The sequence below is a fragment of the Dipodomys spectabilis genome, unplaced genomic scaffold (genome assembly GCF_019054845.1).
Source record: "Dipodomys spectabilis isolate Male_0828 unplaced genomic scaffold, ASM1905484v1 ptg000018l, whole genome shotgun sequence".
NCBI classification, from domain to species: domain Eukaryota; kingdom Metazoa; phylum Chordata; class Mammalia; order Rodentia; family Heteromyidae; genus Dipodomys; species Dipodomys spectabilis.
In genome coordinates this window covers 8,745,189-8,883,796 of record NW_024870695.1, presented here as the reverse complement: position 1 = coordinate 8,883,796, position 138,608 = coordinate 8,745,189, and the positions used below count along the sequence as shown (strand labels likewise).

The window sequence follows — 138,608 nt, the reverse complement described above, 5'->3', positions numbered from 1 at the left end:
AAGCACAATACCACTTGAGCTACAGTGCCACTTCCAATTTTCTGGTGGTTAATTGGAGATAAGAGTCTCATGGACTTTCCTGCCCAGGCTGGCTTTGAACCATGATCCTCAGATCTTAGTCTCTCGAGTAGCTAAAGGTTACAACACCCAGCTTTAAAATTTCTTTTCAATTTAGAGGTCCTTTATTACCTTTTCTTATCTTATTCCCTTGGCTACAGTTTCCAGTGTGATGTTTTGTAGGAATGATAAAACTGGATATGACTGTTTTTTCCCAATCTCAAGGGAAAAATATTTGATTGGGTGGGGGGCAGGGAGGAGTTGGGGAGGTGGGGAGGGAAGGGATGGTAGGGGAAAATCAAAGGAGGAGGTAACAATGCTTGATAGGAAATGTACTCATTACCTTACTCATGTAATTGTAACCCCTCTGTACACTATTTTTACAATAAAAATATTAAAAATATTTGATCATCTACCACTAAATATGAGGTTAGATGTTCATTTTTTTTTGGGTCCAGTCATGGGGCCTAAACTCTGGGCCTGGGCACTGTCCCTCAGCTCTTCAGCTCAAGGCTAGCGCTGTACCACTTGAGCCACAGCACCACTTCCGGCTTTTTTCTTTTTGCTTATGTGTGCTGAGGAATCGAACCCAGGGCCTCAGGCATGCAAGGCAAGCGCTCTACCACTGAGCCACCTTCCCAGCCCCTAGATCTTCATTTTTTGTAGTGCCTTTATCAGGTTGAGGGAGAGCCCTTCTGTTCTGGGTTGGCTAAGAGTTTTGTTTTTTACTTGTGAGTGGATGTTGAATTTTTGTCAAATGCTTTTTTTTCTTTTCTTCCCCTTTCTTTCCCTTTCTCCTCCCACTTGCTCTCTTTCTTTTTTTTTTTTGGTCGGTCGTGGGGCTTGAACTCTGGGCCTGGGAGCTGTCCCTCAGCTCTTCAGCTCAAGGCGAGCGCTCTACCACTTGAGCTACAGCGCCACTTCCAGATTTCTGGTGGTTTATTGGAGATAGGAGTCTCACAGTCTTTCCTGCCCGGGCTGGCTTTGAACCGCGATCCTCAGATCTCAGCCTCCTGAGTAGCTAGGATTACAGGCGTGAGCCACCAGTGCCCGGCTTGCTCTCTTTCTTTCTGACAGGGTCTCACTACATAGCCCAGATTGGCCTCAAACTTTTTTTTTCCCATTGGTCATGGGGCTTGAACTCTGGGCTTGGGCACTGTTCCTCAGGTCTTCAGTTCAAGGTGAGTGCTCTACCGCTTGAGCCACAGAACCACTTCCAGTTTTCTAGTGGTTTATTGGAGATAAGAGTCTCATGGACTTTCCTGCAGAGACTGATTTTGAACCATGATCCTCAGATCTCAGCCTCCTGAGTAGCTAGGATTACAGGCATGAGCCATTGGCACCCAGCTCAAACTTTTTCTTTTTTCCAATCCTGGGTTTTGAACTCAGGGCCTGGGCACTGTCCCTGAGCCACTTTGTACTCAAGGCTAGTATTCTACCACTTGAATCACAGTGCTACTTCCGTAAAATTCAATGTCCATAATGAAAGTTTTGTTGACGCACCACCCTGCTTACTCAATTGTTGGTAGATTTCTGTGGCTACTTCAATCTCCAATGGCCATAGAGCAGAGTAGCTGGAGGAACAGAGCAGACTGTGTGATCCACATGGCTTAAAGTCTGGTTCTTTACAGAGAGTTTGCTGCTCCTTGTCCTAGAGAGAAGCCTGAGCTTTGGGCAGGCACCATGCCACTTGTATCTGCCTCTCTGCTTTACAGAAGGACCAGCAGTGTGGCGCAGTGGGCTAAGGGAAAATTCCTACCATTAACAGTAGAGCTTCTTTCTTGCAATCACTGTCTTTTTTGTGTATGCCAGTTCTGGGACTTGGATGAAGGGTTTGCATGCTATCCCTGAGCTTTTTTGCTCAAGCCTAGCACTCTACCAGCTCTACTTCCAGCTTTTTTTGTTGTTGTTAATTGGAAATAAGAGTCTAACAGACTTTCCTGGCTTTGAGCTGCAGTCTTTAGATCTCAGCCTTTTGAGTAGCTAGAATTACAGGCAACATCGCTATCTCTTAAAATCACCTGCCAGCTTTAACCACAATCCATGGTGCAGTATGGCATGGGCAGCAACTCTGGACCTCATGCACTCATCCATAGTCCCACATGCCCTCCTCATAGTGCTCATGGAAGTAAGTCTCTTTGAAGGTGGCTAATAACACTGTAGAGGGAGGAGTTCATTTCTCAGTGCTGTGCCAAGAACCAGAACATAGTTAAGCCAGAGGATATTTGTGCTCAGTACAAAATAAACCAGGGCTTGAACTCAAGGCATTGTATTTGCTAGACAACCACAACCCTTTGTGTGTGTGTGTGCGTGCGTGCACATGCATGTGTGTGCATGCGTGTACACGTGTGCACTGCTTATTTAATTTGTGCTCCATACTAGGGTTTGAACTCCAGGCCTTGCACTCTTGCTTGGCTTTTCCACTTAAGGCTGGACCCCTACCACTTGAGCCATACCTCCACCTCTGGATTTTTGCTGGCTAACTGGATGTAAGATTCTCATAGATTTTTCTTCCCAGGTTTGCTTTGAACCATGATCCTAATATCTCAGCCTCTTGAGTAGCTAGGATTATAGGTGTGAGCCACTAATACCTAACTAACTCCAGTGATTCTGTCCCTCTACCCATTGAGGACAAGTTGTTGGGTAGGTCTCTGGTCACCAGTTCACAGTAACTTTTGGTGATAAAGTTTCCCCCCTCACAGATGTCAGCAACCCTCCCTCCCCTGGCCAGCTCCCAGACATGTCTCGCAACCACTGAGTCATAGGTCAATGGTACTGGTGGGCGTGTGGATGGGAGCTGCGGAACTCATTGATTCAGAGCTCAGACGTCCTCCCTACTAATCAACAAATTAATAAAATCTTCCAGGAGAAGATGGTGATTAATGAAACCATCAGTGTACCCAATAATTGGGGAGTAGAACTGGAGGGAGGGGGCCATGATGGATAGGCTAAGCTTGGGAAGGGGTGGGGATCTGGCTCCTGGTCCACACTGAGGGGCCATCTGTATTCCTGTTTACTTTTATGCTGAAGCTAAACATGGAAGTGAATTCTTTAGGGATTGTACACTGAATCTAGGCCTTCCCCATGCTTTTAGCATCTCCGTACTTCCTTCTCTTCTGTCATCTGTCCTCAGACCCCGTATCACAAGGCTTGGGGATCAAAGGGGCCTAGGGGCGATGGATTTCCTGTGTGCATCTCTCTTAGGGAATCTGTGCCAGTACTGGGGCTTGAACTCAGAGCCTCAGCCTTTGCTTGGCTTTTTCACTCAAGGCTAGTGCTCTACCACATCCAGTTTATTTTTTTCTAGGTAATTGGCACTAAATGTCTCTCAGTTTGTCTGCCCAGGCTAGCTTTGAACTGGGACCCCCAGATTTCAGTTACTGCATGTTTAGGATTACAAATGTGAGCAAACAGTGTCTGGTGTCCTTCACCTCTTTTTATTTAGGGTTATTATACCAGAAACACCTCTTATTTTCCTGGCTACTGCTGATCCCCTCCCTCATGTTTTTCCTGTTTTTTGTTGTTGTTGGCTGTGGGGCTCGAACTCTGGGCCTGGGCATTGTCTATCAGCTCTGCAGCTCAAGGAAAGCGCACTTTACGTCTTGAGCCAATGTGTCACTTCTGGTTTTCTGGTGATTAACTGGAGATAAGAGATTTTCCTGCTGGGGCTGGCTTTGAACCATAATCCTCAGATCTCAGCCTCCGGAGTAGCTAGGATTACAGGCGTGTGCCACTGGCACCTGGCATCTTTGTCCTTTTTAGCTTTCAGAGTCCTTGTGCAGGCCCTGATCTCTAGGGACCCAGCTGCCCTCACAGCTCTGGTGTTCCGGTGTGGACATTATTTCTTACCTTTCCATGGTGATGTGGAATTCTTTTACTCCTATCATTTCTTCTCCAACCAAGACAGAAGCTTATCTTTATGTATCTGTTCTGAGATTTCCTAAAACAGGGAGTGCTGCCCAAGGATGCAGTCATGTTTCTACTGAGACTGGGGTTCCTGAGGCTAGCGCTGTGCCTTATTCCTCAGACACACAGGATCCCTAAGAAGAATGACTTTTCTCCTCCCTCCAAGGATGGGGTCTGTGTTCCTTTGTCCCCATATTCTCTCTGTCTTTGCTCAGCAAGATACCCAGGTATTTCTTGGGTTGTAGTGGTGGGGACACAGATCCTGACTGGCTGATAAGGATACATTTCCTGAGAATGCAGATGATTGAACCCATAAAAAGGTGATTGAGGGAGCCCTGGACTCTTCATCTCAGGAGAGCTCTAAAAATAGCACTGAGGGCCATCTGTCCTAGAAGGTGGAAGTGCTCGCCCTGAACTAGGGGCTTGGGCAAGATGGCTCCTTCTGCATCCTGGGGCAGGAAGCTGTGTAGGCTCTGGCCAGATGAGGAAGATGGAACTGGAAAGAGCTTTATGGGAGACTTTCCAGAACTCTCTTTCTTTCTGGTGAGGTGAGGAGGTTCTGAAGGGGTTGGCACTCTGGGGTCCTTCTCCTACTGGTCTGTCAGAGTGGGTGGTGGCACCTGACTTAGCCTCCTATCCCCTGCTCCTACACTAACTCTGAAGCTCCAGGTCCATGCCAGGAGGGGAGTTTGTCTATCTTCAGGATTGACAGTGCCTCTTTCTGGGGGTATAGCCACCTTCTATTTCCTGTTCGCATCATGACTGATCTCTCAGTGCTTCCATGTTCTCATGGCTTTGTTGGGTAGGAGATGGGACTACTAAGAACACTGTAGATGCCTAACAAGTGTTACTCCCCTTCTCTTTCCTTTTGAGTCCCTGGGAGTATGTCTTGGCCCCAGAGCCCAATAGAGGCTGTCACAGGCTGATACAGTTACAGAAGACACCAGTGCCCTCTGAATGAAACCTAGATAGGGGAAGGAGCTCTACTGCAGGCATATGTGGCTGGATCAGGATCTGTAATTGCCAGGCTGGATGCACAGGTGGCCCATTCAGCTGCTTCTGGAGATTGGACTGCCTTCTGCCTTCCTTCTCCTCCATCACCTTTTTAATTTTTTTTTACTTTTTTATTGTGGTTGTGGGGCTTGAACTCAGGGCCTAGGCACTGTCCCTGAGCCTCTTTGTGCTCAAGGCTAGAGTTCTACCAATTGAGCCACAGTGCCACTTCTGGTTTTTGAGTGATTAATTGAAGAGTGTCATGGGGACTTTTCTGTCTGGGCTGGCTTTGAACCTCAGTCCTCGGATCTCAGTCTCCTGAGTAGTGAGGATTACAGGAATGAGCCACCAGTGCCTGGCAATTTTTTTTCTTTTGAGATACAGTCTCTGTATGTAGCCCAAACTCCCCCGCCCCCCAATTCCCAACCTACCTCCAATTCCCAAGTGCTGGGTCTCCCTCTCCCCAGTTCTTAATGGAGAGAGAATATAATGGTGTCCAGAGAATCTTCTCCCCAGGACATCATAACATCATAGAAGGTCAGGAGCCAAGTCATACTCTCCTATCCCTGCCTCCAGTAGAAAGCCATCCCCACCGCCAGGTCCTGTCATTCCTGGGCCCTTCTCCAAGGCATTAAGGAGAAGATACAAACCATAGTCTCTGGAAACAGCTGTTCCAGGTCCTGCTGGCTGGAGACAAGTTTTGACCTTGCTGTGCCCCCCCACCCCCCACTCCCACCTAGGGACCTGCTAGGAAGGATGTAATTACATCTTTCTAGGAGATGCCCCTAGAGTCTGGATCCAAAGGCTTCCTTAGGTGGCTAGACCTGCAACTGGGGGGACTATGGGGGGCCTGTGGGACCTTGAGTCAGCTGAGTGAGGCGGCTGCCTTCTCTGCACCTGCATGGCGAGACATCACGTACTAGCTGGAGGAAACTCAGCGATGGTTAGGGGTGGAGGGAGGGAGGGAGGAGGAAGGGCCCTCCCTGCTGGCTCCCCTCCCCCCTGGACTCCCCCTCCCTTTCTAGGCCAGGGGATATAAGCCCGAAAGAAGGGACAGTGCTGACAGAGGCCTCAGTCCGACCTGCAGGGACCCAGCCCTCCACACTGCCCTGCCTTCCACCTCCTGCTCATCTTCCTTCGGGAGCTGTCCGCTGTGAGTGACTGAGGACTTGGGAATGGTCTGATACGGAGCTATTTTGTGGGGGAAACTGAGGCCGGCATTTGTGGGGGAACTGGGGCTGAGGAGCAGGGAGGTGGAGAGGAAGGGGGCCACTAGAGGTGGGAAGAAATCCAGGAGCATGGTGGTCAAGGTAATCTTCAACTATCCCTTTGGGCTGGAGTGGAAGTGGGAAGGCTGGGAATGGAGGCTATGGACTCTCTGACAGATGAAGAAACTGAGGCCAGAGATGGTGCCCCATCTGGTGCCCCAGAATGTACAGCGAGGCTGTGGCAGGTGGGGTACCAGCCCCAGAAAGGCCATGGGAGCCTGAACCCAATTTGAGCGGCTGGCAACCGCAGGCTCCCACTGTGGAGGGTCGAGACTCAGGATGACCCCCGCTCCACCGTCCCCTTCCCAGATGGTGACAGTGCGCAGGCCGTGGTCTGCCAGGGCCACAGTGCTGCTGGCCCTGCTCGCCTGCTTGGGGGCGCTGGTCGAAGCCTACCCCGCCAAACCCGAAGCTCCTGGCGAAGACGCCTCCCCCGAGGACCTGAACCGCTACTACACCTACCTGCGCCACTACCTCAACCTGGTCACCCGGCAGCGGTGAGCTGAGCGCATGCGCCCCGGGGTGGGGGGTGGGGGGTGGTGGTGGTGGAGGGAACCCTGCGCGGCTGGGGCCCCGCCCACTCAATCTAGGATCTAACCACGCCCATTTCTGGCCCCGCCCCCAGGTATGGGAAACGCGACAGCCTGGATGCTCCCATCTCCAGACTGCTCTCCAGCGACCATCCTGCCAGGGCGCTCCCCTCCATTCCCCACGACTGAGCACACACGCTGGGCCCTGGAGGGGCCTGGCTCACGGAACCCCGCCCTGGCGCCTTCACTCACCACTTCTCCCAGCTTCATCTCCCCAAATCTAATTCTTTCCTGTTCTTCGAGCAGGCCAGAAGGTGCTTACCCGTGGTAAAGAACCCCTGAGCCTTCTGAGAGATGTGCGAACCACACTGATCATTGGTGTATCTGGTTCAGGATGGAGACCCTATTTCTGCATGCCCTGCACTCCTCTGCCCCAGGACTGGAGGGATGTGGTGATGCTCCCTGACCCTCAAATAAAGAGCAAATTTCACAAAGCACAATGTGTGCATTTGTATTTCCTTTCCCTTCTCTTGCGTGGCGGGTTCAGCAGAGCCAGAGAAACAACAAAAGGTGCCCAGTACTAGGTGGGGCCTGGGAGAGGGGCTCCCTCTGCTCATAGCCTGGAGCTGGACAGCACCCCGACAAGACACTAGACAAAGGACCCAATGGTGGGAACTCTAGGCCTTGGGAGGCGGGAGGTGGTAGATGAAAGTTTGTGAAAGGTCAGGAAGGGAGCTAGCTAGGGCAGTCTCAGAGGGTAGCTGGGGATGGAGCTGCCCAGCTCCACCAAGGTAAAGACAAGAAAATGGCAAAAGGAGGCTCCCTGAGAAGCTGTTATTAGGCCGGAGGTTAAGGTGGAGTGGGGTGGTGGAGAAAGAGCCACTGGGGGGGGGGGGGTGAGGGGTGAGGTGGCAAAGGAGGCAGATGCTATCTCAGGTCCCCTATCCCCTGAGTGAGAGGGGCAATAGGGGCATCAAAGCCTCTTTGCCTCAGCACGGGTGTCCCCACCTTGATTGAACCACGCTAGACACTGAGGTCTAAAGTTGCAGTAGGGCCCCAGCGTTGCCGCCTGTAATCCTAACTACTCACGAGGCTCAGATCTGAGGATTGTGGTTCAAAGCCAGCCAAGGAAGGAAAATCTGTGACATTCTGATCTCCAACTTCTCCAACATTCATATCACCAACAAAAGCCAGAAGTGGTGCTGTAGCTCAAGTGGTAGAACACTAGCCTTGAGCATAAAAGCTCAAAGATGGAGCCCAGGCCCTGAGTTCAAGTCCCAGGACTGACACCAAAACAAACAAACAAGCTTATGGTTGTTTATGCTGGGCTCCAACCTGAATCCTCTGACATTCATCCTTAGATCAACTCTTTTAGGAAGGTGGGGGGTCTTGCAGGACAGTTTACAGCTAAATGACCCTGGAAGGAGAGAGGACTGTAGAGCTGGCGGTGTCATAGGTGCCAGGGAGGTCCCTGCTTGGACATTATTTATGCTAGGGACCTCCAGGTGTGTCCCATTCATCCTCCCCAGTGTTCCCTTCAGCCTTCCTTCAGATAGAGCACAGGGGGTAGGTGGAGGGCTTGTTTTGGGTCACTGCCTGTGTGGAGTCTGATGCTCTGTGTTAGGCCACATGTGCTCCCATCCCTCCCCGCGCTCCCCCCCCCCCCCCAGAGTCTTTTCCTTCTACTTAGCCTTAAGACATCTTTGGGGATAGGGGGCAGCTTCCAGAAACCATTTTTTGGAAGGTGAAGTTAGTCTCTCTTTTGCTTTTTCCACTTTCCACCACATTTTGCTTCTGGTTCCTTCCTCAGCAGCAGGAAGGAGTTGAAAGCATGTTGGGTGTGGAGAGGTGACCTCTTTCCCTTTGCTCCATCGTCAATCTTCATTTACCCTGGGGGCCCAGGTGTTTCTGGGGTGTCCCACTCACAGTCTTATTACCATTATTTGTTGGTTCCGAGGTTTATTTATTTATTTTAATTGTAAAGATACTATACAGAGGGTTACAGTTACATGAGTGAGGTAATGAGTACACTTCCGAGGTTTATTTTTATTTATTTATTTTGGGTCCGGTCGTGGGGCCTGAACTCTGGGCCTGGGCGCTGTCCCTCAGCTCTTCAGCTCAAGGCTAGCGCTCTACCACTTGAGCCACAGCACCACTTCTGGCTTTTTCTGTTTATGTGGTGCTAAGGAATTGAACCCAGGGTCTCATGCATGTGAGGCAAGCACTCTACCACTGAGCCACCTTCCCAGTCTTTGTTTGAGGCTAGTGCTCTACCAGTGGAGCCACAACTCCACTTTCAGTTTTTTGCTGGTTAATTGGAGAGAAGAGTCTCACAGACTTTCCTACTCAGGCTGGCTTCAAACTTTGATCCTCATATCTCAGCCTCCTGTGTAGCTGAGATTACAGGCAGAAGCCACCAGCACCCAGCCCTGTCTCATTATTATAGCACTTGCTCTATCCCAGCACTGGCAAGAACCCCCTTTCCTGTCTACAGGCCATGGGGTTAGGCAGGGCATTGGCAAAGCGGTTTACCTTTGTGACATGACAGAAGTATAAAAATGGCTCTCGCACTTGAGCAAATCCCCAGGTTCACAAATTGTGTAGTGGAATTGGGTCCTGAAATGGCCAGTGGGCAGAGCAGGTTACAGCAGGTTCTAAACCTGTGCCAGGCCAATCCCTTTCAACCAGGCCTGGGGCCTGGCACCCCCTAGTGGCAGCTGCAGCCTTTACCTGCCAAAACTGAGGCTGCTTGGTCTGAATGCCAGCCAACAGCAAAGCACCCCTGTTTTGTACCATAGAAAACTCAGGCCTAAGAAGTGCCCAGATGTACTGAGACTTAACAAATTGATGTAATGAGCCCACATCAATTGAACATAGACATTTAACATAGAGTGGCTAAAGGGATTGTGTTCCCAAGTCTACACAGCTAGCCAATGGCAGAGATAGGATCTGGGCCTGGGCCTATCGGAACCCTGAGCGCACCATTCCAGATTCAGAGGTATCAGGGATGGCCTGTCCCCTCCACTCCCCAAATGCTTCCCCCCCCCACACACAGATGCTTCCAGATGTGGGACAGAGGTCCTGAGCTGGCTACTCAGGCATCAAGGTGGACAGCCCCTTCCTGAGCTGGGGAAGGGTCTGGGGCTAGGTAGGCATGTTGAAAAGAAAGCCTCAGAAGCTTCTGCTGGGGGTATGGACAGGGTTAGTGGGGTGGGAATCCCACGCAGACATGAGCCATGGGGGGGGGGGTTATTGAGCAAAGGTACACTCCTTGTACCTCAGCCAAGAGCTAAGTGCCTCTCAGCACAGCTAAGAGGCAGACAATGAAGGCAATGTGTGGAAGTATAAGTTTTGGGGTATGGCTTTATTTCAAACTTAGCTCTCCCATGGTCAGACTGTGTGGCCTGGAGTCAGATTCTTCACATCTCAGAGCAGATTTGTTTCTGAGTCAGTGAAATGGGTTGTTGTGGGGATCCATCGAGGTGACACTGAACTGACAGCACTTTGGACGGTCTGAGACATCACAGATGATGCTGGATTTTGGCACACTCCGGGGATGGGGCTCCAGATTGGGAGACGAAATGCTACCAGAAGTGAGCACCTCATAGTGAACCCCTCATGCTCTTACTCTGCATGCTTCATGCTCATCAAATGGGTTTCTCCATGCTGCTTGGGTCTCCACTCTTCACTGGTCTGATCCAAGGTCCTTTTCTTTTCTTTTTTTTTTTTGGGGGGGGGGTGCCTGGTTGTAGGCCTGAACTCTGGGCCTGGGTGCTGTCCCTCAGCTCTTCAGCTCAAGGCTAGCGCTCTACCACTTGAGCCACAGCGCCATTTCCGGCTTTTTTCTTTTGCTTATGTGGTGCTGAGGAATCGAACCCAGGGCCTCATGCATGCAAGGCAAGCGCTCTACCACTGAGCCACCTTCCCAGCCCCCAAGGTCCCTTTCTTGTCACTTGTTCTAGTTGCATCCAGGAAAAGCAAGAGCCTCCATCCTTCATCCCTGGAGTCCTGGAGCAGCTGCCTCAACTTTGTGCCCTAAGGGAGTCTGGTTGGTGACTTGGGCTGAACTTGAGGAGGCAGGAGGGGCTGTATAGGGCTAGAACCAGAACCTTTAGGTTATTCTGAAGTCCAAGAATCTTGTCCTTCATGAGCCAAACTGGTTCTGGTGCCCAGAGGAGGACAGGGATTCATGGAAGACTTTTATTGTGCCCCAATCTTGTTCATTCTGCTATTAATCTGGCACGGTGAACACTGCCCGGCCCCCTTCTGTCCTTGGCCCCAGTGCTGGTGTTGTGGGCACCAGGGAGATAGTGAGGTGGGCAGGGGCTGGGGAGTGAGAGAGGCTGACAGGAGGCGGGGACTCTGGGGGGAGGGGGAGCTGGCTGAGGATTATAAAGGGGCCCTGCTGAGGACAGGGAGACCCATCTGGCCTACAGTAAGTGCCCGCCTGGCCCAATACCCACTCACTCAGGACTCAGGGTGAGTGCTCAGCCTGCCCGGGACTTGGGGCCCTCCTGGGGCTGTGGTAGAAGTTTGTGCTTGGCAGAGTTGGGAGCCTTTGAGAGCCCCAAGGCCTTTCTTCTGTCTTACTCTGCAGCTGGGCAAAGTGGATGGAGGAGAACTAGACCCACATGGCCACAGATTTCTGTCTTTGGCTTCACAAATCCATCCCATGTCCTCTACCCTGTGGGTGGTGGTAGGTGCTGGTGATCCCTTGTTTTGCCCCTTACCCCCAGGCTGGGTTTGGAGAAATGGATGACAATTAGGGGCTGGGCGGGAGGAGCAGGTCCTTCTTCCTGGCAAAGGAACATCTGCAAATGTCCCTTTGCTCCTCAGATGGCTGCTGCATGTCGCTGTCTGTCCCTGCTATTCCTGTCCACCTGTGTGGCTCTGTTGCTGCAGCCACTTCTTGGTGCCTGGGGAGCCCCCCTGGAGCCTGTGTACCCAGGTGACAATGCTACACCAGAGCAGATGGCCCAGTATGCAACTGACCTTCGCAGATACATCAACATGCTGACCCGGCCTAGGTACGTGCGAGAGGGAGAGAGATCCCAGCCTCTGAGGCCTGGAACTCAGAATATGTGATCATGACTCCATTCTTAGCTCTAGTTCCTTCCTTCCAGCCTGCTCTTAGGAAAGCAGTGTGTGTGTGTGTGTGTGTGTGTGTGTGTGTGTGTGTGTGTGTTGCTACTGGGGTTTGAATTCAGGGCCTTGAGCTCTCCTTCAGTTTTCTTATTCATGGCTGGTGCTCTACCCCTTGAGCTACCGCTCCAGTTGGAATTTTGCTGGAGATGGAGCCCAGTGGACTTATTTTTTGGTTAAGTTGGCCTTGAATCTGCATTTTCCAGATCTCAGTGATTACAGGTGTGAGTCATCATGGCTCTCAAGAGTCTCTTTGAGTGGCCTGGGCCTGTGTGCCTCAGGCAGTATGGGGCATAAGGTGAGGTATGAGGCAGGTGAGCTGCATCTGAGCACAATGCTTGCCCTGGCTGCCTCTTCTCTCTAGGTATGGGAAAAGACAAAAGGAGGACATGCTGGACTATGGGGGTTGGGATGCCTCCCAGACAGCTGCCCCCAGGTAAGTTTCAGCTCCCAGGGCTGAAATGGGAGTGTGGGAGAGAGAACAGGGGACCAGGGCAGTTTTCCTAAAGGGTCAAAGATGGCCCAGCATACTGTCAGTTTACATGTCTCCTCACAGGGGGCTCAGCCCGATGGATTTGTAGCATCTCTCCCTGTCTCCTGTGATTCCGTGGCAGTGAAAAGTCAGCTCTCTCCTTGGTACTCTTGGTTTATAACCAAAGCATGCTCCCTGATCCTACGTGTGCTAAATAAAGCAAATCAAAATGATGGCCCCTCGCTGTCTCTGTGGGGGTAGAAGGTCAAGGGTACAGGAAATGCGGAGGGGAAGCAAAGTGGAAAAGGGCTACTATAAATGTCCCAGAATGTCTGTAGGGGCATCTGAGTCACCTGATTCATCAGCTTCACTTCATAGAGGGCAAACCACGGTCCCCAGGGAGGCAGGGACACCTCCAAGCTCAGTGAGCCACTAGTCAGTGCTGTGGCAGCCTCTCTAGGTCTTCCTGATCAGTGGCCTGATGCCCAACTGTAGCCAGCAATGCTTTCCTATGTCTGGGCAGTAAAAAACTCATTATACTGAAGTGCTCTTGGCATTGGAGTCAAGGACAACAGCCAGGGATGGCTCTGGTACTTAGGCCCAGGATGATCTAAGAGCTGTTCTCTAGAAATTTTGTAGAGAGTGGGCTGTCCTGACAGGTAGGGAACTCCAGGATGTATGTAAGCAGATCTGAAGGGATGTGGCCTTGAATTCCAGTCACCTTTGGGAGTCAAGTCTATGGATCCCACACTGCAGCTCTGGGGGTGGAGGGATGAGATTTAAGATCCAACCCCCAGGAACCCCAGTGGGCCTTTGTGGCCTCTCCACCCATGCCCTTCTCAGGCACCCTGAATAGATGGGGATGGGATGGGGCGGGTGTTGTGGCAGTGAGTTAGTTTCTCTGTTCTCTTTCTTGTGGATAAAGAACAGTCATGGAGGCAGAGGGAAGTGAGCGACAGGCCTTTCTGGTTAATAAATGGCTTCTCCCCCACATATGCTCTGGCTTCAGTGGATGAAGGAACCACTTCTGGGCCTCAACACCTTACACTGACCTCAGGGCCAATATGGTGTTTCTGTCTGGTGGGTGTGAATAGCCTGGATCTAAAAGGCAAAAGACTTCTCTACAGGACACCACAGCTAGGTCAAGCTTAGCCCAGAATGATTTGTAATGGAGCCCAGTTCTAGTAGAACAGAGACTGAGCATAAATGGGAGTCTGATGTTCTAGCACTTTCTCTGGCTTAGGCCATGAGTTCTTAGTGTATAGATACTTCCTATAGGCAGGACTTAGCAACCTGCTAAACATGAACCTAGGTGTACTCTGATGGCCACAGCTCAGGAATGGGCTAGGCCACTCCCCTTTTCCATTCTGTTCACTGTGGGGCTAAGAGTGTTTAGGTGGCCAGGTGGACATGTTCCTGTGGCAACATGGCTGCTCAGATGGTCCTGTTTTGTAGAGAAACTTAGCAGGAGGTGAAGGGGGTGGGGTCTAGCTGAAGCCCCTGCTTTGAGGTCGCTGAGACTGGCTTCTTGCCTCTGCTCTCTCCCACTTGTTCTACCTCAGGGTCAGATCCCTTCACCCCTGGAGAGATGGATTTGGGTGAGGGGAGAATAAGGCTGCTGGGAGAAGCAGGAACACCCCTGGACTGAGGTCTTTTCCTTCCACAGTAGGTCCCCTTTCCCCACGGAAGGACAAATCCTGTCATTGGCCACAGAAGTCACTGAAGCAGCAGGGATTTTTGTTTTTCTTTATGGTTTTCGTAGGAAAACAGGATGGAGGGCTCATGGTATAAAATAGTTGGCGGTCAGGTGGTAACAGCAGAGTCAGGCATCTGGAGGAGGCCAGGGACCAACCTAGAGAAGGAAGGCCTTGGGCCCTGTGTCCTCCCTTCTCAGCCCCCCAGGAGCTTCCTCTGGCTCCCCCCCCCCCCCCCACTGCCTTGACCAGCTGTTAGCAATGCCAGGCTCTCTTACCTGGGGCCTGGAAGGGAGGCCTATGGTTGGAGCCCTCGGGGTTTGGGTTTCATGAAGTTCTTTGGAGGCAATTTTGTGGCATTGGGTGGGTGGTGGGGTTTTGTGGAGTTGGATGGGGGGTATTTCCTGGTGTTCACTGTTTTCTTCTGGATTTTGGGCTTCTTCAAGCTAGGGAACACGTGGATATAGAGGTCATGGGGAGCTGTGTGGAGATCGGTGGGGTAGGGTGTGGGGGTGCCCGGTGGTCCTCCCTCCACCCTCTCCCTCCCTGGTGTCCTCTGCCTGCACACCTGACATTGAAGAACTTCTCCAAATACTTGTGGAGCTGGCTCAAGTACCCAAGCCTACCAGCAGTCCTGGGCTCTGGGGGCGACTGCAACTCCTGGGTTTGAGCACCCCTAGGTTGTAGCAGCAGCAACAGCAGCAGCAGCAGATATGGCAGAGCCAGCGCACATGCGCAGAAGCGCAGAGCCGTGGTCTGGAAGGGGCGGGCCAGACAAAAGGGAGTCGGTCACGTGATACGGGTGGTTCCTAGGTCTGCGCGGCCCATTGAACCGGGTCTGAGCAATGTGTGGAAAAGGTCAGGGTCCTCAGAGCGCTTAGATCAAGGATGTGTCTTCCTCGGGACATAACACGGATTGACGTCACCAGCACCTATAAAGGAACCATCCTGAGGCCTAGGCAGGATGAACGCTGCACATCTGGATACCCATACATGATCCCACAAAGCTCTGAGGTTCAAATGCACCGAGGCCCGGCCTGCTTTGGACACGAGGCATAGATTGCCATAGACACAAGACATGGACTGAGTAGCTCCCTCACCTCTCTGACCTTTCCCACATCTCCTAGCTCACCACATTTCCGCCTCTCCTGCTTCCTTGCTTGTCCTCCAACAGCTTGACAGACTGTTGTCTGCCTGGAAAGTTCTTCCTCCAGACATCTGCTTGGCCAGCTGTGACGGAGGCATGCGCTGGAGATTCACCTTCTAAATGGATCTAACCCTGACACCTCTATTTAAAACTGCAGCCCACCCCCTACATTCTACTTTCTTTCTTTATGCTATCCGTACTTACCATCTTTGCTGTCCTTTACCAGCCACATCTCCCTCTGCTAAGCACCTCTGCACACTGGCTGTTGCTTTGCTTTTGACTATTGACTATCACAGACATCCAAAGATTGTGGTCATTTAGTAGCTGCTGTTACACACAGTAAATGAGACACACAGGCACACCCAATAATTCACAGCCTAAGATACCCATAAGTACACACACACACACACACACACACACACACACACACACGCCCCTGAGGCCCCCCTCAAACCCCTTTTTACTCAGGAACTTCCCTTTTCCCCACCTCCCCAAGCAAAAATCAGGGAACCTTAGCAGCTGTCTTGCCCATAGAATGACAGAGGAGATTGCCTCAGCTTTACTCCTTAATGGGGACAGCCTCCTTCCCCAAGCTTCTGGAGAATGTAGCTAACAATGGTCCCCAGACCTGACATTACCATGGTGCTGGACAGGTGCAGAGCGACACAGCTGAAGGTCTCGGTGCCCTTTATATTCTCTGAGGCCCTTTATATTGCCTTTAGACCAGTGCCCCATGTCCCTCTAAGGTCCTACCCCCAGCTCAGTCTCCTGCTTCAGTATCATGACCCAGGAATTGGTGCGAGGAAGCACATGGGCTACTAGTTGATCTGAGCAGGGCACAGTCCTTGCCAGGGGCCCAAAGAAGTGGGTGGCAGAGGCGGGGAGGCTCTTGGGACTATGGTAACTTTTTGCTCCATGTGCACAGAGCCTAAGAAGGAACTGTTTCTGGGGTTGCCAAGGGGCTGAGTATCAAGGGCTCCTTTGGGGGTTAGGAGGGGACTTTGCAGTGGGACAAGACAGCATTGGCATCCAGCTTGTTCCAAGACTTTTCCTTTTCTTGCTATGGAGTCACTGCCCTCCTCCTGGCCTCTAGGCCTCAGAGGAGCAGGCAGAGTTGTTGATTTTACCTGAAGGAGTGTAGTCTCCCCCAACTCTCATTCATCCCAGGGTTTTTCTCCGTCTCCCTAGCTATGTTGGAACCCCCAGTGGTGACTTGCTGAGCCCTCCATAGATTGGGAGGTGGGGGTGGAGGTGCTTAGTTGTGTAAATGATGAGCCACAGTGTGGGCCTGTCATGTCCTACCAGCTCACTATGGCGACTTTTCTGGAGCTATGTTGTGAAATGTGGACTGTTTCTTTATGCCCACCCCACCCCCTGGGGAAGGCAAAGTAGGAAGAGCAGGGTGTTCAGGGTGGGAATCCTGACTTTACCACTTTCTGCTGTGTAACCTTGAGCAAAATACATGCTCACAGGAGCCTCAATTCCCTTACCAGGGGAATGGAATGGATTACCTTTCTAGCACAGGAGTGGCATGGAGGTCATTCTGCTGGTGCCGCTCAGCCCGCTGGACAGCTCCTGCGACAAGCTATATGGATGACTTGTGTAAGCCCCCATGAGTACACTCTTTCCTCTTAGCCCGATGCTATCCATCTGCATCCCCTCCTTATTAACCCTTGCTGTCATTAACTGGCCTGGCTATTTCTCAGGGACTTTTCCAGTTAACTCGTCCTGGTCCTCCAGCCCTGGTGATAAGATGCAGCTGTGGACATCAGGTCCTGGTCTGTCACTGTGCTTCTCTGAGCATGGCAACCTCCCAGCAGCGATGGGGGAACTCTGGAATTAGTTCAGGGGTTGGAAGATGCCCACCTCAAGACCCAGGAAGCTTTGGAGTCACCGCAGTCTCAGTTGGGAATTGAGCCAGAGCTCTTCAAGGAAATGCTCTTTTGCTTTGAGTCGGATTTTTTTTTTTTACTTGTTACAAAGTCAAAAAAGTATTCCAAAATCATTCAGCTAATAATCTCCCTGTCCCCTTCAGGATGTTGTCCAAGCATCTATGCAGGATACCTTTCAAAAGCCTTCACAGTTTGATCTCTGACTACTTTTTACTTTATTTAGGCTGGTGCTAAGTTTGAGCTCAGGGCTTGAAGCATGCTTGGCTTGTTTATTCAACTGGTGTTCTGCCACTTGAGCCATGCCTTTGATCCTGCTTTTTTGCTGGTTATTTATTTACTTATTTTTTCTTGGTTGTGGGGTCTGAACTCTGGGCCTGGGTGCTGTCCCTCAGCTCTTCAGCTCAAGGCTAGTGCTCTACCACTTGAGCCACAATTCCACTTCCAATTTTTTCTGCTTAGGTGATGCTGAGGAATCAAACTCAGGGCCTCATGCATGCAAGGAAAGCACTCTACCACTGAGCCACCTTCCCAGCACCTGCTGGTTATTTATTTTTATTTTTATTATTATTTTTTGGTCGGTGCTTATTTTTGAGATGGAATCCCACAGCTTTTCTGCCCTGACTCGCTTCAAAACTCCATCCTTCAAGTCTTAATTTCCTGAATAGTTAGGATTATGGCATGAATTACCAGCACCTAGCTCTTAGCTTACTTTTTACTTACTAATTTTTTCTTTGTCATCTTGATTAATTTTTTTGAAACAAAGTTACATAAATTGTTATAAATGGCAGATGTAATCAAGTAGTAGCTGTTACTTGAAAAATTAGGCAACAAATGCAAGCTACAAAACACTAGCTGATAACTTAAAGCTATAATCCTACTTACTCAGGATACTGAGATTTGGAGGATCATGGTACCAGGCCATTAGCTCACTTCTAAAAATCAACTTCATGGAAGAGTAACTTACAGTGAAATTCACCCATCGTTAAGTATACAATTGGATGCTGTTGGACAAATAGGTAGCCACTCAGGCATTGAAGAGTTAGAATGTTTCCATCGCTCCAGCGGGTTGCTTCATGCCCCCGGTCAGTGTGGCTCTGGGAACTTCAGTTCATCCCTATGGGTCAGTTCGGTCTGTTCTAGAACTTCACATGCATTCAAAGTATTTTTTCCCCCTTCTTGACATTATGGTTTTTGCAATTTCCCCAAATTACTAGGCATCATGGCCATCTTTTCCCTCTCACTGCTAGGGTACCCTTCCATGAGAAGTCACAAGTTACCGTTCACCTGTTCCGCATTGCTCTGTTTGGCCATGCCTCCTCCTCATCCTACTGTCTGATCCTTCACCTTGAACCCTCCAGTAGCCTCCTCAATAGTCCTAACTTTTACATCCTTGTGCCCTCTTCCCCCCAGCCTTGCCTGTACATAGGATTTCTTTTTTCTTTTTTTTTTTTGGGTCCGGTCATGGGGCCTGAACTCTGGGCCTGGGCACTGTCCCTCAGCTCTTCAGCTCAAGGTTAGTACTCTACCACCTGAGCCACAGCGCCACTTCTGGCTTTTTTTCTTTTTGCTTATGTGGTGCTGAGGAATCAAACCCAGAGCCTCAGGCATGCAAGGCAAGCACTCTACCACTGAACCACCTTCCTAGCCCCTACATAGGATTTCTTTAGGGGTTGATTCATCCAAGCCAACCAACCAGTCACTGTTGTAGGTCTCTGTCCTCCAAGATGCTGCACCTGGAGTTAATTGGGCACCTACTTGATGACAGGTCCCTCTCTGGGTACTGTAGTGACAGTAAAGTACTCAATAAGGCAGTTACTGTCCTCAAAGTAATTCACAGGCTGAGTGATGGTGTTCATGCTTTATGATTTTTTTTTTGTCGGTCGGGAGCTTGACCGACATGGGCCAAGGTGCTGTCCCTGTGCTCTTCAATTCAAGGCAAGCATTCTACTGCTTGAGCCACAGCACCACTTCCGGTTTTCTAGTGGTTTATTGGAGATAAGAGTCTCATGAACTTTCCTGCCCAGGCTGGCTTTGAACCCTGATCTTCAGATCTCAGCCTCCTGAGTAGCTAGGATTACAGGCGTGAGCCACCAGTGCCCCGTTCATGCTTTAGAATTTTGAGATTAAGATAATTCTAACAGCTGAGGATAATAGTTTGAAGTCAGCCCAGACAGAAATACTTGAGATTTTTATCTCCAATTAACTACCAAAAAGCCAGAGGTAGAAGTATAGCTTAAATGGTGGAGTCTTAGTCTTAAGCAAAAAAATCTAGGGCTGGGAAGATGGCTCAGTGGTAGAGTGCTTGCCTTGCATGCATGAGGCCCTGGGTTCGATTCCTCAGCACCACATAAGCAAAAAGAAAAAAGCCGTAAGTGGCACTGTGGCTCAAGTGGTAGAGCCCTAGCCTTGAGGTGAAGAGCTCAGGGACAGTGCCCAGGCCCAGAGTTCAGGCCCCACGACCGGATCCCCCCCCCCAAAAAAAAATCTGAAGGGTAGTACCCAGGCCCTGAGTTCAAGCCCTAGGACTGGCATTAAAAATATTTTAAGATGTACAAACCAAGGGACCACCTCATGGAATCTCCTGTTGGAAAGGTTTGCTTCCCACCTTACAGATGAGAAAAGCAAGTCACACCGCAAATTTTCTTTTTCTTTTTTCTTTTTGTCAGTCATGGGGCTTGAACTCTGGGCCTGGGCTTCAGCTCAAGGCTAGTGCTCTACCACTTCAACTACCGCACCACTTCCAGCTTTTTCTGCTTATGTGGTGCTGAGGAATCGAACCCAGGGCCTCATGCATGCGAGGCAAGCACTCTACCACTGAGCCACCTTCCCAGCCCCATAGCAAGTTTCCTAACAAAGATGGGCTCTGAAAGCCAGGAGGCTCTCCCTTGGGAGTCCCTATCTGCTGCTGTCAAGAGCTGCCAAGCTGGCTTTGAGTCCAGGGTGTGGTGCCAGTGAAGGATTTAGGATGAATTAGTAAAAGTATCTTAATGGGGTCTAGATAGATTCAAGATTAGGTTAAGCAGTGATGGATAACAGCTCAGCATCAGCAACCTTACAAATGGTTTCTATTTTTACAAAGTGTTTTTATTTTTAATTTATTATGATTATTTATTTGTATCAATACTTGGGCTTGAACTCAAGGACTTTTGTTCTTGCTTGACTTTCTTCCTCCAAGCTGGCACCCTACTACTTGAGCCACAGCTCCACTTTTGGCTTTTTGCTGATGAATAGGACATCAGAGAGTCATAGACTTTTGTACCAGGGCTATCTTCCAACCTGAAGCCTCAGATCTCAGCTTTTGAAGTAGCTAGGATTACAGGTGTGAGCCACTGGCACCCAGTGGGGTCTTCCTTTTTTTTTTTTGGCAAGCTTTCTCCACTTTAGCAGGAGGCTTCCAGCTCCTGGCTTATTACATAGTGCCTACATCAAAGCCATTGAGACCTCATTGGAAGGAGACATTGGGAGAGGGAGAAGCACGTATCATGTATGGCGCTGAGCAAGGGCCACGGGTGTGTGTGTGTGTGGTGGGGGGAACAGCAGGATGAGGACATGCTAGCCTTACCAGACACTTAGGGCTCTGCAAGTCCTGGAGTGCACCCTGCTGGCGGTCAGGCAGGGCCCATCAGAGGATCAGAGACAAGGACAAAAACTGCCCACTGTTCAGCTAGTACCTAGCTAGAGCCTGCCCAGACTTACTACCAGAAAGAAACTACGTCTATGGATCACTTTCTATGTGGCTGGTCTTGTGGTCACCATTCTACAGCTCTCCTTCTGCAAGGCAGAGGCCATTAGCCCCCTTGTGCAGATAAGGAAATCAAGGCTCAGTCACGTTGGAGAACACACACAATAAGTAGGTAGGCCAAGGTTCAGCACAGGATTGACTGCCAAATTTCAACACAGATTGTCTGTCACCCTGATGGGGTGATCAGCAGAGTAAAAACCAGGAGGGAGGAAGAAACTGAGGGGGTGGGGTGGTGCTGGCCTAGGGAGGGGAGGGGCAAGGAGCAAGGAGGCTGCCTCAAGTCTGCCTCTGGACAGGCAACCTGAAGTGATTGCAGGCAGGTTAGGTGTGGCCTGAGGGGTAGGGGATGGGGCAGGGTGGAACGGGTTTCAGGCTCTGTCTTGCATTTGGGGAGGGAGCCAGGGGCCAGCCAGCCAGCCAGGGCCAGTCCTTCGAAGGCCTCCTTTTGGTCCTGAAGGGGAGTCAAAGCTGTTTGTGTGGATGGTGTACTGACTAAGGTGAGATTGGGGAGGCAGACACAATGTCTTTAGAATGGTGGCTCTCAAAGTGGGGTGCACCTATGGGTACCCAAGAAGTCTTTGTGTTCTGAGGAGAAAATAGTGGACTCTATCTATCTATCTATCTATCTATCTATCTATCTATCTATCTATCTATCTATCTATCTATCTATCTATCTTTTTCTTTTTGGTTGGTTGTGGGGCTTGACCTCTGGGCCTGGGTGCTGTCTCTGTGCTCTTCAGCTCAAGGCTAGGGCTCTACTACTTGAGCTATAGTGCCACGTCCAGTTTTCTGATAGTTTATTGGCGATAAGAATTTCACAGTCTTTCCTGCCTGGGCTGACTTTGAACCATGATCCTCAAATCTCAGCCTCCTGAGTAGCTAGAATTACAGAAGTGAATCTATATTATAGTTTAATAATATTCCGGTTGGAATCTATGTTATAGTTTAAAATGTTTGAATTTTTGGGCTGGGAAAGTGGCTCAGTGGTAGAGCGCTTGCCTTGCATGCATGAGGCCCTGGGTTTGATTCCTCAGCACCACATAAGCAAAAAGAAAAAAGCCGAAAGTGGCGCTGTGGCTCAAGTGGTAGAGTGCTAGCCTTGAGCTGAAGAGCTGAGGGACAGCGCCCAGACCCAGAGTTCAGGCCCCACGACTGGACCCCCCCCCCCCAAAAAAAAGTTTGAATTTGTGTATGTGATTTCTACTATACATAATAGTTCAGATAACATTTATGTATCTATATACCTACATGGTATTTCTATCATCTGTCTATCTATTTATCTACCTACCTATCTACTTACCTACCTACCTTCCTACCTATCTACTTGGCACTAAGGGCTTTAAACTTCTTTTTGTTGCTGTTGTTTTGGGTCCAGTTGTGGGTCCTGAACTCTGGGCCTGGGCGCTGTCCCTGAGCTCTTCAGCGCAAGGCTAGCGCTCTACCACTTGAGCCATAGCGCCATTTCCGGCTTTTTTCTTTCTGCTTATGAGGTGCTGAGGAATCCAACCCAGGGCCTCAGGCATGCAAGGCAAGCGCTCTACCACTGAGCCACTTCCCAGCCCCGGAAGGCTGAAATTTGAGGACTGTGATTCAAAGTCAGCCCAGGCAGGCAAATTCATAAGACTCGTATCCCCAATTTAACCAGTAAAAAGCTGGAAATGGAGGCTGGCTCAATTGTAGAGTATCAACCATGAGCAAAAAGGCTGAGTGAAAAGGCGAGAGGCCCCAAAATCAAGCTCCCATACTGTATACACACACATATGAACATGCATACATATGTATAGGAAGGAAGGAAGGAAAGAAGGAAGGAAGGAAGGAAGGAAGGAAGGAAGTTAGGAAGCAGGGAGGGAGGGAAGGAAGGAAGAATGAAGTATTAACCTCAAAGGGCTCTTGAGATTAAAACATTGGATCAATTTTCAGATCCAAACGGATAGGATTGGCTAGAATTCTGAGAAACCCTCATTAGAGAGATATTTGTGGACAAACTAGTGGGGGAGGCAGCCTATAAGAATAATGAGGAGGTTCCATCTCATTATGAAATCTTACCTTGTCCTGAAAATCCTGAGTGGGAGAGGACATTTCTGAGAACTGTTATGGGGTAAGAGTTGTCTGATTGATTAGATCCACTCAAGCTCTTTCCCCTTTCCCACCAATGGAAAAGTAGCTAAATAATTCCCTGATCAGAGGTGGGCAGGTGAGAGTTGAGGGTAGCCTTTATGGTGGGAAGAGGTGCTCTTTTTCTGAGTTCAATTAGGAAGACACGGCTTGAGAGTAGGGAAGAAGGTTGAAGGCAATAAGGGTCTTAAGGGAAGCCTTTTCATCAGGTGGGATCTTGCAATTCCAGTCACTGCCATTTGGGGTCACTAACTAACTTCCTTATCAGAAAATGTACTGGGCAGCTAAACCACCTGGCTATCAGCGGTTTGACCCCCCTCTGTGACTTTCCCCCATTCCTTCATCTTAAACCTACACCCCAATCTTTAACCCAAGTCTCCTGGGACTCCAAGACCAGCCCCCTGTTTCCAAGATGGATTTCCAAGTCAGTATGTTCTGAAATTTCCTAGAGCTGTCCAAAATGATATCCATTTGTTTGTTTCTTTTATTTTTGCCATATTTTTTTATTAGCATCAATCAGTTGAACAAGGGGAGAGTTTCATCACCCACACCCCTTCCCAAACTAATCTCAATAGGTTTCATTGCTGCATTTTTTCACATATAATATACATTAAGGATCCCCCTCCTCCTCCCAGTAATACCTGCACCCCAGACAGGATATGTTTTCATTCCTGCCTGCAGTCCATTTCTGATCTTAGGAGTCCAGTGTGCAGAAAGATTCCCGCCCCCCATATTTCAGAGGACAATTAGAGAGAATGGGGGGGGGGATAAAGCAAGGACAGGGAAGTACCTTGGCTGGCCCCAATATTTGAGGCAGTTTGAATAAACTAGTCTCTCCCCTCCCCTTCCCTCCCCAGCCTCCAGCATTTCAAAGGCTGTCTGGTATCTTTTACAGCAGGTCTGGGTGGAGCCCAGGAGGCTGAGCACTGGCAGGCTTGTAGGTTTAACCCTTTATTTTCTTCTCTTTTGTGGTGCTAGGGATTGAATGCTGAGCCTCATTCATGCTAAATGCTGCTGTATTATGGAGCCAAAGCTGGACCACTTATTTACTTATTGACAGAATTCAGGAGGAATAGTAAGTCAGCTTTTAGTTTATTATCTGGACTTAGAGGCCTGGGTCATCTCCCCCATCTGGGCCTAAAGTAGGGGCTTAAACACGCTACACAAAGACGCCCCCTTCTCTCCTCCCCAGCCTCCCAAATTTTCTTGAAAGTCTAGGACTGAGGTATTTGTATTTTTTTTTGTTTTGTTTATATTTGTTTATCTTGAACTCTGGGCCTGGGCACTGTCCCTCAGCTCTTCAGCTCAAGGCTAGCACTCTACCACTTGAGCTACAGCGCCACTTTCGGTTTTCTGGTGGTTTATTGGAGATAAGGGTCTCACGGACTTTCCCAATCCGGCTGGCTTTGAACCACGATCCTCAGATCTCAGCCTCCTGAGTAGCTAGGATTACAGGTGTGAGCCAGGGGCACCCGGCTCATCCCAAGTTTTTCAACGCTGTCATAGGGAGGAGGCCTGAAGGTTGGCATCCTAAGACTACCTGACCCCCTTGTAATTGTAGGTAACATATAACATAACCAGACACAGGAATGCAGGTACAAGAATCCCGTTAATGGGGCGGGTCTCATTAGCACACAATCACCCTGTTAAAGGATTCTTAAGCGCGAGGGACGCTAGTGGGTACATGTCGTAGTCTGTGCTGGGAGGGGGTCGTGAGGTGCCTCCTAACCCTCATCTCCCTGCCCACCCACCAACTACTGGGCAATACTCTCTACCCAGTCGTCCCCAGGTCTCCACTCCCCCCACCTCTGCCCTCCCCTTTCTGTCCCCGCCCCCTCGCGCCGCGCAGACCCGGCCCTGCAGCTTTAAGAGCCGGGCTAGCGATTGACAGGCAATAAACGCCGCGCGCCAGGCTGCGCTTGGAGTCGCCGGGAGCCAGGGGCTCCCCAACGCGCCAGGTAGGTGTCCCCAGGCCTCTGGCCAGCAGCCATCCCCAGGACCCCGGCTGTCTGTGCGTCCTGGCATGACACTTAGGGTCCTATTCTCTGTGCGCGTCCAAACTCGGGGCCCCTCTCCCCCAAGCTCGTCCCCAGCTTCCCCAGCCCCTGCCCACCCTCCCCCCAGGCCCTCTTTGAGGGGTGCGGGTAGGGAGAGCCAAACCCTGCTGTCTCCCGACGCTGCCCTCCCCTCCCCCCGCTCTGTGGTGGGGCCTCCAACGTGACCTCAGACACCGGGGTTCCGAGCGGTGCGGAGCCCCGCTACCCGCGCGGTCCCTCGGGGGGCTCTGCGGGGTGGAGATGCGGGGGGACTTCGAATCTCGGCATTACGTAAGAGCCTCGGCATTCGCGCTTCCGGCGGCGGGGGAGTTAGACCGAGATCATGCAGGGTCCCCTGGTCACCTCATCTCCCAGGAGGCCCAACACCTCAGTCTTCCCTGGGAGGGGGGGTGTCTGGGAAGGGGGTGCTCGACACCCCCACATCTCTCAGGCAGGAGAAGGCGCTTTTGGAGTTGGGGGGGTTGCGGAGGCCAGAGTTCAGAGGACTGGTGGGTGCCAGAAGCAAGGAGCCAGGCTGACAAAGTTATATCAACTGAGGGGGCGGCGGGGGAATAGGATTAGGGTTTTTTCGGGGGTGCAATCATTCAGTGACCTCATCCCGCCCTCCTCCCGCGGGCTCGGTGCAAAGCGCCTTCTTTGATGGCGCGCAACACGCCCCCCTCCTTCCCCTTGGTCCTAGCGCCCGGCGGGTTTGGCCTGGGCTGGTGTGTGTGTGTGTGTGTGTGTGTGTGTGTGTGTGTGTGTGTGTGTGTGTGTGTTGGGGGGGGGGGAGCGATCTGCTTGTGAGTACCGGCACGTCTGCCTGGTCTCCAGACCCCGTCCTCCCGCCCTCAGCTCTGGCCAACCCTCCCCACGACCCGTCGGTCCCCAAAGCACCTTTGTCAGACCTTCCTCCATCCTCACCTTTCGGTGATGGAGAGATGGGTGGGCAGGCTGGAGGAAATCTTTCCCCTTCCAGGGTGGCCGGCCTCACGGTGGGTTGGGGACCCTCCCCTAGGAGGCACCAGTGGCCGGCGGGCTCAGGCTTTGGGAAACGGAGATGAGGGTTCCCTGATGCCTGGGCCCCTTAGACTTTGGCGTAAAGCCAGGCTGCCTTGCCTGGCACTGCCCTTCTCCTGTGGACACAGCTGGCCTCGCCCTCTCCGAAGCTTGGGTGGGGGTGGGGCAGAGCAAGCGACAGCGTGGGAACCAGCTCCCCAGGGAAAAACTCCAGGCAGCCTGGGCACGTCTCTAGGGCGGGGCATGGGGGTTCCATATAGGCTCCCTCCTGCCTCTTCCCACCTCCAGCTCTAGGATCAAGGACTCCAGTTCTCCCCCTCTGAGCTGCACCAGTGACAGGGGAGAAGAGCTCCAGCTAGGAGAAGGCATCTCCTGCTCTCTAGGAACTGTACTGGGGCACCAGCTGGCACAGTGGATCCTGGGCATTTCTCCCAACCTGGGTGCAGTGAGAGAGGGGTGTCCTTTCTCATTCTCAGGAGCAGGTCTAGGAGGAAGAGATTCCCACGCTGTTTTGTCATTTCTGCCACCAGAACTCAGGTGACCTGCTCAGGCCTGGGAAAAGAATGGAGCTGGAGAGTTTTCTTGAAATTGGGGTAGTGGTTCCTCTGAGAAGAATCCTTGGGGAAGAAGGAAGTGAAGTAGCCAAGGTTCTCTCCCACTCCATGGGCCCAGGAGGCATTCATTCCTAAAGTGGGCACTGCCAGCTGCTCCCCCCCACTCCCCCATCCCTGCTGTGAGCCACTGCCTCCCGTTGTCATGGCAATGGGGAATTAGTGTCCCCCCCTCCCCCCAGCAGCATATGCCCAGGAAGGCAAGGGAAGAAAGAGTGAGGGGTAACCCTATCCCCTGTTGTCCCCTGTCATCCCCTGTCCTGGGAGAATGAGAAGCAATTCTAGACTTTTGCTTACCCATCCCTACTTAGAAAAGAAGACAAAAGACAAAAGACCTGTTTCATGGAATTGTTTGTTTTTGAGATAAATCTTGCTTATGGTGCTCAAGCTGGTTTTGAACTCCCTAGGCTCGAATGACCTACCACTGCCTCCAGAGTAGCTAGGAATATACGTGTTCACTGCCACGCACGAATTCTATGTGCTTAGAGTAAAAAAAAAAAAAAAAACAAAAACATGGTTACTGTTTGCAGTTTTTCCAATGAGTTTTGTGACCCTGAGAAACTTGATTAACCTTTCTGATCTGTCCCTGTCTCCTCCTCTTCCTCCTCCTCCTCCTCCTCCTCCTCCTCCTCCTCCTCCTCCTCCTCCTCCTCCTCCTCCTCCTCCTCCTCCTCCTCCTCCTCCTCTTCCTCCTCCTCTTCTTCTTCCTCCTCCTCTTCTTATTCTTCCTCCTCCTACTCCAAGAAGGGGATATGCTGATCCTGCCACTCAGGACATTTGGGATCACTGTGGCTATCCAGTTCCTAGTTTCTGAGCAGTGCTGTCTCCCTCCTGTGTGTATGCTCCTCCAGGGGACATCTTTCCTCTTCATTGTGCCCTGCTTTGCTCTGTTCCCTTCTCATCTTCCTCTCTCCCCTCTCCAGGGGAGACACTTCAGAGCCCTTGAGACCTCACCATGCCTGTTGCTGCCACCAACTCCGAGTCTGGTAAGAAGGGGGTGAGCCTGTCAGTTTCTTTCAGTGGTTCAGAGGTGCACCCCCACAGTTCACTCCATGGCTACTCAGCCCTTCACCCAGGCCATCTCCTCTCTGTGGGTTCTGTACTGGGGACAGAAGGGGTTGGACAGCTTAAGAAAGGGTTCCCAGGAGGGCCTTGAGGGCCAGGCCTTGGAGAACAGCCCAGTCCAGTGCTGAGAAGTACCGTAGACCAGCTGGGCGTGAGTGCAGGGGCAACAATGCCAGGTGTGATACTGTAGGAGATTTTCCAGCAAGGGGGTGGGCTGCTAGACAGACTGGAAAGCCTTGGAGCCAGCAGCTAAGCCTCATGGAGGCTGATTTTCATTTCCAATTCTGTAAAGAGGCTGAAGAGGGTGAGAGGGAGGAGTGTTCACAATTATTCTGCAGCTGTTACTGTCTTGCTTTGTCCTTGACCTCATGGCCTGGTGTCAGTCAACACCAGTTCACTGTCAGTCAAGGTGATCAGACAAGGTCACTGTCGTTCACATTCAGTGATCTTGGAGGAGACTGATGACAGTGATGGGCCCTCACCATGCATCTCATTCCAGGGGTTCATGCACCTGTGAGTGCTTTCTGGGGACCCACCAGGTTAAGTTCCTTGCTTTGAGGCTCTCCAAGGGCTTCGTAGAGCTGCTTTGGCTTTGGTGAGAATTCCCCAACTGAGATGCAGCTCCTTCCTGGCCCTGGGCCTTGCCCTCCTGCCACTGAAATGTTTTAGGTGCCAGAGCCCTGGCTATGGTCTTGTCCCCCAGGAGAGGCCTCCTCTCCCTGCACTGGTAGTCTTCTGCAGGCGTGGAGGGCTCTGGGCCTCCATCTGCTGCCCAGCCTGCTGCCACCCCCTCACCTCTACTCTCTCCCCTTGCTCCATTTTGCCTGAGCCCCCCTCTAAGCTGCTTAGGGGTTAATTAAACTCATCCCTGAGCCTGTGATTAAAGGTCCTTCATCTGGGGCTGCCCAGTAAACCCATTAAAAGCACCCAGCTGGGATGTAGAGGGAGGAGCCCGCCCAGCAATTTGGCTTCCCAGCTGCAGGCCACTTGATAGGGGCACAGTAGGCTTGGGGGACCGGGAGTAGAGCTCTGGGGATGGAACTCTCTCAAAAGATTCCTAGGGCCTCTGCTCCCCTGGTTGCTGTGCCTGGGGCTACTTCTGGCTTCTCATATTCAAAGGAAAAAGTACAGACTGTTCCTCTTCCCAGAGCTAGCCCTCTAAAGGTATCTTAGTTCCCAGCCTCACAAATGAAAGGGATGCATTCTTCTCCTTATCATCTGATGGTCATTTCACTTCCCATGGGACTGACAGACAGCTGTGCTCAAGATGAGTTGTGCTTGGCTGAGGTCAGATTCTCTTCTCCCTCCCCTTCTGCCTATATCTTCCCCTTCTATCCTTTCCCTACTATTTCCTTCCCCTTGCCTTGGGCTCTACAGAGATGAAGCTATGGAGGTCCTACCCTTTCTGACAAGTCAATACAGTTGTCATTTTGGAGGGAAGAATGGTGTGAGCATATTCCTCTTGTAGAGAGATAAGAGATGCCACTTGAATGTTGTTAGGAATGGGTGGGGGGAGGGTTGGAAGATCTGTGGGTGGTACCATGAGCTAAGAGTTTGGAGATCTTACTCCTGACCTCTCTCTTCACCCTTTACTAGACTAATTGCTTGTCTGTTTGTTTGCTCACTTGCTTTTGTATGTGCTTGTACTGGGGTTTGAACTCAGGGCCTGGGCATTGTCCCTTGAGCTTTTTCTGCTCAAGGCTAATGCTCTACCACTTGAGCTACAGCTCCACTTCTGGCTCTTTGATGATTAATAGGAGATGAGAGAAGCCAGCCCTTCTGGGTTGGCTTCAAATTGTGATTCTCAGATCTCAGCCTTCTGAGTAACTAGGATTATAGGCACACACCATCAGTGCCTGACTACAGTCCTTTTTGAAAAAAATCAAGGTGGGGATATGGGGCTACTTTCAGATAGAGCTGTCTCTTTAAATTTTTCTTGCATCCCTAGTTATTGTCCTGGTGTGTAATCTGCCTGCTGCCCTGGCAACCAGAGGCACTTAGAGACATTGTACAGCTCCTCAGAGACCAGTTTACTGGTGGTTGCAGCAAGTCTCCAGGTCGTGGCCTCATAGATACAGAGGCTCAGAGGGATGGGGCATAGTGCCAGGGTAGCTGCCAATCACATTCTTCCCTCCCCATGACCCTTCATATTTTCTCTCCCCCAGTTCCAAGATACCTGGCTTGTCTCTTGGGCATCACCCCTCACCCTAGGGCAGAGCTGATGAGAAATGGGGGAGGGGATACTAGATGTAGACTCCAAGGGCTGAGGCCTTCCCTTCCTCAGGGATGCCACCCTCCCTCCCCCACCATTCCCCTCTTCACCTGGGTGGGTGGTGGCTAGCCACCTGTAGGGGGAAGCATTTAGGACTGAGGTACTTGCTTCAGGCCATCACAGTACCAACTATCCAACTATATCTTGGACCTACCTAGAGTGGGTTTGGGTGGCTTCCTTTGATTGAGGAGCCACTGTAACTGACACTGGAGGAGGAGGCAGAGACCAGAGGTCAAAGGTCTGGGGGAGATGTCATGAAAGAGGGGTGCCAAGCCCTGCTTTGGGTTTCTATCCTTGAGGGAAGGCTGAGAGGGTAGGGTGCCTGGGCGCCACAACAGTCCAAAGGGGCTTACTCCCACCGTCCACACCTTCTAGAAGCCGTTGCTTCTCTCTACCTGGTACTAGAAGATGGGAGTTAGGGCATCTGTGGGATGGCTTTCTCCTGTCACCGCCCCCTCCCACCGGTTGCCACCTCCTCCCCACCCCGCAGCCTAGCAGCCTTGGCCAATCAGCAAGGAGGTTGGCTGGCGGAGCCTCGCTATTGGCTGGTTCTGCTGCGCTCCCGAGTTCCGCCTTCTCCAGGGCTGTCCGGGTTTGGCCGGGAAGGCGGGCGGGCAGCGCGCAAGCTTCCCGGGTGCCCAGTACCGGGGTCGTTATGGCTGGCAGCCCAGGCAGCGAGGCCTCCTTGGAGGGCATTTCTTTGGGCTCCTCTGAGGAAGCGGAGCTCCGGAGGGAAGGTAGGAGGTTGCGGGTGGAGAGGTGGGGGGGGGGGGCGGGAAAGCTTGCTCCTTAACTTACCCTCAGCAGCAGTGTTTGGAGGCTGGAAAAGAATCTTCAGAAGGGGGCTGGCTCCCTGGGATCCGTAAAGGTCTTGGGAGACTGGCCCGCCGTGGGGGAGCTGACCTGGGCCAAGGGTGTCATTTCCCCTGGATTACTTCCCCTCCTTTCCCCAGTTACTAAACTGGGCGGCTGGGGAGTTTATGATCAGAGTACATCCCTAGCACAGTAGGATGGATCCCTGTCCTGGCGCCTTTCAGAGCCCATGGAGTATTTTGCAGTCTTTAACCCTTGTGAGGCCCGGGCCTGCACAGGAGAGACATGGAAGACAGACTGGAATGTTGTTTCTGGAAAAGGTAAACAGGAGCCCCAGAACCTCCTCTGCCAGCTCCAGTTTCAGTGCCCTGCCTGCCCATCCTCCACACCTTCCTAAAGGAGGGGAGCCTTGACAAGAGTGTTGAGAGGTGCTGGGAATGAATGTACCCCTCCTCCAGGGCCTGGGTGCTGCTACACAGATGTAGACGTGGGTGGCAGAGTAATGATACCCCCTGCCCATCTCTGCCTCCAGCTGGGCACACTCTGCTTCTCTCTTGCCTTTCCCTGGAATCTGCCACAGCCTGGAGCTTCCATCTCAGCCAGGCAGCCTTATCCCACATCCTCAAGTGTACTCATGGCCTTGGTTAAATCTCTTCAGCCCTTGGATGTCTGCAGTGGCAGGGTTCCTGCCAGCGTTCCAGGCTTCAACTATGACTTCCTACCATTTATGTTAAATTTTCTGACAGATAGGTTACTGTCTGTCAGAGCTAATGGGAAAGACTGGGACCAGTAAGGGACAGTGACTTGTGTCATGCTACATTGAGTTAATGGTGTAGCTTGTACTTGATGCTGCAGTGAATCTGTCTGCTTGATTCTGGATCTGACCTCATGGTACATGCGCTAAGCATTGTCTGTCATCCCTGAGCCTGCCAGGTGCAGCTGGATGAGTCTCTAGGTTTCAGCCCATCTAGGGGTTGAGTGGTAAGCCTGTGTATTCCTGGTGGTGGGCAGATCTAAAACCTGACATCCATCTCCCAACCCCCAGAGACTATTTCCTATTGCCTGGACTCTCTACCTGCCCAGGCTGGCTTTACTTAGCGTGGAAGAACAAGCCAAGAAACCTCCCACCCCCACCCTCACCCCTAAGGGCCTCTGTCCCAGGCATACAGGGCCTGGATGCCTGTGTGAGGAGGGAGGGAAATGCTGCTAGGGAGGAGGGAGAGGGATGCATGGTGGTGCAATTTGGTCTTCTGTGCCCAGCTGGTACCCAAGTATCTCACTGCCTACTTTCCCCCTCCAGCCATGCAGCAAGTCCTGGACAACCTGGGATCCCTCCCCAATGCCACAGGTGCTGCAGAGCTGGATCTGATCTTCCTTCGAGGCATTATGGAAAGCCCCATAGTCAGATCCCTGGCCAAGGTATAGTGTTCCAGGGCACACAAGGGTACTGTGACTGGGAAGCTACAGAAGTCTCTGGGAATGGGGCATGTAGTATGAGAAGACCCCTGAAGGAATATGTAGAAGAATATCATGCCCATGTGATGAGCCTGAGGCTGCAGGTGTGTGGGAGGGGGTTGCCACCTGAACCTGGCTAGTGAATGTGATGGATGTTTGATGGCTGCAAGCTTTGTGGAGGGTCTGACAGGCAGGGAGCCTGCATATGCACAGAACTTTGTTTGTCCTGTCCATTCTTCTGCCTTTTGGCATTTCAGGAGGTGAATCAGGTGGGATGACAGATTCAGCAAAAGAGGAAATGGCAATGCTTGGGTGCTAGTGGCTCACACTTGTAATTCTAGTTACTCAGGAGGCTGAGATCTGAGGATTGTGGTTTGAGGCCAGCCCAGGCAGAACAATCTGTGAGACTCTTCAATTAACCAGCCAAAGCCAGAAGAGGAGGTATAGCTCAAGTGGTAGACTGAGTAAAAAAGTCAAGAGAGAATGCAAGGCCCAATTTAAGCCCCAGAACTGGTGCACACGCGCGCGTGCACACACACACACACACACACACATACAAACACACACACACACACAATAAAGAGGAAATGGCAGTTGGGCACCAGTGGCTCACATCTGTAATACTAGCTACTCAGGAGGATTAGAATGTTGATCGCGGTTCATAGTCAGCCCAGGCAGGACAGTCCATGAGACTCTTATCTCCAATAAACTACTCAGAAATAGCCAGAAATGGTGCTATGGCTCAGGTGGTAGATGCTAGCCTTGAGCACAAAGAGGCTAATGGAGAATGTCCAGGCCTTCAGTTCAAGACTCAGGACTGAAAAGAGAGAGGCAGGAGGGGAATGACAAAAGATTTTGGTAATGGCCGTGCCAAAAGCAGTTGCACTAGGTGTTTAGGGAAGGAGGTTGAGAACAGGTGCTAACTCAGCCCAGGGGAGGAAGGTGGAGGAGGAAGGGGCAGCTGGAGAGGCTTCCTGGAGGAAGAGTCATCTGGTTGAGTGCAGAGGATGAAGGGGGTTGGGTGTTCTGGACCACAAAAAGAGCTTGTGCAGGAACAGCAAGGTGAGAAGAAGCTGGAAGTGTGCAGGGACAATGTGCCGGTGTGAAGCTGGAACGTCAGGTGTGAGACAAAGGAAATGTCAGGTCATGGAGGGTCACATCTGGGGTGGCAAAGACCAATTAGGGGCTGTGCAGTGATTCCAGTTGAGGCTGCTAAGAGCCATCTGGTGCTGGTAAAACTTGGTGTTTGGGGTGGGGTGTAGCACACAGAGGTGGGCAGACCTGGAAGTGATAGCTAGAGGTTCAGGCTTGGAATTCATAATGGAAGCAGGGCAGTCCTCCAGGACTTAGGGGCCAAGGGTTGCGTAGGGAGATTCAGAGATGAAGATGACTAGTCACTGAAGGGACATGGAACCAAATGAACAGGAGCCTGCACTGTCAAGATGCTGATTTCTCAGGGTGGTAGGCAAAGATTTCCTAGAGCAGAGACAAAGAGAAAGAAGAGGTGGCTTTGGTCCAGTGTGTGCTGGCTCTCCAGATGCAGGAGGAGACATATGAAGGGGCCTGGAGAACAGCTCAGAGCATTACCTCTGAGGGCCAGGATGGGAGGAAGCAGAGAGCCAAGGAAAGAATGGAGGTGAAGGTCTGGGCTGTGCTGAGATCACGGAGTGTTTAGGAGGGCAAAGGCCGTTTACAGATGGAAAAGACTGAGGTCAAAGAAAAGGAGCTAGGGAGTAAAAAATTTCCCAGGACAGCTCTGGGGATGCCATGACTTTGTAGAGTATGGCTGCTGTGGGTGGCAGGTCATGAGTGATAAAGATGTCCAGGAATGAACACTGTGGTGTGGGTGAGCATGGCTTGTGGATCTCAGAATCCCGGCAATAACAGGTGTTGGTGTGGGAAGAGGACTGAGGCAATCCCAAGGTTTTTAGTGAATGGTGGGGAGAGTGACAGGAAGTGAGCAGTGAGTGATGGCTGGCTGGGAGGGAGAAGGCAGTAGAGCCAGATGGTGGGTTTTCTGTAAGGCTAGGGTGGGGGCTCTTTATTGGAGGCTGTGGCTGGCCCTAAGGCAGAAGAAGCAAGTCCTGCTGCAGGGGACACTGTGACCTAGGACACATCCTAGATACGTTACTATCTGTGGAATGGTTGAAGGCCTGGGGAGGGTAAGAGCAGACATGGAAAGTCCCAGGGGTTAACAATGGCATGAGCCACTGGTGTCCATCCCTAGGGTTCAAATGAGAGGGCCTTGTTTTCTGCCAAGATCAGAAGGGTTGGAGTGGGGAGAGCAGGGCAAAAAGCTTTCAAGGAAATGGCTACGATGAGAGGGCCTTGTTTTCTGCCAAGATCAGAAGGGTTGGAGTGGGGAGAGCAGGGCAAAAAGCTTTCAAGGAAATGGCTACGTGGAGTTTCTTAGCTTGCAGCCTTCAGAGGCTCTGGGTTACCTGGCAAAGCAGGTGTGACTCTGGTTCTACCAGTAATTAGGCCAAGCTTCTACCTGGCCCAAACTTCTGGCTTGCTGAGCCCAAGCCTGGCTTTGCTGAGGATGATTTTTGAAAGCAGAATGCTACAAATGGTTACCATAGAAATCCTGATCATTCTCCTGGCTCTGGGGCTTGCTGCCTCTCAACTGCAGTGTGTGCATGGTGTGTGGATTACTTATAAGAAGAGTAAGACTGCCTTAGCAATGTCATAGTGTAAAAAATAATTTTTTACTTAATAATATTAAACAAAAATTCTTCAGGAACATATGTATATGTGTGTGTATACACATACAAATGTGTGTATAATTTTTTTTCACTTTTTTGAGGTTCTGAGGTAGGTACTTACCACTGAGCCATGCCTCCGGCCATATGATTCCCTTTTTATTATTAATTTATTGTTAATATAGAGGTGATGTACAGAGGGGTTACAATTATATGAATCAGGTAATGAGTACATTTCCTTTCGTACAGTGTCTTCTGTTCCCTCACTCTCTCCCTGTCCCTCCCTCCCATTTCCACCCACAAGTTGTATAGTTCATTTGTACCATTTTCCAGTGTGTTTCACTGCTGCACCTTTTCGCCTTTTTTCCCTCGAGTTCTGAACCCTCCCCCAAACCCTTCCAAACATGTACACTTGAATACACCATATATAAGGTAAAGAAGACAGACTCGTCAAAAACTAAAAACTAAAAAGAAAGAAAAAAAGAAAAACAAAGGATAAAAGAAGAGGACTCTTGTTTCCATATCTTGGAATTCATTCTCTCTCTCTCTCTCCTTCCCTCCCCCGCCTCTCTCTCTCTATATATATATGGTTTTTTTTTTTTGTCAATCATGGGGCTTGAACTCTGGGCCTGGGCTCTGTCACTGAACATTTCAGCTCAAGGGACATGCTCTACTACTTGAGCCACAGTGCCACTTCCATTATGTATATTTTATATAAATATGAAGAGGCACTTAGGCATTGCACCTTTGTGTTTCTCTCCTAAGAGTATCTTCTTTTTGTCTCACTGTGTGAATATCCAGAAATCTGTATAATTTACATGATTCCCTTTTATTTTTTAACTACATGTTTATTATTTATTTATTTTTAATTATGAAAATACTGTACAGAGGGTTACAATTACATGGGCAAGGTAATGAGTACATTTCTTACCAAGCATTGTTGCCTCCTCCTTTGTTTCCCCTTCCCATACGTTCCCATCTCCCCCCCTCCCCCATGACTCCCTTTTAAGAGTAAAAATAACTAAAAGCAGCCTAGCTGTTGTTGGTTCATGTCTATTATACTAGCTACTCAGGATTCTGAGAGCTGGATGTTTGCGATTTGAAGTCAGCCTGGGCAGAAAACTCTTCAAGACTCCATCTCCAGAAAGTAAGCCTGGTTGGGCTGGTTGAGCTGAGATCTGAGGACTAAAGTTCAAAACCAGCCTGGGGGATAAAAGTCTATGAGACTCCCATCTCCAGTTAACCAGCATAATGTCAGACTAGAGGTGGTGGAGCATGGTGGTAGAGTGCCAATTGTGAATAAGGAGGCCAAGCCAGAGTGTGAGGCCTTGAGTTCAAGTTCCATTCCCAGCACAAAAAAAAACAAGACAAGAGGCATGGTTCAAGTGGTGGTATACCAGTTGAGCAAACATAAGTCCCTGAGTTCAAACTCTGGTGGCAGATTCATAACATTGTCCTGGGCACAGTAATGACCCAGAGCCTTGAGAAGCCTCCATCTCCCACTCAGGCTCCATAGGCTATGTTGAACTCAGTGACTAGATCACACAGGCTCTAGGAAATCAACTCTTTGAGACCTGTTCTTGTGCCCAAATGAGAATCCTTTGTCTCTTCCATGTGTTTCCCCCAGCCAGCATCTAGCCTATATTGTACAACTGCTGTATGCTTAGCACAATATCTCAATGAATCCTCATACTATTCCTATGAGTGACTGAAATCTCCCTGTCTTGAGCTGGGTGTAGTGGCTTCTTCTAGTAGCTCTGGCAACCAGGAAATAGACACAGAAGGATCTCTGAGCCCAGAATTTCAAGACCAACCTGGATATCATAGCAAGATCTCATAAACAGTCCCTTCCATCACCCTACTTCAACATTTAACAACTCATTCATCTATCTTTCCACCCTCATCCCTCTCTCCTGAATTTTTTTTTTGCCAGTCCTGGAGCTTGAACTCAGGGCCTGAGTACTGTCCTTTAGCCTCTCTGTGCAGGAGGTTAGCACTCTACCACTTAAGCTACAGCACCACTTGCGGCCTTTTCTCTGTGTGTGGTACTGAGGAATTGAACCCAGGGCTTCATGCACGCTAGAAAAGCCCTGTACTAAGCCACATTCCCAGCCCTCCTGAATTATTTTGAAATATATTTCAGACATGATATAATTTTATCTAGAAGTAGTTCAATATGTGTACATCAAAATATAAGGATTTTTTCCTCATTTTCTTTCTTTTGTCTTTCTTTCTTTCTTCCTCTCTCTCTCTCTTTCTTTCTTTCTCTCTCTCTCTCTCTTTCCTTCTTTCTTTCTTTCTTTTTTTTTTTTGGTGGACCTGGGGTTTGAACTCAAGGTCTTATGCTTGCTAGGCAGGTGTTCTACTGCTGAGTCATGCCTCCAATTCATGTTTGCTCTGGCTATTTTGACATAAGTTCTTGCTTTCTGTGTCTACACTGTGATACTTCCTCCTCCTCCTCTTCTTCTTCCTTCTTCCTCCCCCTCCTCCTCCTCCTCCTCCTCCTCTTCCTCCTCCTCCTCCTCCTCCTCCTTCTTCTTCCTCTTTCTTCTGCCAGTCCTGGGGCTTGAACTCAGGGCCTGGGCACTGTCTCTGAGCTTCTTTTGCTCAAGGATAGTACCCTACCACTTGAGCCACAGTGCCACTTCTGTCTTGTTTTGTTTTTGTTTATGTGGTACTAGGAATCAAACCCAGGGCTTTATGCATGCTAAAGCACTCTACTACTAAGCCACATTCCCAGCCCTGATACTTCTATTTTAAAATGCCTCTTACTATAGCTGATGTGACAGGTGTGTAACTCTGTGTCCAACTATTGGTTAAAATGGAATCTTGTGAACTTTTTGCCCAGTTTGGCCTAGAGCCACAATCCTCCCGATTTCAGCCCCTCAAGTATCTGGAATTACAGATGTGAGCCACCATGCATGCATTTAAAAAAAAAAAAGTAATCATGCTTTTATTCTCACATTTAAAAAACTAAGCAATTATTTTCTTATTGTTTTAATAAATAACATTAAAACATCTGGTCATTGTTTTGAAATATTTCAAACTGGAATCTCAGACTACATACGAGAATTAACTCCAAACAGAAGTCTAGATGTGAAATATCTTAGAAGAAAACTGTGTAGGGAAAGCCCTCACTTCATGCTTTAAAATTCAGATACATAAGAGATTAATTGAATTCAACCACATTAAAAAATTTTTTGCACGGCAAAAACACCATAAGCAGAATCAAAAGACATATGACAAACCCAAGGAAGCGATCTGCAAGAAGTATCACAAATAAAGGGCTAATCTCAATATAGAGAGAACATTTAAAAATGAGAAAAAAGGAAACAAATAGAAAAATTGGCAAAAATCATGAACAGACAGTTCACAGAAATAGATATATGCAGATGGTCCTTAAAAATATGAAGAGATGCTTGTCTTCATTTGTGATAAGCAGAATGCAAATTAAGCCCCACGGAAAAGACATTTCTCATCTATGGGATTGGCAGGCATTCAAAGGTTTGATCATCCGGGAAATCTCTTGTCATGCTGCAGGGAGAGCAGATCCGCCCAGCCCATGGAAGGGAGTTTGTCAACAGTAAGAAAACCACAAATGTATTTATTGCTTGGTCCTGTAAGACTTGACAGGGAAGATCTCCACAGACACAGAATATTCTCTCTCTCTCTCTCTCTCTCTCTCTCTCTCTCTGTAGTTAACACAGTTATCTGCTGCAGTCTTAGTTGCAATAGCAAAATACTAGAACTAACCTAAATACTTAAATTGATTGAATAAATTACAGTAAATTACAGGACTCTAGTCATGCAATAGAATCAAATGCAGTAATTAAGAAAAAACAAACAAAACAACTGGAAGCCACACCTGATGGCTCAATGCTTGTACAATCCTAACTACTCAGGAGGCTCCGCTCTGAGGATTGAGGTTCAGTCAATCAGGGCAGAAAAGTCTGTGAGACTCTTATCTCTAATACTCCAGTAAAAAAGCTACCCTAGAGGCATAGTGTATGTGGTAGAGCATCAGTCATGAGTGCAAAAGCTAATTAAGAGCATGTGGCTCTGAGTTCAAGACACAAAGATTGGAGAAGATCTCCATGTGGCAGCAAAAGTGATTTCTAGGGTATACAGTTAGGTTACAAGAACAGGCCCTGAGTTGAAGCCCCAGGACTGGGAGGAGGAGGAGGAGGAGGAGGAAGAGGAGGAGGAGGAGGAGGAGGAGGAGGAGGCAACAAACTAGTTAAACTAAAACCCCCAAGTTTCAAAGGTTTCCAGGGGTACCAGCAGTTTATGATTATAATCCTAGCTATTCAGGATGCTAAGATATGGAGAATTGTGGTTCAAACCCAGCCAGAGCAGAAAAATTTGCAAGACTGTCTTCTGAATAAGCAGCAAAAACCTGGCTGGAGTCATGGCTCAAGTGCTAGAGTACCAGCCAACCAACCAAGCTGTGTGAGTGTTAGGCCCTTAGTTCAAATCCTGATATGACAAAAAGAAAAAGAAAAAAAGGAAGGCAGGCAGGCAGGGCGGCAAATAATAAGTCAGGCATGGTAGTGCATACCTGCGGTACTAGTGCTTGGAAGGCAAGAGAATGGAGAATCTGATTCAAAACCCCAAATCAACTAGCCAGAGAGCTCCCCAAAAGAACTCGAATAAACCATAAACTAGTGAAAATGTTCCTTCTAAGATTTGGGTGTGAATGGGGTAGAAGGGATGTGCATGGAATTCTTTGAGGTTACACGTGTGTCTGTGTCTGTCCGGGGGCTTGAACTTAGAGCCTAGGCACTAATCATTTTAGGGCAAGAAAAATGGGCGAGTCTGTGGGTGTGGTGTTTGTGTGTGAGGGAGCTGTGGAAGCTGATACCTAAGGCTCCGCCGTGGGTGGGATCCAAAGTCAGCACTGGGGCTGGGCAGAGGCTGGTTGGTGTGGGGATGCGGGGAGCTGGGGGCAGGACACGAGCTCCCGGGAAGCAGCCAGCCTCACCTGTCCTGTCCCCATACCCAGGCCCATGAGAGACTAGAGGAGACGAAGCTGGAAGCTGTGCGGGACAACAACCTGGAGCTGGTGCAGGAGATCCTGCGGGACCTGGCACAGCTGGCAGAGCAGAGCAGCACCGCTGCAGAGCTGGCGCGAATCCTCCAGGAGCCGCACTTCCAGGTTGGGGGGAGTGGGCGGGGCATGCGGCTGGGGGCGGAGGCTGTTGGAGGGAAGTGGGCGTGGTGTGGCAGGGATGCTTTAGGCGAGGTGGGGCAGTGGGAGGGGCAAGTGGCTGGGGCGGGGAAGTGGGTGGGGCATGCGTGTGGGCGGGGCTGTTTGGAAGGCGTGGAATGGGAGGGGCGTGTGGCTGGGGGTGGGGCCTGCAGAAGTTCCTAGGGAACTGCTTTAATGCTCCTTCGTTCCCCATCATTTCTCCAGTCCCTTCTGGAGACGCACGACTCAGTAGCCTCCAAAACTTATGAGACACCACCCCCCAGCCCTGGTCTGGACCCCACATTCAGCAACCAGCCGGTACCTCCAGATGCGGTGCGCATGGTGGGCATCCGCAAGACTGCAGGAGAGCATCTGGTAAGGGGGCCAGGCAGGGCCAGAGCTGGTATCTGCAGAATAACCAATGAGGGGACAGGAAAGATTAGGAGGGGCTGAAGATGAAGGTCGGCTCAGCTTTGCCCAAGGAAGGTCTTATGCAGACCCAGGAGAGCACAGAAGCCCGAGCTGCCAACACAGAGGTCAGGACCTCTCAGGGCTGAGCTTTTGCCCCTTAATGCCTCTTGTGGTGGAGAATTGGAACAGGTCAGTTGCTAGTGGCCCACTCCTGTAATCCTAGCTACTCAGGAGGCTGAGATCTGAGGATCACAGTTTGAAACCCTGAGACTCTTACCTCCACAGTACCAGCAAAAAGCCGGAAGTGGAGTTGTGGCACAAATGGTAGAGTGTGGTAGAATGTCGGCCTTGACTGAAAAGACCAAAGAGAGTGCTTGAAGCCCTGAGTTCAAGCCCTAGCACCTGTATACAAAGTAGGGGGGCAGATGGAAGCGGATTTTGGAGTGTGGGGGTGGGTGGGGACAAGGTCGGAGGCTCATTAGGAGACCCATCTGAAGATTCTGGTTTGGAGCCTTATTACATACACCTCTGTCCCTTAGGGTGTGACATTTCGGGTGGAGGGTGGCGAGTTGGTGATCGCACGCATACTGCACGGGGGCATGGTGGCCCAGCAAGGCCTGCTGCACGTGGGGGACATCATCAAGGAGGTGAATGGGCAGCCGGTGGGTAGCGACCCCCGGGCACTGCAGGAGCTCCTACGCAGTGCCAGTGGCAGCGTCATCCTCAAGATCCTGCCTAGCTACCAGGAGCCCCATCTGCCTCGTCAGGTGGGTTTTTCTACCTAACCTTCCACCCCTCACAAGGCCCAATGGATGGTGGAGTCTCCCAGCTGTGAGGGCCCCAGGGCTCATGGAGCTTCTCCTTTTCAGACAAAACAGACAACAGGATTCCAGGGCCCGAGGGTAGCTCAGCCCTGCGTTGTATAGGTGCTTGTGCCTTTGTCTGCAGGCTGCTTAGGCACTTATGCATGTGTGAGAGATTACTATGCATTTCTGCCACTTGGGTGCCACTTGAGTGTACAAGAGAACATCTATACCCTGTGCAATGGGCTTTGCACACATAGATGATCCTGTGCAGGGTGGGCTTGTTGTATGCCCTCGACAACTATCTCCTGATTGGTGGATTGCAGAAGTTGGGCTGCTTTGCCATCCTCTCCCTCTACCACACACACACACACACTGTACCTCTCACCATCCCTGAAGCTCTATTCTCTTAGAGCCCTCTGTTCCAGGAGGGAGATGGCAGCCAGAGAAATAAGGAGTTAGGTCCCAGGGTCCTCTACCTGGGTGACCCTGTCTCTTCAGTTCTAGGCCAGTCTCAACCCTGAGCAGTTTCTTCATCCCTCAACCCGAGTCTTCTTTTTCTCCTCCTCCTCCTCCTCCTCCTCCTCCTCCTCCTCCTCCTCCTCCTCCTCCTCCTCCTCCTCCTCCTCCTCCTCCTCCTCCTCCTCCTCTTCCTCTTCCTCTGCCTCCTCCTCTTCCTCCTCCTCCTTCTTCTTCTTCTTCTGTCGTGGGGCTTGAACTCTGGGCCTAGGCGCTGTCTCTGAGCTATTCAGCTCAAGGCTAGTGCTCTACCACTTGAACCATAGCGCTACTTCCGGTTTTCTGGTGGTTTACTGGAGAAAAGAGTCTCATGGACTTTCTTGCCTGGGTTGGCTTTGAACCACGATCCTCAGATCTCAGCCTCCTGAGTAGCTAGGATTACAGGCATGAGCCACCAGCACCCAGCTCAACCTGAGTCTTCTATATGTCAAGAAAGACTGGGACTCAGGGAGGACAGGCCTGGAGACATCAGTGTTCTGGGGAGGGGTTGGCAGTTAAGAGAGGAAGGGGATTGGTGCCTCATGCCTGTAATCCTAGCTACTCAGGAGGCTGAGATCTGAGGGATCAAAGCCAGCCCAAGTAGGAAAGTCTGTGAGACTCTTATCTCCAATAAACAACCAGAAAACCGCAAGTGGTGCTGTAGCCCAAGTGAGTAGAGTGCTAGCCTTGAGCTGAAGAGCTGAGTAACAATGCCTAGACCCAGAGTTCAAGCTGCATGACCGAGGGAAAAGAGAGGGGGGTAGAGAGGAAGGGGTAAGGGGAAGACCATGGGCCACCTGCCCTTCCAACAGAGACTACCTCTGTTCTTTCCTTTAACTTTTCACCAATTCCTGGACCCAGGTATTTGTTAAATGCCACTTTGACTATGACCCGGCCCGAGACAGTCTCATCCCATGCAAGGAAGCAGGCCTGCGCTTCAACGCTGGCGATTTGCTCCAGATTGTAAACCAGGATGATGCCAACTGGTGGCAGGTGAGCTCTGGGTGTTACCTGAAGCTTTTCCAGGTATGGTGGGAAGGGGAAGAGATAAAGGCACACGGAGGGGTTTTCTCACTCAGGCTGGTGATTGTTGCAGGCCTGCCATGTGGAAGGGGGCAGTGCTGGGCTCATTCCTAGCCAGCTGCTGGAGGAGAAGCGGAAGGCGTTTGTCAAACGGGACCTGGAGCTGACACCCACCTCAGGTAGGAGCTCCCTCCCCTAGCCTCAATCTGCGATTGCAGGGCGGGCAGCATGGAATCTGCCTGCCTTACTCACCCACCTCCATATGGCCAGGGACCTTATGCGGCAGCCTTTCGGGAAAGAAGAAGAAGCGAATGATGTATTTGACCACCAAGAATGCAGGTGGGTATTCGCACCTCAGTGACTTGTGAATTTGCTTTCCTGCCTCAGACACTGCCAGCCTTGACCCTACCAAGGTCCCCCCCTCTTCTCCCTTACTCCCAAACCCTTTGATCCTTGACCTCCCTGAGTGCTCTGCCCCTCCTCCACCGTGCAGCCTGATGAGCAGTGCCATCTCCCCCTGTGTCCAGAGTTTGACCGCCATGAACTGCTTATTTATGAGGAGGTGGCCCGCATGCCCCCATTCCGCCGGAAAACCCTGGTGCTGATTGGGGCGCAGGGTGTGGGCCGGCGCAGCCTGAAGAACAAGCTCATCATGTGGGATCCAGATCGCTATGGCACCACAGTACCCTGTGAGTAAGGAGCTGGGCCCTGCTGGGTGGGTGTCTGGAGTAGGGGCTGCCTCTGTATAGGCTGGTTTCCCTCAAGGAAGGAACAAGTTTATGGCACTAGGTCAGGGAGTGAGCTGTGGGGTGTTCGCCTTCTGTGGGTGGTAGAGGGAACTGCAGGTTCGGCCCCTTTCCTTTTCCTATGCTTACAAGCTATGACAAAAGTGAGTGTGGCCTTGTGGCAGTCAGGGCCTCTCAGTGATGGGACCATCAGGCTGAGTGCAGGTGTTGGTGATGGCAGCACTGATGGTAAATGCTTCTGGCACCTTGAGGTAGCCAGAGTGCTGCTTCACCCTTGTGGCTTTGGGCCACACATTGCTATTCTGGGCCTCAGTTGCCATCTATGAGCGCAGGATTGGACCAGGTGCTCACTGAAGGCTCTCCCAGAACAGAGTCCTGTGTCCACCTATGTCTGTGCCAGTGGCCAAGGTGAGGGCAGGTGTGTGTGAGAAGGCAGCTGTACTGGGAAGGTGGAAGCCAGACTTCACCCCCCAGGCCTGAAAATGTAGGACTCACCTAGAACACGTGCATATATTTGTGATGTCTTACCTGTGGCCGTTCAGTCCTTTCTCCCTCCTCACCCCCAGACACATCCCGGAGACCCAAGGACTCAGAGCGGGAAGGCCAGGGCTACAGCTTTGTGTCCCGTGGGGAGATGGAGGCTGACATCCGTGCTGGCCGCTACCTGGAACATGGCGAATATGAAGGCAACTTGTATGGCACACGAATCGATTCCATCCGGGGTGTGGTTGCTGCCGGCAAGGTGTGCGTGCTGGATGTCAACCCTCAGGTACAGCCTGGCCTGCCAGTACGCTGTCCATGTACTCTGTTCCCCTCTTATCTCCCAAGCAGCCCTATATACCCCTCATTAGTGCTAGGGACCTAGCCCACCCAGAGGCCCTCCTTTCTCAGCTTCTCAGATCCTCATTTCCTGCTCCTTGAGTTTGTCTACCATTCATCCACAGGACTCAAGGCCCAGAATCCCAGGTGCCCCTTTCTTACCCACCCTCAGGTGTCCACCCTGTCACCCAGCATTCTGTTCTCAGGACATGTGTGGGATATACTTCCCCTGCTGCTCTTCTCCTGTAGGCCGTGAAGGTGCTGAGGACAGCTGAGTTTGTCCCTTACGTGGTTTTCATTGAGGCCCCCGACTTTGAGACTCTGCGGGCTATGAACCGGGCTGCTCTGGAGAGTGGAGTGTCCACCAAGCAGCTCACGGTGAGTGGCTCTGAGCTGTGATCGTGGTGATGGGGCAGGCTCTAGATGATGGAAAAAAGAAGATGGTGTGGGCGCTGGGTGAAGGTGGCTTACCCCGTAATCCTAGTTACGCAGGAGGCTGAGATCTGAGGATTACAGTTCAAAACCAACCCGGAGGGCTGGGAAGGTGGCTCAGTGGTAGAGCACTTGCCTTGCATGCATAAGGCCCTAGGTTCGATTCCTCAGCACCACATAAGCAGAAAGAAAAAAGCAGGAAGTGGCACTGTGGCTCAAGTGGTAGAGTGCTAGCTTTGAGGGACAGCGCCCAGGCCCAGAGTTCAGGCCCCACGACCGGACCCAAAAAATAAAAATAAAGAAAAAAACAAAACCAACCCAGGCAGGAAAGTCTGTGAGACTTGTATCTACAGTTAATCACTAGAAAATTGGAATTGGAGCCATAGCTTAGAGTGATAGAGCACTAGCTGTGAGCAAAAAGGCTTGGGAACAACACCTGGCCCAGAGTTCAAGCCCCATGAGCAATTTAAAAAAAAAAAAAAAGGAAAGAGAAAAGGATGATGGATGGATGGTGTAGGAAAGGAAGAAGTCCTCACTGAACTTATCAATGAGGTAGAACTTTTTTTTTGTTTGTTTTTTAAGGACTTTTTTTTTGTTTTTTACTTGTTTTTAAGGTTTTTTTTTTTTAACTATATAACCCAAATTGCTTGGAACATATTATATAGCTCAGACTAGCCGCAAACATGATTTTCCTGCGCTAGCCTTCTGAGTGCTGGGATTACAGGTATGCACCACCACACCTAGCATAGCTTTGAGATTTTATATATGTGTGTCATATTGAGGATGGAACCCAGGACCTTGCACATGCTAGACAAGTGCTCTGCCACTGAACTAGGACTGCTGATTCCTGATTTATAGATGTGGAAAGGGAGACCTGAGAGGGTAAGTAGAATGCCTAGTCACTGATATCCTGAGGCACAAAAGCTTCTGCTCCATCCATCTTGCATGGACAGAGTACTGGCCAAGGGAAGCTCCAGAGGGCCAGTGGAAGATAGGTTAGGCAAAGGTGGGCAGGGGCTGTTCCATGAGCTTACTGCTAGGAGAAGGCCAAAGGGAGGGAGGATGTGAAAGTGGGAGGCTAGCTGAGATGATGCGTTGGTATCAGGGACCAGGGAGCTTCTGGTAGAAAGGCTGTCTGCCTTACTCCAGGGCACCTGAGCTGCAGAACCCCAGGATGGGTCAGGTTTGCAGAATTCTGAGTTCAGGGGGTCCCTCTGCTGGTCACATGTATTACTGCAACTATCAGGCTCTGATATCTGAGCACCATGCAGATGAGAGAAGCTGTAAAGGGGGGGTGGGCATGGATTGGGTGAGTGTAAGCCTCTACCCCATCCCCACTCTCAGCTCTGAGTCTTTGCCTGGTTCTTGCTCTGGGAACCTTCATTTGGCAAGAAATACACTGGACTGGGCTGCTGGGCAGCAGCTGCTCTTGGCTTACTTAATTTTCAAGTTCCCTTTCCCACCCCTGCCTAGCCAAGGCCCATTGGTCATGCTGCATAGGTAAGGACCTGGTCAGCCTGGAGGGAGCATGAGTTGGGAGAAAGCCTTATTTAGCCTGGGTTCTAGGCTGCCTGTGACCTCTTTGTACATAGTTTTCTGTTGTAAACTAGAGAGAACCCAAACCTTGCAGATTATAGTGAAGATTCTTTGGGTTACAAAATGTTTAGGGCCCCACCAAGCACTTCCTATGGTTTATTTCCTTCCTTCCTTTCACCCATCCATCTGACTCCAGTTGCATAGTTCTGCCTTGGGGTACCCAGGGAGGAGTTCCTCTCTCCCTGGCCACTGTGCTGGAGACTTTGGGAGAGGCACAGGCTGGAGACCCCTGTTGCTGGGGGTGAGATGTGGGCACTGTCTGATGGGATGCCCCCCCCTCCCCCATGCCCGGCAGGAGACAGACCTGAGACGGACAGTGGAGGAGAGCAGCCGCATCCAGAGGGGCTATGGGCACTACTTCGACCTCAGCCTGGTCAACAGCAACCTCGAGAGGACCTTCCGTGAGCTCCAGGCTGCCATGGAGAAGCTGCGGACGGAGCCCCAGTGGGTGCCCGTTAGCTGGGTGTACTGAACCTCTTCAATGGGACTTTGTTCCCCACTGGGTTGTAACCCACGGCCTGAATCCATTCCTTTCCCCACCCATGACCCCCTGCCCCCAGCCATGGTCTTCTGCCTCCACCTCTGGCTTTTCTGGGTAGCAGCTCCCAGTAGGCACTAAGACTGGCTTTAGCACAGAAGTGTGTGCTGCCAGGGAGGTGGGTGTTCATGGGGCACCTATGTGCCCAGGTGCTGTCCACTCCCAGGCCATTGGCCACTAGATGTCTCTCCCTAAGGGGCCAAGCTATACCCAGGAGTACGCCAGAGTCACCTCCCATAGTGCTCAGTCAGAAAAGAGCAAAACTGCTTGGGGACCCCATGGATAGTGGGGCCCTGCCACCTCTCTCCAACTGCCTTTACTCCTCCAGATTGACCACTCCAATCCTATTCTCCCACCTGTCACCCCTGGTCCTACAAGCAGGCCTGGGGCTGTTTCCTTTGGCCAGTCAGGCAGAGCTGGGCAGTGATACCAATCTGGGTTGTATTGGAGGCTGAAAGACACAAACCATGAGCCGTTGTCACAAGTGGGCAGTGTGGCCCTCAGCTCCCTTGGAAGGGGTGGACACTGCCCTGCCCTCCCTCCCTCACAGCTTCTCACTGCCAGAGTCTCTCCACAGCCTTCTCCCATGGGCCCTTGGCAGGTCCTCCCTGCTCCCCAAAGGGAGAGGCTGGCAGCAGCTGGTAGGCTCAGCCCAGGGGTGTATGTGTGTGTGTGTGTGTGTGCGCGTGCACGTGTGTGTGTGTGTGTGTGTGTGTGTGTGTGGTAGAAGGCTGAGCCCTGTGCTCAGGTGCCTGCTCTACTGATGAAAGGCTCCAGGGCCTATGGTGGGGGACTCATTGTCCCTATCCAGGAGTTCTGTCCATTTTGATCTTTTTGGTGGGAACCAGGAGGGCTACTCATACCAGGGCTGCCAGGGTGGAGGCCAAGGGACTTGTAAACACAGACTTGGAGACCCACAGGCGCCCTCTAGGAGCTTCTGGCTGCACAGTTCCAGGAGCACCATTCATACTGCAGCCCGAATGACCTGTGGTTCTGTTTGCTTCAGTGCTGTTCTGTGTTTCTAAATCCTGTTGTGGTTGTGTGTCAGGCACAGTTTGGGGCAACGGAGGTGGGGGGGGCGGGTGCAGGGGAACTAAATGTTATTTTTCTTTTGAGGCTACTCCCTGGGCTCCATTAATAGGGGAGTTCTCCACCAGCTCCATTTTTAGCAAGACCCTCATCCTACACTCCAGAGCCTAGGCCTTCCCCAGCTGTGTTCCTCCGTGTTCCCATTGTCCCCTGTCCTGAATGCCACCCTCCAGTCCTGGGGGAAAGGCACTTTTGTAAAATAGGTGAATCCTTTTTAAGTATCCTGTCCTAGATGTCCCTGGGCATCTCATCCCTCATCCTTCCCGACATGAGCCTGTCTTTAGAGGGGACCCTCATAACCTCCATTCCTGTGCCTCTAGGTTCTTGTGTATGTCCAGCCAGCCTTGGCTGCAGTGTCAGTCCAAGCTGGCCCCGGAGCCACTGTGTTTGTTTCCTAGGGAAGGGGAGAGAGAGAAGAAACAGAATATTTATTACAAAGGTTAGAAATATATTTATTATATTAGGAGTCTCATTTGCATAGGATATGCAAATGAGGTATAGAGGTCAAGTCAGCTCCCATCTCATTTGCATAGCTCATCTGCAATCTTTATATTCTTTTCCCCTGGAGTCCGAGTCTTTTATCCTTTGTTCAGTGCTCCCTTGGGTCACCCTCCCCCTCTGCCCAGAAGACTGGCAGGGGGAGGGGAATGGGCTGTTTTCCTGCACATTTGAGGCCATAGAGTTATTTGCCAGGTTCATCTTCCTGGGAGCCTTGCAGGGACAGATGGGTGTGGCACCAGCCATTTCCTGTGGCTGTCCAACATGGCAGGCCTGACACTTCCTCCTCCAGTGACGCTGAGGGGCTGTGCCCGGCCTCTCCCCGCTCCTACTGAGTCCAACCTGCTCCTGGCACCTATCTGATGGATGCCGAGGCCATGGGCACCCTCAGCTCACCTGGCGGAGCCAGGGCTGGTTGTAATAGGTGTGTCCTCACAGAGGTAGCTCTGTCATTGTCCTCCCTTTCTTTGTGGACTCTTGTGTTTGGGGGACCTAAAGAGAATGAGAACTCACCTCTCGGGGTTCACACTCAGCCCTAGCCCAATTGCCCTTCCTTTCCTTCTCCCTCAGCTACCTACTTTCCTCTGGTTTTCTTTCTTTTCCTTTTATTAAATGTGAAAGCAAGTCTTTCTGGACCCTGATTGTTTGTGGCTGGGGTTGGATGGGTAACTTTGGAGAGATCTGAGGATTGGGGAGCACATTTCATACAATTCTAGAATGGAATGATGTGTCTACTATTCTGTCTGTCCCTCTGCACTCTCGACACTTCGGTCCCCAGTAGTGACTCCTGCATGCTTGTGTCCAGGAATAGGAGCATTCAGTGGGGCTGAGGATTCAGGGACCCCATGGCTACTTCCTGTGGCTCCACATAGAAGAGCTGCCTCTCCAAGTTTCAGGTTTGTTCTCTATAAAGGTGCCAAGATGCCACGGGCTCTTCTGGTGCTGAGTTAGGATTGTTAAGAGGAGCTCCACACAGGGGCCATGAGAGATGTTGAAATGTTACTCTCCCAATCACCAGCACAACCAGAGGAAGAAAGATGTCACCCAGATGCCATCACAGAGTGTGTGTGTGTGTGTGTGTACACTGTGTGTGTGTGTGTGTGTGTGTGTGTGTGTGTGTGTGTGTGTGTGTGTGTGTGTGTGAAGTCCACCAGGGCTGGGAGTCAGTCATCTTCCCCTGGAGCTCTGCAGGGGACCTGGTGCACTCATCCTCCGGTATCACTGGATCCTCGCGAGCAGAGCTAAGGTGAGAAGGCTGTGCTGGCCAGGTGTGGGTCCTGCCCTCTTCCTTGCCTTTCTCCGGAGCCTCAGTCATACAGAAATAAGTGACAAAGCACTCAATGGCTGGTGATTCAGAGCCACCCACATGGGCTTAGATCACTTAGGTCATAGCTCAGAATTAAACATTATTTTTTTGGGGGGGGGTCCGGTCGTGGGGCCTGAACTCTGGGCCTGGGTGCTGTCCCTCAGCTCTTCAGCTCAAGGCCAGCGCTCTACCACTTGAGCCACAGCACCACTTCCGGCTTTTTTTCTTTTTGCTTATGTGGTGCTGGGGAATCGAACCCAGGGCCTCATGCATGCAAGGCAAGCGCTCTACCACTGAGCCACCTTCCCAGCCCCAGAATTAAACATTATTAAGCATCCCTCTTCTGAAGTACCTAACCCTTCCAAGCATAGAGACTGCATTCCTCATCAACTCACCTGCTACCATGCCACCATCTGCTGGGCCCCTTCCCCCTACCCTCTTTTTTTTTTTGGTTAGTCCTGGGGCTTGAACTCGGGTAGGCACTGTCCCTGAGCTCTTCAGCTTAAGGTGAATGCCCTACCACTTGAACAGCACCACTACCGGTTTTCTGGTGGTTAATTGGAGATAAGAGTCATGGACTTTCCTCCCCGGGCTGGCTTTGAACCGCAATCCTCAGATCTCAGCTTCCTCAGTAGCTAGGATTACAGGTGTGAGCCACCAGCACCCAGACTCCCACTTTTTTTTTTTTTTTTTTTTTTAATACTGGAGTTTGAACTTAGGGCTCTTTACTTGCTATGCTTACTCTACTACTAAGCCACACTCCCAGCCCTCCCTTGATTTTCTTATTCTGGATGATATTCTGTAGGACTAAAGGCATAAGCCACCAGCACCAGGTTTCCAGATCTTCCTTCATTCTCCAAATACAGATAAAGCACTTAACATTCCCTTGTGGAGATTCACTGTGCTATTTACTATTGTTATGGCAACATGAACCAGCAAAGATCAAGACTGGAGGATAAAGGAGTTTATTGCCAGCAACCCAAACCAGGCTAGTGCCAGAAAGAATTCAGATAGCGACGAAGGGGAGACCCTGGGTTTTATACAAGCTGGTTTCACACACACACACACATACACACACACACACACACACACACACATCCTGCATGCTCTCACCACCACCCAGCCCACCTCACATTTGGTTGTATTTCCCCTCTTGTTTTTTTTTTCTTACACATAATTCCCTGATGTTCTGTCTACCAAGTAACTTGTTGCATCTACAACTTGACTGCTTTCCTCCTTCACAATTATACACAGGTCTCCAGGCTTTCCAAATCTTTTATATGGCATTTATCAGCTGAAGAATGTGTCATTGTATCAGTGTGCCTCAGATGACTTAACTGATGCTCTATCACCAGACATTAAACTTGTTTGCCTTCTTGCTATAGTGAAGTGAGCATAGTTACAATCCCTAGTAACTATGTTCCTGGCAAAGAACTTTCTAGCAAAGGCCATTTTGCCAGAAGGTGGATAGGCGAGGCTGTCCACTGGAATGTGGGATTTGGGCTAACCACATGCGTCTATCTGGATGGATAACAGAAAGCCCACAGACAGAAATTGGACACATGGCCTGCAGTTGATCATCCCTCCTGACCTTTGCCCTTCTGCTACTTTCCACTTTCTATTTCTCCAGGGGGCTGGATTCAGGGTCCTTTAAGTTCGCTTCCTCTTCCCCTTTTGATACCCATCTTCAGCTTCCAACCTTCTCCCAGCCACCTGAGCACATAGAATATTAACTCTTTCTGGACAAGGAAGGAGCCAAGCCCCCTCCCTGACCAGGGAGGCCCCAGGAAGCCCCTGTTGGGTCATGGACACATCAGGAGAGATCATGCAGGAGATTTTCCTCTCCCCACTCCCCCGCCCTATACACACACTACAATATGGACTCTCTAAGCTAGAGAGTCCATCAGGCCACAGATGAGTCCTCACAGTCAGGTATGAGAATCACTGGGTACATCAAAAATGCAGAGTCCTGGGCCTAGGCTTCAGATGGTTTTGGTGGGTGTCTGTAGGGCTTGGAAATTTGAAGGGCTAAGGTACAGTTGGTGTACAACCTACTTCCCCCCTCTCAGCAGAGGATGCAGGAGAATTTCAGGGGGAAGAGTGGGCATGGGGCAGGGGGAGGTGGGGGAAGCAAGGCCTGCCATTGGCTACCTAGGGTGGGACAGGGAGGAGGGGTCCTGGAGGAAACAAAACTCAGCCCAGATCTGCTGAGCCTTGCCTGGCCCTGCTGAGGGTCCACAACTGTGCACCCTGCCCAGGGACATGAAACCACCATGCCCACAGGAAGGGGACCTGGGGAGTTGGGGGAGATGGATCCTGAGGCTGTGGCAAAACTTTCAGGAGAATTAGTACAAATTCAGCCAATCGGCTTTCTGGATGGGCCAGGAGGGCGGGGTTTGAATTACACAGGGATGAACTCTGAGAAGTCCGGCTCCTCCTGAGACATCTGGAGGGCAGGAGCCAAGATCATGTTTCCCTTGGGGTCCTCGGAAGGAGCCTCCTCTTCCTCTGTGGTCTGGAAAAGCAATAGTGGAGGTTAAAAAGCAGAGCCCAGAGGTCGTTTGGGTCTCCAGTCCTTTTCTGCGCTGTCTGTAGGGATGAAGAACTGATAACCCCTTCTCAGAGACCCCAGCTTTGCTTCATGCCAACTCCCAACCCATCCTCTCCTCCCTACCACATCAGAAGAATAGTTTCAGGCCCTCAGGCTAGATTCTGACTATGACTGAAAAATCCTGCCAGGCTAAAGCTCTTTTTGGAGGCAAGTGTCTGACTATGTAGCCCAGACTGACTTCAAATTTGCAATCCTCCTGCCTTAGCCTCCTGAGTGCTGAGATTATAGATATGCACTACCATTCTGGGTCAGCTTGGCTGATATATAGTTTTTTAAGCGGACTGCCAACTAGCAGCTTAAAACTTTCCATTCTTCCTCCCTCCCTCCTTCCCTCCCTCCTTTCTTTCTTTCTTTCCTTTTTTCTTTCTTTCTTTCTTTTTTTCTTTCTTTCCTTTCCTTTCCTTTCATGTGTGCTAACACTGGAGCTTGAACTCAGGTCCTCTCACTGGGCTTTCTCACCTAGAGTTGGTACTCTACCACTTGAACTACACCTTCCAGCTTTTTTCAGTTTTTGTTTTTGTTATTTTTTGCACTGGTCCTGGGACTTGAACTCAAGGCCTGGGCACTGTGCTGAGATTCTTTTTTTCAAGGCTAATGCTTTACTATTTGAGCAACAGCACCATTTCTAGCCTTTTATGTGATACTAAGGAATTGTATCCAAGGCTTCATGCATCCTAGGCAAGCACTCTACCACTAAGCCACATTCCCAGCCCTTAGGCTAACTTTGAACCATGATTCTAAGATCTCAGCCTCCAGAGTAGCTAGGATTATAGAAGTGAGCCACCAGCAGCCAGTGCTTACAGCTTTCTGGTTGGTTAATTGGAGAAAATCTCACAGCCACGTGCTGATGGCCCACACCTGTAATCCTAGCTACTTAGGAGGCTGAGATCTGAGGATTAAGGTTCAAAGCTAGTGCAGGAAAGTCTATGAGACCTCTATCTCCAATTAACCACCAGAAAACTGGAAGTAGAACTGTGGCTCAAAGTGATAAGAGTGCTGGCCTTGAGCAAAAATGTTTAGGGACAGGGCCCAGGCCCTGAATTCAAGCCCCATGATCAACAAATAAAAAAAAGACTCTTATAGACTTTCCTGCCAGAGCTGGCTTTGAACTGTGATCCTCAGATCTCAGCCTCCTGAGTAGCTAGGATTACAGGCTTGAGCCACCAGCACGTGGCTAAAAATTTTCTAAATAGGAAAAAAAAAAAAAAAAGGATGTGACCAAGAGCTCTGGTTGTCCGGGTGAAATGGGCCTGTGCTATGACGAGGTAGATGGGCCAATGTAGGAGTGTGGAGTTTGGAGAAAGGTTGCAGAGGAAAGATCCCTCTTCTCCATCCCTTCATTGCCCATGTGGATTCTGGGCCCTTCTGTCCACACCTGTCTGAGGCTCTGGATCTCCTTGCAGGGGCTGGCAGAGGGCTCTGGTTTGTCATCAGGCCTGATTGGCCCTGCGAGGCTGATCATGGCATCCTCAGGGGCCCAGCCGTTCCCCAACGCCTGTAAGAGACACTTATCAGAACAGTCTGTTCTTGGTAGCAGACATGGTCTGGGAGCCAAAAGAGGAGTAGCCAGTGGGTTGGAGTGGGGAAGGGAGGAGGGAGAGAACTAGGTAGGGCAGGGGTGAGAGGAAGGATATAGCTCCAAGGCCACTTTGTGACTTCCTATACCTCGTGTGACCATGGACAAGCTAACTCTCAAAAGCTGTTTCCTCAGCTGTTAAATGGGGATGTGAAGTTTTTCCCTCAGGATTATAATCGATCTATAGATAGCATCTTATAGCAACCTGTGAGAACTTCTGGGATGACTGGCTTGCTTTCGGTATGGTGTTTGTTTTAAACTCTAAAGCAGGAAGAAAAACAGGAGGGCTTGGAGACAGCAAAGCTGGTCATCCCACATTCAAGGACCAAGGCTACTGTTTTCTTCTTTCTTTTTGGTCAGTCATGGGGCTTGGACTCAGGGCCTGGGCGCTGTCCCTGAGCTCTTTTGTTCAAGGCTAGCACTCTACCATTTTGAACCACAGCTCCACTTCTGTTAATTAACCAATTCTGGTTAATTGGAGATGAGAATCTCATGGACTTTCCTGCCAGGACTGGCTTTGAACTGCAATCCTCAGATCTCAGCCTCCTGAGTAACTAGGATTTCAGGCATGAGGCACCAGTGCCCAGTTTTTTCTCTGTTTCTGTTTCTGTCTCTGTGTCTGTGTCTGTCTGTCTGTCTGTTTCTCTTTTCTTGCTAATGTTTGAGTCTCATACTTGCTAGGCAGGTGATCTACTGCAGAGTCACACTTCCAGTCCTGTTTATTTTTTGCCAGTCCTGGAGCTTGAACTCTGCTTTTGGTCTACCACCTGAGCCACAGTGTCACTTCTGGCTTTTTCTGTTTATGCAATACTGAGGAATCAGACCCAGGGTTTCATGCATGTTAGGCAAGCACTCTACCACTAATCTACATTCCCAGCCCTTGATGGTTATTTTTTATATAGGATCTCACTTTCTTCCCTCGAATATGCCTGGACTATGATCCACCTAATTTCAGCTTCCCGTAATTGCTTCCTACATCTAGTTTCCCTCTGTTGAGATGATGACCCAAGGATTTTTTTGGGGGGTAGAGGGGGTTAGGGCTGGCTGGCCTATAGCTTTTTTTTTTTGCCAGTCCTGGGGCTTGAACTCAGGGCCTGGCACTGTCCCTGAGCTTCTTTTGCTCAAAGACTCTATCACTGAAACGCCAGCACCATGTCCAGCATTTTCTGTTTATGTGGTACTGAGGAATCAAACCCACGGCTTCATGCATGCTCGGCAAGCACTCTACCACTAAGCCACATTCTCAGCCCTTGGCCTGTAACTTTGGTCTTCTCAATTTCAACTTCCCACATAGTATAGGAGGACAGGTATGCCCCCACTGTGCCCAGCTATGGGTTGAGAAGGGATCTCTACACTGGCTCCCACCTTAAGGCTCCATTTCCGCCCCCCTCGGTTGTGGGGCCTGAACTCTGGGCCTGGGCACTGTCCCTCAGCTCTTCAGCTCAAGGCTAGTGCTCTCCCACTTGAGCCAAAACACCACTTCTGGCTTTTTCTGCTTATGTGGTGCTGAGGAACTGAACCCAGGGCCTCATGCATGCAATGCAAGCGCTCTACCACTGAGCCACCTTCCCAGCCCCAAGGCTCCATTCTTGCAGACAAAGTAAAGCATCTCTTTCCCTCTCTGCACTGAATGTGAGATAAGAAAACCTTCAAGCCTTCCTTTCTGCTTCTAGCCTTGGCTGAAAGCCATCAGAAAACCAGCAAGGGACATAAACCAGGAAAAGCAAACACTCTCAGCTGATCATGACTCTGGCCTTTAGGGGCTCCCTGTCCCTTGCTTTCCTCCCAAAGGGGGTCTTTGCCCATGGGCCCAGGGCCTTTATATGTCCTCCAACTGCTACAGGATTCTCAGACAGAAGTCCAGGGCAGCCTTGTCTCCCAAAGGCTGTGGGGTGGGGAAGGAGGAGGACCCATGACCAGCTGGAACACAAGCCCTCTTCTTATGAGCCCAGGCCTTGCACCACAGCCAGGGGGTGGGGCTTGGAGAGTAATGAGCGGTGGCCAGAAGGCCTGCCTCCACGACTCTGTGACTTTTCCCTTACTCCCCTCGGCCACCTTTGGCCACCTTTGGCCTTGTCCGGCTTCCTAAGACAACAACAGCTGCTTCCTAAGTTATAGAAGAGCCCATTCCCATCCCAGCTCTCCCTAGTGGGATCAAGCCTTTTGTCCTCATTGGCGCCAGGAAAGAAAGAAATGGTAGCTTTCCTGGCTTGGTATTTGGAGGAGTCAGTCAGAAAATAGCCAGGGAACGTTGCTGGGAGGGGATGGTGGGGTAGAACCAGGTTCGCTAGCCTTCTCCCCATCTTAGGTGAGTGGATATGGGAGGAGCATCTCCTGCAGAGGCCAGGGAGGGTCCCGGAGCAGGTAGTTTGGGTAGGTTCTACCCCATGGAAGATGGGCACTCTTTCTGCCCCTGCTCCTTAAAGCACTGCCCTGAGCATGGGTTCCAGGGAAACTATGCCACTGTGGTCTCAGCCAAGGAAACTCAGAAACAACAAGTGTTCTAGAAAGAGAAGAAGGTGGAATCTAGGTCCATGGATGAATGCTGGTGACTCATACCTGTAATCCTAGCTACTCAGGAGGCTGAGATCTGAGGATTGTGGTTCCAAACCAGCCCAGGCAGCAAAGTTCAAGAGATTCTTTTTTATTTTTTTGTCGGTCATGGGGCCTGAACTCTGGGCCTGGGCATTGTCCCTCAGCTCTTAAGCTCAAGGCTAGCACTCTACCACTTGAGCCACAGTGCCACTTTCATTTTTCTGTTTATGTGGTGCTGAGGAATTGAACCCAGGGCCTCATACATGCGAGGCAAGCACTCTACCACTGAGCCACCTTCCCAGCCCCAAGAGACTCATCTCCAACTAACCAACAGAAAGCCAGAGGTATGGCTCAAGTTGTAGAGCGCCAGCCTTGAGTAGTTAAGGTATAGCACCTAAGCCCTGAGTTCAAGCCCCAGTACTGACAAACACACACACACACACACACACACATAAAGAAAAGTGTAGGGCCAACTGTCTATTTGGGCTACCACCTGGGTGACCTTGAACAACATCTTAAAGCTATACTTTGGGCCTCAGTTTCTTCTTTTGCTAAAGCACTCTCAGATTTGCAACTGCCTGAAGCGTTACACTCCACGGTCAAGGTCTTGGGGCCCCAGCCTGGGTTCTGAGGGGTTGGTTGGGACTAGTATGGGGCAGAGCTTATTTCTAACAGATAACATTCACCCCAGGTGCTGCCAGGTACGAGGGCTTTGAAGTGAGATCAGAGAAAGAGTAGGCCAGGTCATCTCCAATGCTCCTTCTGGACCCAGTGCTCATGTCCTGATTCTAATGGGAGGATAGGAAGAAGGATGGGGAAGAATGCAGCCCATGCTCCCGCATGGCCCCTAGTGCAAAGTTGGGGGGTGAAGGACCTCTCTGTCTGGCTTGTACCCTGAAGGCCTTACGCTGGCCTAGGGCCTCATAGAGCCTTTGGATCACACAGGACCAGAGGCAGGCAGAGCCCAGAGTCCTTCAGTCCCTCTATGCTTACCGAGCCTGGAAGGTAGACCTTCTCATCCTTCTGTTCATTTTTCTGTGTTTCCATGGCCAGCTGAGCTGAAAGAGACCCAGAAAGAACATCCTGAGGCTGGGAGCAGCCAGTTGTGGACAGCAGCCCCTCTCATAGTTCAGTGATCCCTCATGCTTTCCAGCTGAGGCTTCTAGAGGGAGCTGCAGGTTGGTGGAGTAGGAAGCCCCTTGTAGCTCAGTCCCTACAATCTCATTGGAGATTGTCTCTGGTGAGCCAGAAAGTAGTGGGGGAAACAGTCTCTATAGGAATGTGGTTGCTTCTCAAACTTAAAGGTGTTTGGACCTTTTCCAGTGTGTGTGTGTGCATGTGTGTGTGTGCGTGTGCATGTGTGCATGCGTGTGCCAGTAATGGGACTTGAACTCAGGGTCCCACACTCTCTCTTGGCCTTTTTGCTCAAGGCTGGCACTCTACCACTTGAGCTAGACCTCTTCTTTGTGGGTTTTTTTTTTTTTTTTTGCTGGTTAATTGGAGATAAAAGTCTCACAGACTTGTCTGCTCAAGCTGGCTTTGAACTGTAATCCTCAGATCTCAGCCTCTTAAGTAGCTAGGATTACAGGTGTAAGCCACTAACACCCAACAATTTATTGATTTATTATTATTATTATTGTCGGTCGTGGGGCTTGAATCTGGGCCTGGACACTGTTCCTCAGCTTTTCAGCTCAAGGCTAGCACTCCACCACTTGAGCCACAGTGCCACATCTGGTATTCTGGTAGTTAATTGGAGATAAGAGTCTCACAGACTTTTCTGCTTGGGTTGGCTTTGAACTGCGATCCTCAGATCTCAGCCTCCTGAGTAGCTAGGATTACAGGTGTGAGCCACTGGCACCCAGCTATTATAATTTTTTGAGATAATATTTTGCTACGTTGTCTGGGATATCTCAAGCTGCCAGGCTTAATGGATCTTCTTGAATCAGCCTCCAAAGTAGCTAAAACCAGAGAAACCCACCCCAGTCCCCAGCTTCCTTTGATATTTTGATATTGATTCCACATGGAGTTGATCATATTTTGGATATACCGAGTTAAAAAAGGTATACTATCAAAATTAACTTCATGAGTTTCTTCTTATGCTTTATCATGTAACTACTAGGAAAAAAATTCAAGTATATGTGTGGCTTGTATTCTATTTCCATTTGACACACATCTGTCATTGAGAACCTGAGGCTCAGAGTAGTTGGTGCCTTGCTTAAAGTCAAACAGCTAAAATGTAATAGAGCTGGAATTGGAACCCAAGCTTCTGAATGGGACTGAGCACCTCTAAAGACTCAATGTCCATCCTGTTCAATGATACCCTGGTCTTAAATGTCCCTTTGCCAGTCCCCACATAGAAGCTTGACCTGCAGAGACTGGACAAGAACTTGGTGACTTAATAGGACAGCAAGAAAAATGACCACTGGTCTGCCTGCCCCCTCGCTCACCTTTCTTTTTTTTAATACGTTTTTTATTGTAAAAATACTGTACAGAGGGGTTACAGTTACACGAGCAAGGTAATGAGTACATTTCCTATCAAGCATTGTTGCCTCCTCCTTTGTTTTTCCTCTCCCATCCCTTCCCTCCCACCTCCACAACGACACTCCCCACCCCACACCTAAATTGTAAAGCTCATTTTTCAACATAGTGTCTTGTGCATCTCATTGTGACAATGGGTCAACCTGTATCCCTATTTAAACATTTTGTTTTTTTTTCCTTCCCCTCCCCAAATGAGAGAAGTGTATATACAAGATGCAGGGCACCAACATCAAATACAGTGAAAACAGGGGTTTTATTGTGGGGGAGAAACATACAAAGAAACAAAAAAAAATCACATGGTACATTGTAAACATGTTAGAAACAAAAGCCAGCAAGAAAAAACCACTCGTGTCCCTATCTTGGGGCCTCACTCACCTTTCTTTCTCCACTGGAAGATATGGCTGCCGAAGGCAATGAGGCCCGTGGCCAGCAGAAGTGACAAGATCACCAGGACTGGAGCCAACTTACGAACCATTGGGATGGTCACACTGTGGGGGCAAGATGGAAGGAGCCTGGTGTTCAAAGCCATCTAGGAAAATCTGTGAGACTCATCTTTAACCACCAAAAAGCTGGAAGTAGGACTGTGACTCAAATGGTAGAGTGCTAGCCTTGAGCCAAAGAAACTCAGAGACAGTGCTCAGGCCCTTACTTCAAGCTCCAGCTCCAGGACTGTCTTTCACACACACACACACACACACACACACACACACACACACACACACACACACACACACTATCATGTACAGACAAGCTGGGTGTCTGTGGCCCACACCTGTAATTTTTTTTGGGGGGGGGCCTGAACTCTGGGCCTGGGCGCTGTCCCTCAGCTCTTCAGCTCAAGGCTAGTGCTCTACCACTTGAGCCACAGCACCACTTCCGGCTTTTTCTGCTTATGTGATGCTTAGGAATTGAACCCAAAGTCTCATGCATGCAAGGCAAGCACTCTACCACTGAGACACCTTCCTAGCCTGACACACCTGTAATCTTAGCTACTCAGGGGACCAAGATCTGAGGATGGTGGTTTACAGTCAGCCTAGGCAAAGAAATTCCTGAGACTCTTTATCTCCAGCAAAAAATCAGAAATGGAGCTATGGCTGGAGTGGTAGAGTACTGGACTTGGGGAAAAACAAAACAAAATAAAACTCAGGGAAAGCACCCAGGTTCTAAGTCCAAGCCCTACCTAGTTCTTGTGTGCATGTTCTCTCTCTCTCTCTCTCTCTCCTTCTCTCTCTCTCTCTCTCTCTCTCTCTCTCTCACACACACACACACACACACACACATACAGAGTATAGGCTACAGCTGAGAGAGGTAGGTTCTAGGGCCAGGTGGACCCTTCACCTCTGGTGGGCCTGTGTGTACCAGAAAGCTGGCTCTTGTAGTATGGAATGTATACTGTTCAAAGGCCTCTACAGAGAAATGGGGCTGAAATCTACCCTTTATGCAGATGGTGGCTATGACAAAGGCTTGTTTGCTTGGGAGAATGAGTATTAGGGTCAATGTGTGTGTGTGTGTGTGATGGTTAGGGATTGCATTCTTGCTTGGCTTTCTTGTATGGCTGATGTTCTGCTACTCGAGCCACATCTCCAGTCCAGCTTTTTGCTGGTGAATTTGTGATGGAGTCTCGTAGACTTTTTTGCCTAGGCTGGTTTCACACCTCAATCCTCCCGGTCTCAGCCTCCCAAGTAGCTAGGTATCTGGTGAGTTTCAGGTCTTATTGGCTCAAAGGCACTTTAGTATGGCTGATCACCTGTGCTTGCTCACCTGTGCTTGGAGCGGCTGCCGCTGGGGACAGGATTGGTGTCCTCAGCTGTGGTGGAGTCCACCAGGATGGCTGGATGGGAACTCCCTGCATGGGGAGAGGTCGTTGTATGAGGAGAGGTCTCTGCCTGTGGAGAGGTTCCTGGGTAGGGGGAGGGTGTTGCAGGCCATTTTGGGGCCACCCCTGTGGACGGTGTGGCCTCGATCCCTGTTTTCCCCTGCTTGACTGTGGTGATTGTCGGGCGGAGATCAGAAGACACTACAAGTCCAAAAGCAATGCCTCAGCACCCTCACGGGTCCCCCAGCCCCGCCTCCCCCCCCCCCCCCCCCCCCCGCTGTGACCCTAGAACTTTAGCTTCCCCAGGACCAATTTCTCAGATCATTGTCAGCTAAAGGACCAACCCTAAGCAATCAAGCAGAGGCCTAGGTGAGGCCCTTGTGAGCAAGCAGGTCACCAATTAGGTACCTCCATGCATAGTTTTAGCTTCTTTCTGTGCAACTTCTGCAACCCTCACCCCCACCCCCGCCACCTACAAGAAGCCCACCTACCAACCACTTTCAAACATTCAGGACCTGGCAGGGCAAGGTTGTAAGGATGCATTTAAAGGTCAGGGCCCAAGGTCAGACTTTGTGGCTCAGCCTAGATCCTGGATGGAGCAGAGTGAGGATGAGCTTTGAGGTCAGCCTCTGGTCCCTTCCTGGCTCTTCCCATGTGACCTGAAGCAAGCACGCTCACTCCCGGAGCCTCTGCTTCCTCAGCTTAGCAGGCTGGCTCCCAGGTTTATTGGGGAGCACCTGACTGGTGATAAAACCCCATGGCAGGTATCAGGTAGATACTCATTATGATGTTTCCTGAAGTAGTGGGGGAGAAGGGACTGAAAAACCATTCACTCAATTCTTGGGGCTGAGTACGCCAACCTTTTGACTTGGGCTGTGGGCGCTGCAGGCTCCGTACAGCGATAAGAGGCTGGAAGGAGGGAGTGGGAGGTGGACAGCAGTGGCCAGTGGTACTGGCGCTGCCCCGATTTCCTAGAGGAAAGGGAGAGGCTGTTCTCAGGGGAGGCAGGAGACATAGGGGCAATCACTGGTCCTACCTGGGAGCAGCTCCTGCTTTCCTCCCAGAGGTTATGGCTGATTCTGAGTCCTCCCCCACTGTACTCTCTTGGCTTCCCATTACTTCAGATTTCTTGTGACCCTCAACTGCCCATCAACCAGCTCCTTCCAGGCCATCCTACCTACAGATATCCTTCCTTTCTTCCTTCTCTTCTTTCCCTTCCCTCCCTCCCTCCCCCACCCTCCCTCCTTCCCTCCCTCCCTTTCTCCCTTCCTTCCTTCCTTCCTTCCCTCCCCTCCTTCCTTCCTTCCTTCCTTCCTTCCTTCCTTCTTTCCTTCCCTTTTCTTTTTCTTTTTCATTTTGTGCTAGTACTGGGCTTCACCTCAATGCCTTATGCTCTCACTTGCCTTTTCCACTTGAGGCTGGCACTAGACCACTTGAGCCACAGCTTCACTTCCAGCTTTTTGGGGATTTTTTGGAGATGAAAGAGGCTCATGGACTTTCCTGCTAGGGCTGGCTTCAAATCATGGTCCTCAGATCTCAACTTTCTGGGGTAGCTTGGATTACAGGCATGAATCACCAGCACTTGACCTACTGCAATCATTTCTTTGCTGGCTCTTTTGCCAGGCTGGGAATGCCTCAAGGGCACAAAGCCTGTCCTCTGCCCAGCATGATAGACAGAAACCTGGCTACCCCTTGAAGCTGCCCAGTTCCCCCATGGCTATCAGCAACTCCTTCAGTCTTTCCTAGCCACAGCCAGGCTAGAACATCCCCTTCCCTCCCTCCCTCCCTCCTTCCCTCCCTCCCTCTCTTTCTTTCTCTCTCTCTCTCTTTCTTTCTTTCTCTCTCTCTCTTTCTTTCTTTCTTTCCTGGTCCCAGGGTTTTTTCACTCAAGGCTAGTGCTCTGCCGGGCACTGGTGGCTCACGCCTGTAATCCTAACTACTCAGGAGGCTGAGATCTGAGGATCATGATTCAAAGCCAGCCCAAGCAGGAAAGTCTGTGAGACTCTTATCTCCAGTTAACCACCAGAAATCTAGAAGTGGCGCTGTGGCTCAAGTGGTAGGGCACTCACCTTGAGCTCAAAAGCTGAGGGACAGTGCCCAAGCCCAGAGTTCAAACCCCATGACCGACCAAAAAAAAAAAAAAAAGACTAGTGCTCTACCACTTGAGCTACACTTCACTTCCAGCTTAATGGTGGTTAATTGGAGATAAGAGTCTCATGGATTTAACTGTCCCAGCTGGTTTTGAATCATGATCCTCAGATCCCAGCTTCCTGAATCACTAGGATTACAAGGATGAGCCACTCATGCCTGGCTAGCTTTCCCATTCTCTATTCTAATACACACTCACTTTCTTATTGGTTTTTTTCTAAGTAGATAACAAAAACCTTCTGCAAATGAAGAGTATCTTTTACTCTTCAGCTCTCTAATTCTCCATTTTGTCCTTTTTCATTGCCTAGCCTCTCCAAACAAGGATGAAGAAAGAAATGATAATAGAGACAGTTGTCTTGTCTGGACCTTTCTAGAAATTCTTCTAGATGTTTAAATGCTAGAGATAGCTCCCATTGGCTAAGGCAAGTGGATTTTCTCAGGAATTTGGAGAGCTGATTGTTTTAAACCATTGGTTTAACTGGCCACAGGACCAACTATATCACAGAAAAAGACAACTGCAACAAATCCGTGTCCCCAGCCTGCTGCCAACCATCTAGCAGCACAGCCATCCGCCTTCCTCATTTTCAGTGGCTCAGCTGTCATCAGAGAGAGGCCAGCAAGGTTAGACATGGGAAGGCAGGAAAGCATGTATCACACACAGCATTGAACAGGGGAGAACCACAAACACAGGTACAATCGATCCAGCTAGGCGTAAATGACAGGTGGGCACTGATAAGAAATGGAAGAGCCTGGAGAATCTTATAGATGAGAGAGGACATATTTTCTATATGTGTTTTTTTCCCTTAAAAAAAAGATGGATCCCAGGGCCTTTCACATACTAGGCAGCCAGCATTCCTCCACTGAGCTATATCTCCTCCCCATCCATGTGTTTTTGATGCTGCAGTTATTGTTCAGTGAATTTAACTTTATTCTCCTGAGCCATGGCTAGATGCTGGGGGCTCACGCCTGTAATCTTAGCTTGTCAGGAGACTGAGATCTGATGATAGAGGTTCAAAGCCAGTCTGAGACTCTTATCTCCAATTGACCACCAAAAAAAAAAAAAAAAGCCAGAAGTGGAGCTGTGTTCAAGTGGAAGAGTGCTAGCTTTGAGCACAAAAGCTCAGGTACAGCACCCAGGCCCTGAGTTCAAGCCCTAGGACTGGCAATAATATATAAAATAAAATAAAGAGCCATGGATGAATGGAAGCACTCTGGCTCTGAGGCTGGGCCTGAGGCTGGATGGTTTCAGTTCTGGGCCTGAGAAGGGAATAAACAGAGCCAAAGTTGTCAGTGCTCTGCTGTTATGGTATTGTTTTGTTTTGTTTTAATGTTCCAGTACTGGCACTTGAACTCAGGGCCTGGGTACTGTTTCTTAGTGCTTTTTTTTTTAAGCTGGAGCTCTATCACTTGAATTCCATATCTACTTCTACTTTTTGCTGCTTAATTGGAGATAAGAGTCTCTGAGACTTGTCTGCTAGGGCTGGCTTCAAACTGTGATCTTCAGATGTCAGCCTCCTGTGTAGCTAGGATTATAGGCATTGAGCCACCAGTGCCAGGCAATGACTTGCATTTGAATCCTTGCTCTACCACTTCCTGCCATGAGACCTCAGGTAAATCACTGAGTTTCCTAGGCTTGGTGCCCCATCTGTGAAATGAGGGTAAGACCTCCCTTGCATTTGCCAATCAGAAAACCCACTGTCCTGGCCTGCTGTGGCTTCTCAGCTACAAATGGGGTTCCCAGTTCCCAGGAGATGCTCTATCCCCAGCCCCTAGAATCCTCATGTCCTCCCCAAATGGCTGGCTCCTAGACACACCTAGCACTAAAGCCACCAGCAGAAGGAACCACATGGTTATGGCTTAGGTGACACTGTGGGCTGGCTCTGGGATGCAGCCTCAGGGGAGCCCAGGAAATCTTGGCCCCAGGAAAGAGAAAGAGAGAAACAGATAGACAGACAGACAGACAGACAGACAGACAAAGACAGAGAAAGAAACAGACAGAGAGACATGCACGGGGGGGGGGGGGGGAAGAGAGGGAGGGAGGGAGGGATGGGAGGGAGGGAGGGAGAGAGAGAGAGAGAGAGAGAGAGAGAGAGAGAGAGTCAGTCTGTGCATCTGTTTGTCCTTATTCCCCTTGGGATGTCTATCTTGTCCCCAGATCCTCCAGTGTACCTGATCACAGAGGAAAGGCGCTGAGCGGAACCTGACAGGTTGGCGGTGCATCCACTCTGTTGTGTGTCAGTGGTATGATGGGGGTAGCTGAGACTCAGCTGGCACTGTCTGTGGTCCCAATGATGTTCAGTACCTGACCCCTAGTGACCTCACTGTGACTTCAAGATACTTGTGAGGCTGGAACGGAAAACTGAGCTCATGGCAGGTGCCCTAATTTCCCCTCTACCTCACCTCTCTTCCGGGAAGGGGGAATACGGTACCTGGAAAGACAATCAGCGTCACCTCAAAAATCTTATCGGGGCCCAGGATGTTGACACCACACCAGTATTTCCCAGTATCTTCCAGGGTGAGGTGCTTCACTGTCACTGTGAACGCGAGCTCTTGGGGGCTGTCCCGGATGGACAACCTGTCCTGTGTCACCTCCTGGTCACCTCTGGTGTAGATGGTGTTCGAGCAGCGGGAGATCAGGAGCCCGCCCTGCTTGCACCAGTATTTCCCATGCTTTATCCACTCTTGGCTGTAGGTACATCTCACAGCCAGGGTGTCGCCTTCAAAGCCGCTTATCTCTTTCGGGCCCTTCATGGCTCCATTACCTGAAACTACAGCAGGATTGGAGGTGAGAATTCCCCGACCCGAGTCTCAAGCTTAAGACTAGAAGTTTCCATTTTACTAAGATGAAGGAAGGCTTTCTTGTCAGCCCTTCCGGGGGCGTCCCTAGGATCCAGTATGCTCCCCACCTAGTAGGGCTATTGCTCTTTCTCTAAACTGCCTCTCTACCGGGGTGGGGGACAGCTGGGAGTTTCAATCCAAGAATTGCCATTTAGTACCTGTGTGACCTTGGAGAAGTTGCTTAACTTGTCTGGGCCTCTGAGTCTTCTTATTTATACTTGATGGTAATATTGTTTCATTGCTTTTAAAAGGCTACTATAGGCAAACCACATCATAATTTTATGATCCACTAAGAAAAAAATCCACTATCAAGTGAATATTAGTTAGAAGGTACATCCTGATTTTAGGTGTTAAAGATAAAGAAAGAAAAGAAATGTGGAGAGCTGGGATGCTCTCTGTTTTGTATTTTTTTTTAAATGCTTCATGCCTGTAATGCTGGCTATTTGAAAGGCTGGGATCTGAAGATCATGGTTTGAAACCAGACTAGGCAGAAATATTGAAAAGACTCACCTCCAATTAACCAGCACAGAAGTAGGGACATGTAGCTCAAGTGGCAGAGCACCAGCCATGTGAAAAGCAAAACAAAACAGAAAAGCAAAAGAAAAAAAAGCTAAGGGAGAATGCAAGGCACTGAGTTCAAGTTCCCATGCGCACGCGCATGCACACGCACACACACACACACACACACACACACACACACACACACTGAGCTGGCCTGTGAGTTGATAGAACATGGTAGTCCTTTATCTCTCAGGTTGTTGGGAGTGGCAGAGCAGAGATTCAACAAAGGTTTTCTCCTCTCTACCAGAGCCCCATGTCCCTCCCGCCACCTGCTGCCACCTCACCTGGTAGCACCAGACATGCCCACAGCAGAACCAGCCCCTGCATGGTGTGTGCAGAACAGATGCTGCCTGCAGCTGGGAGCTCTTCTCTGAGCCTCGAGCCTCTGATCATTTAGCTTCCTGAAAAAGCCCCAGATCAGGACGAGGAAGGGAGAGGAGGGGTCACGAGTCATCCCTCTGCAAACCCAGCCAGGAAGGCGCCTCTGCCCTTCCCTTTGCTTAATAACCCTTTGCTTAATAATACCGCCTCAGCCTGCCAATCACACCAGTGCTTCCAGGAGCTTAAACTGTGGTTTGGGCACCCCCATGGGGTCTGTAGGTAGAATTCAGGGAGTCTATATACTTGGATGTGGGGAGGGATGACATATTTGACCTTCAGAAAAAAATGACATATTGACCTTCAGAAGCCTCTGATATTTAGATTTTCCTTCCTTTTTTTCTTTTCTTTCTTTCTTTTTTTTTGGTCAGTTGTGGGCTTGAACTCTGGGCCTGGGTCCTGTCCCTCAGTTTAGTGCTCTACACTTGAGCCACAGCACCATTTCCTGGATTTTCCTCCTATTAGGAGTGTGGGGTTAGTGGAACTGTAACTGTTTGCCAACAAAAGTGGCAGATCTTGGCGATGCAGCTGTTGCTAATATCCAGAAATACCTACTTGGAAACTTAGGTCTTACCTATAGCAGTTAGCTATTATAGTGTTTAACCAAGAAGCTTGTTTACTTATTACGATGTTGTAAAATTGTATGTTTTTGGATAACCGTCTCATTATGCTTAAGTGTATGTTTATATATGTGTATGTGTGTGTGTATGTGTGTGTGTAATGGTCCATATATATAAAGGAATATGGCGCGCGCGCACACACACACACACACACACACACATATATACACACACACATATGTGTGTGTATGTGTATGTGTAATGGCGTATTAATCTAGGTGATGGACAATAGTACCGGGTCTAGGACCCGGCCTATTCCATAGTCCCAGAGTCGCAGTACCTCCTTTGGCCACCGGGTGGCGGTACAAGCAGGGCTGAGATGAGTCTGGCTCCTGGTGCTGCCAGGATGGTTCCCTGGGATTTCTTGCTGCTTGAAACAGCAAATCAGTGGTTGATTTCTCACAGCAAATTTCAATCCTCCTTAAGGAACAAAATCAACACACACACACTAGGTGGAGCTCTGGCACAATTTTGTTTTCCAAAATAGAGAGCTTTTTTCCCCCCACCCTCACTGCGAAGTTGATACATGTTGTAAGCAATTTTTTATGCTTTAGAAAACCTCCAATACTATGTTGACACAATTCCTTCCAGTTGGAATTTTACCCAGCAAGGGAGAGGATTAATATTTGAAACATCAATTCAAGGGCTGTGGAAAGGAAGGTGTGACTCCAGTGAGGTAGGGATTTTGATTTCTCCATGATTGACAGTTGGTCGGTATTGCTGAGTAAGGAGCATGATTGTTGTATCCATAAAAAACCCTGTTACTGCTGGGCGTCGGTGGCTCACACCTGTAATCCTAGCTACTCAAGAGGCTGTGATCTGAGTATCACAGTTCAAAGCCAGCTCAAGCAGTAAAGTCTGGGATACTCTTAATTCCAATTAACCACCAGAAAACTGGAAGTGGCACTGTGGCTTAAGTGGTAGCACGCTAGCCTTGAGCTGAAGAGCTGAGGGACTGTGCCAGGCCCAGAGTTCAAGCCCCACAACTGACAAAACAACAACAATAAAACCCAGAAATCCTGTTACCTTATCTCAGCCCAGGACCTGACTTTCATTTATGTGTACAGACTACACAGAAGGCAATGTTTTTGTTTTTGTTGGTCATAGGGCTTGAACTCAGGTCCTGGGTGCTGTCCCTGAGCTCTTTTGCTCAAGGATAGCACTCTACAACTTTGAGCCACAGCTCCACTTCAGGTTTTCTGGTGGCAAATTGGATGTAAGAGTATTATGGACATGCCTGTAACTGTACCACTCAGAGCTCAGCCTCCTGAGTATTTAGGATTATAGGTGTGAGCCACTGGCACCATGTGCATTTTAAAAATTTTATTTTACTTTTGGTTCCAGTACTGGTGCTTGAACTAAGGGGATCACACTTTCTTTCACCCCAGGCTGGTGCTCTACTGCTTCAGTCATATCTCCTGCTCCAGCTTTTTCCTGTTAATTGGAAATAAGAGCCTCAGGGATTTGCCCAATCTGGCTTTGAATTGTGATCCTCAGATCTTAGTCTCTTGAGTAGGTTGGATTATATATTGGCAATTGGTTTTTGCACTTTGAAGAAGACTGTAGACTGCTTCATAGTCTGTTTCTAATCCTTTATTACTCCTGTCACAGAATAATTTTTATTTAATTTTTTATTGTTATTATAAAGGTGATGTACAAAGGGGTTACAGCTACATACGTCAGATAAAGAGTACATTTCTTTTTGGGCAATGTCACTGCTTCCCTCATTCTCCGTTTCTCTCTCCTATCCCCACCCACAAGTTGTATAGTTCATTTTCAGCATAGTGTCTAGCGAGTACCACTTCTCCAGAAAAATTTTAATCTACTTTCCAGAAAGCCTAATGTATTAATTATAAGTCCAGGTAGGATTGACATTTGATTATGTTGTTGAGTGTTATGAGGCCTGAGCATTGACGTTTTGAAATATATGCCCTTTGGTTTTCCTTTTTAGTTTTTCTTTCTACTCCAGCTTGGGAATTGTGTTGTGATTTAAAGAAATTAAGTGTGAGAGGTCATATTAGTTAGGACTGTCATTTCTGGAGAATACAGGTGAGAGCAAATGCTTGTTCATATGAAGAGAATGCCACCCCTGTCCCTTCTTGAATATCTGAAGCTCCTTGCCCTCTGTTCTACCAGCTCCCATATAGCACAGCAGCTGGGCTACAGATCCTTAGCCAGGTGCTGGAGTCTCATGCCTGTAATCCTAGATACTCAGAAGGCTGAGATCTGAGGATTGCAGATTGAAGCCTTCCCAGGCAGGAAAGTCCATGAGACTCTTATCTCCAATTAACCCCCAGAAAACTGGAAGTGGGACTGTGGCTTAAAGTGGTAGAGTTCTAGCCTTGAGTGAAAAAGCTCAGGGATAATGCCCAGGCTCTGAGTTCAAGCCCTATGACAAAGGAAAAAGAAAGAAAGAAAGAAAGAAAGAAAGAAAGAAAGAAAGAAAGAAGAAGGAAGGAAGGAAGGAAGGAAGGAAGGAAGGAAGGAAGGAAGGAAAGAAAAAGAAAGAAAGAAAGAAAAGGAGGGAGGGAAGGAGGGAAGAAAACCAAATTCTCCTGGGTAGGAGTGGATAAAGCACTAGGGTGAAGGGTGGGGTGCTGGTATGGCTTCTGCACCTGTTTCTACCCTTGGATCATATCTTAAGACTGTTGGGGGCTCATGGATAGACCCTGTGCTGGATTTGGGGATCTGAGATGGGAGAACACTTATGACCTGCATCCTACCCAGAGCCCTGGGAGGTGTCCTGTCATCACTGCATTGGGGGTACAGGAGGACAGGGGAAGCCAGAAGGGCCTCATTTGTCTCCACACAAAAGACTCTGTGAGGTACATTATTGTTTAACAATACCACATGTGTGGACCATGATATAGTTTGGATATCAAGTATCTTCCCAAAGGCTGGTGTGCTGAATGCTTGGTTCTCCAGATGGTGATGTTGTTGAGAGCTGATCAGATCATGAGGGTGCTAACATCATCAATGGGCTAATCGATTGATGAGTTCATCCTGAATGGGCTACTGGGGTGTGGGACTTGGCTGTAAGAAGCAGCTCACTGCAGATGTGACCTGGAAAGAGATTCCTTGTACCTGCTTCCCTTCTGCACCTCTTTGCTTCCTGTCTTCCATGAGGTGATCAGGTCTATGCTACATATCCTCTCGGCCATGATGCTCAGCCTCACCCAAGCCTAGGAATTATGGAACGGAGGGACCTTGGACTGAAGTCTCTGTAACCATGGGCAACATCAAGCTTTCTGTTGTTTGTGTCCTGTCACAGACTAAGTCACTTTAGTTGATCTAGCAGGGTACTTGGCTGCTCTCTGGGTCCCCAGCACTGTGGACAGTAGTAGATGACTCTTTGCTGTAGGCTGTCTTGTGCATTATAGGGTGCTCAGCAGCATGTGTGTCTCTGCCACTCAATCCTCCTCCATCTGTGACAGTCAGCTATGTGTCCAGATATTGTCCAAAGTCCCCTTGGCAGGCAAATTTGCTCTGGGTTGAAAACCACTGCTTTTGCTGATGAATAAATCTATGGACCAAGGAAGGCCTGGGAATCACAGCTTCTGGCCTCCAAAACACTCCCAGGGGAGCTGAATCATGGAACAGCAGCACAGAACGTACTTTGGAGGGAGCCGGGTCACTAAGAATAGGCGGCCTATGAGATGAGAAGTTTTCCCCAGCTACCATATGGTGGAAACCCACCTGGCCCAGCCATCAGGCCTGCAGCAGATGTGATGTGAGCAAGTGCTAGACTCTCACCTGCTCAGCTGCTGAGATGTTGCTGCTGGTTGTTTCTGTCACTCTGCCTGGCACCACACAGGTGTTCATTTTCTCATCACCCTGTTCTCTCCCGCTTGTGGCTTCCCCATCCCAAGCACGTGTAAATCCAACTCTTCAACCTCTTCTACTGAGCCAATCTGCAAAATCTGCATGGTTTCTGTTTGGAGGATTGTGTTTTCCTAGGAATGGCAATGAAAGTGATGGAGAAGGGCAGCAGTCAGGCAGTGCAAGTAATTAATCCCATCTTACTCTCGGGATGGGCAGATACGCAGCTGGCTGTCCATGTCTGTGAGTTCTGCATCTGTAATTCAACCAAACTCAGGAAAACATGTGGAAAAAATTTCAGAAAGTAGCCAGGTACCTAGTGACTCATATCTAGTTACTCAGGATCCTCAGGATCTGAGGATCATGGTTCAAAGCCAGCAAGGGCAGGAAAGTTCATGAGACTCTTATCTCCAATGAGCCTCCAAAAAGTTGGAAGTAGAGGTGTGGCTCAAGTGGTAGAGTACTAGCCTTGAATGAAAATGCTTAGGGAGCACACGAGGCTCTGAGTTCAAGCCCTAGTACCTGCATCCCCTCCCCCCAAAATGCAGCCTGTTAGTAATAAAGACAGAAAAGAGGACTCCTGATAGTAAAACGAGCAGAAAGAACCTTAACACAGCTACTCTTTTGCTTTACTGAGCTTAAGGAGGCAACAATCCAGCTTGAAAGTTTTGGCAAGGACTCGAATAGTATAAAAAGTGACAGTATATTCGAAAAATAAAAAAAATTGATGTTAGGCATTTAATGGATGGTTTTCAAGCAAGTTAAGCCAGTTTAAATTCTGAAGTCTTTTTTTTTTTGGATCTGGTCGTGGGGCCTGAACTCTGGGCCTGGGCACTATCCCTCAGCTCAGGGCTAGCGCTCTACCTCTTGAGCCACAGCGCCACTTCGGGCTTTTTTCTTTTTGCTTATGTGGTGCTGAGGAATCGAACCCAGGGCCTCAGGCATGCAAAGCACACGCTCTACCACTGAGCCACCTTCCTAGCCCCAGTTTAAAATCTGTAAGGAGACAGAATGAAGTTCAGAGAAACAAAGATTGAAATATAGGAAAGAAAAAGTAGGAAAAATGGAAGAAATGAGAATGTGTAACATACATGTTACTGGAGACCCAGAATTAAAGATACGATGTTGGGACATAGTAGCAAGAATGAGATAAATTGTAGTGGAGAACATTCAAAATCTGAAGAAATATACTGTGTTCTTAATACACTGTGTGTGTGTGTGTGTGTGTGTGTGTGTGTGTGTGATATGCCAGGTGCTAAAGCCTGTGATCCAGGGCATAGGTGACTTGTGACCAGGTGTAAGGGAGATACAATACAAAAACTTGATCTCTATATTGTAAATGACAGAGTAATGGAGCAAGTATGGCCTAGAAGTAGTGTTGAGGCTTATGGCTCACTCCTGTAATCTTAGCTACTCAGGGGGATTATGGTTCGAAGCCAGCCAAGGCAGAAAAGTCTGCTAGATATCATCTCCATTTAACCAGCAAAAAGCTGGCTGGAGGCATTCCCCAAATGGTAGAGTGCCAGCAAGGAGCAAGAAAGCTGAGCAAGAGTTTGAGGCCCTGAGTGTAAGCCCTAGTACTGGCGCATGCACACACACACACACACACACACACACACACACACACACACACACACACACACACACACACAGAGTGATGATGAGATGCTTAGATATCCACACAGAAAAAAATATGACATAGGATCCCTATTTCTTATTACATACAAAAGTCAGTTCTAGGTGAATTCTGTGTGTGTGTGTGTGTGTGTGTGTGTGTGTGTGTGTGTGTGTGTGTGTGTGTACAGGTAGGTAATGGGGATTGAATGCAGGGCTTTCTGTGGGTTAATTGGAAATGAGTTTCTCACAGACTTTCCTGACTGGCTTTAAACTGAGATCCTCATATTTCACCCTCCTAAGTATCTAGGATTAAAAGGCATGAGCCACCAGCACTTGATGTCCTGGTGCTTTTTGATGAAGTAGGTCTTTGATAGCCCTGTTCTTTTGAAATGTATCTCTCTTCCAGAGTAATTTTATCCCTGAACTCTTTTGCTAAAATTCCTGGGGCAGTTAAGTCCAGGCCTGTCCCTGTAGTGACTGTCAAGATCATACACCCAGGAGTTTACTTGCTCCTTTCATTCAGTCTAACCTTTTCTTTGCTGGAATTTGAACTCAGGGCCTCAGCTTGCTTGTTAGGCTAGAGCTCTATCACCTGAGCCATATTTCCAGCCCAGCTTTTTGCTAATTTTTTTTCCCGGAAATGAGTCTCAAATACTTTTCTGCCATGCCTGGCTTTTAAGCTAGATTCCCCGGATCTCAGCCTCCTGAGTAGCTAGAATTACAAGTATGAGCCACACCCCTGGGAGCATATATTCATCCAGTTTGTTGCATGGTGGAGATACTCTGAATAGCAGTTTCTTTTTTATTGATGAATAAATATACCATTGTGTGTGTATGTGTCTGTGTGTGTGTGTGTGTGTGTGTGTGTGTGTGTGTATTTCAATTTGTTTATTCATTTAGTGGTTGTTTGGCATCTGAATAGGATTAATTCTTCTAGAAACGAGGTTGAAGGGAGCACCATAGGCCCTTGATCCTTGCTGGATATATATGTGATGGATATTTCTTCCAAGTCTATGGGTCACCTGCTTGTGTGTGTGTGTGTGTGTGTGTGCGTGCGCACACGTGCACACACACATGCGTGCGTGAGTACTGGGGCTTGAATTCATAGCCTGAGTGCTATGACTTGTCCTTTTTGCTCAAGCTTACACTCTACCACATAACCACAAATTGTCTTGGTTTTTAGTGGTTAATTGGAGGTACAGAGTCTTAGGGATTTTTCCTGCTTTGGCTGGTTTTGAACTATCATCCTCAGATCTCAGCCTCTTGAGTAGTTAGGATTACAGGGGTGAGCCACCAGTGCCCAGCTTAAGCTTATTACATATTGAGAAGCACTGAGGTAGTTTTTGAGGAATGAGGGTAATGACCCTAACTGTCTCACAGCTTCTCCATCCCCTGCTAGGTGCGGGGCTATGGACTCATTTTCTGTCTGTGACATGCTCCACATCCCAGACTGAACCTCTAGGTGTTGTGATGTTTGCTGCTGGGGTTGAGGGTAGGCAGGCGCCCAATGAGCCCCCACCCCCCCAACTTGCTAAAATCCACCTTCTCAGTTACCAAGCAGTTCCAGCCCTCTCCTGAATACACATCCTTCCCCCAGCCTCAGTTTCCTTGTTTGTAGAGCTGCTGAAATTACATCCATATATCTATCTCAAGAAGGAAAGTGTTGGGGAGGGTTCTGAAGAGCACCGGGCCCATGGAAACAGTACAATAAAACCCCACAATCGCCATGGCCATTCAGAGCTCCGTCCCCCAGGAAAAGCCCTTGGACACCAGTTGCCTTTCCAATCAGCTCTACCTCCAAACACCCTGCATAATCCAGTCCGCCTTCTTCCAGGTGGGACTTCCCTGCCCTTCCAGCTCTGCGCCCCTAGGCAGCATGCACTCATAAATCTTCTCCAGCATGTCCCTTTGTTGCAGGGAATTGTCCTGGTGTTGTCTGACCACTGGACCTGTGAGTTTTCAAATCCAAGGCTCTCTTGTCTTGATCATTTAGCCCTGGCACTTTGGAGGATGCTCAATCAACGTTTGCAAAATGAAATTCTCGATGGGTCCAGCAGGTGTCCACTCCTCCACTATCAGAGATCAGGGTCTGTTCAGGAGGTGGGGCCTAAGGGTGGCCGGCTGGGCTGTGCCAGGGGCTAGGGTCCCACCCAGTACGGAGGGGTTGCGGTCAGAGCAGCGCTCCAGTCCTTCCTGTCCAGTCCCTCCCCGCCCCTTCTCTTTCCCTCCCCGCCCTTCTCCGTTGCCACTCCGTTCCTCCTCAATTCGCAAGGGCCACGCCCACAGACCCCGCCCACCACAGACCCCGCCCACCACAAGGCCCCTCCCTGCCCGCCCCGCCCCGCCCCCGCCCGCAAAGCCGCGTCAGGGAGGGGCCCACGGGGGCGGAGCCAGCAGCGGCCGAGGCTCCCGCGCGGCTCTGGGTCGCTGAGCCCAGATCCCGGCGGCGCGACGAGGTAAGGAGCAGCTGCAGACAAGGGAGCGGGTTCCGCTGCAAAGGGGTGGGCCGAGACCCGCCCCTCGCAAGTAGGACAGCCTGGTGGCCCACCCGACCCCAGCTGGGGGACTCGGTCCCCCTGCCCGCGCACCCCCCCGATTCCCTCCATCCCGCGCCCCCATCCCGTGCGCTCCACTCCGCACCCCCTCCCTCCGAGCATCCCCAGGGCTCTGCTCCCCCTGGCCCAGCCACGCGCCTTGTTGGTCCCACAGGTTCCTGCCCTAGGCGGCTCGAGTCAGGGCTCGGCCTCCTTGGGGAGGGGAGGAGGGGGCGCCTCCGGAAGCCGCCCGGGGTGAGCCCCGCGCGGGGCGGGGGCCGGAGGCCCTGGGTACCATTCTTCTGCCTCGTAGCGAATGTCACCGTGCTCAGCGCGGCTCAGGCTGGCTCCATGTTTGTGGAATGAATGAATCACGACTCTCTTGTCCTCTTCTGGAGGATTTATTATTATTATTATTTGGAGGTCCACGTGCTGCAGAGTATCTGGGGGGGTGTCTCTTGAGCTAGGGTACCCCTCTTCCTGCGTAGCTGAAACCCCGCTTTTCGTTCTCCATGTCTTCTCTTCACTCCATTCTGGAGGCTTCCTTTGGGTTGGGGTGGGGGGAATGGGCAGAGTGGTTTTGTAGGCCCAGTCAGGTACTTGTTGAAGGGGTGTTGTAGCCAGGGACTGGAGCAGGGAGTCTTAGAAGGTAGCTAAAGTGGGGAGGACCGCTGGGGAGAGCTGGGGTTGGCAAGGCCATTTGCATGACCAAGGCTAGCTGGAAGTGCCAATCAGAGGTTGGATTCTGGTCCATGAGTTACTTATTGAACCCTTTGGTGCCTCAGTTTGTTTATCAGAAAAATGGGAATATTGGTATTCATTTTTCAGGGTTTTGCACAGTTTTGGAAATACCGTGTGTGAAATACCCAGCTTGTCCTATGGAGGGCTCTCAGTAAATCATGCTTTTTGTTTACCTTGCTCTCTGAGGGAAAAAAAGTGAGCAGAGATATTTGGTTCCCATTTCCTCTGTCCCTAAAATTGACCATAGACAGAATCAGGTGATATGTGGTAAGTATTGAGTGAATATGTCACCACCACCCCCCTCTTCCCCCATCTCATTTCTATCTGCAGAGAGAGCTCAGGAACCGGCATAGGCATGCCAGTGCTGTCAGAGGACTCTGGTGAGTGCCCCCTATGGCCAAATTAGCTATAGCCTTAAACAGAAGCTCACCAGACTGGGGTCTCCTAGAGCTAGAAAGGAACCAGGCTCTTTGCTGGTGCTGCCTCCAGACTACCCTATCTGAAAACCTTGGGGAAAAGAGGTCTACATGGGTTCCCGGACAGGAAGTCCTGCTGAGTTTATGTTCTTCCTTTTGTGTGTGTGTGTGTGTGTGTGTGTGTGTGTGTGTGTGTGTGTGTGTACTGGAGTTTGAACTCAGGGTCTGTGTGCTTGTCCTTTAGTTTTTTCACTCAAGACTGGTGTTCTGCCACTTGAGACACAGCTCCATTTCCAGCTTTTTACTGATTAATTGGAGATGAGTCTCACAGACTTTCCTACCCTTTGGGCTGGCTTTGAACTGCTGCCCTCCTATCTCAGCCTTCTGAGTAGTTAGGATTACAGATGTGAGCCACTAGCACCCAGTACTACCTCGTTTTTCTTGTTCTCTCTTTAGGTTTGCATGAAACCCTGGCGCTGCTGACCTCGCAGCTCAGGCCTGACTCCAACCACAGGGAAGAGATGGGCTTCCTGAGGGATGTTTTCAGTGAGAAAAGCCTGGGCTACCTGATGAAGGTGAACACCTGCTTCAGCCCACTTCCCTCTTTAGGGATGGCTCCTCCTAGCTCTCTGACACCTGAGCTATCCCCCTGCCTCAGGAAGACCTTCACAAGCTCACTTGACAGGACTTTCTCTAAGGCTGCCCTGTGGTTGACCACAGCTAGGGATGGGGGATCTTTGGGGCCAGAGTAAACTGAAAATCAGATGTTTTTGCAGATTCATGAGAAGCTGCGTTATTATGAGAGGCAAAGTCCAACCCCAGTTCTGCACAGCGCTGTGGCCCTCGCAGAAGATGTGAGTCTCCCAGGTTTTTCCTTCTGATGACAACCCCATTTCCTATCCGTAGGCTCCTTCTTGCTTTGTCACCATTGCTTAGCTTGGAAACATTAGGTGTTGAGAACACAAAGTTGAAGAGGTGTTTCCTTTTTGTTCTTTTTTCCTTTTTTCTCTGCCTTGGGTCTCCTAATAGGCACAGAGGATGGAGGACCTTGTAAGCTTTGGACTGGGCTGGGAAATATGGTGTTGTTCTCCCTTCCCCTTGTCCCTTACTGTGTATTTTGGAGCAAGCCTGTGTCCTTAGCTAGAAAAGGAGAGGATTAGATGGAATCAGCAATTCTCCAGCTGTTCTGAGAACTGGCACCATGACTAGATCAAACCATCAGCTCAGGTCCTGTGCTTTGGGAGGCCAACATGAAGTGTGTGCCTAGTACTGGCTTAGGCCTCTCTCTCTCTCTTTCTCTCTCCTCTCTGTGTGTGTGTCTGTGTTTGTACTAGAACTGGGGCTTGAACTCAGGGCCAGGGTGCTTCCCCTGAGCTTTTTACATCAAGACTAGCATTGTACCATGTGAGCGCAGCTCCACTTCCATTTCTTTTTTTTGTGTTGGTTGTTGAGCTTGAACTCTGGGCTTGGGCGCTGTTCCTGTGCTCTTCAGCTCAAGGTGAGTTGAGATCACCCAGTGCCCAGGCAAGGTGCCATCTTGTCACTAGTTCCTGACCTTAAACAGGTCACTAACAGACAAGGCTAAGTTCAAGTCTCGGCTGTGCCACTGATGAGCTATGTGACCTTGGACAAGGTATTTAATCTCTCTGGGCCTCAGATGTTTCCTCTGTTACAGTGGCAAAACGATAGAACTCACTGCATCTAATTTTTTACAGGGATTGAGTGAAAAGGCCCTAAAAAGCAACAACACACAGCAGGGGCTTAATAAATTAGGTGCTCCTGAGCTGGGCACTGGTGGCTTACAGCTGTAATCTGGGCTACTCAGGAAGCTGAGATCTGAGCATCCAGATTTAGAGCCATTTCAGGCAGATAAATCTGAGAGACTCATTTCCATTGAACCAACAAAAAGGCTGACAGTGGAGGTGTGGCTCAAGTGGTAGCTAGCCCTGATCAAAACAAAGCTAAGCAAGACTGTAAGGCCCCAAGTTCATTCCCCTGTACTGCTGTACACACACACACACACACACACACACACACACACACACACACACACACACGTCAGCTCCTAGTAGGATTGCCCTGTAGACCTGCTTGAGCTTGCCTGCCCCCTGCCATAATTTCCCCAAAGCCTCCATTGATCTGAGGGTGGCTGAGGGTCTAATGTGCTCCTGGGTACTCAGCGTTTCCTGGGGGAACCCATTTCTAAAGCCCAGGGAGGAGGGATTTTCCCAAAAGACTCAGGCAGACTTGGGCAGGGGCACCCCAGCCTACTGAGACATTCTGTCTCCTTCCCTTGCAGGTGATGGAGGAGCTGCAGGCCGCCTCCGTGCACAGCGAGGAGAGGGAGCTGCTGCAGCTGCTGTCCACCCCCCACCTCAGGGTAGTCACGCCGCAGGCCCTGCCCACCCACACAGCCCTGTCTCCTGGGATGGGGGCGGAGGGAGGGCTGGGTCCTTAGGCTGAGAGGAGGTGGCTTCCACATGAAGGATCTTCAGCACTGGTGTCTGAAGGAGGGGAGTGGTATCTCTGCTAAAAGGTCTGAGCCTTTGACCCCTGCCTAGCCACTCCTCCCCTGGCCCCATAATGTGTGGGGCTCACTGTTTTCTTTGCTTCATGCCAGGCTGTACTGGTGGTACATGATACAGTGGCCCAGAAGAATTTTGACCCTGTTCTGCCTCCCCTGCCTGATAATCTTGATGAGGATTTTGATGAGGAATCAGTGAAGATTGTTCGCCTGGTGAAGAATAAGGAGCCATTGGTATGTGGTGTTCACCTCTCTCTCCCTGCCCTTGCCCTTGCTTCTTCCCCGACCCCCACCTCTACTCCTGAAGTTTTCAGGGTGTCAGACTTTTGTGTGTAGAGTACCTCCCTCCACCCCAGCTGTGGCTGAGGCCTTTAGCACAGTGATCAACCTGCACAGCTGTCCAGGGTAGTGATGATCATTAGGCTTAGAACTAGAAGTTATGGTCCAAATGTAGCCCACAGCTTGTAAGGTTTTTTTTTTTGTTGTTGTTTTTTGTTTTCTGATGTTGCTGATTCATATCACAGTGGAGTTGAGTAGTTGCAACAGATATAGTATAGTCCCCAAACCTGGTATTTTTATTAGGTCCTTCATAGAAAGTTACCGATCCCTGCTGTGAATAATGAGGCAGCAGGGCCATTCTTTTCCTCAGCTAACAGGCGATCATTTTGCTACTGGTTCAGCACTAATTGGGCAAAGAGACAGGTTGTTTCTTAGATGGAGGGAAGAGGTGGAAATACAGAGAACTTAGTCCAGAGAATTCCACAGTTTCAGTTTTCCCAGGTGATCTGCAACTAGCCATATCTGCACACAAGATGAGGCTCTTTTCTTAGTCTCTGTCTCCTTGTTACACATGGGGCCACCACCATAGAGTTGGTGTTATACCAGGAGCCCTGCTGTTCCTGTATCATGTTAGGGGCCAGCAGTTCAGAGAGGACTAAGGGCTGCACCGAGATGCCAGAGAGTTCCTAGGTCTGAGGACTAGGAATGGACTGCCTCTCTTGCCAGTAATACTTACCTTTTGTGCTTTAGATAGGCAACATGAATAAAATTCATAAAGATGTACCTGTTGTCCTGGCTCACTTAGGAGGTGAAGGTAGAAGAATTTCAAGTGAGTTCAAGGCTAGCATAGGCAAAGTTAGTAAGACTGTCCCAAAAACATAATACAAGCTTAGCACCTCTGGTTTCTCATGTCTGTAATCCTAACTACTCAGGAGGCTGAGGTCTGAGAATTTAGGTTCAAAGCCAGCAACAAGCAAAAATGTCCATGAGACTCTTGTCTCCAACTAACCAGCAAAAAGCCAAAAGAGTAGGTGTGGCTTAACTGGTAGAGCACCTTCCTTGAGCAAAAAGGCTAAAAGACAGTGCCCAGGCCCTACTCTCAAGCCCCACTGCCAGCACCATAGAAAAAAGGGGAACTGGAGGTATGCTTAAGTGCATTTGCTTAGCAACCGTGAAGACCTGGATTCAATCCCCAGTATACTTTCCTCCTCCAAAAACAAAAACAAAAACACCAAAAAATGTGAAAATGCGTTTGCAGGTTTTACCAATAATAAAGGGTTAACATGTGTTGAGCCCTTACTGTATATGAAGTGCTGTGCCATCTTGCATTCATTCAGAGAAAAGAGGGGACTTCCTTGCTAAAGCCATGTGCTTTTTGTCAGTGGGTTCATACCTAGTCCAACTGCAGTCCTCAGGTCTCAACCTCACCTGTACCCTGGCATCGACACTCATCAAGTGCAGGAAATTGAGGGCTCATGAAGTAGTGCCTTGCTCAGTCCAAATGCCATCTCCTCCCTGATTGGTGGGCCAACTCTTGGTCCTGAAGCTCTGGCAGGGGCATAATTGGTTCCTCTTGGCAACAACAGAAGGCTCAGGAACACTGTGATGGGCTTGGGGCAGGTTGTGAATTTGCTAGCACATACTGTCCTCATTATTAAATGACTGCCGGAGGCAGAGGCCCCCCTGTGAGAGAAAGAAAGCACTGGATTCAGCGTCACAAAAAGCTTTCCACCTTTCTGTCCAGGTGACCTTGAGGATGCTTATAGCTGACTTTGAGGATGCTTATTGTCTCTGCTTTAGTTTCTCATCTCAGGGATTTTGTGCTTTGTAAACTGTGAGGTGTAGAGCTTTACTTAGGAGGCAGATGCTGGTTTTACTGGCTCCACAGCCTTGGGAAGGCCCTCACTGAGTCACCTTCTGGAGTGTGGAGGTCATTGTTGGGGTCTAGGGTCCAAGAACCTATCCTCCGTTCTGTCTTCCATGTAGGGTGCCACCATCCGTCGGGATGAGCATTCAGGGGCTGTGGTCGTGGCTAGGATCATGCGAGGGGGTGCAGCAGACCGGAGTGGTAAGTGGTAACAATGTGATGTCAGCTTGGCTGGGAGTAGGGGGGTTGTTCCAGAGATTTTCCTCTTTCCTCCAATGCTCTCTTTCTCTCTCTTCTTGGGTCATTTATTTGGGATGTAGTTTGGGGAATGTCCTAAGCTCAATAGAATTTTATTTTATTTACCTTATTTTTGGTGCAGGCATTGGGGATTGAGCTCAGAGCCTGGGTGATGTCCCTCAGCTTTTTTACTCAAGGTTGATGCTCTACCACTTAAGCTATATCTCTTATTTCCAGCTTTTTGGTCATTAGTTGGAGATAAGAGTCTTAACCAACTTTCCTGTTTGGGTTGGCTTTGAACTGTGATCCGCAGAACTCAGCCTCCTGAGTAGCTAGGATTACAGGCATGAGCCACTGGTACCCAGCTCTACGTAGAAATTTAACTAAAACCCTAGTAGGCCTGAAGTCATTTGGGGACTATCGGGAAGAGGCTTATGTTCTAGCTTTATGCCAAGGCCCTTTGGGGTACTGCCCTGCCCCGATCATTGTTTTGTTGAGTTGCTCGGTAAGGGGCCGGGTGTTCATGTCCCAGATTAGCTGAGGTGGAAAACAGGTTGAGAATCACTGGTGTGTGGGGGAACTGAGCCAGAATGCAAGCCTGCTGGTGTAGGGGATTGTACCCTCCAAGTCTTGGGCATCAGTGTGGGAGGCCTGGACTAGCACTCCTCAAATACCACTGAGCACACAGCATCCCTGAGCTTCATGCGGACTCTGAGTCAGAAGCCAACATTTTGTACCCTCCCTGCAGCTACTGCTGCTGCTGGCCCAGTGCCCACTGCGACAGCAAATAGGGCTCCAGTATGCAAGGACACGTCATTAAAGCAGAGGCTAGTACCCAGAGTGCTGGGTATCATGGTGCACTTCTATAGTCCCAGCTACATTGGAAGCTAAGGCGGAGGATTACTTGAGTCTGAGAGTTCAAGACCAGGCTAGTCGACGTAGACAGACCTGGACAGGTATGCCTACACTCTTGATGACATTTATTTATTTATTTTGCTGGTCTGGGGGCTTGAACTCAGGGCCTGGCTGTCCCTGAGCCTCTTTGTGCTCAAGGCTAACACTCATCACTTTGAGCTACAGTGCCACTTCTGGCTTTTTCTGACTAGCTTATTGAAGGTATGAGTCATATGGATTCTCTTGCCCAAGCTGGTTTTGAACCTCAATCCTCAGATCGCAGCCTCTTCAGTAGCTAAGATTACAGGCGTGAGCCATTGGTGCCCCGCTTTATTTATTTATTTTTTGTCAGTCGTGGGGCTTGAATTCTGGGCCTGGGTGCTGTCCCTCAGCTCTTCAGCTCAAGATTAGCACTCTACCACTTGAGCCACAGTGCCACTTCCAGTTTTCCGGTGTTTTTTTTTGGAGATAAGAGTTTTTTCCGGCTTTCCTGCTCGGGCTGGCTTTGAATTGCAATCCTCAGATCTCAACCTCCTGAGTAGCTAGGGTTACAGGCGTGAGCCACTGTGCCCAGCTGCTTGGTGACATTTTTTTTTTTTTTTTGGGTCCAGTCGTGGGGCCTGAACTCTGGGCCTGGGCACTGTCCCTCAGCTCTTCAGCTCAAGGCTAGCACTCTACCACTTGAGCCACAGCACCACTTGCCGCTTTTTCTTTATGTGGTGCTGAGGAATTGAACCCAGGGCCTCAGGCATGCAAGGCAAGTGCTCTACCACTGAGCCACCTTCCCAGCCCTGCTTGGTGACGTTTTTTAAGGGAGACTTTAAGTTTCTTTATCAAGATTTAAGAAGACCATTCCTGAGTGTGCCTGAAAACCAAGAAAGTGCAGCATTAATGATCTTTTTTGGTATGTGTGCCAGTATTGGGGCTTGAGCTTTTTTGCTCAACTCTACAGCTCCACTTCTAGCTTTATGCTTGTTAATTGGAGCTCTCAGATTTGTCTTCCCAGGCTGGGACTTTAATTCTCAGATCTCAGCCTCCTGAATAGCTAGAATTACAGGTGTGAGCCACTGGGGCCCAGATAAAGATAATTCTAAAGAAGAAGAGATTGGGCTTGGCTCATTGCTCAAGTGGTAGAGCACCTACCTATTAAGGACAAAGCCCTGAGTTCATCTCTCAATCTCCTCCCCCCTCCAAAAAAACAGAAGGCATGCAGTTTTCTGTGCCAAAAGTGACTAGCTGCTTACTGGCTCTGTTATTTCTTAGTAGCATGGCCTTGGGCAAACTGCCACTTCTTCCTGGCTGGCAGCTGCCAGCTTGTACAGGAAGGCCTGTGGGGGGGGGGGGAGGGGGAAGGCAAGGAGGGGACTATGATGCTGAGAGCCTGCCAAGCACACAGAATGTCACAGTCTGTTCTAGCCTCATTACCCTTCCCTCAGGCTTCAGACCATGAGTCTGTCCTGCAGCGGGTTCCTCAGCTCCCAGGGCTCTGAGCTCAGGGCCGAGGTCCCTTCCTATGCTGACAGGTTGGTCCCTGTGTCTCCCAGGACTGGTGCACGTTGGTGATGAGCTCCGAGAAGTGAATGGAATCGCAGTGCTGCACAAGCGGCCAGACGAGATCAGTCAGATTCTGGTGTGTGTTGCATGTGTGTTGGGAAATGGGGACTTTTTGGAGAATTTCAGAGCAGGGAGCTTTCCAGAGCCAGGGTAGATTTGGCTTAACCAATGTCTCATGAGGCAGCGGCAAGCAAAGTAGCCTTGCAGTGTTCCCTGGGGTGTGGAATCAGGAATGAAAAGACTAGAACTTGCAGTCCACCTGCTTCTCCCAGGCCTTCTCTTCAGCACAGCCATTTTCACTACCTATCCCTTTTTCTGAGCACTCTTCTGGCTTCTGGGTTTGAACCCTGGTTCTGCCACTTTCTGGCTGTGTGGCCTTGGACCCAAGTCAGGTGAGACTCCATTTCCTTTGCTGTAGAGAGACCTCGAGACAATCTCTCAACCAGTGCCTGGTTATCCTTAGCAGTGAACATCAGGAGAAGATAAAACTTTTAGAGGTGAAAATGACCTACCTGGTTCATTTGGAGGGAATCTTTTATTTTTTATTTTTTGGGTCCGGTCGTAGGGCCTGAACTCTGGGCCTGGACGCTGTCCCTCAGCTCTTCAGCTCAAGGCTAGCGCTCTACCACTTGAGCCACAGCACCACTTCTGGCTTTTTTTCCTGCTTATGTGGTGCTGAGGAATCAAACCCAGGGCCTCAGGCATGCAAGGCAAGTGCTCTACCACTGAGCCACCTTCCCAGTCCTTGGGAGGAATCTTGAGTCAAAACTAGAATCAGGAAAAGGCCAGGGCTCTGTCCTGTTTGTCCTAGGGTATCAATATGCTGCCCTTTCCTAACTTCAGAGGGTTTCAGGGTCAGATACAGAATTACAGCTGAAGAGAACAGGCCTACCTTCAGTCCTGTTGTGGGGAACACACATGTGGCCTGGCCCTTCAGTCTTTTTTTTTTTTTTTGGTCGTGGGGCTTGAACTCAGGGCCTAGATACTGTCCCTGAGCATTTTTTTTTTTTTTTTTTTGTTTTTTGTTTTTGGGTCCGGTAGTGGGCCTGAACGCTGTCCCTCAGCTCTTCAGCTCAAGGCTAGTGCTCTATCACCTGAGCCACAGCGCCACTTCCGGCTTTTTTCTTTTTTTTTTGCTTATGTGGTACTGGGGAATCGAACCCAGGGCCTCAAGCATGCAAGGCAAGCGCTCTACCACTGAGCCACCTTCCCAGCCCCTCCCTGAGCATTTTTGTTCAAGGCTAGTGTTCTACCACTTTGAGCCACAGTACTACTTCTGGTTTTTGAGTGGTTAATTAAAGATAAGAGTCTCATGGACTTTTCTGCCTGGGCTGGCTTCGAATCATGATCCTCAGATCTCTGAGTAACTATGATTACGGGTGTGAGCTACTGGTACCTGGCTCTGGCCCTTCACTCTTTTAGCTGAAGTGTGTCCATTCTCCTGGCTATGGGCATTGGCCTGTACAATCATCTGGGCCTTCAGAGTAGTGGTGAGCCATGGGGAGAGAATCTGGCTGGTGTGCCCTCAGGATCTGACAGTATTCTTCCCCTAGACCCTGGCCTTTGGGTGCAGGGTCTCTGGAAGAAAGGGAACCTGCCAGAAAGGTCAGAGTGGTTTGAGATTGGAGAACTGTGGAGAAAATGGGAGCAAAGAGGAAAGGACTTACCAAAGAATAGCCCCAGGACAGGGAAAATGGAGGAAAATGAAATAGAAGATTATTAGAATGGCCTGAGTTGAGCTGGAGGTGTGGCTCCATTAGGAGAGTGCCATCCATGAGCAGAAAAAGACGAGCAAGAATGCAAAGCCCTGAATGTAAGCCCTGTTAACTCCCTTTCTGCCCCCTACCCCCATATATGCACATGATATGAGAAAAGCAAGAAGGGAGCTTTGAGGGCCTCATAAGTCAGGAGAGATAGAGAGCTGGAATTTAAATGCATGTCATATTCATAACATTCTCATGTAAAATCTTGTGTCTCTTTGTCCCATGGAAAGGCAGACACCTGATGTCAGAGTTTTACTAATTCAGCCAGGCCACAGGGGAGGAGGATACAGGTCTGACTTTCACTCTGATCAGTTCTTAGACACACACTTAGGGAAGGTGAAGCCTAGAAGACAATGAGTGATTGTTTCCTCTTGTTTTAGGCCCAATCCCAGGGCTCTATCACCCTCAAGATCATCCCAGCCACCCAGGAGGAGGACCGCTTCAAGGAGAGCAAGGTATGGGGAGGTGGGCTAGGGGGACAGGGATGTATATGCTAGATCCAGTCCATCTGCAGATCATGTCATTCAGAACAGATCATGCATGTGGCCACTGTAATCTGTCCAACAGAACAATTCACTCACAAGATGATGCATGTGTTTGTGCCCTGTCTTTCTAAACTGGATTTGACATAGTTTATTAATAAGAGAACAAGGCTAGTTAAAGTAAGAAATGGAGGCCATCAGGAGGAGAAGGGGCTGGGGACTGGTGGCTCAACACTATAATCCTAGTTACTCAGGAAGCTGAGATCTGAAGGTTGTAGTTTCAAGCCAGTCTGGGCAGAAAAGCCCATAAAACTCCTAATCTCCAATTGACCAAAAATCTGGTTAGGCTGCCAGCCTTGAACAAAAAAGCCTGAAGTTCAAGCCCCAGTATTGGCACATATACACATACAAAAAAGTGGTTTATATAGATGGGATGTAACCCCAGGAGATACTAACCTAGGATCAGGGAAGGGAGGGCAGGGAAAGAAGCCATGCTCTAAAATGTCATCCAGCAAGTCACTGCCGTGGCACCTGCAGCTTAATCCTGCAGAGAAATTCAGGGAACCCCTGTAGAATACATGCCTCTGTCACCCTAGTCAACAGCCTTAGGGAGCTGGGGCGATTTATACAGAAACTGCTGCCAGGATACATTGGGGATTAATTTTTAAGCAATTTCTTCCTGCTGGATTAGAGAAGAGAACCCCCCCCCCCCCCCACACACACACACACACATCTCTCCCAGTGGCCAGAGGAAGTGAGTCCTTAGGCAAAGAGATTCAGGGATTGGCATCAGGACAGCAAATAAGGGCTACTGAAGTAGTCCAGTGGGAAGGACCCCTCACCACCTAAGAAATAACCCTTGCAAAAGTGATGAGAAGTTCTTAAAGGTATGTTTTTTAAAAGAAGGTTGTGATCCTTTGACACAGAGGAAGGATCAGTTTCCTTGAACAAGAAAATGAGCTAGATACTGGTGGCTTACACCTATACTCTTAGCTTATCAGGAGGTTGAGATGTGGGGATTGCAATTCAAAGCTAGTGGGACTGGAAACTCTGTGAGACTCTTATCTCCAGTGAACCATCAAAAAGCTGGAAGTAGAGCTGTGGTTCAAGTGGTAGAATGCCAGCCTTGAATGAAAAAGCTAAAGGACAGCAGACTAGAGCCCTGAAATCAGGCTCTAGTACTGGCACAAAAAGGAAGGAAGGAAGGAGGGAGGAAAAGAGGGAGGGAGGGAGGAAGAGAAGAAGATTGGAAAGAGAAAGTTTTGAGGGGTTGAGAGGGAGGGATTTAAAGGGTGACATTGACCAAGATGCATTGTATTCATAAACTGATTTGTTGAATGGCAAGTCCTTTGTACAATTACCCAAAGATATTTTTTAGCTGGGTGGTGGTAGCTACTCAGGAGGCTAAGATCTGAGGATCGCAGTTTGAAGCCAGCCCATGCAGGAAAGTTCATGAGACTTATCTCCAATGAATCACCAAAACAGCCAGAAATGCTTTGTGGCTCAAGTGGTAGAGTGCTAGCTTTGAGCAAAAAGAAGTACAGGAACAGCACCCAAGCGCTGAGTTCAAGCCCCAGGACTGGCATAATAATAATAATAATAATAATATTTTAAAAAGAGAAAGTTGCTCATAGGGCTTGTTTATTCATTTTCAATTCTTTTTTTTTTTTGGGTCTGGTCGTGGGGCCTGAACTCTGGGCCTGGGCGCTGTCCCTCAGCTCTTCAGCTCAAGGCTAGCACTCTACAACTTGAGCCAGCACTCTACAACTTAAGCCAGAATGCCACTTCTGGCTTTTTTTTTTTTTTTTTTTTGCGTATGTGGTGCTGAGGAATTGAACCCAGGGCCTCATGCATGCAAGGCAAGCACTCTACCACTGAGCCACCTTCCCAGCCCCTTCTTTTTTTTTTTTTTTTTTTTGGGTCTGGTCGTGGGGCCTGAACTCTGGGCCTGGGCGGTGTCACTCCACTCTTCATGAAGCTCAAGGCTAGCGCTCTACCACTTAAGCCACAGCGCCACTTCTGGCTTTTTTTTCCTGCTTATGTGGTTCTGAGGAATCGAACCCAGGGCCTCAGGCATGCAAGGCAAGCGCTCTACCATTGAGCCACCTTCCCAACCCCCTTCTTTTTTTTTTTTTTAACAAGGATTTATTTCAGTATATCAGGATAAAATAGGGAGAAATGGAAGGAAAAAGAAAAACCTTCCTGTTCACTTTGTGAGAAATGGTAATGAGCCGGGTGCTGGTGGCTCATGCCTATAATCCTAGCTACTCAAGAGGCTGAGATCTGAGAGTCACCATTCAAAGACACCTTGGGCAGGAAAGGTTGGTATACTTATCTTCAATTAATGACCAGAAAACTGAAGTGGTGCTGTGGCTCACAGTGGTAGGGTACTAGTCTTGAACAAAAAGAGTTCAGAGATAATAACCAGGCCCTGAGTTCAAGCCCCATGACCAGCAACAACAACAACAACAACAAAATCCAAACAAAAAATGGTAATGAAGTTCCTTTTTTTCTTGACACCGGGTCTTAACTATGTAGCTAGCTTAGGCTGGTCTCAGACTGATGGTTCTTTCTGCCTCAGCCTCGCAAGTTTGAGGACTAAAGGTATACATCCCCATACCTGGCTCATTTCTCTATCATGGAAGGATTTCCTGCCCTAAAAATCCCTAAGGGTGAAAGGATAGGGAAAGGTGGCATTGTGTTTTTGATTATCTCTTTGTGCTCATGACTCCTTGCTCGCCCTCACTGTGAATGGTCATCCTCACTTGGCCTGTGATGTGGTGTGGACATGTCTGTATCTTTGTATGGGGTGGGTATTTGTCTCACTGCATCTCTTCCCATGCAGGTGTTCATGCGCGCTCTCTTCTACTATGACCCCCGGGAGGACCGAGCCATCCCCTGCCAGGAGGCGGGCCTTCCTTTCCAGCGGAGGCAGGTCCTGGAAGTGGTGAGCCAGGATGACCCCACATGGTGGCAGGCCAAGAGAGTAGGGGACACCAATCTTCGAGCTGGCCTCATCCCTTCCAAACAGTTCCAGGAGAGGTGGGTCTGGAGTGCTGTCATGGGGTGGTCTAGAGTAGCAGTTGTCCATGTACATGATAAACCCCTTTCTGGCTGCTGAAGCCAAAAAGACCCATTAAATATGGTTCCCTGGGGTGACAATTGGGCTATGTGCTTCTTGTCCATTAGCTAGTGGTGATGGCTGTATGAGATTTAAATAGATGTGTGGACATTAATGAGTACAGTTGTCTCTCAGTATCACTGGGATTGGCTTCAGGACCTCTGTAAATAACAAAATCAACAGAGGATCAAGTCTCTTACATAAAATGATGTTTTGGGTTGTTTTGTTTTGTTGATATTGTCATCTTTTGTGCCTGTCCTGGTGCGTGAACTGAGGGCATGGGCATTGTTCTTGAGTTTTTGTGCCCAAGGCTAATTCTCTTCCACTTAAATCACACTTCCACTTCCAGCTTTTTTGCTGGTTAATTGGCAATAAGAATCTCATGGACTTTCCTGCTCTAGTTGACTTTGGATTGTAGTCCTCAGATCTCAGCCTCCTAAGTAGCTAGGATTACAGGTGTGAGCCACCAGTACCTGGCTAAAGTAGCATAAGACCTACAAACATCTTTCTGTATATTTTATTTAGTTTTTGTGCCAATTCTGGGACTTGAACTCAGGGCCTGGGTATTGTCCCTAATCGTTCCTTTTTCCCTCAAGGCTAGCACTCTATCACTTGAGCCACACCTCCACTTTTTTTGCAGGGCAGGGTGGAGGGGAGCAGTGTTTATTTGGAGTTAAAAGTCTCATGGACTTTCCTGCCTGGGCTGGCTTTGAACTTTAAACTTCAGATCTGAGCCTCCTGAGTAGCTAGGATTACAGGTGTGAGCCACCAGTGTCCAGTGTGCATACTTTATTCTTAATATTTCTGGCTGATACTGGGCCTGAACTTTGTGCCTCCCATTCTTGTTTGGCTTCCTGCTTACAGATGGAGCTCTTAACACTTGAGCCGTGATTCTAGCCCTTCCTTTTGCTGGCGTATTGGCGATGGAGTCTCAAAGACTTTTGGTTCTAGGCTGGCTTTGAACTAAGATCCTCAGGGTTTCAGCCTCCTGAATAACTGGGATTATAGGCATAAGCTACTGGCACCTGGCTAACTCAATCAGAGGCAGCAGGAAATTATTATGATTTGTTTGGCTTTGTGCCAGGCACCTTGCAGCTGCTGCCAATTCCTCATTTCTGCCCCATAGGAGTTTATAGTATAGTGGGAAAGCCAGGCATTGTTCGAACACATTTTGTATAAAGGGGATGGCTGTGAGAGAGAGGAGACGTCTGTGTAAGCTCATGCCAGGAGGAAGTGCACTCATGAGATATGGAGGGATGTTTTCCTTCTGAGGTTGCAGTAATCACCTTGCACACAGAGGGATCCTCCCGTTTCAAAACTATTTCTTTTTAGGCTAGATTTCCAAAAGGGTAGATCCTGGGTTAGAAGCTGGAGCACATAGGCTGTGACCCTGGTCACATCTTTTGTTAACCTTCTTGATATGGTCCTCAAGTCTGTATTACTTGGGAACTTGTTAGCAATGTAAATCATCCAGACCCACCTCAGACCTGCTGAAGCAGAAACCCTAGGGCCAACCCTGCATCCTCAGCTAATAAATGTTCCAAGTATTCTGAGGGTGTGAAGTCTTTGAGAACCAGGGCTCTGTTTCCATTCTGGCTTCACAGGCCTTGGCAACGTGGTATCAGAGGATTGTGGGAAGGGCTCCTCCCAGAGCCCTGGAACAGTTCCTAAACTCAGAGAGGTCTTGCCATGGCCTCTCTTCTGAGGGTTCCATTGGATACAGGGGAGAACTGAGCTCTCCAGCTGATGAGTGTGATGTGACATTCGGGTGACCTTTGTCCTAGTCTTTCTTGGGTGTCAGGAAGCCAGCCTGCTGTTTTCCAGTTTCCTCAGAGATGGGGAAGCCAGGTGAGTGTGAGGAAAGAGCTTCCTTCCCTCAGGAATCAGCCATGGTTAAGTAACAGCCAACAATGACCAAAGGTATCAGCTTGCCATCTTGGATTCCACAGCGAAGAATCAACTTTCTCTTTGTGAATAAGTGAGCCGTGTAAAAGCTCATTGGTGCCAGGCGCCAGTGGCTCACACCTGTAATCCTACCTACTCAGGAGACTGAGATCTGAGTATTGTGATTCGAAGCTAGGCGAGGCAGGAAAGTCTGTGAGACTCTTATCTCCAATTAACCACAAGAAAACCACAAGTGGCGCTGTGGCTCAAGTGGTAGAGTATTGACCTTAAGCTGAAGAGCTCAGGAACAGTGCCCAGGCCCAGAGTTCAAGCTCCACGACTGACCTAAAAAAAGCTCACTGGTGTAAAACATGTAAAAACGTCCCCTTTCCCAGGAGTCCCCTTTTCTCAGGAGTCCCTTGGAGGACCCAGCTTTGTGCCTGGAGGACCCAGCTTTGTGCCCCTGTACAATCTAGGCCTTGATTTCCCCAAGTTTCCAAAGGCTCCTGTCAGGTGGTTCTTGGACCTGGCTCATGAACCTCTATCCCTTTGTGTCCCCACAGACGACTAAGCTACCGGAGAGCCACGGGTACCCTGCCAAGCCCTCAGAACCTCAAGAAGCCCCCTTGTAAGTAGATTGACAGAGATGACACTTCAGGGAGTGGTTAGAAAGAAGCTGACACGAAGGCTGGAGGGGACACTAGGGATCCTTGTGAGCTTATGGATGACCGGGGGATGGGAGAGATATGAGTAGAGAAAATGGGTTGGGTGGGGGCACTTGTTTTCTCAAACAGATCTTCTGTGTTAGTGTCTGTAGATTATACACCTCTCCAAACCAGTATGTGTATGTGTTTGGAAAAGGGGTCTGAAGCTTTCACTAGCTTCCAAGTGGCTCTGATTCTGAAAACAAAGACCACAGATGTGGGCTGGGCATAGACTGCGCTCTGAGTGATCATGGGCCTCTGAGATAGGGTTTGCAAAATGTAGCCTGCTTGGTTAAATTTGAGTTTGAGATAAACTTTTCTTCCTTCCTTCCTTTCTGCCTGCCTGCCTGCCTGCCTGCCTTCCTTCCTTCCTTCCTTCCTTCCTTCTTTCCTTTCTTCCTTCCTTCCTTCCTCCCTTCCTTCCTTCCTTCCTTTCTCCTTTTCTTTTTTTTTGGTAGGTTGTAGGGCTTGAACTCAGGGCGTGGGTTCTGCCCCTGAGCTTTTTCAACTCAAGGCTAGTGCTCTACCACTTTGAGTCACAGAGCCATTTCCAGCTTTCTGGTAGTTAATTGGAGATAAGAGTTTCACAGGCTTTCCTGTCTAGACTGGCTTTGAACCGCAGTCCTCAGATCTCAGCCTCTTGAGTAGCTAGGATTACATGAGTGAGCCACTGGCCCCCAGCTGACACTTTTTTTTAGCGCTAAGTATGTCCCATGAAATATCTGGGGCATATTAAGAAATGGTTTGTTGTTTATTTGAAACTCAAGTTTAACTGAGTGGCCTGTATTTTATCTAACAAACCTATTCTATGTAGTACTTTGCCTTCTATCCACATTCTGTCTATCTATCATCTATTTATTGTACTGGGGTTTGAACTCAGCTCTTGCTAGGCAAGCACTCTACCTCTTGAGCCATACCACCAACTCTTTTTGCTTTAATTATTTTTCAGATAAGGTCTTGAGTTTTTGCCCTGGACCATAAACTTTCTGTTGCCATAAACAGCATAACTGGGATTACTGGCATGTATAGTACCATGGCCAGCTTACTGATTGAGATAGGATCTTAATAACTTTTTGTCTGGGCTGGTCTCAAACTACAGTCCCACTGATCTCTGCCTCCTAAGTAGCTTGGACTACACGTGTGAGCCACTGTGTTTGGATCCTTTTACTTTTTAGGTTTTTGCAGTGCTAGAGATGGAACCCAAAGCTTCATGAATGCTAAACTACCTCTGAACTACATCCCCAGCCCTTGCCTTTGATTGCAGTAATAGCCTTATGAAGCAGGTAGTCAAGGATCCTCTCCTATAAAATGATAAACTAGAAGAGGTTCATGAGAATGTGAGCAGAGCTTGTTTTTTTTTTTGTTTTTTTTTTTCTGGTCGGTCGTGGGGCTTGAAATCTGGGCTTGGGCGTTGTCCCTGTGCTCTTCAGCTCAAGGTGAACGCTCAACTGCTTGAGCCACAGCACCACTTCAGGTTTTTTAGTGGTTTATTGGAGATAAGAGTCTCATGGACTTTCCTGCCCGGGCTGGCTTTGAACCAAGATCCTCATATCTCAGCCTCCTGAGTAGCTAGGATTACAGGCGTGAGCCACCGGTGCCCAGTGGGGTTGGGTTTTTGGAGGCCTGTGGTCGGAGGTACCAGGTTAAAGCCACTGCATTGGCCCAAAGCCATGGGTCGGGGCCAGGCACTGGCTTCTTGTGGCTGCTAATAAGACATGCACAAGACAACTTGGGGTTTACCGGCTGAGCACAGATGTGTTGAGGATAGAAGTGGAACAGATGGGGGATCCTCAGACTTGGGTGGCAGGACTTCCAGGTCCCTTCCACTAACACTTACCCACCTGTCTTTTGTGCATACCGCAGACGATCAGCCTTGTGAGAAAGGTAGGAGCAGTGTTTTTCCCTGTGTGCACCCGAGGCCCCTCTGTTCTGGAGCATCTGGAGCTGGAGGGGCTGCTTTTTCTGCCCCTATCTGGGTAGCTATACCCAGATGTGTGGGGTGGGACTAGGTTCATTGCCTTGGGGGCCCATCCTGTGTGCCCATCCCCTGTGAAGAGGGTCATCCTTCCCTATCATCCAAAAGATGGGGGTCTAAAGGTGGAAAAATGAGTGAAATAGAAGGATTTGTCCTGGGACAGCCAGAATGTGGGTTTTTTTTTTCCCCCCAAGCACACCCAAGCAGCTTTCCCAGAATTCACTGGCTGGTCAGGGACCAGGCATTCAGTGTAATCCACTCACGTCCTGTCATCTGCTTGGTTCCCAGAGACCTGCGACTGCGAGGGATACTTCAAAGGGCACTATGTGGGTAAGTGACAGGGCTCTCCTCTCTCCCAGTGTAGCCTCAGGTGTCAGAGTTAGGGAAAAAGGAAGGCAGAGCTACCTGGACCCCAGAGACTCAGCTGAACCTTGGCTGCATGCTGGTTGCCTGTAATCCTAGCTACTTAGGAGGCTGAGATAGGAAGATCATAGTTCAAAGCCAGCCTGGGTAGGAAAGTCCATGAGACTCTTATCTCTAGTGAACTACCAAAAAGCCAGAAGTGGAATTATGGCCCAAGTGGTAGAGTACTACCCTCGAGTGAAAAAAGCTCAGGGATAGCACCCAGGCTGGCACCAAAAACACCAAACCAAACAAAATCCAAAACAAAACAGGCCTAGGAGATGCTTTTCTCCCCCATCCCCCAGTGTTTGGGTGAGTGGAAGGGAACACAGCACTGTGTACTCCACTTTTATCATTATCATCGTGTTTTAAATTTCTCTGTGTGTGCGTGCGTGCGTGCGTGCGTGCGTGCGTGCGTGTGTGTGCGCGCGCGCGCGCGCGCCTGGGTACTGTCCCTTAGCTTTTTCATTCAAGACTAGTGTTTCTACCACTTGAGCCACAGCTCTGTATCTGGCTTTTTACTGCTTAATTGGCAGTAAGAATCTCACAGACTTTCCTGCCTGGGCTGGCTTTGAACTCTGATCCTAAGATCTTATCCTCTTGAATTGGATTACAGGGATGAGCTACTGGTGCTCAGCTAGCAGGCAATTAACAAACAAAAAAAAACAAACCCCAAAAAACAAAAAACTTTTATTTTGAAGTAACCTCCAACTTACTGAAAAAATTGTGGAAATTGTACAGAGAATTCCCATTTACTCCACATCCCACTCACTGGTTCTTAACACCCATAACTTGTTCCCTTTTCTATATATGGCCTCTTTCTCCTGAGGATCGGGGGACTTAGTGTCCACATCATGCCCTTTACCCTTGAATTCCTGTGTGTGATGTCCCTAAGGATAGGGACATCCTCTTATATAATATTGGGATGGTCAAATCCTGGAAATGTAACATGCTTACAGTTTTATCATCTATATATGTGGCTATTTCTAGTCTCCAGTTGTCCCAACAATATCTCTAGGAGACCTACCCCCAATCTAGGACCGCCCACTGTATTTGTACCTGCATCTCCCCCGCTCCCCCCCAGACCCTATCACAGATTAGACCATGGAGGCCCAGAGATACTGTGCCTTAGACACTAGAGAGTTTAGATGTGGTGACTACTCCATGTCTGGCTAGGTAGAGAAAGTCTTTCCTGAGGTATCATAGGCCAGACATCCCCATGTCCCCTTCCTAAGCTGGTCTTCGGAGAAGCTTCCGCCTGGGTTGCAGAGAGAGGCCAGGTAGCTCACAGGAAGGGAAGATGTCATCAGGAGCTGAGTCTCCAGAGCTGCTGACCTATGAGGAGGTGGCCAGGTACCAGCACCAGCCCGGCCAGCCGCCCCGCCTGGTTGTTTTGATTGGTGAGTGATATCCTAGGTTTCCAGGAGGTGGGCTGGTAGGGAAGAAGATCAGCAAAGACCCCATCAGCCTGCTCTTGGTTCTAGGGTCTCTGGGAGCCCGACTGCATGAGTTGAAGCAGAAGATGGTAGCTGAGAACCCACAGCACTTTGGCGTTGCTGTTCCACGTAAGAAGGCCCCTGTGGGGATTGGGGTATTTGTGGGCACACACTAGTGGTGGGGGGAGTCCATTCCTTGTGCTTGTCCTAATATTTTTGATACTTGGGTCTGAGGGACCTTCAGACGCCATCCATTATAGGCAAATTGTGAAACCTAGGCATGATAAGAAGGGACTCACTCTAGTGCTCCACTAAGACCCTTGAGTCTCAGAGGACTCACCTCAAGGTACCACCTGCTTGGTTCTCCCTGGGGAAGGGGGTGAGTTGAAAGCACATGACAGGCAAAGTGGCAACCTTGCCCTGACAGTGGGGACCTCCACAGGGGGAGGGGAACTTCCACCCTCCCCAGCCCGATGACTGATTCTGTCCCCTTAGATAAGGGAGCTTGTGAACTGAGATAGGACATCAGGAGTTGCTTATATACAAGTCACGAGAAACTTTCAGATCTGTCCCTGGGAGGAGATCTATGATAGGAGTGGTCAGATCCATCCACCTCCATTGACAGAGAGATTTACCTCCCCACATTTTTAGGACCTGGAGCTATCAGGGAAGGCAGTGATTTTTATGTTGGTTGTTGAAAATATAAATAGAAGTTTTCCAAACAGAAGAAAAGAAGGGTTGGCTATGGAGGGAATAGCAAGTACAAAAGGATGAATGTAGAACCTGGGGTAGCTGTGCTGGGGACTGAAGCTGATCAGAGGTTTGTAGGTCATAAGGGTCTTACAGTCTCATTAAGAGGTTTAGAATGGAAACAGTAGGTACATAAAATCATTCATTTGTCTATATTTTTTGAGGTACTGGGCATCCAATCAAGAGCCTTATGATGCTAACTAGGCAAGCATTCTGCCACTGAGCCAATCATCCAACTAAGAGTTTGAAAGCAAGGAAAGGACATGAGAAAGGGGTTCTCACAGCCCTTCTGGGGCTGGACTAAGGTGGCCCTTGGGGACCAGTGTACCCCAGTAGAGAAGCTGTGTGTGCTCTTGTTCTGTGGGGATCTGATTATCCCTAGCAGCATGCCTCTCCATTCCTGTATGGAACTCAATGGGAGAACACAAGCTTTTGAAGGTATTTTCTTTGAGAGTCAGCTCTGCCAAACACATCCAGTCTGTATGGAGTGATCTGTTGTCAAGTCTCTACTTTTCTCTCAGAATGAGAAGTCACTGGATAAAGAACTAACCTTCAGCAGGGCCAATTTTATTGGGAGTCTCCTTTGTTTTCAATGTAGAAAACAAAGATAAGGAAGTAAGGGCCTGGAAGTTTTCAGTGATGCTTTAAAAGCTCAGCATTGCTGGTGATGGCTCACGTCCGTGATCCTAGCTACTCAAGAGGCTGAGATCCGAGGATCATGGTTCAAAACCAGCCTGCACAGGAAAGTCTGTAGACTCTTATCTCCAGTTAACCACCAGAAAACTGGAAGTGGCACTGTGGCTCAAAATGGTAGAGTGCTCAAGGAAAGCTCCCAGACCCTGAGTTCAAGTCCCATGATAGACAAAAACAAACAAACAAAAAACCTCACCATCAAAGACCGCCTTAGTGACTCTGCTACCTACTGGGTATGAGTCTCTAGGCACAGTGCTTCTCTGTGCCTCAGTTTTCCCCACTGCAAAATAGGAGACCTTTTTCCTACATCACAGAGTACTAAGTCAAGAGTGTCAGGTACAGTACCTGACACTCAGGGATATGAATGGAGGCAACTAGTTTGTGCCTCCCTGGGGAGGCAGGGACTCACTGCTGGTCTCTTCCACTAAGGTGGGGGTATGGGAGGCATCTCTTCCTTCAGTTCCTCTTCTTCTTTCTTTAAAAGATACCACAAGGCCCCGGAAAAGCCATGAGAAGGAAGGGGTGGAATACCACTTTGTCTCTAAGCAAGCATTTGAGGCCGACTTACATCACAACAAGTACGTCCACTTGATGGGCTGGTTGCCTGTATGCAGCAGTGTGCACTTGTATCTGTCTGTCCAGCATTGGACTTGACCTTGGGGAGGGCATGGGCTTCCTAAAAAAGGATGGGGGATACAGAAGAGTTGTATTTAGGAAGTTCTCTTTGACTTTTCTTTTTTATTAATTTGGGAAAGCCCAGAAACTAAAGTTCTTTCCTCCTTGGGTGGTGTTTTAGGTTCCTGGAACATGGTGAATATAAGGAAAATCTCTATGGAACCAGCCTGGACGCCATTCAGGCAGTTATGGCCAAAAACAAAGTTTGCTTGGTGGATGTGGAACCGGAAGTGAGTTCTCGGGCCAGTTGGGCATGTCTAGCTCATGGAATTTATAACTGAGGAGAATGGATATTTTATTGAATACCAGATGCCAGGCATCAGTGGCTTACGCTTGTAATCCTACCTACTCAGGAAGCTGATATCTGAGGATCAAGTTTCAAAACTAGCCCAGGAAGGAAAATCTGAGAGCCTCTTATCTCTAATTAACCATCAAAAAGCTGGAAGTAGAGCTGTGGCTCAAGTGGTAGAGCATGAAGCTTGAGTGAAAAAGCTATGGAACAGCACCTAGACCCTGAGTTCCGGCCCCAGTATCTAACCTTAGTCTGAGGGATCTTTAGTTTGGGAATTGAATGAAGGCCTTGAGCCTCCAAACCATGCCTTTCTATTCACAAAGACTGCATTACTTAGAAATTATTCATGGGTCTTCTGGTGGCCCATAGACCCAGGACTGTAACTCCTGCATGGAACCAATGATGTATTAGACTTCATTGAGCCTGTAGTTCCAACAATGGGGAAACTGAGGCAGGAGGATTATGACCTTGTCTCTTATGGTTTCATTTGACCAACTGGACCATGACAGAGAATTAGATGAAACTATCATGCAAAGCCAAGCTGTTCTCAGTGCCAGCCTGCCAGCTGGGGGTGCAGGGAGTCCCTGGGGCAGGTAATGGAGAGGGCGGTCTGGAGAGCAGTTGGAAAGGAAAAATGGGAGGAGGATGGCCTGACTCTGAGCAGAGCTTCAAAGCCATTTCCAGTTCCGCACACACAGCCTGCTGCGGGCTCCACAGGGACCTGGCCATCTTTTTAACCTTGTCTTTCAGAAAAACTTCTAAGCTTTGAACTCAAGATGGATTTTTTTTTCCTTTGTAGAAGCAGATCTTTGATTTTATGGTATAAACTGTAAGCTTTATTTTACAGAAGTTGGCTTGAAACACATTTTAAAAAGCACACTTCAACTTTAAGGGAAAACTCATACAGAATTACTGGGAGCTGGTAGTCAAAATTCAAAGTTTAAGTTTGAGAGAGAGAGAGAGAGAGAAAGAGAAAGTGTGTGTGTGTGTGTGTGTGTGTGTGTGTGTGTGTGTGTGTGTGTGTGTGTGTGTGTGTTTTCCTGGCATTGGAACTTGATTTCAGGGCCTCACACTTTTGCTCGGCCTTTTTATGGCAGATGCTCTACCACTTGAGCTATGCTTCTACTTCTGCATTTTTACTGTTTGATTGGAGATGAGTCTCATAAACTGCTGTCTGGCTTTGACCCTCCATCCTCAGATCTGAGCTTCTTGAATAGCTAGGATTTTAGGCATGAGCACCAGAATCTCAATTAAGAAAACAATTTTTTTTTGTTTCTGTTGCTTGTAGGGATTGAACTCAGGGCCTAGGTGCTGCCCCTGAACTCTATCAATCAAGGGTAGCACTCTACCATTTTGAGCCACAGCTCCATTTGTGTTTTTCTGGTGGTTAAATATAGATGTCTCATGGACTTTCCTGCCCAGGCTGGTTTTGAGCCCTGATTCTCAGATCTCAGCTTCCTGAGTAGCTAGGATTACAGGCATAAGCCACCAACACCTAAGAATTTTTTTCTTTTTTCTTTTTTTTGCCAGTACTGGGGCTTGAACTAAGGGTCTGGGCACTGTCCCTGAGCTTCTTTTGCTCAAAGCTGGTGCTCTACCACTTGAGCCACAGTTCACTTTTGGCCTTTTCTGTTTATGTGGTACTGAGGAATTGAACCCAGGGCTTCATGCATACACTACCACTGAGCCACATTCCCAGCCCAGAAAAACATTTTTGTGATTCTATTGATCTCTATGTATATGTGTAGATAACTGCAGATAATAATTTAATATCAGAGTTTCAAATAGGGACCCTTAACATTATATAAAAAATGGACTTGTTAATAGTGTGACTTGCAAATGGAAAACCTTCGTCTACAAGCTTGTTCCAAGCCTTCCTCATTCTTGGACTCTCAAAAGGCCCAGGTCTTGGCACAGATTCTGCTTGAGTGTAGGTAGCCAAACAGAAGGTGGCTGAAGAGATCTATGCACAACTGGTTAAACTTCTACCCACAGGATTGAGCAGATGGAGAAGAGATGATTGGAACTCATCATTGATGATCATTGGCATTGGGTGAGGGTTGTGGGGCCGGGGGCAGGAGCTAGACTTCTGAGCTAAGAATTGCTTTCTCAGCTGCTAGACGGCAGGGCCCAGCTGAGCTCAGTGTTAAAGTGAAGGATCAGAGGATGTGTGGTTAGTCTGCCCTGTGGAAGTCCATTAGGACCCACATCACCAAGACCCAACCCATGTGGGTTAGGAGATGAAGCTTTCAGAATGAATGTGACACTATTAATTACTATTTAATTTTCCTGAATTTTTCTTCCCCAGGCACTGAAACAGCTGAGAACCTCAGAGTTCAAACCCTATATTATACTTGTAAAGCCTGCGATTCAGGAGAAAAGGAAGACACCACCTACGTCCTCGGCGTGTGATGACACAGCAGCCACACTTGTAAGCGTCAGCTTGGTCATTGTTCTGTGAATAGGAATACGGGGCATTCCTGTACCAGGTTGTCCTTCCATCTTGCCTCTGGGCAAGACTGAGGTGGTCACATGACTAGAATGCAGCCAGAAGTGTCTCCCAGCCCCAGCAGGGGTGGCTTTGTCTAGGCTCACTGCCCTCTGTTCCCTCACAAAGAGCTTTCCATTCCCAAATAAGGGCCTGACCCCTGTGAGGGCCTGAGCTGAATGTCACAAACCACATTCAATTTGTTGAGCTCCTAAATGAAACCCATTGTTTTTTTTTCAATCCAAACACTCTCCTACAAAGTCATTACCATTGCTTTCAAAACAGTTTGAACTATCAGCAAATGGTAACAGGATGGCAGGCAGCCCCAGGCCCAACTGGACATAAAGTGAGACCCTATCTCAAAAATCACCAATGCAAAAAGACACTGGGAGTTTGGCTCCCATTGGCAGAATGGCTGTCTAGCAAGCTGGGTGTGGTAGCACACACCTGTAATCCCAGCTGATGTAGGAGGATTTGTGAGTTCAAGGCCAGCATGGGCTGTATAATAAGAACTTGTTTCAAAAAACAAAATTAAACAAATGAGTCAAGAAGACATAAGAGAAAATGAGGATACAAGAAAAAGAAGTCTGACAAACAAACCATCAGGTACACAGGAAATGCCAGCTTTGTAGGAAGTCTGACCCCTCCCTGAACCATAGACTGTCACTCAAGTAAAGTAGACTGCAGTCTTTTTCCAATGTCCCTCTGGCGGGTCAGTCTTTCCATCTGGTCCATCTTCTTTATCACTCAGCAGGATGCTGCATCCACGCAGGTGGGCTGATGAGTATATGCATCTGCTAATGTACTTTGTTGTCTGGGTCAGTTCACCTGCTAATTATGAAATCTCACCTTTTCCTGTCCAGATGTGTCCCCCGATACTAAAGCCAGGAGGTGGGAAAGCCATGGTGAAGCTATTCCAATACAGAGATTCTAACTCAGGAGGCTTACATAGGGGCTTAGCTTTAATTTCTGTTTTCATTTAGTTTTTGAGACCTAGTCAGCTTTTGAGTCCTGTGTCAGCTTTCCCAAGTGCTGGGATTACAGGAATGTGCTACCAGGCCTAGCAGCATCTCAGTTTTTATTGTTGTTGTTGTTGGTGGTGGCGGTGGTTGAAGAGCTTAAACTCAGAGCCTGGGTACTGTCATTGTCCCTGAGCTTTTTTGCTCAAGGCTAGCACTCTCTCAACTTCTGGCTTTCTGGTGGTTCATTAGTGGTAAGAGTATCCATGGAGTCTCCTGCTTGGGCTGGCTTTGAACCATGATCCTCAGATCTCAAGTTCCCTACTAGCTAAGACAGGTATGAGCCACCCATGCCCAGCCAGCATCTCAATTTTTTTTTTTTTTTGGTCCGGTTGTGGGGCCTGAACTCTGGGCCTGGGCGCTGTCCTTCAGCTCTTCAGCTCAAGGCTAGAGTTCTACCACTTGAGCCACAGCGCAACTTCTGGCTTTTTTCTTTTTGCTTATGTGGTGCTGGGGAATCGAACCCAGGGCCTCAGGCATGCAAGGCAAGCGCTCTACCACTGAGCCACCTTCCCAGCCGACATCTCAATTTTTTTTTTTTTTGGGTCTGGTCGTGGAGCCTGAACTCTGGGGCCTGGGCACTGTCCCTCAGCTCTTCAGCTCAAGGCTAGCACTCTACCACTTGAGCCACAGTGCCACTTCCGGCTTTTTTCTTTTTGCTTATGTGGTGCTGAGGAATCGAACCCAGGGCCTCAGGCATGCAAGGCAAGCGCTCTACCACTGAGCCGCCTTCCCAGCCCCAACATCTCAATTTTTAATACGTGTTCTTTTATAGGATTTTCATGTATGTAAGCAGACTCCAAAATACATCTGGAGAAGTTATTTTTAAAGGTCTGAGTTTAGTTTAATACTGAATATGTGTCTGGTCCTTGAGTACCATCCTATGGGCACAATTTCTGTCCATTTTTTTGTGACCCACAAATTGAGATTTCTACCTTCTAATCGATTAAGCTAAGCCAACATGGGGTAAGCAATGGCACAATGGGAAGGGGATCTTTCTTTAGTGATTTTTTTTTTTCAGGATTGTGACTTTTAATTGAGTGCCTGCAATCCTAGCTATACAAGATGCTGAGATCTAAGGATCAGCTTCTAAGCCAGTCAGGGCAGAAAAGTCTCTGTGAGACTCTTATCTCCAGTTAAATACCAAAAAAGTCAGAAGTGGAACAGTTGCTCAACTGGTAGAATGCTAGCTTTGAGCACAGTAGTTCAAGAATAGCACCCAGGCCATGAGATTAAGCCCAAGGACAAGCACCAAAAACAAAAACAAAAAAAGACTGACTTTTTTTTTTTGGAGACAGGATCTCTCTAATGTTGAGATCCTCCTGCCTCAGCCCAGGGCTTTGTACATGCTAGACAGACTACCATGAAGATATATCTTTTATAGTTTTTATAATGACCTAACCTGAGCACAAAATTTTCATATAACACAATAATTTTATTTATTTCTTGTTTATATGGTCCCGAGAAATCAAATCCAGGGCCTCATGCATGCTAAGCCACATTCCCAGCCCAACACAATACTATTTTTGTGCCAGTACTAGGGCTTGAACTGAGGGCCTGGACACTGTCCCTTAGCTTATTAACTCAGGGGTGTCACTCTGTACTTGAGCCACTGTTCCACTTTTGGCTTTTTATTGATTAATTGGAGATAATAGTCTCATGGACTTTTCCTGTCCAGACTGATTTTAACTCCTCAGCTCTCAGCTTCCTGAGTAGCTTGGATTACAGGCATGTGCCACTGGCACCTGGCTATTTATTTAATGATACAGGGCTACTTCTGTAAAACACTTTGAGGAATGAAATGTCATCTTGTCAACATATGTGGATATAAATTAGACATTCCCCAAACATGGCTTTCAGTCTGGAAATGATCAATGGCTACTTGGTGATACCAGTGGCTATGTCATGGCTACGTCTATTGCCCGGTAAGTTCCTTTGAAGTTTGATATGCTATCACTACACTCTTATTTTCCTTTGTAGTTGATTATTAATGGAGCATACACATCCACTCATGACTTTTAAGAGGAAAGGGAGTTGTGAGGGGGGAACAGCCCCAGCCATTCCATATGATCCCTTTCTTGACAGGATGAAGAGCAGCAGGAGATGGCCGCCTCTGCTGCCTTCATCGAGCAGCACTATGGGCATCTGGTGGACACCGTGCTGGTGAAAGACGATCTGCAGGGGGCCTGCGCCCAGCTCAGAGTGATCTTAGAGAAAATGAGCAAGGACTCTCACTGGGTCCCCATTAGTTGGGTCAGGTAACTCATTTCCAGAACATACAGGCTGGAGGAGACCTCAAAGGCCATGTTGTCCAGCCTCTTTTCCTTTACCACCAATGACTGAAGTGCGGAGAGGGGCAGACATTTCCACAGACTCCATCCTCAAGAAGAGTTGAAGTGGGGAGCCTTATTTATGTTTTTTTTCCTCTGTGTGTGTGTCTGTATATGCACACGTGAGCGTGTGTACATGTGTGCGTGTGCCAGTACTGGGCCTTGAACTCAGGGTCTCACTCTCTTGCTTAGCATATTTCACTCAAGGCTGGCACTCCACCACTTGAGACACAGTTCCACTTCTGGCTTTTTGCTGGCTAATTGGAGATAAGATTCTTATGGACTTTTCTAGCCCAAGCTGGTTTCAAACCACAACCCTCAGATTTCAGCCTTCTAGGTAGCTAGGGTTATAGGTCTGAGCCAGTGGTGCCCAGCTTGTGTTTTTTTTTTTCTGTTGTCCTCTGCACTCCTTCAGATCATGCTTTGAAAAGGGAAGTTCACACAAGTCATTCATGTCATTCTTTCAGATCTCACAGACACGTTGACCTTGACTCTTTAGACCAAAGTAGACACTGCCTTTTTTTTGCTAGGGTGGTGGTGAATTGACACAATACCGATCTGTAGTGATCTTTAAACTTTATAAAACATTCTCCAGCTTTAGTGGAAGCTGAGTTGTTTCACTCAAAGGAATTTTCCATGTAGTTGAAGTTCTCTTGTCTTCCAGCCCGAAAATGTTCACTTTTTTTTTTTTTTTAAGTTAACATCTTTTTGATAGTGCTTGCCTGGTAATAGAAGAATTGAAATTCCCACCTTTTTAAATAGTGAGCACACATGTGAAGTTTTTCTGGAAGACTGAGGCACACCTAGCCATCCTCATGAATTACTGTACAACTCCATACTGCAATAGAGTCTTTTGGGACCTGTGAGGGAAGTTAAAGCTTCATATTCCTTTTCTGAATGCCCTTATCCTCCTGAAAAAAGAGTCCTCACTTTGTTCCCACCACAGTCCTTTCTAGCCTGTCCATACCTTCAGATTACTGGGGCTTCTCCTGTGCTAGATTGTGAGAAACCAGGTGACTGCTGCTGTTAAAACCGTGTCTTAGCCACAATGAATCCATTCTGTCAAAATAAAAGGATATGAACTCAAGAGTGTGAGCCTGGTGATCTTCTGTCCCAAAGTGATTGACATCACCCAGAAGTTGTGATGCCTCAGCTACTCAAAGAGCAAGTATGTGTGAGGCTTTTAGAGACATGATCTGATCTCTATCTCCCAACTAGCTAGGATTACAGGCATGAGGCACTGTGCTTAGCTAGAGTATTGAATACTTGTTGTTTCCTTTTATTTTATATTTACTTATTTTTGTACCAGTTTTGGAGCTTGGAGCATGAACTCAGGTCCTGGGTGCTGTCCCTTACCTTTTTTTTTTTTTTTTTTTTGGGGGGGGAGCGGTCATGGGGCCTGAACTTTGGGCCTGGGCACTGTCCCTCAGCTCTTCAGCTCAAGGCTAGCGCTCCACCACTTGAGCCACAGCGCCACTTCCGGCTTTTTTCTTTTTGCTTATGTGGTACTGAGGAATCGAACCCAGGGCCTCAGGCATGCAAGGCAAGTGCTCTACCACTGAGCCACCTTCCCAGCCCCTGTCCCTTAGCTTTTACATTCAAGGCTGGCACTCTAGAACTTGAGCCACAGCTCCCCTTCTGAGTTTTGGCTTTTTTTTTCTTTTTGGTAGTAGTTCATTGGAGTTGAGAATCTCAGTATTTTCTGCCCTGGCTGGCTTTGAACTACTATCCTCAGATCTCAGTCTCCTATAGTAGCTAGGATCACAGGTATGAGCCACTGGCACCTGACTCGAGCACTGCTTCCTACCCCCTCCCCCCCAGTCATGGGGCTTGAACTCTGGGCCTGGGCGCTGTCCCTTAGCTCTTTAGTTCAAGGCTACTGCTCTACACTTGAGCCACAGCACCACTTCCAGTTTTCTGATGGTTAAGTAGAGATTAGTGTCTCATGGACTTTCTTGCCCAGGCTGGCTTTGAACCACAGTCCTCAGATCTCAGCCTCCTGACTAGAATTACAGGCATGAGCCACGGACACCCAGTGAGTATTGAATTTTATTTTTTGGTCATGGGGCTTGAACTCTGGGCTTGGGCGCTATCCTTCAGCTCAAGGCGAGCACTCTACCACTTGAGCCACAGCGCCACTTCCAGTTTTCTAGTGGTTGATTGGAGATAAGTGTCTCATGGACTTTCCTGCCCAGGCTGGCTTTGAACCATGATCCTCAGATCTCAGCCTCCTGAGTAGCTAGGATTACAGGCATGAGCCACCAGCGCCCAGTTATAACTCTTTTCTTGTAGCAATGGTTACATTTCCTATGATCTAGTCATTTAGGGTCCTTCTGAGATTCTCTAGGCTGAACACAGATAAACCCTGTGCATGTGTGAGATGGTAACAAGAGTGTCCACATGCCTGCCAGTCTAGCTCCGATGCCCTGCGGTCATAGTGGGGTTTGCGATCACCCAGCCTCTTCAGAATGCCCTGGTTTCCCACTGTGATTCTCACTAGCTCTCTGTTCCTTACTTCTCTACTTAGGCTGAAAAACACAAGAAGCCTGAGATGAATGAAGAGGAAAATACTTTTTTTTTTTTCCCTAGACAGGAATGCACCACCAGTGCCTGGTGATACTGAATTCTCAAGTGGAGTTGATCTTGGAACTATTCTGTAGAAACCCAGACCAGGGAAGGAGACCATCCTGTAAAAAGTGAATGCATAGGCAGAGTTGTTTATTAGGCAGCAAAGATGGCATCTAAAGTCCATTCCCATAGTGAACCACCATGGTGGAAATGGTCCCCAGCTCTCAAATCTCGCTGCAGTGATTGGTCCTCCAGTCTGGACTACAGAATTGAGCAGCAGGTGGTAATTCTGTCATCCTGCTTTTCATACAACTCAGTGTATATTTGCTGCTGCTTACTGTTTTTACACAATTCTCAGATGAACTGGCAATGATTCTTTTTACACATATGATAAAACAAGGTGTTAAAATGTGCTAGCTTAACTGCCATCAAGGTGACCTCCCTGTTCCCAGGACAAGCTGTGTCTACAGCTGTTTTCTGGTGCTCTATCTGTGGGAATAGAAAGGCTAGTGCTCTAGGGATGGAAGTCATCTAGAAGGCACATCTTTTTTTGTTCATAAAAAGCCAGTAGTTTATTTTAATGCACCTGCTCACAAATATATGTTAGTAGAATGTGTATAAATGCAATTCCAAATCCCACTCCAGCTAGCAGTACATATGTTCTGAGCTCCTGGGGAAAGTGTTTGCAAAGCTTCAGCATTCTACACCAAGAAATCCCATTGAAACCCTTCAAGATGTACTTTTTCTCCCTCACACACCCTCCCCCTCCCCCTCCCTCTCTCCCTCCCTCCCTCCCTCCCTCCCTCCTTCCACCCCTTCTTCCCCCCTGTCTTTATTTATTTATTTTTGGGTCCGGTCATGGGGCCTGAACTCTGGGCCTGGGTGCTGTCTCTCAGCTCTTCAGCTCAAGGCTAGCGCTCTACCACTTGAGCCACAGCGCCACTTCTGGGGTTTTTTTTTTCTTTTTGCTTATGTGGTGCTGAGGAATCGAACCCAGGGCCTCAGGCATGCAAGGCAAGCACTCTACCACTGAGCCACCTTCCCAGCCCTCCCCCCTGTCTTTAAATACAGGCAAGTCTCCTACCTGTATCAACAGTCAGAGAGAATGTAAGCCCTAAAATAATTTCCTAGGTCAGGTATGTTAAATGAATGGCAGTGTATTGCCATTCATTGTCCATATCTGGGGCAGATATTACTCATCGATCACAGAACTCTTCTGCCCATGGCTCTTTCAGGACAGTGTTCAGTTGGTTGGATTAGCAGGTATCTCCATCTTATTTAGTGTCCAGGGGCAAGTAATCTTCCCTGAAACACACTCCACTTGCTACAGAAGATGGTCTTACATGACAGGCATCAGTCATTCACAGGGCTCCGATAAGGTAAGCATTAGAGAATGGTGCAAATATTTACACGATCTAAAGTATGTAGATAAATTGTTCATCTGCTTATGCTACCTACCAGTCACAAAATCATACAATGACAGCTTTTGATGACATGTCGAATAATTACTGCAGCTGTATCAAGCGTAGTGTGTGTGTGCGCGCGCGCGCATGCGCGCGCGCCAGTACTGGGCTTTAACTCAGATCCTGAACACTGTCCCTTCATTTTTTCACTTAAGGATGGTGTATTACCCCTGGAGCCACACCTTCACCTCTGAACAGAAGTGTCTTATGGACTGGCTTTGAACTGAGATCATCAGCCTCCTGAGTAGGATTACCTATATGAACCACCAACACCCAGTGTGTTTCTCTGGTTAATCTATTTTATTCCCTCCCCAACATACATACACCCTTTATATTCTCAACGATCACTTCTTTGACAGATTGATAACCAGGTGCTGGTGGCTTACACCTGTAATCCTAGCTATGTAGGAAGCTGAGATGTAAGAATTGCCAGCCTGGGCAGACCAATCTGAGAGATTGTCATCTCCAATTAACTGACCCTATGCTAGAAGTGGAAGTGTGGCTCAAATGGTAAAGCATCAGCCTTGAGCAAAAAAAAAAAAAAAGCAAGAGTGTGAGGTCCTAAGTTCAAACCCCAACACAGGCACGGGCCTGTGAATGTGCACATACACACAGAATGAAAAACCAGTTAGCTGCAAAAGGCAATGAGTGATAGGAGAAGTTTGTTATTTTTGCCTAGTGCTAGAAGCTAAGCTTCTTAAGTAGGGAGAAATTTCTTATGACCACAGATGAGAGGAAGAGCCATGTCTAGAAGTGAAATAAGCTATGTATCAGACCCCTTTGAAGCTAAGGGATGGACCTAAGACCTAAGTTAGACCACTTGCATGTATCTTGCATGATGCCAGTGACACAGTATGGCGGGACAATGGAAGGCTTTTCAAAGGCAGTGGTGGGATATACCCAGTTCCTCTGTGGTGATTCTAGGCTCAGCAGTGAAGGCAGCACCTCCTCAGACCAGGCGTGCCCAGTCAGGCAATATGCAGCTGGAAGTTTGGCCCTGCAGTCTCTAGGAAATACTAATGAATTTATAGTGTTTCAAATTGATTTTGAATTGAATTTAAATTGAGTTTAATTAAATTTATATTTAATTGAATTTTAATTATCTCACTACTTATACCAGACAAAATTGGTTTTCGGTGCTTGCAACTAAGAATTCATACTGATAGAGGCTGAAAGATAGGAGAGCCTTGTGCATCATAGTGAAACCACCAGCCCTGGGAAAATGGAAAATGAGATAGGGACATATTTTTGCATTAAAAAAGTGCCAGTCACAAATAAGTGAAATGTTGGCAGTAGTGTATAGAGACTGAGAAGTAGGACTTCTCAGAAGGAAAACAGGTTAGTATGACAGCCAATTTAGGGATGGGAAAGAGGAAGGCTCAGGTTAAAAAGGAGCACAAGAATGTCTCAATAATACAGTGGAATATCTTTCTTCTTTTGGTGGGTGTGGAATTTGAACTCAGAGCCTCACAGTTGCTAGCCAGACATTTACTGCTTAGCTCCACCTAATTTTTGTTGCCATTGGTCATGGGGCTTGAAATCAAGGCCTGGGCACTGTCCTTGAGTTCTTTTGTTCAAGATTGTGCTCTACCACTTTGAGCTACAGCTTCACTTCTGATTTATTATTGGAGATAAGTGTCTCATGTACTCTCCTGCCTGGGCTGGCTTTGAATCGCGATCCTCAGATCTCAGCCTCCTAAGTAGCTAGGATTACAGGAATGAGCCACCAGCTCCCAGCTATCTAGTTATTTTTGAGATAGGACCTTGCTTACTGATTGAACAACCCCCATTAGATTGTGAACATCCTTTTTTTAAAAAATTTATTCCTGCTGTAGCTAGGATGATAGGCATGTACCACTCACTGTACCTTGCTTCTTCCTTTGAGTTAATCTCATCGGCTTTTCTGCCCAGGTTGAACTGGAACTTTGATATTCTCCCATCTCAGTCTTCCATATAGCTAGGATAACAGGCAAGTACCACTATTCCCAGCTCAGAGATTAGAAAGAGTCTTGTGAACTCTTGCCTGTGCTGGCCTTGAACCCTAGGCTTCCTGATCTCAACTCAGAGTGGCTACAAGTGTGAGCCCCTGGCACCTGGCATTGCCAGGTTTTGACACTTGTGGGATCACAGCTGTAGTGGGCAGAGTGTGTGGAAGCCATGATGAAGCTACCTTTCCTAGTGTGAACTTTTTATTTATTTTATTTATTTTTGTTTTATTGGTCGTGGGGCCTGAACTCTGGGCCTGGACGCTGTCCCTCAGCTCTTCAGCTTAAGGCTAGTGCTCTACCACTTGAGCCACAGTGCCACTTCTGGTTTTTTTTTTGCTTATGTGGTGCTGGAATTGAACCCAGGGCATCATGCATGCCAGGCAAGCAATCTACCACTAGCCACCTTCCCTAGTGTGGGCTTTTACAGAAGAACTTATAGCATTTGTTTATTCCGCTTGTTGTCTAAACCTTGATGCTGTCAGGGTCAGCCTCATGTCTGTGTCACCTCACCCCACTCTTCCAGGATGGTGATGTCAGTGTATGTTTTCAGTATCCCCTGCCCTTGTCTCTACCTCTTCCCCCACCTCTCCCCCTCATTAAGACCTCTTTGCGTAACCTCCAATAAAAGGCCCATTTTATGTTCTGAGCTTTATTGAAGCAATCTGAGGCTGAAAATCCAGCCATTCTGGAGTATCTTGAGATACTATGCAGCCAAAAAGAAAAAGAAAAAAAAAAAGAGAAAAATCCAACATCCTGGCCAGGGAATTTTCTTGTGTCTTTTCCACGGTGTGTAACCTTGTATTCAGTGAGGAAGAGAAGAGATGGGGAGGAAAGGGGGAGAGAGAGAGAGAGAGAGAGAGAGATCGATCATTTATATAGCACTTTCCATTTTTTTTCGACGAGGGAGGGAACTACTTAATCATTATTAGTTATGTCAAATAATACAAAATGCCCAAATGACAGTACTTCAGAATAGTGACAATCACCTGTAACTTTGGCACAGCTTTAATGCCCCCAAACCTCCTGCTAACCAACATTAGAACAAATCACTTCTGTTCAGTCTCCTATAAAGCCTCAACGCTGATGACAGAAGACAATATCATTTCTTGTGTGGGGAGAAGAAAAGCCAAAGAGCTCTAAGGTCTCTGAATGGATGAGCAATCAATATCTATGAGATAAGCAAAACTCTTTCCCTATACTGGGCCCCTTGTTTATTTTCTCTCCCTCTCCCTCTCTCTCTCCTCTCCTTTCCCTCTCCCTCTCCCTCACCCTCTTTCCATCCCTGTCTGCCCGCCCCCCCCCCCCACCCCCTGTGTATACTGGGGCTTGAACTCAAGGTTCTCATGCTATCCCTTAGTTTTTCCCTCAAGGTTAATGTTCTACCATTTGAGCTACACCTCTACTTCTAGTAGGTTTTTACTGGTTATGTGGAAATAAGAGTCTCATGGACTTTCCTACCAGGGCCGACTTTGAACCATGATCCTCAGCTCTTAAGGTCCATGAGTAGCTGAGATTATAGGCATGATTCACTGGCTTCTGGCTTCCTTATTTGTCATCTATGGGGCTCTTAGGGATTTGGGTAGCAACTGTGAGGAAATGTTCCATAATAAAAAGTAGACATACCTAGTCTTCTTGTGAGACGATATATTTTGTTGTATTTTTGATATAGCGCCTTGAATTCTGGAAATAAAAAAAAAATCAGAAAGGTTCCTTTCAATAACCAAGTACTGACACAGCTGAAAATCTAAATTCTAAGTTTGGCTTAGAAACACTGCGGGTGGGGATGCTTGCAAAACACTGCAGGTGGAGCTGGGTTCTCACACCTGTAATCCTAGCTACTGAGGAGGCTGAGATCTGAGAATTGCATTTTGAAGCCAGCTCAGGCAGAGAAGTCTGTGAGACCTTTATCTCCAATAAACTTCTCAGAAAAAGCTGGAAGTGGCACTGTGGCTCAAGTGGTAAGGGCTAGCCTTGAACACAAGCTCAAAGAGCACACCCAGGCCCTGAGTTCAAGCTGCAGGACCAGCAAAAAACAGAACAACAAAGAAAAACAGCCTGGTGCCAATGGGTCATGCCTGTAATCCTAGCTACTCAGGAGGCTGAGATCTGAGGATCACAGTTCAAAGCCAGCCTGGGCAAGAAAGGCCATGAACCTCTTATCTCCAATAAACTACTAGAAAACCGGAAGTGGCACTGTGGCTCAAGTGGTAGAGGGCTAGCCTTGAGCTGAAGAGCTGAAGGACAGTGCTCAGACCCAAAGTTCAAGCCCATGAACGACAAAAACAAACAAACAAACAAACAAAAAACCACTGCAGGCACCCCTCACCTTTTGCTTTTGCTTTTGTTTTGTTTCAAGGCAGGGTCTCTATATAGTCCAACCTGGTCTCTTTATATAACCCAGGAAATTTTGATCCTTGAGCCTCAGCTTCCTGAGTACTGGGATGACAGGTGGCTCCTCACCACCTCATCTTCCTTTGAAGGGTCATTCCTAAGTGAAGCCAGTCAACTACATAGAGAATCATATGCCCTCCATCCTTATCCATTCATCCTTATTTATGAATGAGGTATGGAGGAAGATGCTACCTAATAGTTTCTGAAATCCTGACATGATGGCTTTTTGGTAGAGATGTCTTTAAATGTTTGTCAACAGCTATAACTCTTTTCTTTTTTTTTTTTGGTCGGTCATGGGGCTTGAATGCTGTCCCTGAGCTCTTCAGCCTCCTGAGTAGCTAGGATTATAAGCATAAGCCACCAGTGCCCGGCTATAACTCTTTTCTTGTAGCAATGGTTACATTTCCCATGATCTAGTCATTTAGGGTCCTTCTGAGATTCTCTAGGCTGAACACAGATAAACCCTGTGCATGTGTGAGATGGTAACAAGAGTGTCCACATGCCTGCCAGTCTAGCTCCGATGCCCTGCGGTCATAGTGGGGTTTGCGATCACCCAGCCTCTTCAGAATGCCCTGGTTTTCCACTGTGATTCTCACTAGTTCGCGGTTCCTTACTTCTCTATTTAGGCTGAAAAACACAAGAAGCCTGAGATGAATGAAGAGGAAAATACTTCTTTTTTTTCCCAGACAGGAGTAGGGAAGGGAAGGGAGGCATAGTAGGTATGAATGCTGGGCTGCACAAGGGTAGGGGATATAACCAGGATGCTGAATCCCATAGTTTTCATGGCCTGGAAGGCGTTGCAGTGCCTTCTGGGAAACATGCAGAGTTGTTGGTTTCAGAAATGACCATTTTCATCTCTACTGCCCATTTAAGAGCTCCACTTAATTGGTCTGGGATTGAACTTGGTTACTGGCATTTTGTAAAAGTTCCCCCAAGGATCGAGAGCATCTGGTTTCTACTATGAGGAGGGAAGGGATGTCTGTGGATAAACCACAAATGGCTGATGACAAGTTCTAGATCCTCTCACTCCCTGTGGCCTTCAGTTTTCTTTGAATATCCTAGGATGTAGGAAAGGCATTAGCATTCCTTCACGCACCTCACTCACTCCCACCAACCTTGCAAAAAGCCTTGACTACATATTAGTATTTTTTTTTTTTTTTTTTGCCTTTTCTCTGTGTGTGAGTTCTGGGTCATGAACTCAGGGCCTCATGCTTTTGCTCAGCTTTTTCACTTAAGGTTGGTGCTTTGTCACATGATCCATCCCTCCATTTCTGGCTTTTTGCTGGTTAACTGGACATAAGGGTCTCTTGGATTTATCCATCAAGGACAGCTTCAAACTGTGATCCTCAAGTCTCAGTCTCCTAAGTAGCTAGATTACAGGCGTGAGCCACCTATGCTGGATTTTGCATTAGTATTTTTACTTAAATGTCTCCTAATTCACGTCTTGATTTCCTAATCCTTAAGATTAGGAAATAATATACATTATTTCACCTTTTTATTCCTTGTGGCAAACTTACAATAATGAGGAATATTTGTGGAGCCAGTTTCAGGGGGACTATATTGTCATCTCAGTGATGAGGCTATGGTCTGAATGTCTGTGTACACCCAAATGCCTATGTTGAAATTCTAACCCCAAAGACATTACAAGATGAGGCTCTGGGGGTGAGATTAGCACCCTTATTAAAGTCTAAGAGAGCTGGGCACCTGTGGCTCAATCCTAGCTACTCAGGAGACTGAGATCTAAGGATCAAGGTTCAAAATCAGCCTGGGAAGACAAATCTGAGACTCCAGCAAGAAGTTGAAAGTAGAGGTGGGGCTCAAGTGGCAAAGTACCAGCCTTGAGTGAAAAAGCCAAGCAAGAACCTAAGGTTCTGAGTTCAAGCTCCAGTACTAGAACACACATGTGCACGCGCGTGCATGCACACACACAGACACACACACACACACACACAGGTATGTGTGTGCGCACGTGTGCAAAGTCTGAAAGAGACTCTGCCCCCTCTACCCTGAGAGGCGACAGTTACAAGAGAGCAGCTATCTATGCAACTAGGGGTGGCTCCTCACCTACACCAATTGAATTGCCAACAGCTTCATCTTTAGATTTCCCAATTTCCAGCACTGTGAGAAATAAGCCATTGTTGTTTATAAGTCACTCGGTTTGTGGAATTGTAGCAGTGAACTTATGGAAATGTAACAGCAAAACCATACTGTCATTTCAAGAGCACACAGTGCATTCTTGTGACAAAATGGAACCAGACCCTGAAAAGTGTCTTAGATGAAATCAAAGGTAGAGAATGGCTTCCAGTGTTGAAGTCTTCCTTCTCTCTGGCCTGATATCTTTGGCCCTCTCCCACTAAGCCAGTGGTCCTCCTGCTTGAGAGTACACTGCACTTACAAGCTAGAGGGAAAATCCAGTTTGGCTTCTGAAACAAACAAAACAAAACTGTCCTGCAGAGAAAGAACACTACCTTCTGGATAAATATTCATTCCAGCAGTCCACCTGGGCAGGGCCTCGATGCGCATTGGCAATTTTCTGACATAGCTGCTTATTTTCATACTCGATTTTGTCAATTTTCTTTTGCTCACTCTGGTAAGAAAGTGATCACATGACTATATTGTTCCCACCCACAATGGCTGAGCATTAATCCCCCCAGCTCCAGGGATGATAGGAAAGGGGCATACTGGGGGTTCCGGGGATCATGGACCCATGTTTAGAAAGCCAAGTATGCTGAGTATGGGGGACAGAGTGTTAGGTAGGTATTTAGAAGGACAGAAGGATCTGGGGCATTGGATCACTTTAGGACAAAGATAAAAATCAGTCAAATATATCAGCTGATGTTAAGAACAAATACCTGTAGTTTGCTCAATTTTAAAATGTGATGTGAATGGGCCATCGGTGGTTTGGTATCAACTGCCGGCTTCACTAGAACAGATGATGGAAGAACAACGTTACACACAGGAATCCTAGAAGTTTCCCTAAACCATGCCCATCCTAGGAGCCCTGCAGTGTGGAATTCTGACCCTGCAATGTCTAGCAATGTCAACTTGGTTGAATTTTCCCAACTAACATTTTTTTTTTTTGAGCAGAAGTGAAAATAGGGTGAAGTCTAGAAAAAAAGTTTAATTTGTACAGTTGATTACTCTTTCAATAAAACAGCCTCTCTCTCATTCAATTGGTCACTGAAGTCCTATACTCTAAATCTCTTAGATGAAACCTAAAACTTTTTTTTTTGTCAGTGTGGGGCTTGAACTCTGGGCTTGGGCGCTGTCCCTGCACTCTTCAGCTCAAGGCGAGTGCTCTACCGCTTGAGCCACAGCAACACTTCTGGTTTATTGGAGATAAGTGTCTCATGGACTTTCCTGCCCAGGCTGGCTTTGAACCATGAACCACCCTCAGATCTCAGCCTCCTGAGTAGCTAGAATTATAGGCGTGAGCCACTGGTGCCCAGCTACACCTAATTTTTTAAATACCAGTATATTAGGGGTATATTGTTCAGTATATTGAACTCAGGGCTTCATACTCTAGCTTGCTTTGAAGCCAGCCTGGGAAGAAAAGTCCATGAGATTTAACCACCAAAAAGCTGGAAGTAGAACTGTGGTTTAAGTGGTTCAAGCTAGCCTTGAGCAAAAAAAACCTAGGGACATTCAGGACCTAAATTCAAGCCCCAGTACATACACACACACACACACACACACACACACACACACACACACACACACACACACACACACACACACACACACACACACACACACACACACACAGAGACTCACAGACTTTCCTGCCTGGAACAACCCTCAGATTTTTGCCTCCTAAGGAGCTAAGGTTTTAGGCATGAACTACTGGCGTCCAGCTCTAACTCTTGGATTTAAAGAGTTTAAAACGTATGTTTCTATAATATGGAATTCCCTGATGGATAAAAAAATTTTGATAGCCTTATTTATCAAGATCAGTAGAGGACATATCTTCCTGCAGCCAAACATTGTCCTGACTTATTGTCGGTATTTTTATGGTGACCCCTCTGGTACCTCTAATGATAGGGTCTAGCCCCAACTGCCCACTTACCTATTTGTACTCTATTCTTGTGAGATGCATAGTTGCCGAAATCCAGTTTTTTCTTGAAGGTTGTGGTTTGCCTATGATTAGAAACAATAACAGGATAGGCTAGATAATCCAGGGAATTGTTCATCTTTTCTACCTACTTTCACTTCAGAAATGAGGTATGTAGGCTCCTCTGTGAGGTACTAAGTCATTTCTATGACAGGTTGTCATAGCTACTCAGTTATGACATCAAGGACAAGTCTTAGAATAGCAGCTGTAGAGCACTCCTGGGTGTCTCTTGGCATCTGCTTTTTAAATTTATTTTTTATTTAAGTATTCTTGAAACGGACATAAAATTTGTGTATATTTATGAGATGCAGAGTTAGTAATTCAATATAGGTATACAATGCTTAAGATCAAATCAGAATAATCAGGGTTTTTGTTTTTTGTGCCAGTACTGAGGCTTGAACCCAGGACCTGGGTGGTTTTTTCTCAAAGCTGGTGCTCTACGACTTGAGCCACACCTTCACTTCTGGCATTTTGCTGGTTAGTTGGAGAGAATAGTCTCACTGACTTTCCTGATCAGGCTGGCTTTGGACCATGATCCTCAGATCGTAGCCTCCTGAGTAGCTAGGATTTCAGGCATGAGCCGCCAGCACTTAGCTCGATATTCAGCATTTCAGTCTCTTCTACTATTTCTTACTCTATGTGCTGGGTTCCTTTGTCCAAGAGTCAACCTGGATGCATGTCAAGATAAGGGATGAGGGACTCAGGAACTCTCACCTGCCTGAAATGTAGGTACTGGTGATACTGGAAGAAAAGGAAGTGTGCTGGGATGGATGGGATGGACCAAGTGTGGTGGGAAGAGGGAGAATTCCAAGCCTCCATGACAGACCTGGGTCTATAAGCCAAGTAGTCTCTAGTGCCATGGTTTACTCAAACCACTGGCTTTTCCAGAAAGTGTAAGAGGATCTGAATGGTAATCTGAACCAATTCCTTCATTTTGCAGATAGAGACACAAATCCAGAGCAGCAGCAAATTAGCTTGAGAACTAAATTAGTGACAGAGCTGGATTCAGAATGTGGGCTTTTGAATTCTAGGACTATATTTGCCCCTTTAGAGAAGGAAATCTGCCTTTCATGGCAGTGGGGGAGAGATCAGCTTTCTTCTGGGGGCAGAGATTGTCATTGGTCCTGAGTGGGAGCTCTGGAAGGGCTGAGCTGCTGACCCCATGGGGCTCAAAACAGTCTGCTCTAGGAAGGGCTATTAAAGAGAATGAATTTTCTCCACATAAGCACAGGGTGATAGGACTAACACAAATCACTATTGGTGCTGATGCCTTTATCTTCCTCCCTCCTCTTTCCTTTCCTTTTTCCTTCTCTTCCCCTTTTCCTTCTCCCTCTTTCCCTTTTTCCTTCCTTCTTTAGTTCCTTCCTTCCTCCCTTCCTCCTTCCTTCAAGAGGATCTTACTAGGTATCCCAAACTTGGCCTCAAACTAGACCCGCCTCAGCCTTCTGGGTGCTGGGATTACAGGCTACGCATGTTCTTGAAGGTCACATTTAAGCTTTTTTTCCCCTCCTGGTCCTGAGGGCTGAACTCTGGGCCTGGGCGCTGTCCCTCAGCTCTTCTGTTTAAGGCTAGCACCCTACCACTTGAGCCAGAGAGCCATTTTCTGGCTTTTTTCTGCTATGTGGTGCTGAGGAATCGAACCCAGGGCCTCACGCATGGGAGGCAAGCACTCTACCACTGAGCCAACTTCCCAGCCCACATTTAAGCTTTTGAAACAAGACTAGGAGTTAGATGCTGTATATCCCTTATTGGAAAGAGAATATATGTAATGAGATATCAAGGGTCTGAGACCCGTCTAAATACAATTTTGTACAGTACTTTCAGTATGTCTGCGTTTCAACTATGACCTGTTACAGAAGGTTAGTCGCAAAGTGTTGCACTTGTGGCATGTCCACACTCAAAAGTTATAGATCTTGAAAACATTTTGGATTTCCAGACCAGGAATTCTCAGCTTGTATTATTATTATTATTATTTCCTTTTTATAATTAGCAGTCAAGGTAGGAGAGGTTAAGTAATTCCTGGGGGTCAGAACTTCAAGCATGGGCTTGCAGAGAACGGCAAACTATTTTTTTTTTTCTTGTGCCTGTTACTGGGGCTTGATCTCAGGGCCTGGGCACTGTCTCTTAGTTTTTTTCTGCTCAAGGCTGGTGCTTTACCACTTCAGCCAGAGCTCCACTTCCGGCCTTTTGTTAATTGGAGATAAGAATCTCATGGACTTTCCTGACTGGCTTCGAATTTCAATCTTCAGATCTCGACTTCCCTAAGTAGGGAAGATTACAGACATGAGCCACTGGGGCCTGGCTAAGCTCACACTTTCAAACTCCATGCTGACTTGCCTCTCGTTGAAAACAGCTGTGCCTCAGAGTTGGGGATTCAAAGACTTGGACTTACCTTGGGGCCGGTAAACTGGGCATGGACTCAGCAGATCTGGGGTGGTGAAAAGTCTGCATCTCTGACCTGGACGGGGGTTGGGGTTGGGATGTCCCGCAGCAGGGACAGATCTCAGGGCTGAATCCTAGTATCCCTGACATCCTGAAAAAGCACCTTGGCACTCTGCATTTGGTTGCAGTGAAGGAAGCTTCTGTGATCCCCAGCTTATGAACTGCTTTAGCATCAGGGTGGGAGAGGACGGGCAGCTTTTCCGCGACAAACCTGCTGCAGGATCCTGAAGGAGCGAGGGAGTGGGGTGGTAGGCGTCCGCGCCACGAGGAGGTGGCACCGCCCCCACCCATGGCTCCGCCCCGCCCATGGCTCCGCCCCGCCCATGGCTCCGCCCCGTACTCACCATGCCCACCACAGCCCCGCCCTAGCGCCCCGCCCCATTGCTCCAGCCCCACCCTCGCCCGGCTCCCATTGCTCCGCCCCATTGCCCCGCTCCACCCTCGTCCCGCTCCCACGTCCCGCCCCCTTCCCCATTGCTCCGCCCCGCCAGCGCTCCGCCCCCAGCGCTCCGCCCCGCCCGCTCCCCTCAGCTTCCCGCGCCCACACGGCGGGCCCGCCCCTGGGGCGGGGCGGAGCGGCTCCCGACTCGCTAGCCCCGCCCAGCTGACCCGGCGGCTCTCGCCTCGCCTTGCTCGCTCTTGGCCGGGCGTGCCGGGCCCCCGCCGCCGCCGCCGCCATGTCGGGCCCTTTCGACCTCTCGGTGCAAGATCTCAACGACCTGCTCTCGGATGGCACTGGGTGTTACAGCCTCCCGAGCCAGCCCTGCAACGAAGTCACCCCGAGGATCTACGTGGGCAATGCGTGAGTCTCCCAAGCGGACCGGCGTCCCGCCCACCGGGGGCTGGGGTTGGGGGTATCTCGGGGCGCGAGTCTGGAGGAATCTGGGTGCGACTGGTCCTCCGAGAGCAAAGAACGGGGACTGGGGATGGCGCTGGAGTCGACGCCCACTCCCGCGCGTGGAGCCCCGAGGCTGGATCCGAGCCGGGCCCCGCTATCCTTCCTGGTTGCGGAGCACGGGGAGACCGTGGGGTACCCCGTCGGGTTTCAGCCACCGCCCGCTTGGGGCTCGCCTTTGGGCGGGGTCAAGGCTACCATGTTCACTTAGAACAGGTGGCCCTCTATCGCCGGCCCGCGCATCATGTGACAGCTGCCTGGCTCCGCAGTGAGGTCACCGCGGAATGTCTGCCTTCGCTGCCATGGCAACGGGCTGACGTCACAATCCGGGCGGGGAACTTTCCCTTGGCCCGGTGGTCTTCAGCCTCAGACTAGAAGCTGGGCCTGGGGTCTCCTATAGCCCTTTCTCCTATCTCCAGATAGGGTTGAGACTTAAATGGGAGAAATCAAAATGACAAACTTCATGAAGGGCCTGAGCCATCACCTGGGAAAGGCTGGCTGGCTATCAGGAAGTGCACTTTTTGTCACTTAGGAATTCTGAACACCTTGGTTTTTTTCTCGGCTTTCTGTAATTCAAATTACAATAGTGAGATTTTCCCAGCAGCAGAAGGAACTGGCGTTAGACATTCTGAGAAGTGCTCAAATAGCAGCCAAAAGAATGTCTAGCTTAGGGTGTCCTGAGAGCCAGGGTGGGCTCTAAGGACCTGCTTATCAAAGCCGGGAGCTCCTTGGGCTGAGCCCAGGGGACTACAAGTCAAACACTGGTATCTCCTCCTCTCATTCTGCACAGGGTATGAACCCAGAGCAGGTGATTGTGAGACAGGGTTTATGTCCTGTTCATGTGTGTATCTCTTGTCTTACACTTAGGACTTGCTGCTTAAGCCTGCCAATGACTGCCTATGAAATGGGGTGATGTGCAGTTAAAGGTGGTTTATAAGGCAGGGCTCAGCTAGGTCTCATCCATCACTCACCATACTGAGCACCTATTATGTGTCAGATACTACAGTGTTCATTTATGACAATGGTACTAATAATGAGGATGTAAATTTGTTGAATCTGAGAAGGCAAGAAAGGGTGTGTGTGTTTGTGTGGAGACCCTTCTGTGTTTTACCAGCAACTGCTTATTGCAATCCTATGTAGTGCCCTGAGCATGGATGGCCACAAAGTCTTACGGTGTCATTGAGAGGTCCAATAAACTGCAAAATCCTAGGCAACTTTCCACCCACAACCTACCCAAGCAGTATGTGGGCTTGCTGGTCTCAAACCTGCTTGCCAAGGCAGTTTGGTGAATTCAGCTATTGTTGCTTCCCAAGTAGAAACCAAGGTTATACGTGTGTGGTGGTAGCTCAAGTGGCAAGTGTGATGGCCATCATGGAAGCCACATCCCATGCCCTCTATGAAAATCTGACCTTGACTTAGCCAACTGAGTGCTGGGGCAAAGACTGAATAAAATCAAGGCTCCACCCACATCCCAGAGCAGAGGCGGAACTTGCATAAGCAGTGGTTTCTGGGTCTCCAGGCTTTGCAGTTGATGTGAGTGAGAGAGGCAGAGGGAGGAGGAAGACAGAGCAGGGCTGGACATCAAGAGCAGGATCTTTGCCCACCTCATCCCTGGATCACACGCGAGGACCACTTTGACTGCTGTTTGAATTGAGTTGTTGCTGTAAGATGAAAGAAAAGAGATCAGATACTTTATAACTACCATGGTTCTTTGGGGCCACTCATCCCAAAGTGCTTAGCCTCAGAATTGTGGGTGATGGAACATGGCAGGACAGATCCTTCAAGGGGCCTGGCATGTTATGACTTTATTCTCCCACACTCATCTACCACTTGTTTACTGAACACCTGCTTTGTTCCAGAATCCATAGTAGGTGCTGGAGAGAAAGATCAGAAGTAGATATGGTTCCTCTCTCAAGTTTCTCAGAGCCTGGGCTTCTGAACAAACAAGCATAGGCCAAGTTGGTTGGAATAGTAGTGCTTACTGCAGAGTCAGGTTCTGGGCACCGAAGGCTCCTCTGACACTAAAAACCACCCAGGCAGTGGCCCTGTGATCACTCCCATTTTGCCAGAAAGGTTAAGTGTTCTGCTCAAGGTTTCCTGGCTGGTAATTTCAGGGCTAGATTCAGAAACCAGGCTCCAGAGCCCGATTAGTTTTGTTTGGGTTTGTCGGGCACAATCTGCATTATGTACCTCAGGCTGCTCTCTAACTCACTGACAAGTCTAAGTTGTCCTAGAACTCATGTTACTCCTGCCTCAGCCTCCCTGTACTAGGATTACAGGCATACACTGCCACATTTGGCTCTCTACAACCCCCATTTATATTGGCATATATTAGTTATTCAAATGAATTTCATTGTGTTATGGACATTTATGCATATAATGTGCCTTGATTGAATTTGTCCTTTCTATTACTTTTTTTCCTGTTCCCACTCCCCCCCCCCACTTTTAAAACTATTTTTTCAGGGTTTTATTACTCTATCTTCACATATGAATGTAAAGTATTTCAATCATGTTCACCCCCTCAAATTCTTGCCTCTTGCTTTCCCCACCCCCACACAGTCTCCCTTTGGCAGTCATGTGTAGATTCTGCATATAAAAGGATAAATGATATTTGTCTCTCTCCATCTGCTTTATTTAACATGGTGGTCTCCAGCTCCATCCAGTTTTCCTATAGGTGACATAATGTCATTCTTCTGTATGGCATTGTGTATATAGACCACATTTTCACTACTCATTCATCTTTTGTTGAGCACCTGAGCTGATTCCATAGCTTGGCTGCTGTGACGGCTACTGCATGAACATGGATGCACAGGTGTAGCTATTGTACACTGACTTGTGTTCCTTTGGATGCATGTCCAGGAATAGTACAGCAGAATCACGTGGTAATTCTATTTTTCGTTTGTAAGGAATCTCCATAGTGGCTTTGCTAATTTACATTCCCATCAACAGTGTAAAGGGTTTGTTTTTCCTGCATCCTCACTGGCATCTTTTTTGTCTGGTTTCTTCATGTGCTCCCCATTCTGACTGGGGTGAAATGGAATAATCCCAATGTTGCTTTAATTTCCACTTCCTTTATGGTTAAAGATGTTGAGACTTTCTTTATGTATTTATTGGCTATTAGTACTTCTTTGAAAAAATATTTACTTATTTGTATTGGTACTAAGATGTTGTACAGATGTTACTGTTTCATAAGTCAGGTGATGGGTACATTTCTCTCTCTCTCTTTCTCTCTTTTTTTTTTCCCCCAGTCATAGGGCTTGAACTCAGGGTCTAGGTGCTGTCCCTGAGCTTTTTTGCTCAAGGCTAGTGCTTTACCACTTTGAACCACAGCTCTATTTCCAGTTTTTTTGAGTGGCTAATTGGAAATAAGAGTCTTACAGGGTCTTTTCTGCTCGGGCTAGCTTCAAATCACAGTCTCAGATCTCAGCCTCCTGAGTAGCTAGGATTACAAGGTGTGAGCTCCCGGCTTTAATATTCTTTCTAATTGATGGGTAAAATTCAACTGTGTGTAAGTATCACATTTTTTTTGACCCACTCATCTATTGTAGTGAAACAATGAACATGGATGTGCAATTATCTGTATGGTATTCTTGCTTGTGATATTCTGGGTAGGAGCCCAGGAGTGGTAAGGCTGGTTTGTAGGAAATTCAATGTCCCAGACCACTGTCCCAAGTGATTATACTAAATGTACAGTCCCACCAATAGTGCCATAGGTTCCTTTTCCCCACATCCCAGCCAGCATTTGTTGTGCAAATTCATGCTGTTGGCCTGTTGAATTGGTACTTTTTCTGTGAACGTTTCTTACTTCATTTGCCTACTCATTAATTGGATTATTTGTTCTTTTAGTGTTTAATTTCTTGAGTTCTTTATATATTCTAGATATGAATCCCTGTTCAATGAATACCAGGCAAAGATTTTCTTCCATTCTGTAAGTTGTCTCTTTTCCCTGATAATCATTTCCTTTGATATGCAGAAAGCTCTTTGTTGTTGTTGTTCTTGGTCAAGGGGCTTGAAGGGCCTGGGCACTGTCTCTGAGCTCTTTTGCTCAAGGCTAGTGCTCTACCACTTTGAGCCATAGCTCTACTTGTAGTTTTCTGGTGGTTAAATGGAGATAAGAGTCTCAGGGGGCTAGGTGCTGATTGCTCACGCCTGTAATCCTAGCTACACTGGAGACTGAGATCTGAGGATTGCAGCTCAAAGCCAGCCCGGGCAGGAAAGTTCGTGAGACTCTTATCTCCAATAAACCACGCAGGAAACCAGAAGTGGCGCTGTGGCTCAAGTAGTAGAGTAGCCTTGAGCTGAAGAGTTGAGGGACAGTGCCCAAGCCCAGAGTTAAGCCCCATGAACAGCCAAAAAAAAAGAAAAAAGAAAAAAAGCGTCTCAGGAGGTCTTTCCTGCCCAGGCTGGCTTTGAACCATCATCCCAGATCTCAGCCTCCTGAGTTGCAAGGATACAGGCGAGAGCCACCAGCGCCTCAGCTGCAGAAAGCTTTTTAATTTGATGCCATCCCATATGTCAATTCTTGTTCTTCCTGAACAATTGGAGTCCTGTTCACAGAGTCCTTGCCTAGGCTTAGATCTCTTGAGTGTTTGTGCTGAATTCTCCTACAATAGTTTTAATGTTTCAGGTCTTACATTAAAGTCTTTGATTGTTTTGAATTGATTTTTACACATGGTGAGATAGAGATCCATTTTAGACCTTTCATGTGGATAACCAGTTTCCCAGCACCAATGGTGAAGAAGCTTCTTTTTCTCTAATGCAGAGTTTTGGTTTCTTGGTAAAAAAATAGCATGTCTGTAGCTGTGGAGGCATGTTTCTAGACCTCCTATTCCATCCCATTGATCTATATATTCCTTTGTGGCCATTGCATACCAGAGCCTACTCATTCATTCATTCTTTTGGGCTTGAACTCAGGGCCCCAGCACCATCCTTTAGCTTTTTCACTTAAGGCGGATGCTCTACCACTTGAGCCACAATTTTACTTCTGGCTTTTTTATCGTTGATTGGAGACAAGAGGTAAGTCTCATGGACTTTCCTTCCTGGGCTAGCTTTGAATCAAGATCCTCATATCTCAGCCTCCTGAGTTAGCTAGGATTACCGGAGTGAGCCACTGCTGCCTGGCTCCAGAACTCCCCCTTTTTTAATATACAATTTTATTGTACATATATGAATGTCTACAGAGTATATTTTATATTCATTGTTTTTAATCCTAAAAATCGATTGTACAAAGTTGGGACTTATTTCACTGTTTTTTAATTTTTTTTATTATCTTTAAGTAGTTGTACAAAGAAGTTCTCATTCTACAAAACAGTATATGAATACAAAGTGTCTGATAACACTGTCACCCATCGCTCCTAACTCACTCTTCTCTCACTTTTTTTTTTTAAATTGAGATTAGGTGATTACATAAATTTCACATATTTCACAGTATTATGGAATAGTGATACTTAGTTAAAGTCACAAACACAGTTTAACCTTCACAAGGTAAAGTGTCATTATCATGGTCTATAAAGTTTGTGAATTCTATGAGCTTTGACAATACAATTATTTCTTCCACATCAGGCAATTATTTACATATCTTTCCTTTTGCTGTAAGCTGTTCCTTCTTTTCCTCTCATTCCCCTCTTCCCATCACTGTCTTTGGGTTGCTTAGTTCATTTTCATCTATGTCCAGTGCAGATGATGGGCCCCTCTGTTGTATGTTTTCCCATTTCCCACTGATTCTGTGTCCTCCTCTTAGCTTCCCTCCATTGCATGCATATATATATATATATGTATATATATATATATATATATATATATATATATACACACACACACACCATATATGTGGTCAAGAACATGGAGTCATTCAGCAATGATATGACAAAGTGAGTGGCAGTCTTTGTTTCTTGAGTCCTGTTTACTTTGTCATATCTTCTTGCATTTTGGCTATAGCATCCAAATATCAGGGAGACCATGTGCCATTTGCCTCTTTGCTCTTGGCTTACCTTGCTCAAAATGATTTGGTCTAGTTCCATCCATTTCCCTGCAAATGTCATTATTTTGTCCTTTCTAATGGCTGTGTAATATTCCATTGTATATAGATACCACAATTTTTGGATCCATTCATCTGTAGTGGGGCATCTGGGTTGTTTCCATATCCTGACTATTGTGAACAGTGCTGCAATGAACATGGAGATGCATGTGTCCTTGTATCCTGGTTTCTGTTGTTCAGGGTAGATGCTAGGAGTGGTAGGGCTGGGTCATAGGGGAGGTCTATATTTAGCTTTCTGAAGTACCTTCAGACTGCTTTCCAAAGTGGTTGTATTAGTACACATTCCCACCAGCAATGCAGTAGCGTTCCTCTTCCAGAACCCATTTTAACTTCTTGGCTGTGCCACTACCACCATCACGACGCAGGGAGCATGATGCCATGAGGAGCAAACAAGAATATACTGCCGAGAGTGGTGAAAGATGAGAAATTGCCTGCCTGCAGAAAAGGTGGCACAGGGTGGCATAAGGCACAGCATGGGCATGAAAGTGCCAGTCTATTTGGGGAAGCTGCTGTAATTGGAGATGGCTGGAAGAGGGGAGAGGTCATAAGAGGAGTGGGAGAAGCCCGCAGGAGCCGGTGCATAGAAAGTCCCTTTGCTTTGTCAAGAGTCTGTGTCCATCTTCAGTCAAGGGGCTGCAGTGTGTCAATTCACCACCCTCTATACTGTTCTCTCCTGTCCAGGACTGTGGCTCAGGACATCCCCAAGCTGCAAAAACTGGGCATCACCCATGTCCTAAATGCTGCCGAGGGCAGATCCTTCATGCATGTCAACACCAATGCCAACTTTTACAAGGACTCCGGCATCACCTACCTGGGCATCAAGGCCAATGACACACAGGAATTCAACCTAAGTGCATACTTTGAAAGGGCTGCAGACTTTATTGACCAGGCCTTGGCTCACAAGAACGGTAAGGGACCTGTCATCCAGGAAAAAATGCGTGGCAGCTTTGACCTGGGCTGTCCTAGTCCACAGGCCCCAGCGGCCTCCCTTTGTCCAAAGAAACCTTAGTAAACAGTTTCCTAGTCTACTAGGTACCCAGGACAGGTTTCAGGCTCAGGAGAGAAGTTTTGCTTTATGTTTTGCTCATACTGGTGCTTGAACTCAGGGCCTTGAACTTGCTGGGCTGGGTGCTCTGCCATTCGAGCCATGCCTCGAACCTGGCTTTTTACTGGTTATTTTGGGGGATGAAGTTTCACAGGCTTTTCTGTACAGTCTGGCTTTGCACTGTAATCTTCCAAGTCTTAGTCTCCTGACTAATTAGGACTACAGGTGTGAGCTCCAGTGCCCTGCTCTAGAAGGTTTTCATTTTTCTTTTTTGAATTGCATGTTCACTTAATTTTTCTTCACTAGCGTACTTTACTGTACAAAGAGAGTTTCCTTGTGACATTCGCACATATATACAAATGTATTCCAGTCAGTCTCATCCCCATCACTTTCCCTTACCTCCTTCTCCATCTTAAACATCTTTTAACTGGTTCCACTATTTTGTTGTAAGTGTGCCAATGCTGGGGCTTGAACTCAGGGCCTGGGCCCTGTCCCTGAGCTTTTTGGCTCAAGGCTAGCCAGCTCTCTACTACTTGAGCCACAGCTCCATTTCTGACTTTTTGGAAGTTCATTGGAGGTAAGAGTCCCACATATTTTCCTACCCTGGTTGGCTTTGAACCATGATACTCATATCTCAGCTTCCTGAGTAGCTAGGATTGCAGATATGAGCAGCCAGCTCCTGGCCATTGTTTTGTTTTGTTGTTTTTTTTTTTTTTGACAGTCCTGGGCCTTAAACTCAAGCCCTAGGTGCTGTCCCCGAGCCTCTTTGTGCTCAAGGCTAGCACTCTACCACTTGAGCCACAGCACCATTTCTGGCTTTTTCTGAATAGTTTATTGGAGATGAGAGTCTCACAGGGACTTTCTGCCCAGGCTGGCTTCTACTGTGATCCTCAGATCTCAGCCTCCTGAATAGCTAGGATTACAGGTGTATGCTACCAGGCGAATGATCTGCCACCTGAGCCACAGTGCCATTTCCAGTTTTCTGGTTGTTTATTGGAGATGAGTCTCAAAGGCTTCCCTGCTTGGACTGTCTTTGAACCATGATCCTCAGATCTCAGCCTCCTGAGTAGCTAGGATTATAGGTGTGAACCTCCTGCGCCCAGCAGGAGAGAAGTTTTATGGACTAGGGAAACAGCAAACCCCACTGACAGGCTTTTTAGTGGTCCTTCAAGGTCACTATGACCTCCCCCTCCTCCCAGCTCCCTGCCCTCCCACACCTGTACCCAACTCCTCACCCTGTGGCTAGAGAACATAGGGGACAATAGGCTATGACAGGGGTAGGTTTTGCTCTCCATCTTGGTAATGACTTGGTAGTATCCATTCAGAGGAGCCTGAGCAATTTCTGGGTGCTGCTTAGGTGGTTGAGGGAGGCTATTGGAGGATGTGGTGTAGGAGCTTTGCCTGGAAGCATGGTGGACTTGTGTGCTTGTCTACCCAGGCTTGCTTCAAGCTGTGATCCTCTGTTCTTGGACTCCTGAGTAACTAGGTTTATAGGCATGAACTTCAGTGCCTGGCTTGTGGATGAGTTTTGACATGCATCACGGAATGATCGTGTGTCCTAGCTCACTGTATCTTCCCATTTCTTATAGGCCGGGTGCTTGTCCACTGCCGAGAGGGGTACAGCCGCTCCCCAACTCTAGTCATCGCATACCTGATGATGCGCCAGAAGATGGACGTCAGGTCTGCTGTGAGCATTGTGAGGCAGAACCGTGAGATCGGCCCCAACGACGGCTTCCTGGCCCAGCTCTGCCACCTCAATGGCAGACTCATCAGGGAGGGGAAGTTGAAACTGTAGGGTGCCCTCATGGCCTCTTTTCTGGAGGTCTGACATGGGGAGGCCCTGGCCGAGGGTGTCCCAAGCCACCATGTTTAAGAATATCAGTGTCCCCCACCCCCAGAGTCACACAGCACTCGTCTATCCCAACACAGCCCGGGGCCACTTCCCCCCTGGGGAGCACATAAAAAAGCTTGCTGAGGAGGGCATTCTTGTTCCCTTCTTGTCCTGTTCTTCTCATTGATGTCCTGTCCCTGAGGTGGTGAAGGGTCACCCAGGGAGGCCTGCAGTGTGCAGTCCTCTTGATGGCCCAGAACAGAGGGTTGAGGGAGTATTTAAGGCATGATGTGTTTCAGAGGGGTCCTTAGGAACCTCCCTCGCTCCCCAACTATGGAGACCTTATCACCTTGAGCCCAGTAAAGGTCAGATGGTTACCTGTCACCTATCACCTGGTCTCCTCGCTTCCCACTCCCTGCTCTGGACTCCAGTGAGTAGATGGAAATTCTCATGAAGAGTCTGCCTTTGAATGCTTTCCCTAATGAGAAATATCTACTCCACCAAGAGGCCCCCAGAGGTAGACAGACTTTCCCAGAGGACTCAGCTCCATCTAGAATTTTCAAAATGTGGCTTTTGGAAGCTTGTTTTCTTTTTTTTTTTAATCTATATATTTAATTGTAAAGATATTGTACAAAGGGGTTACAGTTACATGAGTAAGGTAATGAGTACACTTCCTATCAAGTATTGTTATCCCCTCCTTTGTTTTCCCCCTACCATCCCTTCCCTCCCCACCTCCCCAACTTCTCCCTAGGAAGCTTGATTTCTCAATCTGCTCTTAGGGAATTTTTTTCCCCCTGGGACCCGATCTATTCCTTTACTTCTTAGAAGAATGAGGTCTCAGGGCATATTGAGGTCCAGCCTATTAAAAAGAAAAATCCAAAAAACAACCCCATTGTTTGGAGAAATTACAAGGGTTTTGTCTTGAATTATAGTGTTGGCCAAGCCCAAGACACTCAAGCTAATGGCTTTCTGTCCAGGTTGCTATTCCAAGAACAGAAAGCAGAAGTTGGCCAATTACAGCATGTATGCGTATGGGGGTAGGGGTGCTTCTTTCATATAGCCTGGGGTGCTGGCAGGGAAATGAAGGGTCCTACCTATAGGTGGCTCTGATAGCTCTCTGCTGGCAGTACTGGAGACAGATGAGGCCTTCATTCATGGCAGAGCCAACAAACCAAAACAAAAAAAGACCCCAGCCGGGCACTGGTGGCTCACGCCTGTAATCCTAGCTACTCAGGAGGCTGAAATCTGAGGATCTCAGTTCAAAGCCAGCCCAGGCAGAAAAGCCTGTGAGACTTATCTCCAATAAACCACCAGAAAACCGGAAGTGGCACTGTGGCTCCAGTGGTAGAGCACTAACCTTGAGCTGAAGAGCTGAGGGACCAGCGCCCAGGCCTAGAGTTCAAGCCCCACAACTGACAAAACAAAACAAAACAAAAAACCCCCAAACATCCAATTAGGGAGTTTTCAGGATGGTGTTTGAATGGGTCAGCCTTCACACGCGTGCACATTTGTCAGAAGATAGTGTTATTTTGAACAGTCTTATTGGAACAATCTGTTCTTGTTTGAAAGAAAAGGCCGAGATGCTGTGTATATCTTCAGGGTCACTCAGGATGGCAGAGTGGGCCACACCTCAGCACCTGGTGTATGGGTGTCTCATCAAAGTGGATGCAATTCCCTTCTGTATGGAAGTGTCAAATGTTGGAGTGTTATTCCAGAAGGTGTGTCCCAGCTCCCAGGAGCCTGAATTCACGTGGAATCCCTTGCACATCTTTGCAAGAGAAGACTTTGCAAGAGAAGTCAGAGACATATCAGGGATTTTTTGTTGTTGTTGTTGTTGCCTATTTAAAATTTAGCTTTCCATTTAAAATTGTGTTAGCACATCAAGTGGGGAATGTGTTTTTCCAAGCTGCCTGGGAGCATCTTGGTTAAGAGGCGGAGAGGCAAGTGCCCCTCAAAGCCTTACTCCCAGATATAAAGCTCTCTACCAGGAGCAAGGTGACAGTCACTGTCCCCATTTCCCTCTGTGACCATAGCTGTCCTGAATAGCTAGGATCTGCCATCTTTTCTGGCTACTGAGCTGTCTAGGTTGGCTTGCAGGAGTGCAGGGGGCATCTGCTTCGCAGTGGGCTGGCTTCTGTTCCCATCTGACTTAACCTGATGCTCACAGTGAATCAGAAATTGACAGAATCTGTTCCTGTAATGTTAGTTCCCCCACCCCCATCCAAAGGACTGGTATACAGGATGATGAAGGGTGTTGCCCAGAGTTGCCTGGCTTTTTAAGGTAGAATAGGGCAAAATTTCAAGCCTCTCAAACAAGTTCCCTGGGGGGAGCTCCAGGTATGTGACTCACCCCTGCCCTCACCCTGGAGAAGGAAGGGAAAAGCACCACCCCCAGTGGGTTAGAGTGTGCAGTTCTTCATCCAGTCACAGGAAGCAGCCCTAAGGCAGCCCATAAGACGGCCACAACCACTTGGGCGGTGACCATGGCCTCTTGAAGGCCTCTGTTGGACATAAGGCAAAAGGGCTATTGGGAGGGTCATTGCTTTTCCTCTGGGATTATTTTGCCTTTTGTGTGTGTGTGTGTGTGTGCCAGTACTGGGATGTGAACTCAGGACCTTGTGCTCTTGCTTGGCGTTTTAGCTCAAGGCTGGTGTGCTACCACTTATGCCACAGCTCCACTATTGGCTTTTTGCTGGTTAATTGGAGATGAGAATCTCATGAATTTTTGTGCCAAGGCTGGCTTTGAAACATGATCTTCAGATCTCAGTCTCCTGAGTAGCTAGGATTACAGGCAGGAGCCACTGTGCCCAGCTTGGAGTCCTTTGCTTAGAATTTAGGATTTTTTTTTTTTTTTGATCACCTTTAATCCCTAGAACCCCCCCAGGTTTACCTTCTCTCTTAATCAAAACATAAGTCAATTTTAAGAGGTACCACACACCCAGCTGTGAGTGGGGGCCTTTCTTGATCGGCCTTAGACCCCTGGGAAGGGGTGGACTAGGAACTCAGGGTACCCTTCTCCCCTCCTTAGACAGGATCCCTTTCTTGGACTGTAAGAGACCCCATCCCCACCCCCATCCAGCACAAGTTAAGAATGGCAGGTTTTTTCTCCCCCCTTAGTCTCCAAGCAATCTACCTTCCCATAAGTTAGGCTTGTTTCCCTGTCACTCTGAGTTATCTTGAGAGTATAAGCCACCACCTCCATCACACAAGGGATTCTTCTAAAAGACTTCCAAGGTCTCCCAGAATCCCTTCTTTGGAATTTAACACCTGTGAGAAATTAGAGGGCATGTATAACCATGCCAGAAGGTGGCGCTGCGATCATTGTGGTGATAATGGCTCACAATTGGGAAAGAGAATGTCAGGGCCTTTGCTGCTCTGTTCTTGAGATGTGAATAGATGTTAAGAGGCTCATGTTTTAATCAAAATAAGCACTGATCTTAAATATGAAGGTAGTAGGACCGTTCCTTGCAGGAAAATTTGTCATAAAACTGGTGTCAGGAATCACTGAAGAAGCCAATGAGGATTCTCTCCGGATTGAAAATAGAGATGTCTCAGGGTGAGAGAGAAGACTGGTTGGAAGCGTAACCTTTGTTCCTGATTACCAACTGCCAGCCTTGAGGGGGATTTGTGAAAACATTTAAATTGGGCTCTGATGGGTTATAGCTCGGGCCAAATATGTATGAGGCCCTGGGTTCCATCCCCAGCACTGCAAAAAAAAAAAAAAAAAGGCAAGTTTTATGCCTGTTGCATCACCAATAAATGTGTTAAAACACTCAAATTGTAACCAAAATAAATGTCTTAACAAAGAAATAGGTTCTCTTTGGTTCTTCTTGCCACAGTTTGCTTTGTGTTTGCTTTTTCTTAATTTTAAAGAATTATCTAGAAACTAACACTCCTCCACATACCTCCCAAGCTAGTTAAAAGTCCCAAAGTAATTATATTTATGTAATAGGTATTTACTGGACCTTCCAAGTACCAGGAAATTCCTGTGTTAGCAATGTTCATGGGCAACATGGCCCCTCCTGAACAAAGATTTATGTTCCTAAGAAAACAAGCATATCAGTGTTCTCACCTGAAGCTGAGTAGAGGGCATTGTGGGATTTCTGTGATCCTGCAATAGACAGTTTGCGCCTCCTCCATGCTGCCATTTCTCCTAATAGCACCTGGTCCTCTTCTCCTCTGAGTCAGAGAAAAGTCAGGCACTAGCAGCTCATGTCTGAAATCCTAGCTACTCAAGAGGCTGAGATCTTAGGATCTCAGTTCAAAGACAGCTTGAGCAAGCAAGTTCATGAGACTCTTGAATAAGGCATCTAAGAGCCAAAAATAGAGCTGTAGTTCAAGTGGTAGGGTGCTAGCCTAGTAACATGAGAACCCCCAGTATTGTAATAATAATAAAACAATAACAATAAGCCAGGAGCTGGTGGCTCATGCCTGTAATCTTAGCTACTCAGGAGGCTGAGATCTGAGGACTGCGGTTCCAAGCCAGCTCAGGCAAGAAGGGCTGTGAGACTCATCTGCAGTGAACACCAGAAAACCAGTAGTGGTGCTGTGGCTCAGTTGGTAGAGCACTAGCCTTGAGAAGATCTCAGAGACAGTGCCCAGGCCCTGAGTTCAAACCCCATGACCAACAAAAAAAAAAAAAATTTAAATGCCTTGTGCTAGAAAAAAAAAAAGCATACCCAATGGATGTGGTGGAACAAAAGGAAAATCCATCCATGGAGAATGAAAGATGGCTCAGCCATGTATGGAAGACAGTTTGATGGTTTCTTAGAAAAGTAGACATATTCTTCCTTACAGTCCAGGAGTATGCTCTTTGGTATTTATCCAAATGATTTGAAATTTTATGTGCACATAAAATCCTGCACACAAGCATTTTCAGCAGCTTTCTTCCTAATTGCCCAAACCTGGAAGCCACCAAGATGTCCTTCAGCAGATGATGAGATGGATGGCGGGATATCAAGGTAATGGAATATTATTATTGCAAAAAGAAATGGGCTGGTGGCCAGGTACTGGTAGCTCATGCCTGTAATCCTAGCCACATAGGAGACAGCTCTGAGAATTGCAAATCAACTCTGACAGGAAAGTAGGAAAGCTGACCAAGGGTGAGGCCTTGAGCAAACCCCAGTACTGGCCACAAACAAAAATGAGTGAGTACAACAGGAAAACACAAGGAAATGCAAATGCAGGCTACTAGATGACAAGCCCATCTGAAGAGGCTTCATCCTGTATGAGGCCAACTTGCAACATTCTGGAAAAAGTAAAACAGAAGAGAGCAGTGGTTCCCAGTGTTGGGAGAAATGGGGGGATGGAGAGATGAAATGTGGAAACTTAGGGGGACAGTATCCCTCCCCATAATGATCCTAGGTGGATACCTTGTATCCTGCATTTTTAAAAATGCATAGAATGTACAAGCCACAAGAATGAACCCTGGGGCTGGGAAGGTGGCTCAGTGGTAAAGCGCTTGCCTTGTGTGAATGAGACCCTAGGTTTGATTCCTCAGCACCACATAAGCAGAAAAAAAAAGCCAGAAGTGGCGCTGTGGCTCAAGTGGTAGGGTGCTAGCCTTGAGCTGAAGAGCTGAGGGACAGTGCCCAGTCCCAGAGTTCAGGCCCACGACTGGGCCAAAAAAAAAAAAAAAAAAAAAGAATGAACCCTAGAGGGAGGTGTGGCTCACCCCTGTAATCCTAGCTACTCAGGAGGTTGAGATGTGAGGATCACAGTTCAAAGCCAGCCTAGGCAGGAAAGGCCATGAAACGTCTCTCTCCAATTAACTACCAAAATAAAGCCAGAGGTAGAGCTGTGGCTCAAGTGGTAGAGCACCAGACTTGAGGGAAAAGGCTAAGGGTCAGCGCCCAGGCCCTAAAATCAAGCCCTGAAATAAAAATTAACATCCGAAAATGTCTTATGTTCATTTGTTCTTTAGTGCTGGGGACCAATTCCAGGGAAGTACTCTTCGATGGGCTACATCTCCTTCCGTAGTGGTCTCTTTCTCTTGCTTTCTCTTCCTCTTTTTCTCTTTCTCTTTTTCTCTTCTTCTTCCTCCTCCCCTTCCCCAGCTTCCCATTCCCCATCTCTCTCTCTCCCTCTTTCTCCTCTTGGCCCCTAAGTCTTTTCCTGATGGAAGTGATCACTTTCTAGCTGGTGCTGAAGTTAGGAGGAGTTGGAATGCATCTCTACAGGGCTGCTGGAAGGAAACACGAACCCCTTTCCTCCTTGAATGCACAGACAGGCTGAGAGAACAGCCTCTCTAGAAATTAATGTGCAACTGTTAAATGTAAGTTTCAAAAGGTTGCAGCTCGAGCTCTGGTGGTGACCTTGTGGTGAAACAAGCTGCCATGTGTTGAAAGTTGTCTCTCTCCCAAATTCCCACAAAAGTCCTAGTAACCCCCTGTACCTCAGGAGGTGGCCAGGTGGTCACCAAATTGATTAAATGAGGTCATTAGGGCAGTCCCTTAGCCTTTAGCACTGGATTCTTCATAAAGAGGGGGGCATTTAGACACAGAACACAGTGTTCTGTGTGAAGAGGAGGATGGCAGGGGTTGGGTGGGTGGGGGTGCTTCTATAAGGCCAAGGAGCTCCGAATGAGCCAACCTTGACAACATCTTAATCTTGGACTTCCCACCTCCAGATCTATAAGACAAACTTTAGTTGTTTTAAATAGTTATGACAGCCAGTCCTAGCAAATGATCAAACATGCACACTTACATTTTGCTAGTGGGATTGAGAATCAGTGTTTTAATACATTTATTGGTGATGCAACAGGCATGAAACTTGCCGCCGCCACCGCCTCCTCCTCCTCCTCCTCCTCCTCCTCCTCCTCCTCCTCCTCCTGCTGCTGTCATCCAGGGCCTCATTCATATTTGGCCCAAGCTATAACCCCTCAGAGCCCTATAAAAGATACCAAGAAGTACTAAATGGTTCACTTCCCCAGGCCTAAGGCTTGTTTCTACCTAGAAAGAATCTTAGCTTTTTTTAAGCCAACAAACAAAAACTAAGTTTCGGATACATATAACATAGAGAACTCTCCAAGGAAGTAGATGTCATTATAAAAGACTAATAGGAGCTGTTCATTATTTTGATTGTATGGATGGATGAGCAGATCTACACACATACAATTGTGTAGAATGCACACATACAATTGTGTAGAATGCACACATTTGTGCAACATCTGGGTTGTGACCTGTGCTTATAGGTTCACAGGATGTTAGCACTGGGAGACACTCAGTAAAGGGTGTGCAAAATCTCTCAGTTCTTACAAGAGCCTGTGAATTTAGAATCATCTCAAAGCCTTTAATGAATTTAAAATTACTTTATACAAAGATGTTCACAGCAGTCTTACTAGGAATGAAGAAGATTGTAAATAACCTAAACCACCCACAACAGAAATCAGCCAGAAACCCTGCAGATTTAACACCTGAAAACATTGTAGAACTGAATAATGACAAGTTTGTGGTCCCAGGAAAGAGTTGTCTGTGGTGTCACGTGAAATGAAAGAGCAAATGGCAGATATGGCAGCAGGTCCTTCTGAGTCTTCCTATGAAAATTCCTATTTTGGTTCTCCATAAAATCGTAAGCAGGGCTGGGAAGGTGGCTCAGTGGTAGATCGCTTGCCTTGCATGCCTGAGGCCCTGGGTTCGATTCCTCAGCACCACATAAGCAAAACGAAAAAAGCCGGAAGTGGCGCTGTGGCTCAAGTGGTAGAGCACTAGCCTTGAGCCGAAGAGCTCAGGGACGGCGCCCAGGCCCAGAGTTCAAGCTCCAGGACCGACCCTCCTCCCGCGCCCCCCCCCCAAAAAAAATCGTAAGTAAAATAGTATAGAATCCTTGCATTTGCTGGCAACTCCTCTTGTGTCCAGCAGATGGCAGATGTATTCCAAAAACCGAACACCACCAGTTTCTATTTAAGGCGGGTGTCATGACGGCTCCTACCAGTAGGTGGAGCCATGAGCATCCATCTGAGTTTCAAGAAGCACAGTGGGAACTTCAACTCCTGTCTGGTGGTAGGTGTCTGGCAGGAACAGGGTTAATAGTCTACATTCCAGAGCAGAGGAAAAGGAGGCTGTGGTGGGAGTTTGGGGAGGGGGGGGGGTCACAGACAAAGAGAGGGGCCATAGAGGGCCAGCTTCTCACAATACCAGTGGCTCTGTCAGGAGAGATAGATCACTCCCAACAATGGACACAGCTGTTTTTGTCTGCCCTGAAGGAAACTGACTTAGGAAGCAGGTATCAGAGGCCCTTCCTGTAGGGACTTCTGTCTGGCTTGTAAAACTGTCAGCACAGCTGCATTCATGTGTCGGGTGATCGATGATGGACAAAACGGAGTCAGTCGGCCACAGATGGACACAGCGACTTACAAGTCAAGGCAGGTGACAAAACTGCAGAATCTCTGCAGGTGAGGCACACTGATTCATCGCCCGGCTGGCATGCCCAGGTGACCGGACCCAGCCTCTCCCCAGGGCTGGGGCAGCCTCCAACCATCGCTCTCCAACGAAGGCTCCTGCCAGCCTCCTTTCCTCACTTACACCTCAGGTGTGAACCTTCCTGACCCTTGCCTCGCCAAGTCCCCCAGGCCCTACTGCTACTCCAGGCTGACCTAGCAAGTTCTTTTTAGTTTCTACTTGCCTGGACTGACCAGGGAATGGGTTCTTGGAGCACACGGTGGTAGGTACTGCTCAACGCTTCCTGTAGAAGACTCAAAGCTGGTTTTCCATAAAGTATGGATTGATAAGCCAGAAGATCAAATAAAAAGTCAGCTCTCAATGTGTTGGCCACTGGGCCCTGGTGACTCATGTCTGTAATCCCGAAGATGGTGGTTTCAAGCCAATGCAGGCAGAAAAATCCATGAGTCTTTTTATCTCCAATTAACCAGCAAAAAGAAATAGAGTTGTGGCTCAAGCACCAACCTTGAAAAAGCCAAGTAAGTGTGTAAGGCCCTGAGCTCTAGCCCTAGTAACAGTGTGTGTGTGCATGCAAACGTGTACACACACATGCACACATGTGCACACATAGACACATATACACACATGGAATTTTGTGTGGTCCACTCCCACTCCAGCCTGCACACCAGTCGTGGTTAGGCATGGGCCCTGTCCCTTAGCTTTTTTGCTCAAGGCTAACACTCTACCACTTAAGCCACAGTTCCACTTCTGTCTCCCCCCCACACCCCCACCCCCACCCCGCCACTCTTTGCTGGTTAGTTGGAGATCATAGTCTAATGAACTTTCCTGCCTGGGCTGGCTTCAAGCCTCCATCCTCAGATCTCAGCTTCTTAACTAGCTAGGATTATAGGCATGAGCCACCAGTGCCCAGCAACCACTAGAATTTCCTAAAAAGACATTTTTCTTGGAAGTGGGACATAGCTTAGTGGTAAAGCACTTGCCTAATATGCTTGAAACCCTGGGTTTGGTCCGTAGTACCCTGAAACAAGGAAGCCTCCTTTTGCCTCTGGCTGGGTCTGAGTGGGGGACAGACAACCATTGGTGAGTGGGGGTAAAAAATAGACTTGGTCTGAGAAAGATCAGCTGGCCTCAGCCACAGCCTGTGGAGCAGGCAGAGTCTAGTATTTTCTTTGTTAAGCTGATTCACAGTTTGTTTCTAGAATGCCCAAGGGCCCAGGAAGGCAGACAATTAAAAGCCAGAGTTCATTTTGATATCTGAAAAACACAGCCGGCTGCCGCCTGCCCGTGGGAGGTGCCAGGCTTTGGGCACCCTGTTTCACACACCCTCCTTTCTCTGGGCCACCTGAGTGCCAGCAGCACTTTGGAAGTTTGCTGAGCTGGGGAGGGGGGGGGCACACAGGGAAGGGCTTGCTCTGGGCACACCCCTGTCCCCTCCCCCGGGG

At 48.5% G+C, this 138,608-nt stretch overlaps 7 protein-coding genes across 14 annotated transcripts; 5 read left to right on the top strand and 2 right to left on the bottom strand.

The window, feature by feature from the left end:
* Positions 1-5,991: 5,991 nt before the first annotated feature.
* Pyy (peptide YY) lies at positions 5,992-7,139 on the top strand. The gene is made up of 3 exons (XM_042674091.1): positions 5,992-6,109; positions 6,534-6,721; positions 6,850-7,139. Exons 2-3 carry the CDS (start codon positions 6,534-6,536, stop codon positions 6,941-6,943), a joined length of 282 nt encoding a protein of 93 aa, XP_042530025.1. The 5' UTR covers positions 5,992-6,109; the 3' UTR covers positions 6,944-7,139.
* Positions 7,140-11,590: 4,451 nt separating this feature from the next.
* Positions 11,591-13,224, top strand: Ppy (pancreatic polypeptide). Its single transcript, XM_042674191.1, has 3 exons — positions 11,591-11,781; positions 12,261-12,332; positions 13,212-13,224. The coding sequence occupies exons 1-3, from the start codon at positions 11,591-11,593 to the stop codon at positions 13,222-13,224; spliced, it is 276 nt and encodes a 91-aa protein (XP_042530125.1).
* Positions 13,225-24,875: 11,651 nt separating this feature from the next.
* On the top strand, positions 24,876-49,192 carry Mpp2 (membrane palmitoylated protein 2). Of its 3 annotated transcripts, none has more exons than XM_042674157.1 (12): positions 24,876-24,916; positions 32,076-32,194; positions 39,935-40,087; positions 40,346-40,495; positions 41,071-41,298; positions 42,694-42,825; positions 42,929-43,034; positions 43,126-43,194; positions 43,383-43,544; positions 44,168-44,370; positions 44,670-44,798; positions 46,744-49,192. In XM_042674157.1, exons 2-12 carry the CDS (start codon positions 32,078-32,080, stop codon positions 46,918-46,920), a joined length of 1,626 nt encoding a protein of 541 aa, XP_042530091.1. In that variant the 5' UTR covers positions 24,876-24,916; positions 32,076-32,077; the 3' UTR covers positions 46,921-49,192. The 3 variants fall into 3 exon arrangements, with proteins under 3 accessions (XP_042530091.1, XP_042530090.1, XP_042530089.1); XM_042674156.1 differs by lacking the exon at positions 24,876-24,916 and adding an exon at positions 27,545-27,611; XM_042674155.1 differs by lacking the exon at positions 24,876-24,916 and adding an exon at positions 30,570-30,699.
* Positions 49,193-50,817: 1,625 nt separating this feature from the next.
* Positions 50,818-66,870, bottom strand: Cd300lg (CD300 molecule like family member g). Of its 4 annotated transcripts, XM_042673731.1 has the most exons (8): positions 66,787-66,870; positions 65,533-65,871; positions 61,816-61,926; positions 60,901-60,985; positions 59,515-59,627; positions 57,595-57,659; positions 53,866-53,985; positions 50,818-52,394 (listed from the first exon to the last, which is right to left on the bottom strand). In XM_042673731.1, exons 1-8 carry the CDS (start codon positions 66,827-66,829, stop codon positions 52,281-52,283), a joined length of 990 nt encoding a protein of 329 aa, XP_042529665.1. In that variant the 5' UTR covers positions 66,830-66,870; the 3' UTR covers positions 50,818-52,280. The 4 variants fall into 4 exon arrangements, with proteins under 4 accessions (XP_042529665.1, XP_042529662.1, XP_042529664.1 ...); XM_042673728.1 differs by lacking the exon at positions 53,866-53,985 and having other exon boundaries at positions 60,901-61,156; positions 61,789-61,926; XM_042673730.1 differs by lacking the exon at positions 61,816-61,926 and having other exon boundaries at positions 60,901-61,156.
* A 9,672-nt stretch (positions 66,871-76,542) lies between these two features.
* On the top strand, positions 76,543-120,941 carry Mpp3 (membrane palmitoylated protein 3). Of its 3 annotated transcripts, XR_006146766.1 has the most exons (19): positions 76,543-76,591; positions 77,084-77,202; positions 77,404-77,481; positions 78,927-79,007; positions 79,248-79,385; positions 81,417-81,498; positions 83,973-84,058; positions 86,126-86,200; positions 89,073-89,269; positions 91,796-91,860; positions 93,800-93,820; positions 94,200-94,241; positions 95,549-95,713; positions 95,798-95,878; positions 97,677-97,770; positions 97,989-98,097; positions 100,468-100,590; positions 103,752-104,080; positions 120,928-120,941. XR_006146766.1 is itself a non-coding variant. In XM_042674095.1 (18 exons), exons 1-18 carry the CDS (start codon positions 76,567-76,569, stop codon positions 103,926-103,928), a joined length of 1,758 nt encoding a protein of 585 aa, XP_042530029.1. In that variant the 5' UTR covers positions 76,543-76,566; the 3' UTR covers positions 103,929-104,123. The 3 variants fall into 3 exon arrangements, 2 of the variants coding, with proteins under 2 accessions (XP_042530029.1, XP_042530030.1); XM_042674095.1 differs by lacking the exon at positions 120,928-120,941 and having other exon boundaries at positions 103,752-104,123; XM_042674096.1 differs by lacking the exons at positions 97,989-98,097; positions 103,752-104,080; positions 120,928-120,941 and having other exon boundaries at positions 100,468-100,527.
* Cfap97d1 (CFAP97 domain containing 1) lies at positions 110,708-116,596 on the bottom strand. Its single transcript, XM_042674098.1, has 6 exons — positions 116,473-116,596; positions 115,259-115,329; positions 114,875-114,993; positions 112,910-113,033; positions 111,639-111,695; positions 110,708-110,810 (listed from the first exon to the last, which is right to left on the bottom strand). The coding sequence occupies exons 1-5, from the start codon at positions 116,594-116,596 to the stop codon at positions 111,639-111,641; spliced, it is 495 nt and encodes a 164-aa protein (XP_042530032.1). The 3' UTR covers positions 110,708-110,810.
* On the top strand, positions 119,578-128,928 carry Dusp3 (dual specificity phosphatase 3). The gene is made up of 3 exons (XM_042674097.1): positions 119,578-119,761; positions 126,573-126,799; positions 128,526-128,928. Exons 1-3 carry the CDS (start codon positions 119,637-119,639, stop codon positions 128,729-128,731), a joined length of 558 nt encoding a protein of 185 aa, XP_042530031.1. The 5' UTR covers positions 119,578-119,636; the 3' UTR covers positions 128,732-128,928.
* The last annotated feature ends 9,680 nt before the right edge of the window (positions 128,929-138,608 follow it).

Coding starts and splice junctions, on each gene's coding strand:
- Mpp2 (XM_042674155.1), top strand. CDS start 30,618: ATGGCTGGCAGCCCAGGCAGCGAGGCCTCCTTGGAGGGCATTTCTTTG. Junction 40,088..40,345: donor TCCAGGAGCCGCACTTCCAG/GTTGGGGGGAGT, acceptor TCATTTCTCCAG/TCCCTTCTGGAGACGCACGA. Junction 43,195..43,382: donor TTTGACCACCAAGAATGCAG/GTGGGTATTCGC, acceptor CCCTGTGTCCAG/AGTTTGACCGCCATGAACTG.
- Cd300lg (XM_042673728.1), bottom strand. CDS start 66,829: ATGCAGGGGCTGGTTCTGCTGTGGGCATGTCTGGTGCTACCAG. Junction 59,628..60,900: donor GGCAGCCGCTCCAAGCACAG/GTGAGCAAGCAC, acceptor TTGCCCCCACAG/TGTGACCATCCCAATGGTTC. Junction 52,395..57,594: donor AGGTCTACCTTCCAGGCTCG/GTAAGCATAGAG, acceptor TTGCTTTTCCAG/ACCACAGAGGAAGAGGAGGC.
- Ppy (XM_042674191.1), top strand. CDS start 11,591: ATGGCTGCTGCATGTCGCTGTCTGTCCCTGCTATTCCTGTCCACCTGT. Junction 11,782..12,260: donor AACATGCTGACCCGGCCTAG/GTACGTGCGAGA, acceptor TCTTCTCTCTAG/GTATGGGAAAAGACAAAAGG.
- Dusp3 (XM_042674097.1), top strand. CDS start 119,637: ATGTCGGGCCCTTTCGACCTCTCGGTGCAAGATCTCAACGACCTGCTC. Junction 119,762..126,572: donor AGGATCTACGTGGGCAATGC/GTGAGTCTCCCA, acceptor TCTCCTGTCCAG/GACTGTGGCTCAGGACATCC. Junction 126,800..128,525: donor GGCCTTGGCTCACAAGAACG/GTAAGGGACCTG, acceptor CATTTCTTATAG/GCCGGGTGCTTGTCCACTGC.
- Cfap97d1 (XM_042674098.1), bottom strand. CDS start 116,596: ATGAACAATTCCCTGGATTATCTAGCCTATCCTGTTATTGTTTCTAAT. Junction 114,994..115,258: donor TAAAATTGAGCAAACTACAG/GTATTTGTTCTT, acceptor CTTTCTTACCAG/AGTGAGCAAAAGAAAATTGA. Junction 111,696..112,909: donor CATCGGAGCTAGACTGGCAG/GCATGTGGACAC, acceptor TTTTATTTCCAG/AATTCAAGGCGCTATATCAA.
- Mpp3 (XM_042674095.1), top strand. CDS start 76,567: ATGCCAGTGCTGTCAGAGGACTCTG. Junction 79,386..81,416: donor TGAAGAATAAGGAGCCATTG/GTATGTGGTGTT, acceptor TCTTCCATGTAG/GGTGCCACCATCCGTCGGGA. Junction 94,242..95,548: donor CTTCAAAGGGCACTATGTGG/GTAAGTGACAGG, acceptor CCCCTTCCTAAG/CTGGTCTTCGGAGAAGCTTC.
- Pyy (XM_042674091.1), top strand. CDS start 6,534: ATGGTGACAGTGCGCAGGCCGTGGTCTGCCAGGGCCACAGTGCTGCTG. Junction 6,722..6,849: donor AACCTGGTCACCCGGCAGCG/GTGAGCTGAGCG, acceptor CCCCGCCCCCAG/GTATGGGAAACGCGACAGCC.